Genomic DNA, 142896 nt, shown 5'->3' on the forward strand with positions numbered 1-142896 from the left:
AGGTCCCAGCCCTTGGCCCTGACCCCAAAACAGCAACCGAACAACTATCCTCGTATGATAATGCCTCTTGGAGAGCTGTGGTGTACACCTAACCGAAGCCATCCAGTGGAACACAAAAACAGGACAGTCATGTAAAAAGGCACGGCAACATTTTATGTGCGTCACCCCATGCCCCAGGCTGGCACATCTCTGGGCCAAAAGGGTCCCCTCTCAGTGTGAGCTCCCCTGCACAGAGAAAGGGAGAGCAGGAAACCCCCAGCAGTTTCGTTACTGAGGCCCCGCAGCCCGGGTCACTGCCAAAGACCCCACAGTCTTGGGATCCCTGGGTGGCTCAGCAGCTTAGTGCCTGCCTTCAGCCCAGGGTGTGACCCTGGGGTCCTGGGATCGAGTCCCATGTCAGGCTCCATGCATGGAGCCTGCTTCTCCCTCTGCCTGTGTCTCTGCCCCCCTCTCTCTGTGTCTCTCATGAATAAATAAATAAAATCTTAAAAAAAAAAAAGACCCCATAGTCTTGGCTAACATAGACTCCTATCGCCAGAGACAACCACAGCACATGCCCCCTTGGAGCTGGACCCTGTTCATCCCCCAGAGATGGTACCATTGTGCCTTTCCTCTGACCCAGGGCAGCCACGATGCATGTGCCCAGTTGTCTTGCTGCTCTGCATCTGCCCTGGACCCTGCACCCACATACTCTTACTAGACCAAGCAGCCTGTGTGCCCACCAGGCCTGGCACACCTCCCCCTGCCCAGTCCCGGGGCTGCTATGCACCCTACTCGGCAAATGGCTTCCCTGAAGCCAGTCTGTCAAGTTTGGAGGATGTGATTTCTTCTTCAAGTGTGAGGACACCCATACCAACAAGGCTACAAGGCACACAAAAGTTCAGGAACAAAGAAACACAATACATTTCCAATAGCTGAGTCCAAAGAAATGGAGATCTATGAATTTCATGACAAGAATTCAAAATAATAGTGTTTTTTTTAAAGATTTTATTTATTTATTTGAGAGAGAGAAAGAGAGATAGAGATAGAGAGAGAGAGACACCATGAGCAGGGGAGAGGGGCAGACGGAGTGGGAGAAGTAGACTCCTTGCTAAGCAGGGAGTTCAATGCAGGGTTGGATCCCAGGACACTGGGATCATGACCTGAGCCAAAGGGAGAATGAGCCACCCAGGTGCCCCACAAAATAATAATTTTAAAGGAGCTCAGTGAGCTCTAAGAGAACATAGACAACTAAAAAAAAATTAGGGAACCAGACACAAACAAAATGAGAAGTTCAACAGGAGACAGAGATAGAAATCATTAAAAAAAAAAAAAAAAAAAAAAAAAAAGAATAACCCAAACTTTGGAGCTTGAGGAAGACAGAGATTGAAGAATTGAATAGAGAGCTCCCACAGCAGACCTGATCAAGCAGAAGAAAGAATCTGAAATCTAAGACAAGCCATTTGAAATTATCTAGTCAGAGCTGCAAAGACAAAACAGAATGAAGAAGAGTGAAGAAAGCCCATGGAACTTATGGAACACTATCAAAGTCACTAATACAGTAGTGCCCTCCTTATATACAGTTTCAGTTATCTGTGGCCAATAGTCTGGAAGCAGATGATCCCTCTTCTGAAGTATCATCAGAAGGCCAATAGTGGCCTCACGCTATGTCACAGTGCTTACATCATCTACCTGACTTCATCTCACCATGTAGGCATTTTATCATCTGATGTCATCACAAGAAGAGAGGTGAATACAGACCATAAGATTTTGAGAGAGAGAGATCGCATTCACATAACTTTTATTACAGTATATACTGTTATAATCGCTCTACTTAGTTATTATTGTTATTACTCTCTTTTTGTGTCTAATCTATAATTCAAGTTTATCGTAGGTATGTATGTAAAGGGGAAAATGTAGCATACGTTTGGTACTATCTGTGGTTTCAGACATCCACCGAAAGTCTTGGAATGTATCCCCTGTAGATAAAGGTGGGCTTCTGTATATGCATTATGAGAATCTGAGAAGGAGGAGAGAAAGCAGCAGAATGCCTATTTAAAGAAATAATGCCCTCATGTTCCCAAATCTGGTGAATAAAACAGACATTCAGATTCATGAAGCCAAAGGATGCCAAATAGGTTGAAGACAAGGCGGTCTACACCAAGACGCATTACTATTAAATTGTCAAAAGTCAAATATAAGGAATTTTGTTTATTTTTTTAAAGATTTTATTTATTCATGAGAGACAGAGAGACAGAGAGACAGAGAGAGAGAGAGAGAGAGAGAGAGAGGCAGAGACCCAGGCAGAGGGAGAAGCAGGCTCCATGCAGGGAGCCCGATGTGGGACTCGATCCCGGGTCTCCAGGATCACACCCTGGGCGAAAGGCAGTGCTAAACCACCGAGCCATGCAGGCTGCCCAAATATAAGGAATTTTAAAAGCAATAGGTGGAAAATGACATGTTGCATATAAGGAAACCCCACCCCCACCCCAGATGATGATAGGGAAATTTCTCAGAAGAAACCTCACAGGCCAGGAGAAACTAAGATGATATAAATTAAAGTTTGGAAAGGAAAAACATGCCAAGCAAGAGTACTATATCCCACAAAACTATTCTTTTAACAATGAAGAACAGATAAAGTCTTTGACAGAGAAGCAAAAAAATGAAGGATTTTGTCACCATGAGACCTGCTTTACAATATATGCTTAAAGGGGTTACTCAAATTGAAATGAAAACACCCTAAATAGCGCAACACAACAGCGCAGCAAAGCATTAACTCTCCCTGGCAAAGGTAAGTATACAGAACACTGGAACACTGTGATGGTGGCGTGTAAGTTATTTTCAACCTGAAAATAAAAGTTAAAAGATAAAATACTAAGATTAGCTGTAACCACAGGAGTAACCTGTGTCGGGAGGCCTGGGCCCCCCTTGGTTGGATCAAAGCCTGCCCCACCATCTCAGCCTCCTCTTCCAGAGTGGCAACACCTACATAACTTAAGCAGGATCCCCTCCTTCCCCGGATCTTGTTTTTGTCCCTGGATGTTTTTCAGAAGATTTTAATTCGCTGCCTCTTCAGGTCACAATCTGCCGGCCTGCCATCATTGGAAGCAGAAACCTTTGTGTCCCGTCTCTGTGTTTTTAGTGTCTGTTCCAGATTTCCTCTAACACGTCCTGTAGGTTATTCACTTGAGTCCATTCTGTGGTTCAATTGGTCCTTGGGTTTTATAGTTTATTTCTTTAAAAAATTGTATTTTAAATTCCTTACAACTCTTGCTTATACTGGGGTTCCTGCTGGCAGTCTGTTCTTGCTTCATGGATGCAGTGCTGTCCTGAATATGTCTGAAGGATCTATTGGGTTAACATTTTTTTAGGTTTTTGCCTGTTCCTGAATTGGTACCGTTCCATCTGGGGCTGATTATTCTAGTTCTGCCATTGATGCTCGTGCCTTATGTATGTGAGGTGCCTCAGAGGCCAGGGGGACAGTAGGGCCCCTCTCTTCATGGCCGACATGGGATTTCTCCACAACCAAGTGGGTCTGCTGACTGTACTGTCCTCATTCTTCCTCCCTCAGTCCGTGGGGTAGTCTGAGCTTCAGCTTTGAGGGTCTCTCTCCATTGGGCCTGAAGATCAACTAAAGGCAGAGACTAAACTCTGAACAGAGGAAAAAAGCTCAAAGACAAAATGAGAGCTCAGTGTATTAAAGAGGAAAGTATTTCTGTATCATGACTGCATCAGTGTTTATGTTTTAATTCTGTATTAATTAATTCTCTGGGCCAAATCTCTCCCTCTGCAGGTGGGCTTCTGGGAAAACAGTCCTAGCTAGCAGGTATAATAAACCAGTGATCTTTTACATAGCCTGCTGCAGGTGCATGTGTGTCCTGGACAGAGGGGCGTGTACCAACTGGAACACATGACGTGGGAAAGATGAGAGCACCTGGCCGCTAACTGCAGAGCGTCCACAGCAGCGCTGTCTTCCTACAGCCCCCCGAGCCCCAGGAGCAAATCCCATCTTCTCCTCAAGCGTTTCCCACTGACAATGAAAGATAAATGCATCTGATCAGTGTGAATACCCTGGATGCTACGGTTTTCTATTACGCCATAATTAAATGAGGAAGGGAGACCTGGAGTAGTCGTCACAAAATCCAAAGTCACAACATTTCAGCACTTGGTGAGTCACTGTCCTCCAGGAATAGACACAGCCCGAGGCAGAAGGCTGCACGAGGGCTTCACATAGAACAGTTTTCCATGGTGTTGAATGCAGGCTCTCACAAACAGGAAGGACCTGGGCTATTCTGACGCTGCCGTGTTTCCTGACACACCGCTCAGGGGGTTCTCAAGGTACGACTAAGGCACAGTCCCAGCTAACCCGTGAATGAGATTTGTAGTAATGTCACCAACGGTATTTCAGTTCCCGGCTAACTCCCCAGATACAACAGAGGGCAAATGCTATGTCTTTTTAAAGTATCTTTGTATGCATCCAGCACACCAACTCTCTGACAAAGGGTCATGATGAATTTTGATTGTTGAGTCCAATAATAATAGTGGCTTCTTTGGGGTGCCTGAGCAGCCCGTTGAGGCAGATGTTAGGATCCACATTTTGCAGATGAGTATACCGAGGTTGGCAAATAAGCGACTCTGCCGTGTTCACAGGTGCCGTGAGCAGCGAGGGCAGGGCCGTGCGACCCATGCCGGGCCCTCAGCAAGCCCGGCTGCAAGGCTGCATGTAGAATCCTAATTCTGCAGCTGTTCCTGGCCCACAGCCAGCCCCTGCGGGCAGGTCCCAGGGAAGAGGGGCCACTTCCCTCATGCAGAGCTGGGTGTGGTACAGTGTTCTGACTCCAACCCTCCTTTTGTGCACATCTTCCTTTCATGCGACACGTCACACCCACTGTGCCCAAGACCCCTTGCACACTGCCACACTTATTCCCACCCCAAAGGGCTCTGTTTCCCTTCTCAACACCTGTCTCCTTCCCCCTATACCTACTGTCTCCATAGGAGCGGACTGAACCTCCTTAGAAGTGTGGCCACACCATAATTGGGCACCTGTGAAGGTTTACAAGCGCTGGCAGCACACCCAGAGGGACTGCAACAGGTGTCCATGGAGGTGTGTGGGGCAGAAGAGGTCTCTGGAGGTGTTGTGCAGGTGCTTTGACCTCAAGCTGCAGGTTCTCTGAATGTTCCACACTCGCCTGCCACGGTGGCCTGATCCTCCTGTAAGTCAGCTCGTGACCCAGGGCACCCGGTCCCTGAGCCGGACCAACCAGACCACCTGGGAAGACACCTGGACTCCCGCCCAAGTCTGGTGAGTAGATGAGGCTGTATTACATCATTCTGGAGAGCATTCTCATTAGAAGTCAGTGTCCCCACTTCCTCCTGACAATGCCTCTGCTCTTCTTTGGAGCACGACCCGGTTTTGGGCCCACTTGCGGCAGGTGTTCTTCAGGATGGTCTGTGCTCGCCTCTTCAGATGCTGTCTTTCAGGAGTTAAAGCCTGCTGAAAGGGAGTCACTTGCCCCCTTGACCATGAAAACCTGTACTTCCTAGTCATAAATAAATTCACATCACAAACCCTTCAGGTCTGCCTCAGGTCACACGGCTATTCCTTCTCAAGTCATACCAGTGGCCACTCAACCAACTCGGGAAATCCAAGAACACCTGTTTGTGTGTGGGCCACCACGCATGATTTAAAAGAGTCAGACACTGTGAACCTCAAGGTTCCAGTCTGGTCAGGGAAATATGGTATTTTGGGGTAGCTAAACGGGAAGGGCCATTCACCACGTGCAAGGCAACGCTGCCTGATGCAACCCCCTCAGCTGGGTTCTCCACATGTGGGGCTAGAGTCACGGCCCTGGGAGCTGAGGACCAGGAGGAGATCCGGCCTGGGAGGAGGGACGGCCCAGCATCCAGTTATGTTGGGCATCCAACCTGGCTGAGTGGACACTCACCTCTCGGAAGAGGGCAACAAGGAGAGGTTGGGGCAGCAGAAACAGAGTGGGTGGTGCTCAGGGCTGCAGGAGACACCAGCGTGGCTCCCAGTTTGGGGAACAGAGGGAGGGAGTGGAAGGACAAGGAGGAAGACTGGCACAGGGTGCCACGGCTGTCGCCAAATGGGCCAGGTTTCTGGGCAAGACCGATTTCAGCAGCAGGAAGTGGAGATGCAGGCTGGCCCAAGCAGGGCTCTGATGTCCAGGAGTCCCCTCAGCCCACTGGCCACGGTGCCAGGTCTGGGCCCGGGCCCCGGGACTTCTTGTACAAGTGCTTTCATTCGTGAGGCTTGGATGGCAAAGGCAGCACGTACACGAGGCAAAGCAAATACAACCACGCAGAACAGTATCCAGTAGACGCAGGCTGTCACCGATGCCACTGTCAGTGTGGCAGCACGCCCCAGGCGGTTGGCGCAAAGTGGTGGAGGGAGTCCGTCAAGCCCCCTTGGGCCCCAGGCCCGGTCACTGCTCCCTGGCCCCACTTTGCCCTCCTTAGGAATCGGGGTCCTGTGCAGACCACTGAGGGGCCGGGGTGGCCCGGGGGTGCAGACGGCCCGATGGGGCAGCGGGGTGGGAACGGAGCCACGGGCAAGGTCTGTGGGGTGAGGACCTCCCAGGCAGAGGCCAGGGCCTGGTTAGGAACGGAGGGGGCTCGGCCGGGGCCTGGCGTGGGGCCAGCTGGCCTGACACGGCTGTGCACCTCCTGTGCCCAACATGCTGGGCTGGCAGCGAGTAAACTCGTGAAGGGTCAGATCCTGGAGGCCCAGAGCTTATCCTCCGCACAGAGTCAAGAGATGCAGCACGCTGATGCTGGCGCTTGGACAGGTCAGCCGTGGGTAATGCTCTGGAAGATGGGCAAGCCCGGGAACACGCGAAGGGATCAAGCACCTTCCTGAGTGGGTGTGGTGGAGAGCGAGGCGGGGTAAGCTAGCACTACTGGCTTCTCCTCCCGTGTTGCTCGGCGTCACTGGAACTCCCGACGGCTTGCTCATCCGTGTGACCATCCCGTCATCTCAGATCCCTGGCAAGGGCAGCAGACGGCGGGGTGAGGGGGCTGTGTGTGCGTGACACGGACATCTCCTTCCCACCCGCCTCCAGAAACCCTTTCTGCTTATTGACCAGGTGAGATGCCACAGTTTAGGGTGGAGTTAACCTTCCTCCTGGGGCAATGCTTCCTGGGGAGTAGAGGGGGCCAGACTTTTTGTCTCATAAAAATGGTGTGTGAACGACATTTTCAGACCCGAGTACAAACCCATGTCCCCAAGAGCGTTTCTGCTCCTGGGCTTAAACACCCCCCCAGAAGGCCTGTCACAACAGATTGAAACAGCAAGCCCTCTGCAGACTAGCAGCTGGGGTCGGCGGCGCCCACACTCGCACTTCCTTCTGTCCACCTGCCTTTTCCAGGAGAGTTTAGTGTTTCACTCCAGACTCACCCAACCTCACACCACCCATCGTGAAACAAAATGCCTTTGCTCCTTCCTAGCTTATTAAGTGAGCATGGATGAGTCACTCAACCTTTGAGCCTATTTCTTGAACTGAAATATAATTAAAAGGTGAGGCTAATCCCGCCCTATTGATTTCACAACATCGATATGATGGCAAATGAAATGTGTGTGCATGAACACTGCCTCACTGCAGGAAATTCGGAGAATAATTAAAGCTTCAGCAAGTTAATCTGCACCATGACCCGTTTTGAGTGTGTCACTGCCACACCATGAAATCATAAGTGCAAAGCAACCACTTTGCCCCAAATATTAACATCTTCAAGCCAGATATTTTTGCTGCCACATTCTACCAAATGTTTAATGAATTAATTTCAATTCTGCATAATCTCTTCCGGGATACAGAGAAGGAGAGAACACCTCTCAATTCATTTCATGAAACTAGTATTTCGTGGGCTAGTATCATCCTGATACCAAAATCAGACAAAGACAGCACAAAAAAGCAAAACAAAAACCCAAAAATTCATGACAAAATAGCATGTACAATTCAGCATAAATAACAAGAATTCTATGGCATGACCAGGTACCTTCCCTGTACCCCGACTATTTATACCACTTTTTAAAAAAAATTTATTTATTTATTTGAGAGAGAGATTGTGCACACAGCAGGGGGAGGGGCAGATGGAGAAGCAGACCCCCCGCTGAGCAGGGAGCCCGACATGGGGCTGGTTCCCAGGACTCTGGAATCATGACCTGAGCTGAAGGCAGATGCTTTACCCACTGAGCCACCCAGGTGCCCCATAACACTTATTTTTGGCACATTTTGTCTTCTGGTTATTTATCATTTTGTTACATATTGTATTGTTCATTAAGGTCTCATCTCTCCCCAAATACTGCACTATCTTTGAGAACACAGACCATATCAATATGTAGTATTTCCTTTGTATATCTACAAAAAAATAAGCATTTTGTTTTATACTCCTTAACAAATAACATCATGCTGAAGATAAAAATAGAGACTTTATAGGTGTTCAGTCCACAGTTGTGTTTTGGGGGGCAGGACGGGGGAGCGTATCAAGAAGAGCCACAGTCACCTGCATGTGAGCAAACACATCAGGATATGCTGATCTCAAGACTGAAAGAATCCTAATTTCAAGCAGATGTAAAATAACCTGTATCTTCATTCAGTAAAGGTTGTGTAGCCAGGGCCGGACCCGCAGGAATGTCAATGTCTTCGGGAGCAGTGACAGACACTATTCTTCTCTGAGCAAGGACATCATGGTCAGACGGAATTTTATCAGGGAGCAATATATTAAGTCTGGTTAATTCTTTATATAGAAAGCCACTTGTCCTCCACTCCCCTGTTAAACTGGGTACAGCAAAGCAATTTCCACTGAGTGGAAGGTGACGTCCCATGATGGGATTTGGGTGGCGCTGACAGAGCACACGAAACACACGACCGGGGCCTGGGAAATGCCCAGACGCTCGACTCGCTAGCACAGAAGCTTACTCTGCGCCTTGGGGTACACCTTCCTTACCAACAGGACAGAAGCGGTGGTGGCCTACATTCCAATGTCACTGTAGGGATAGGAGATGCCACGTGCAAATTCAAAGCGGTAAAGAAATGCTATTTATAGTTATGACTATTAGGACATAAGGGCAATTTGGATGTGCCCTTATGGGCACCACCGGGATGGCAGAGGACAGCCTGGGAGCAGGGTGGCCGGAGGGCCACCGCGGCGATGCGCCCATCAGCTCGGCTGCGCCCTCTGTCTTTCCCATGAGAAACCCCTCCTTTCTCCCTGCCCTCCACTCTGGACACTGCCCTTCCTTTTCCTGTTGTGTCTCATACTTCTTGAAATGACTGTGTGCAGTGGAGACCTCCAGCTCAGGCTGCGGGTACAGCAGCTGGGTGTCTCTTCGGAGCAGTCTGTCCACCCGGTTCAGACACTTACAGTAACTGTAGGAAGTGTCAGACCAGTTACCGACAGAATCACACACTTAGAAATTTCAAATTGAGGAAGGAAAGATTTGCAAATTAAGATATCATTTACAGCTATACAATTAAGTCATATTTTCTAAGTATGTTCCAAACTGAGCCTTTCAACAGTGAGTTATACATGCATATTCAGGGAATTATTACCTTGTTTTAAAAACTCTTTTTAATTATGTTGGTTTAAACGCTTTGGAAAAGGAAAGAGCCCCATGAGCTGTTGAAAATCAAGGAATAAGCTTTTGCCGCCTCAACCTCATTCAGCTCAGCAGTTCACCAATTAATGGTAGTTCTGACCACGGTGAGTCATAAATTGATTTAAATGTTGCAGCTAGAATGAACGAAAATAAACTATGATAGAGGACACCATAGAAAATTGCACAGAGTAGGGTAAATATTATTTCACAACACTTTAAAAAACAGTGGCAAGGGGATGCCTGGGCGGCTCAGTGGTTGAGCGTCTGCCTTTGGCCCAGGGCGTGATCCTGGGGTCCTGGGACTGAGTCCTGCATCGAACTCCCTGTGTGGAGCTTGCTTCTCCCTCTGCCTGTGTCTCTGCCTCTCTCTCTCTCTCTCTGTGTCTCTCATGAATAGATAAATAAAACCTTTAAAAAAAAAAAACAGTGGCAAGTGGCAGAATATACATAAAATGTATCATTTTAACCATTTTGAAGTGACTTTAAGCACATAAACAATGTTGTGCTGCCATCACCAGCATTTCATGAAACTCTTGCTGTGTGTGTAGTGGGCTGTAATATAAAATGTATTTCTTATTGCAGGTCATGGTTTTTTAAAAAAGCAAGAAAACCCTGCGTTAGCTCACTCTTCATGTATACAAAATGGTGGAGATTTCACTACCTCTGAGACCCCAGTGGAGCCTGAGCAATAGAGAAACCTTCTAAAACTTAAAGATGAGGAGATGATTCTAAAGAAAAGGATAAATTCAGATATTTGTCATACTGAAAAATTTGAAAAACCTATTTGTCTTTGCATGTGTGTGTTCCACATTTGTTCATACAACGAGTGCATGGGGATTGTACTGTGATAGAGTGACACCGCCAGGGTTGGGGGGAAGGTCAGGAGGTGTCATCCTGGGACACTGAAGGTGGAAAGAGTGGCTGAGCTGCCTTCGACAGCAGCGCTGCAACTATGGTGCCTGTCTGGGTGTCACAAGGAGATTCCGGTGTTTCACCAAGGGGATTAAGGAAACAGTGTTTCCTACATCTAATCAGAGTGACTAAAATATCTATCCAGAGGAAAACACCATTGTGCTAATGCCGATGTATGGAAAATTATAGTTCCCTTGACTCTGGCATGTGGTATCTAAGCTTATAAAGTTGTCAAAACAAACAGATAAAGAAACAAATAGCCGTCACCATGGAATGTTAGAAAATAAAAGTACAAATGATAAGGACTCCAATTCTACTGGATTCACTGTAGTAAACAGTGTTCAAAATAAAGGCAGCTCCCCTAGAATTGACAGGAACTGGCTGGAGGCTGGTGGGTGAGTTGGCAAAGCTGGGATGACTTCCATCCAGCAAACATCCACTAATACCAGTCACTGTGAAAGACGATGAGGGCACACATTCTAAGACCTAGTTCCTGCCTTTGCAAAGTTTCTAATGGGCGGAAGATAAAGAACGTCACGTAACAGGTTTCTATGCAGTCAGAGCTGTGTCACAGGTGTACCTGCATGGGGCCGGAGCTTGAAGGACGGCCTGATTCAGCCAGCCATGGGCTGGAGGCGGGTATTCCAGGAAGTCTTCCCAGAGGAGGTCCAGGTGTCCAAGTTATGTCTTGCAAAGAACAGATGACAACTTGCCGGAAGGAAGAGGGGAGAGACAGAAGAGGAAACACACAGACGTGCAGGCAACTGTGCTCAGGAACCTCTGGCTGGTTCCATGGTCGGGGAGGGGAGATTTTAAGCCCCATCAGGTGGTTGTGGTTAATATTTAAAAATGGAACCTGTTGTTATTTGGGGTCTCCCTTCTTTGCAAGCTCTTTGCTGCTGGTGAGCAACAGGAGCCACACATCTTCCATGACTGGGTTGGGGTGTCCATTTTACAAAATAATGAGGCAGAGAGTCTTCATTAGAGAAGATTTTGAGGGAGAGCCTGCATCTCAGGAGACTTGTGTGAGCACAGCTCAGGGCACCTGGCATCACTGTGGCTCAGTCTTCTGGAGGGGCTGGGGCCACGTTCCTGCTGGGGAAGAGGGGTCGTGGAAGCAGGGAGTGACTGCCCAGAAGAAACAGGAGGGAAGCTGGTGGTTGCCATGCACACCTAGACTCAGGACATGGGCAGCGCTGTCCTGACAGTGGCTTTCTCTCTCACTGGAGGGATGCTGTCATTTCTTAAGAAGTTGAGTGTCCACAGATGTTGGGTTAAAAGTAATGTTCAGTTTGCCAGGTCTCCAAACTTAAAATGTTCCCAAGTAAATTTTTAAAAAATGCTTATTGAGTCCAGTTCTCTGCCTGGAACACCCAAGCTCGGGAATGTTTCCAAAATGTCTGTCTCATGTCCTCATCCTTCTTTCCGTGAGCGCTGCAGGCAGGCAGGCAGGCAGGCAATCAGGGTGGGAGTGCAATCTCTCCCCAGGCCTGGAGGCAGCGAGGCACCACCAACTAGCCCAGAAGATATCTGCTGGCAGAGCGTGGATCGAAGCTGCAGTTGCAGGCAGCTTTCAAAGGAAACACAGATCCAACCACAGAAGCCTTGAAGGGCCAGCCCGGCTCTTCACTGAGGGTTTCACAAAGGAGCTAGCCTGAGGGCATCACAGAGCACACTGCACAGAAGTTTCTCAGAAACTTTCTCCAGATTCGGCCCCTCCTTCCAGAATTCCATACTGGTGAACCCTGTACCTCCCTTGCAGGCCCTCGGGCATGTGGCTCTCCCTTCTGCTCCCTGCCCTGGGCCTCCTACCCCTGGGCTGGCACCTGCCAACGCCCGCTCTCCCAGCCTTTGCAGCTTGGAGATGTGGGGGTCTCACCCAGGATCCTGTTGCTCTAGCTGGGAGGAGGAGCACAGCCTGGGAAGCAGTCCTCTCTCACGGCTTTTGAGCAGTACATGTTCTTGGGATTGGAAGATGACTTGAAACCCTTCATCTCATCACCATAGTTTTATTATCTTGGGAGAATTTAAAACACATCCAGAAGTGGGGAGGAGTTTAGGAACCCCCATGTGAGGAGTCCATCATGCAGCCTGAACAGTTGTCAACTCACTAGCCTGTCTCATTACTTTTTACGTATTGCTACTGACCACCTCGCTGTTAGAGGACTTGGAAGGAAAACCTCGACATGATATCACGTCCTTCATCAATATTTCACTATTATCTCTAAAAAATAGATCTCCATTTTGAAGAGTTCCAATTCACAGACAAGGCGTAAGCACTTACACATCCTACACCTAGACTTACAGAGTAAGATTTTGTCATATTCTCTGTGTGTGTGTGTGCCTTTCACTAAACCATCTGAGAGAAACTTGCAGACATCTTCACCTGTCACCCCTACATACTCCTATGACCAAAGAGATTCTTTTTTAGAGAGAGAGAGCAGGTGCGTGTGTGTGCGCGTGCCATAGTGGGGCTGGGGGAGGGAGTCCCAGGCAGGCTCCATGCTCAGGGCAGAGTCCGACGCAACCCTGAGACCATGACTGAGCCATCTAGGCACCCCCAGGGATTCTCGTACACAGCCATAAAACAAGTCTATGAATAAATTCAGGAAACTTGACCTTGCTTATAAGACTGGGAGAGAGTCCACACTGGAGTTTTGATTGTGTCCATCACAGCAAGTCGCCCTGATCGAGCACCTGGTCTGGGGTTACACTTGTCATATCTCCTCAGTTGCCTTAAATTCGGAAAAGTTCCTCAACCTTTTAGTGTTGTTTATGACCTTATTTTTGAAGATTACAGGCCCATCATTCTGTATGTCTTCACTTCGAGTCTGTGATTGCTCCCTCTTTAGCTTGTGCATTTCTGGTAGGAACGGCACATAACCGAGGTCATGTCACCTCATGTCAGTAGGTCACTGTTATTCGGGATGTCAACCTTCAACCTTTGATTCAGATGGGGTCCACATATGTAGCACCTGTAAAAACACACTGTTCTCCCTTAAAATTCCTCGAGCAGAAGCAGTTAGTGAGCTGTGAGCTATGAAATGGCAACATAACCTGTTCCTCAACAACCTTCCCCCAGAGACTGTAGAGTTCACTAGTGACTCCTGCCAGGGTCCCAGGACAACTGCAACATGCTGATGCTTTAAGTAATTCCTTTTCAACTTATTAGTCAGCATTCTGTAAAGAAAAGGTTTCCCTTTCCCTTCCTCATCTCTAAGATTTTTTTACTTACTCATTTATTTTTTATTTCTAGTATATGTGCTGCCGAAGCGAGCAGATATACTAGAGCACAAGAATATTTTTTATTTCTTAGTATGAACTCATGCATTCCCTTTTTCCCCACGACGTATGCTAATGTATTACTGTCATTACTCCTTTTGATACTTCCACCTAATTTGACTAAGCTAGTTCCTTATTGTATTTCTATTTAGGGATAGAGATCCACCAAAGCTTAACACATTTTTTGAGTCCCCTCTTGCCTCATAATAAATCTCAGCTCGCTGTCAAATCCAAATATCCTAAATGGCTCACAAGACCCCTGGGGTCTCCCTTGCTTGCCCCTCTGGGCTCCTGTGCCCTCCACCAACTTCAACAGCTTGGCTTTTTGCTTTGTCGTGGTCAAATACTTCTGTTCTGACCTGGACTGGCTTCCCCTTCCCTGCTGGGATGCTTATCCACAGGCTCTGCCCCCTTGTCTGCCTTGTCACTTTCTCTCATCCCCCCTCCAAGCTGGCTCTGGCCCCTCTTGCCAGGCTCTGTGCACACACCATAGTAACCATGTCCCTGCTCTTTATCCCCTACTGTCTGTTCACCTGCCTCCTGGGCTGTGCTCCTCGTGCTGTCTTGCCAGCACTTGGCACAGCCCGAGGGGAGCCCGAGGGGAGGACTTGTTTAATTAATAAGCGAATAGTTCTAAGTTATGAGGAATAAAGTCTGAGCAGTGTGCTTAAGCCACAAATGAGCTTGCTGACATGTAGGTAATTTTCCATGATAATATACAAAATGGAGAAAAAGTATTTATTTTTCACAGAAAATTCTGGGACAATAAAGAAAATATTCTCAGAAACTAGCTAAAATTTAGGCCTTTACTAAGAGAAAAATATCTTGGTTCTTTCGTTGGTTGATTTGACAGACATGCACCTCCCCCTGCTACCCTCCCCCCCCACCATAGTACTAGATACCACAGATGGCTTCTGCCCTGTGCAGCTGACCACTGTTGGGGCTGACCAGCACACACATGGCAAGTTCTAGCAGTGCTGATGGAGCTATGAATAGAGCACTCTGACGACCCAGAAAGGAAACCAACTGTCTAAAAGGAAAAGATTTAAATGGTTGACATTTGAGCGGCACCTTGAACATTAAGCCTGATTTTACCAGAAGTGGAAGAAAGGACACTCCAGGCAGAAGGAAGAGAACAGATGGAGGGCAGTAAAGAACCGAAGTGCTCGGAAGTGAGAAGAGGCTCCAGGCTCTACTCTGCAAGCAGCAGACATCTGGGAGCCCAGGCTCCTCCTTCTGCTCTGTTCTTTAAACGGACTGTCAGTAAATGGTACCATTCTACAGAGTAAATAAACCCTGTACTTCATTCATGACTACACCCAGGGACTCTCCCAGTGTCAAGCGGGTGTGACAAAGGTCAGGTGTCCAACTAGGGCAGGAAGAGAGATGTAAGGGGAACAGCTACATCAGGGACCAATTTGTGAAGGGTCTTCTGGTCCATAAAACACAAGCTGGATTTCAGCCTCCTGGGCCAACCATCAGAGGAGGGTGGTGAAGGGGCTTTTTCAGGAAATATGTGCTAGCATGACGAGTGGTGGGGTGAACAGATGTGGAACAGAGATTGGCCACCATGATACTGAAACAAATAAGGACTGGGATGCCGGGGTGGCTCAGTAGTTGAGGATCTGCCTTCGGCTCAGGTAGTGGTCCTGGAGTCCCAGGATCGAGTCCCTCATCGGGCTCTCTGCAGGGGAGCTTCTCCCTCTGCCTGTGTCTCTGCCTCTCTCTCTCTCATGAATAAATAAATAAAAGTTTAAAAAAAAAAATCAGGACAGTGGTAACAGCAAGCAAAACCATCCTAAAAGGGAGGAATGATTTTTCAGGTAGGATAGGTACAACTTGTGATCACATGACATGAGAAGTGAGGGAGACCATGAGCTGAGAAATTTATAACTAAAATGTTCTTTAAAATTGATCTGATCTTTCTAAGCAAAAATGCCACAAAACCGTGTTTTATGTTATAACCTCAGATTCCAAGTGAAAATGGATATTTCTTTTGAAACGCAGCTTGAAACACACACATCAAGCAAAGGGGAACAAAAACCAGTTTTTCTTTTATTTTGTAAATTTTATTTGTATTTTAATTCCAGCATAGTTAACACAGAGCTTAGTTTCAGGAGTACAATATAGTGTCAGCATCCCCAGACATCACCGTGACCCTCAGGATAAGTGCTCTGCTTCATCCCCATCACCTCCTCCCCCACCTCTCCCTCTGGTGACCTGCAGGGTGTTCTCTAGAGTGGAGAGTCTGAGTGTCTTGGTTTGCCTTTTTTTTTCTTTATTTCTTAAATTCCACATATAAGTGAAATCATATGGTATCTGTCTTATTTCACTTAGCATAATACACTCTAGTTGATCCATGTTGTCACAAATGGCAAGATTTTGTTCTTATTTATGGCTGAATAATATTCCATTATATATATATATATATATATCGTCTTCCTTACCTATTCATCAGTGGATGGACACTTCCACAGTTTGGCTATTGAGGACATCCCACTATGAACAATGGGGTGCAGGTGCAGCTTTGGATCACTGTTTCTAACCTTTGGGTAAATCCTAGGAGTGCAGTTGCGGGGTCATAGGGCAGGTCTATTTTTAACTTCTTGAGGACCCTCCACACAGTTCTCCGGAGTGGCTGCAGCAGCTTGTGTTCCCACCCACAGGGCAAGAGGGCTCCCCTTTCTCCACAGCCTCACCAGCACCTGTTGTTTCTCGTGTTGTTGATTTTAGCCGTTGTGACAGCTGTGATATCTACAAAGAGCCAGTTTTGAAGGAGGAAGAATCATACAATGTAACTACAAAACAGGAGATGTCATTTCAATATAAAATACTCCCTTATTGCTTAGGTTACTGGCCTTTTCTACAATTTAGGAATGCATCTGTGAGTCACAATGTCTGCCTGCATGTAGACATAAGCAAAAACCATGAAAGTCTAACTTACCAACTTCGGAGAACTCCTCATCTTTCCAAGATGGTCCACATCACTGGGCTGGGGGTGGTTTCGCAGTGGAGAGGCAGGGCCTGGTAAGTGCAGGTAAGCATACAGGCGCACCTGAGAAGGGGTCCCAACAGGCCCCACCCGTCCTCTGGGGAACTGAGCTTTAAACACTTTCCATAAGCCCATTAAAGTCACTGCTGTGAACATCCTGATTTAACCTGCAGGGCTCCTAGAGCTAGAACGTGACCACGTATCACAAAGCAAGGGGCACCCAGCTCCGACGCCAAGCAACACAGGGGAGTGGAAAGCACACTTGCCAGCATTCGACCCCGGCCAGGAGGCGCGCCAGAGGCACAGGTGCAGGGATGGGTGCCACAGCGACCCAGCTAAGACTTCCTAAGTCTTAACTCCCGCCACCCGGACCTATTCAAGTGCTACGTCGGCGCAGTCAACACTCAGGAGTAGACGCAGGACGCCAGGCAGCAAGCTCCCAGGAGGTGGACGGGGAAGGGAGCGCAGCCCCAGGCCCCCTGCCCCACCCGGCCTCTGCCTGGCCCAAGGGCGCTCAGGGCCCGGTGTCTCTGCGCAGGTGGAAGGGGCCTGGGGCTGGAATGAGGGGGGTGAGGGGGGTAAGGGGGGGCGCGGTCCCGGGGTGAGGGGGTGAGGGGCGCGGTTCCAGGGTAAGGGGTGAGGAGGGTGAGGGGGGCGGGGGGCGCGGTCCCGGGTGAGGGAGTGAGGGGGACAGGGGGCGCGGTCCCGAGGTGAAGGGTGAGGAGGGTGAGGGGGTGAGAGGGTGAGGGGTGCGGGGGGCGCGGCCCCGGGGTGAGGAGGTGAGGGGGCGGGGGGATCGCGGCCCCAAGGTGAGGGGGGCGGAGGCCGCGGTCCTGGGGTGAGGGGGTGAGGGGTGCGGGGGGCGCGGCCCCGGGGAGAGGGGTGTGAGGAGGGTGAGGGGTGCGGGGGGCGCGGCCCCGGGGTGAGGAGGTGAGGGGGCGGGGGGATCGCGGCCCCAAGGTGAGGGGGGCGGAGGCCGCGGTCCTGGGGTGAGGGGGTGAGGGGTGCGGGGGGCGCGGCCCCGGGGAGAGGGGTGTGAGGAGGGTGAGGGGTGCGGGGGGCGCGGCCCCGGGGTGAGGAGGTGAGGGGGCGGGGGGATCGCGGCCCCAAGGTGAGGGGGGCGGAGGCCGCGGTCCTGGGGTGAGGGGGTGAGGGGTGCGGGGGGCGCGGCCCCGGGGTGAGGAGGTGAGGGGGCGGGGGGATCGCGGCCCCAAGGTGACGCGGCCCCGGGGAGAGGGGGGTAAAGAGGGTGAGGGGGTGAGGGGGTGAGGGCGCCGGCCGACCGCTATCTGGGAGCCAGGAGGGAGTCGGCGTACCCCGCGACAGCGCCGCCTCTCCAGGTCGCAGCGGGGGCGGGGGCGACGGCGGGGCGGGGCGGGGCGGGGTTGCGTGCGCGCCCGCGCCAATCACAAGCGCCGCCGGCAGGGGCGCGCGCACGGAAAGGCCGGGAAGCGGAGGGGCGGGCCTGGTGCCGCGCGCAGCCAATCGGGGCGCCCCGGCGCCATGACGTGAGGTTCTCCCGGGCGCTGAGCGCCAGTCGGCTGGCGGGGCCGGTGAGTGCGAGGGCGCGCGGGCGCGCGGGCGCGCGGGGCGGGACTTCCGGCGAGCCCCGGAAGCGGGAGCTGTGTGTTCTCATGCGAACGGGAAGGAGCGTTGGGGCGCCGGAGTCGCGAGGTTGAGACATTTTCGGGCCCGAAACGGGAAGGAGTCGCGGCCGCCCGCCGCCAGCCCGCGCCGCGCCGCCCCCGCCGCTCGTCCGGGCCGGCCGCGCCCTCCCCGCCCCTCCCTCTCGGCCCGTCCGCGTGTGGCGCGGTCGCCGGGCACCGGGGCTGCGGCGGTCGGCGGCCGGGCGGCGGCGGCGCTGCTGACAGGTGAGCGCGGCGGGCGGCGGGCGGGCCGCGGGGTGCCCCCGCCCGCGCCCCCGCCCCGGCCGCCCGCTCGGACCCGCGGCGCGCCCGCCTGTCACGGGCCGCCATCTTCCCGGAGGACGCGGCGGGCGGAGTGCGGGCCGGGCGGGGCGGGACTGCGGGGCCGGGCCGGGCTGCGGGGGGCGGGCGGGGGCGCGCGGGGCCGGGGCAGGGCCGCGCCGCCGTCCGGCCCGCACTGCGGAGGCCTCGCCCCGCCCGCCCGGGGCCCGCGCGCCGCCGGCCGGGCGGGGAGCGGCGGGGACCCGGGCACCAGGAAGTGGGAGCCCGTGCGGGCCGCGCCGGGGCGGCGGGTGTGCGGCGGGAGGGGTCGGCGCCCGGCCTCCCCCTGCAGCGCGACGCCTCCCGGGCGCGGGCGGGCGGGCGGACAGTTGGCCGGCGCGTGCGAGCCGCTCCCGGCCGCGGGTCGTGTCCCCCGGGCGGTGGGGCCGGAGCGGGGCAGCCGAGCAAGCGTGGGGGGGGGACGGGGGGAGGGGCTGCAAGTTACCTTCCTTCTGGAAAGTTTTTTTTCTTCTCTTCCCGTATTTTTTTTTTTTTTAAAGCTGGTCTCGAGTTGCGTGGAGAATTTGCAATGCGCTCGAAATAGGTGCGAAGTTGTCGTTTGCAGGGGGTGGGGTGGGGTGGGGGCGCCGCTCCCGTCCTGCGGTGCAGGCGGCGCACTGTGCAATCTGCACACTTCCCCACCTGCCTGCCTCCCTCTAATTTACCGTCGGCTGGCCTTGGCCTCTGCCTCCTCTGCACAAGTCGAGGTGCGTGGGGCTTCGGCTCTGCTCTGCACCGGGAGGCGGTTTCCTGAATCCGGCCGCGGGTGACCCCTCCGAACTCAGGTTTGCTCGGGTTGCCGAGGCGGGGTATCCCCACAGAGGCATCAGGTCAGCAAGCTTATTCATCATTTCAGCCGTAAAGGGGATTGGTGCATTTCCTTTGAAACTTGCTTTTGGGTTCGACATTTCGAACTCTTCTTATTCTGTATTTTGGAACATTAATGGGAGCTGACTTGTTTCCATGAAAGGATGTCCTGGCTTCTTATTGATGAAGCGGTGACTTCTGCTGCTTCGCTTTTCTTCATCCAGCCCCGCAGGGCTGTCCCAGCAAGTCCGTCTGGGCCGTTTTTACTGCTTATTTTCATTACTCGATTTTTTTTTAACGAAAACTTGAAAGTGTTATTTACCGCACTGCTGTTTTCAGTATTCTTTCTCTGTCCATTCTGATTTGCTGGACAGTTTTTTTGTTTGTTCGGTTTTGTTTGTTGGGGGGGGGGGGTTGTTTTTGTTTGATTCCATGTATTTGGGCAGAGAAAGCAAGTTCTGAGGATAAAATGTGTATTCTGAGCAAAGGACTTCTATATCTGAGTGGGAGCCGGAGAGAAAATAGGTGATAATGTGAGTGCTAGCGTTCATTTAATGCATTCTGTACAAGAGTAGCTGAAATTAAATGGCAGCACATTGAGGGAGATACTTGATTTTATTTAAAATAAAAGATTTTATTTTTCCTTAGGGTTCCTTAGGGAGCGTGCTTCAAAAAAAGTTGAGCGTTGGAAAATTTATTGAACTTAAGGATGATTTCTGCAAATAAGCACAATTTTGACAGACCTAATTAAACTCTGTGAAAACATTCTAGTCACTTCTTTTTATGAAACAGTCTTCGCATATCCTAACATGTCTATCCTAACAGTCTTCACATATCCTAATTCTGAAATACGAAGTGCAAGGCAGGAGCACCAGGTTAAGAGTAATAGAATAAGCCGTGCCTTGGAGGAGCCCCACTCCCATGAGTAGATTGCAACCGTATTGACAGGTTTTTGTAGGGAGAGACCTGAGGTCCGTGTTAACCAAGAGAAGTGGCCGACGGACTGCTTCCATTGTTACTTCAGAGTGTCATGCTGGGCTTCATACTTTCCATAGTGATAAGTAGGATTATTATTTAGGTCTTCTAATTTTAGTAACATGTGCTGTCTTTAGGATGGTCCCTAGAGATCTTTAAAAGCTGTGTAGATACATGTTACTTTAGATTGTTATTGTCCTCAAGTTCAAGGCACAAGTTTTAAGTATGCTTTCATAATCCATGGTTGTAGGTTCACAGAGTTTTCTCCTTTAAGGATTTTTTTCAGATAAATGCAAGAAAATCTCAGTATATTCTTGTCATTCCTCCTATAAGGCCATTGACTCAACCTGTTTCTAATGGGCAGAAGAAAACAAACACTGAAGTTGTTTTTATGGAAAATACATTGTTAAAAACAGACACTGTTGCTGGGCATTGTTGCTTATGCTGTTTTCTAAAACTTTATCCTGTGAAGAGTTCTCTTTTTTCTGTAAGAGCTAATTTTAGAGTACACAGTAAATGAGGCACTGCCTTCTGAGAGCTTTCAACTCACCAGATATGATTGTAGTTTGCTTCAGTTCAGGCTGCTGCTGCTTGGTGCACTCGGTGATCTCCCCAGAGCAACTGTATTTCCCCTGGAGCTTCTTACAGGAATATGGAGTTATAGAGGGAGAGCCATCAGGTTCTCTTATTAGAAGGAAGGAAAATAACTCCAATGTGGACATTTTTTTTTCCCCTAACATTCCAACACTTTATTTTTTCTGCATGTCAGTGTCTTTAACCTTTAGGAACAGCGGAAGAGAAGTCATAACTTGGCTCACATCTCCTTCCCTTATCGTCCCCCGCCCCAAAGTCCCTATTGTCCCTTTAATAGTTCTATAAACTGTCTTTTCAGCACTTTTCTGGTGATGCTTTCATGGCTGAGTTATAAGGGCTGCAGGTGAGTGATGCCACCACTTCTGGGCCTTCTGTCACAGTCCGGTTTTCTCTTCAGCATCCTCCCTACTTCCCTGATAGTGAGACCTGGGTCAGGAGTACATTGTGTTAACACAAAAGGCATTTCATATTTAGCTCAAATTTGAAAGCATGCTACTTAATCTTTGGAGAGGGTTTTAATAATCGTTGAGATGGGACTTAAGCTTCAGTGAAAGTGTTCTTTACGAAATCTGATATGCACACATATTGGCTTGGAAACCTGCAAGTTAGGTAGCATTTATTTGTGTGAGAAAAATAAAGTGTCTCTTTCATTTACAGCACACCATTTTAGTTCCACTATGGCCAGAGGTTGCTTTAAAGGCATATCCTGGTTGTCAGGCCTTTTTAAAAAACTCATCAGTGACTGTCCCCTGTCTAATAAGTGAGAAACGCTGAGGGCCAGGCTCCAGGGCCCTGGGCATTTCTGCCTCCTCCTTGCAGGCTGCCTCGCCTCACCACTGCCTCTGCCTCAAAACCATGCTGTTGCCTTTGCTCTCTGTAGTTTCTTTGCCTGAAATAGAATTTTTTTTTTAACTTTGCTCTTTAATCCATCCTTATAAAGGTATTTCAGGAGTCCTTCAGGAATCCTTGCCTTCATTTCTAAGGTGCTTAGAGTGCTTCTCTGTTTCTGTAGCACGTCAGGCACAGCACCTGATGAATTAATGTAAGCTCCTTGTGGGTGCGATCCTTTCTGGGTTTTTTTTTTTTTTTTTTTTTTGGTTTGTAATCTCTTTGCCCAACTTAGGTCCAGGTACCCTATACAGACTTTCTTCGACTTAGGATATACCTACTGTAGTTTGAAAATACTGTTAAGTTGGAAATGGGTTTCATACACCTAACCTTTAACATCACAGCTTAGGCTTGTTTACTTTAAACCTGCTCAGAACACTTAACATTCGCCTGCAGTTAGTGCAAAATCATCCAACCCAAAGCCTGTTTGTTCGTGAAGTGTTGAATATCTCATGTAATTCATTGAATACTGTAGTGAAAGTGACAAACAGAATGGCAGTATGGGTGCCGGACGGTTGTCAGTGAATCTCGGTTGTTATTCCTCTGATTGTGGGGCTGAGTGGGAGGGAGCCTGCTACCTGGAGCAAGATCAGCGTTGAAAATTTGAGGTACAGGGCAGCCCTGATGGCGCAGCGGTTTAGCGCTGCCTTCAGCCCAGGGCGTGATCCTGGAGACCTGGGATCGAGTCCTATGTCGGGTTCCCTGCATGGAGCCTGCTTCTCCCTCTGCCTGTGTCTTGGCCTCTCTCTCTCTCTCTCTGCCTCTCGTGAATAAGTAAATAGAATCTTAAAAAAAAGAAAAGAAAAGAAAAGAAAATTTGAGGTGCAGTTTCCACCGAATGTGTATCATTTTTGCACCATTGTGAAGTTGAAAAATTGTAAGTTGACCCATCATAAGTTGGGGACCATCTGTAGATGTTTAGTAAACTTTGCTCAGCTAGATGGAAAAAGGCGTGTCTAAAGACACCTTTCATTTCGGTTGTAAGGAAATGATTTGCAGATTGTACAATTGCATGCCTTTGTAAACATAAAAATTTTCACTTGAAATGAGTGCAATAGAAAGTGCACAGTCATATTTACAAAATGTTTGTGATTTGATAGTGATGTAGTGCATACTGCATTGTGGATGGAGTAATTTTCAAATTTTTTATTTTTGAAAGATTTTATTTAATGAGAGACGCAGAGAGAGAGAGAGAGTCAGAGACACAGGCAGAGGGAGAAGCAGGCTCCCCACAGGGAGCCCAATGTGGGACTTAATCCCAGGACTCCGGGATTATGCCCTGGGCTGAAGGCTAAACCACTGAGCCACCCAGGTGCCCCTTTTTATTTACTTTTTTAAATATTTTATTTATTAGAGCACAAGCAGGCTCCCAGCTGAGCAGGGAGCATGATGTGGGGATCAGTCCCAGGAATGACCCCGTGCAAAGGCAGACACTTAACCTACTGAGCCACCCAGGTGCCCCTGGATGGAGTCCTTTAGTCATGTGACATAGATTGCGTTCTTAGTCTTTAAAAACTTGCCCTCTTGGGGATCCCTGGGTGGCGCAGCAGTTTAGCGCTGCCTTTGGCCCAGGGCGCGATCCTGGAGACCCGGGATTGAATTCCACGTCGGGCTCCCAGTGCATGGAGCCTGCCTCTCCCTCTGCCTATGTCTCTGCCTCTCTCTCTCTCTCTCTCTTTGTGTGACTATCATAAAAAAACAAAACAAAACAAAAAAACAAAAACTTGCCCTCTTGATAACGAATGCCAATTTCTTTGGCTTTAAAATTAAATTATATTACCCTAAAACAAACCAATTACAATAGTGGGAACATAGTTTTAAACTTCATTGGATTTTTCCATTTTTCATTCCCTGTGGAGAGTCCTTGCCACAGGGTCTGGTAGGAAACACAGAGTTCATGCCTTCCTTGAGCAGGTGTTTTTGATCAGTAAGATACTGGCAACACAAAGACAAATGATGCCAGAACTTTTCTCTAAGGCTTGCGGTCTAGAAGGGCTTAGGAAAGTGAGTTGTTTTATTTAAAGCCAAGCAGACAAGCATTTGGATTCTTGCAGCTTCCATCCGCAAGATGTGTTGATGGCTCTCAGCACCACACTCCCTTGAGTGGTCTCGCTCTTGTATACAGTTGTATTGCTTCAGCACATCCTGTGGCAGGCCCCCTCATCTTTCCCCGCCCCAGCTTCTTTTTTTTTTTTTGGTAACTCTTACTACATTATAACATACCGTGTAATTTCCATATTTTATGTAGGGTCTGGCTTCTGGTGCTCGAATGTTAACTCTCTCAGGGTGAGGGGTTTTATTTTGTTCACTGACATGAACGCAGACCTTTGAATGGTACAGAATAGTCACTAAATAATTCATGAATAAATCCTTGGGTTATAATGATGAACAAAAGGGATGGATTGCCCTCCTTTTTGGAGCTCACAGTCCATGGAGGCAGGTAAATGACCACATAACCACAGATGAGAGCCATATACGTTGGGCTGGCTGTTGTAGGCTTGAGAGGACCAGGAGGCTCCCTGAGGAAGAGTGTGGGGGCAGAGTTAGCCTGCCGGGCAGAGGACCGGTGTCAGCGACTCTCAGCACATGGATTTGCTGAGAGTAAAGGAGGGCCTGTCGTTGTAGCAGCTGGATCGCACAGGATTTAAGCGGTCTCAGGATAGGTGAGAATTTTGCTTTGTATCCTAAGGACAGTGGAAAGCACTTGGAGGGTTTTCAGCAGGAGAATTACATGACCAGAATTGCCTTTTTAAGTGATTATTTTGCTTTAAGGAGAGGAAGGGAAGGGCACACACTGACGGGTATTACTCGACCCGGAGCGAGGTGGAGGGCGCTTGTGTTTGTCACGGTGGAAAAGGCCAAGCCCTGGCCTAAATGAAGAATAGCTTGCTTAGAAACTCTTTGGTTTGTATTAGATAGATATAATGTTTATTTATTTATTTATTTATTTGGTTTTTTTTTGTTTTTTTGTTTTTAAAGATTTTATTTATTTATTCATGAGAATACACAGAGAAGAGAGAGAGAGAGAGAGGCAGAGACATAGGCAGAGGGAGAAGCAGACTCCACGCAGGGAGCCCGACGTGGGGACTCGATCCCGGGTCTCCAGGATCAGGTCCTGGGCTGAAGGTGGCGCTAAACCGCTGAGCCACCCCGGCTGCCCCAATTCTGTTTTTATTTTTCAAAAAGCTTTGTTTTATTGTCAAAGCTCAAAATGTCAAATGTCAAAATGTCAAAAAAAAAAAAAGGGTAAAAACATGATCGGTTCAGTACAAATTTATAAGTTAATTACAGTTCTGAACATGTTAAACATCCCCTTTTCAAATATGTTTTTCTGAAAATATTGTGTCCTTTAAAACCTGTTCTTCAAAGGCTACTTTCTGAACATTTCTTTTTTTGTTGATTACATTATCTCTTTCATCCTTAAACCTTACCATCGGTGTAATTCCTGTTTTACTGTAGATATATGTATGTATCCCCCAGACTATATAGTACTGTCATCCATTACTGTCTGGCTTTTTTCTACTCTGCAGAGTCGTGGAGTTGTGTGAACCTTTGAAAGGAGACTTGAAGTCCCTGTGGAAAGTTACCTTTTAGAGATCGAGGCATTTAGAATTCAAAACCATTTTCCCTTTACTTGTTTTCAGGAGGTAAAACATTCAAATAATGGATAGTATGCTGGTTGTCATTTAGTGCAGAAATTTAGGATAAACTTTTTGGATGAAACTTTCCCTAGGATTACTAGAAGTTCCATGTTCCTTTTTGATCAATATCTGTGTCTCCAGAGATTCTTGTTTTCAGACTCTAGTGCTCTTTCTGGTTTTCTGTCAACAGGTCACTTGAGTACAGACCATTGTACAAATGAGTAACTGATGAATCAGCAGTATGTTCTTCACACCTCACACACAGGGCGGGCCTCAGTGAAGAGCAAAGGTCCAAAGAGTGTAGTAGCTCACAGCACTTGGGGCTCTTCACACTTCTTTGTATATGTTGATGTTTACATTTCTTCTGCTGAAATCCTTCCCTTTTAGGCCTCTGTGCAGGAGAGTTAACCCCAGGCATGAATGGACTGGGGAAGAAAATACATTTGCCACACACAACTGCAGAAGCAGTCAGGCGTGCAGAATGTACGTCTTTGTGACCCGGTGAAACTGCACTGGCAGAGTGAATTGCGTTCCTGCACAAGAGTGCCTTGAGGTCCTAAATGACCCTAAGTTTTAGTAGTCTCCATCGGGCCAGGGACATTGTTGGTGCTTTCCTTTGAAGTTCAGAATATTGAGAGTGTGCTTGTCACTGTGAAGGTTTTTGATCTGTTAACTCTAAGTTTTTCATGAAATTGAAGATTACAGTTCAAGGTAAGAAGCCATAGATCAGATGTTTTCCAGGGTTATTATATGGCCACAAATTTTATTAGTAGGTGATTTTATGAGCAGAGCAAATAAAAGCTGGATCATTAACTTCCAATTTACATTCTGGTGCATTGGTGCAGTTAGGTAAGTTTATTGAAAACTTGTAAACAATATATTTACCAAGTGTTTAATCGTAATTATGGTACATTTAATCAGCCTTAATCCAGTTGCATAGAAAATTTTGTTTTCATCAGCACCATTTTTCACTGTGGAATTACAAGGAGGGAAACCTTTCATTTAATGCAATTCATACAGTTTCAGTGTGAGTGTGGTTAGCACTCTAGGACAGTCGTTCTCGGAGCCTGTTGTTTTATGAACTGAGACTTGATAACTTGTTTATGAAAATAACTGCCAGAGAAGAGTGTAACTCTTGTTGCAGTCCTAGGATTTTGGAGCTCTGACACTCATACCCGTGCTCACAGAAGTAAGTTTAAGGTCAATGCACAATACAGCGAGTTAGCAGGTGGCAAAGCCAGGGCTCTCTGCCTTTGGTGTCCTGTCTGGGCTCACTCCTGTGTGGCACTCTAATTACAGAATTCACAAAATATGCTTCTGAACAGTAGGATTTCAAAAACTGAAATTGGTGAAAGTGTTAACATTATGTATACTAGAATTTTATTTTATTTAAATATTTATTTATTCATGAGAACACAGAGAGAGAGGCAGAGACACAGGCAGAGGGACAAGCAGGCTCCACACAGGGAGCCCAATGTGGGACTCGATCCCGGATCTCCAGGATCAGGTCATGGGCTGAAGGCGGCGCTAAACTGCTGGGCCTGTATACTAGAATTTTAAATTGGCATTTTACTGTTTACTGTTTTGGTTTTTTTTTTTTTTTTTGTAGGACTCAAAGTTGCTATCAATGTGTATTTATCTATTTATTTATTTATTTATTTATTTATTTATTTATTTATTTATTTATTTAATTTATTCATGGGGGTGGGTAGAAACACAGGCAGAGAGAGAAGCAGGCTCCACGCAGGGAGCCCAACTTAATCCCAGGTCTCCTGGCCCTGGCCCTGGGCCAAAGGTGGCACTAAACCGCTGAGCCACCTGGCTGCCCCTAAAATATGTTTTTAAAAACACATTTGAAATAACATTTAAGAAAATTAAGCATATTGTTTGTCATTCTAGATAATTTAACTTACTGGCTTTAATCAACTTGGTAAGACACAAATAGGTCTTCCAGTTTGTATCTCATATTAAGACTGCAGTTTATTTGTTGTCTTAGAGAAATAAAATTTGAGAAATTCCTGTACATTCAGTGGTTGCCTTCCTAAACTGCACAGACAGTTCTACCCTTGACATCCATGCTGCTGGTGCAGGGTTCATGTTCAGGCTTTGGATGTGTCAGAACCTGTGTTCATACTTCTCTCTTCTTGGTAAGGAGGAGCTCAGACCTAAGAGAGGGTTACTTGGGTGAGCACTATATCACCTCTCCTGGCCTTTACCCTCCTCAACAACACTTTTCCTTGCTTCCTAACAGCCTGGATCTTGCCTACAGAATGTGAGAAATGAATGCAGATTGCCACAGTTCTCACCCTCAGCAATGTATTTGGTTTAGAATTCAGAGGACCCAAAATCCTTGCTTGTTTTTGTTTTTCAGAACACCTCATTTGCTCTTTGGAAAACTGAGGCCTAGAGACAGTTTGCTTCCCATCACATGATCAAGAGGAGAAAATGGGGTCTGTCTAGTTACTTGCTTCTAAATCCATTGCAAACAAGACCCAACTGTTAGAAAGCTTAGGTGTCCTACATATGTGTTAGGTCCAGGTAACCTGATAGATTGGTGGCCTGTGCCACACAGCACAGCTAAGCTGCAGAAATGCTGGTTTTAACCAGAAAGTTTTAATAGTACTTTTTATAGTGCGTATCCTTGGAGCTGGGGTACCCCACACCCAGGACTGAGAAAAGTTCATTTACCTTGCTGAAGAGTCATTCAGAATTACTGGAGCCGATGCTGACTCTGATAGTTCGCTTGGAACTTTTATGGTGTTATTAGGTTCATCTGTTGAACTATGATCCTAACTGGCTGAGGATTATTATCCAGTTATTTCTAAAATAGAGATGATAGTATGCCTAGAATACATATCCTTTTGTATATATCAGACTGAAGGATTATCTAAAGTAGTATATATTTTTGAACTCCCAACTATGGAACTTAAATTCTTTTTTTTTATTATTTTATTTTATTTATTTATTTATTTATTTTTTATTTACGATAGTCACACACACACAGAGAAGAGGCAGAGACATAGGCAGAGGGAGAAGCAGGCTCCATGTACCGGGAGCCTGACGTGGGATTTGATCCCGGGTCTCCAGGATCGCGCCCTGAGCCAAAGGCAGGCGCCAAACCGCTGCACCACCCAGGGATCCCTTAAATTCTTTTTTATGAGTAGTGTGACTTTGTTAAGGAACACTTCATTTTAGGTGATATTCATTGTATTTCACTATTTTCTGATTAGCACAGTCATGTTGGCAAAGGTGAAAGCGTGTTCAGTTGTCATACCTTGTCTTGGGCCCTGGCTGCTACTTTGTGAGTCAGTGTGGTTTCATGGCTCCGCAGGTCCAGCCTCTGGCTGCCTAGTGACTAGTAATGACTGTATTGGTTTAGTCTCTGCTGTGCCTGCCCTAAACATGCACACAGCAGGTGAGATGAGTTCCCAGGGGCTCTACCAGCAGGTAGCGGGGAGTCGGGGTCTGGGCGAGCCTCGAGCCCCTGATCCTGACCCCCTCCTCAGATGCCCAGCCTTTTGTTCGTAAGTCCTTGAACTTCTGAGTCTCTTTTTAATATTTCTGGTATATATATATGTCTGTTTTTCCAGTGGAAGGACTCAGCTTTCAGCAGATTCTCAAAAAAATCTTTGACCTCTCCCTTCAATACAAGTAATAGTTTTTAGCATGTGTTTGCCACTTGGGAACTTGTAGGATTTGTTATTTTGATAATGAAATATGATTTTTTTTTTGTCAACATGACTTTGTATTTAACTCTTCTGTATGTTTAGATTCCTAGTACACACAGATGGACACATATACACATAATCTAGAGAGTATATGAAATGAAAATGAACCCACAGTGATTTTGCCCCAACCTCAAAGTACTGCCTTTTCCCACATGAACACATTATTTGTAGTATGCAGCAACAGAGGCTTTTACTTGGAGTCATCATTTTAAACACAAGAATTTCTTCTTGAGTATTTATTGCATGACACAGTGACTAAACACGTATTTCCTGAGATTTTACTCTGCCAGGTACTGTGTCAGGAATATACTCAGCATTGGAGAGCCTGCATTTGACGTGCACTGGGTGTGAAGGGTTTGCTACCCAGGCAGGGGGCCAGGTGGAGGGGGGGGTCCCAAGTGCAGACTACAGGGTGGGGGACGGTCTCCTGTTTCAGAAAGGCCATCTGTGAAGAATTGGTGGGTTGGAGACCTGGAAAAAGTTGAGGTAATAATTTGGTTCAGAGACCATGGTTATCTGAGCAGTTGACGAGTAATAGAGACGGAGACGTAGGCTGCTGTGAGAGGAAGAGGTTAAAGGTGTATTTGTAGGTTTCTTGTGTGGGCAGCTGGGTAGATGATATGCTGTCTTTCTTTGAGATGGAGGGATTGTCAGTTTTTATTTGTCTCAAATGAGAAGGGTGGTGGGAATGGATTTTTTTTTTTTAAACAATGGACTTGGAGGAGTCTGTAGGTCATGTTTGTTCATCAGATGCTTGCTTAGTTGCACTGATACTCGGCATGTGGTGTTAACTGAAGCCATGAGAACGGGAGCAGAGGAGCACAAGTCAGGCCCGGAGAGGAAGGAGCTGCAGATGCGGCTCGGTCCCAGGGAGACCGTAGTCGCCCGCTGCCTGCTCCCCCCTGCCCTCTTTCTCCACCTATCAGTTAAGTTGTCACTTACAAAAGCCAGTTCAGTGTGTTCCCAAACTCATTCGGGAACTTGTTGCAGTTAAAGATTTGATTAGTAGACACTGATAAAAATAGTGTAGAAATACTCCTATGAGAACTAATTTGAAAACTTTGGAGTGTCTCATTAAAAACAAATCACTAAGAAAACTATTAACTTAGGTGTGTGGGTAAGATACTTATAAAAAACTGGAGAATGATTATTCTAGGAGGACTATACCATTCATTTTTTTTTTTTTTTAAACTAAGTTGTACTTTAAAGAGACAGAGACATAGGTGATGCATTATGGATGTGGTTTGTGTGAGAAAGAAAAGGTCTGATGGACTGGCTCAGTCTAAGAAAAAGGCCCAGGTGAAGGGGCATATGCAAGGTAAAGTGGTTAAGGGTTCATGTGTCAGTTTTCAGGGTTGCCTACTTTAATGTACAGTTACTTCCAGTCACAAGGGCAAGAGAGCTTTCCTGAACTTTGTGCGGAAGACAAGCATCATGGCAGATGGGAAGGGAGGAGGAGGAGGAAAGCATGCCTGCAGGCTGAGGAAGAGAGGCCATGGGTACATCTTAGCAGCAAGCAGGCCATAGGCCATCTTGTCAGAACAGCGTCCTTGGAGAGGCTGCATCCTGCCTGGGAGGCCGCTGGCCCCGTGCTGTTGTCCATCCCTGTCCCTGCTTCTCTGTCCTTCCCACTTGTCTCCCTTGTATGTTTCTTGGTGATGGCTAGGCAACACATGTTTTGAACAGTGCTGGGTGGAAGAACTGAAGATACAGGAAAAGAGGAAATGGGATCCAGACCACAGGTGGAGGACCAGTGCTCCTTCAGTTAATATGTTATTTTTTCTTCAAACCTTTGATAAACTAGTGAGAAAAACTTGTTCATTTTCATAAAGTTTTTTCAAGTTACGTTCAGGCTGTATTTGGGTCCCTCACCTTGACTTATGAGGTCTGATTTTCAAGAGTTATGTAGAATTATGATTGTTACAGAGTATTTCCCTTTCTTTCACCAAAGTGCTAAGAAATATGCATCTGTTAGGAATACCAAATTCAAGAAAAGAGGGATGCACATTAATGGGAGTCTTGAAATGAGACATATTTTATCACCGCATAGAAAGCTGTGAAATGGTATTTTATTTTATTTTTTTTAAAGATTCATTTATTCATTTATTAGAGAGGGAGAGGCGGCAAGCAGCGTGAGCAGGGGAGGGACAGGGAGAGGGAGACTCTCAAGCAGACTCCCCGCTGAGTGTGGAGTCTGACACAGGGCTCCATCCCAGGACCCTGAGATCATGACCTGAGCCCAAATCCAGAGTCGGACAATTAAAAACTGAGCCACCCATGTGCCCCATGGCCTTTAATTTTTAAGGAAGATGATTTGCCTGTTCATATAACAGGATTTTAGGGAATGTCTGTGGGTCTGTAGTGAGGACTTGGGGAAGGTAAGTTGTCATCTTTATCTGTACCATCTGTTGGATCAAACAGCTCTTGACTTAGAGCCCAGCACATACCCTTGGGAATGTTTTCATGACTCCCTGAATTTCATTGTCCTTCATTTGGAGAAAACTATACATTCAAGGTGTTCTTGCTTTGTTTTGACATATTGGTTATTGATTAACATAGGTCAGAACTACCTTTTCCCAAAGCAAAGCTTTTTTTAAAAAACTTAACATCCTTGAAAACTACATGTCTACTACAGGGTGAAGAAGTGAAAATAGTCTGTCAGTGTCAGGTTTACAAGTTTTTGTTGTGTTGGTTTTATTTTATTTTAAGATTTTATTTATTTATTCATGAGAGAGACACATACACACAGAGGCAGAGACACAGGCAGAGAGAAAAGCAGGCTCCATGCAGGGAGCCCGATGCGGGACTGGATCCGGGGACTCCAGGATCACGCCCTGAACCAGAGGCAGATGCCCAACCACTGAGCCACCCGGGCATCCCCTGTTGTGTTGGTTTAAAAAAAAATTTTTTTTTTTTTTACTTAAACCACTTTATTTTTTTTATTTTTATAGATTTTATTTATTCATTTGACAGTTCAAGGAAGTAAGCACAAGCTGGGGGAGTGGCAGTGGGAGAGGGAGAAGCACACTCCCCGCTGAGCAGGGAGCCTGATGCAGAACTGGATCCCAGGACCCGGAGATCGTGACGGCTGAAGGCAGATGCTTCATTGACTGAGCCCCTGTACACCACTTTATATATAGTCCCAGACTTCAGACAATTTTATCACCTCTTGTTCGGATTTTCTGGTGCCCTCCTAGGCATAATCAGCATGCCGTAGTTGGAGCAGCACAGGGGTTGAGTGTGCTCTGAGCCACTGCCAAGCTCGATGCTCTGTCGTTTGCTAACATGCGTGACTTCTAGGGTTGCTCACCACCATCCCTGTCTTACATCAGTGTCATTGCTTTCAGTTGAAAAGCTGTAGTTATGTGACAGTAAATTGGGAAGGGTAATAAAATGTTTTTGGCAGTTGTCAAAGAAACGGAAAATGCACAAGAAGATTGGGGTGAATGGAGACTTTTCCTTTGAAAAGGGTTGAAGCAATGTCCTATCCAGAGTCCTATCTAGAGTTCGTTTTTTGAAGAGGACTTCGGGTCTTTTTTTTTTTTTTTTAATTTTTATTTATTTATTATAGTCACAGAGAGAGAGAGAGGCGGAGACATAGGCAGAGGGAGAGAAGCAGGCTCCATGCACCGGGAGCCTGACGTGGGATTCGATCCCGGGTCTCCAGGATCGCACCCTGGGCCAAAGGCAGGCGCCAAACCGCTGCGCCACCCAGGGATCCCGACTTCGGGTCTTTTAAAAGACTTTTTTGTGGTGTTGATTCTGACATTTCCTAGGTGCAGGTATATAACGATACTACATTTGGCTGTCTGCATTTTTTGAGTTCAAATGTAAATGAGAGAAGGTGAAGATTTTTTGGGAGAACGTGGATCATCTCAAGAATACGATCCCCTGTTCAAAATGAAGTTAACAAAACTGCGTCATAAAGCAAGGGAAAGCTACATATACGCAATTCCCTAGGATAAAAATAAATTCTGATAGAGATTGAATGAGGAAGTTCTGCTCTTTGTCCATGAGTTGAAAAATACAGATGAAATGCCAGCAGTAAGCTGTTTTTTCTTTTCTGGACTCTAGACTTGGCTTGCTATCAGGAGGTTGTGTGTGGCTAAGGGAAGAAATGGCGAAAGTAGAGGTGCACACTGACCCGAAAGTGCCTGTGCAGCAGATGAGCCGATGATGCAGGGAGTAGGGGCCCTGAATAGGACCAGAGCAGTGTCATGGGCTGGCAGCCTGGTCTGCTACTGTGGCAGCTGTGGCTGGCCAGGCCTTGTGGTTTTGCAACGTGGGAAATGGTTCTTAATGGGAAAATGGAAGTCAGAATGCGTTCTAAAAACAGGCTGAACTCAGGACAATTAGCTTTTCAACTGTGGAATTGAACATCTTTGTGAAAAAAATCTCTTCCTGTATTTTACTTCTTCCATTTTAGGTTACAGGAAGTAGAATGGCTGCATTGTGTCCTTGGAGGCAGCAGGTTTGATACAGCACTTCTGATGGTGTTTTGGCAGGTGTGTAGATTAGCTGAGCTTGCACCCTATATAGGGTAGGCCTAATGTGGTTTGTTGCCCTTTCCATCTCCTCTTAAGTGAAAAGGTGTGTGTCTGCTTGAGGAGATGCTCTTCTACTGGAGAAGGAATGACTCATGGTCAGCGGAAGACATTCTAGTTTGAGGGCAGAAAGGTCCCATCTCTAAGGATATGACCACCTACCTCAGCTTTGCACCCTCTTTTACAAAGTAACCATTACAAAGTAAGAGATAGGATTTTTCATCTCCATATTGTTTGACTTACTTCAAATGATATTTTATTTAGGCTTCCTTATAACCAAATACTGGACTCCTTGCTTGGAGATTGTCAAAAATACTTAACAACCAGAGGTTAATGAGATAACCTAAACTCTCTTTTTGTTTTGTATGGTATTTTAACAAGAATTCTAAGTAAAATGATCTTTTCAAATAATTGAACTCTCCACGATAACATTGCCATGAACCATTCCCCTCCCCTCCCCTCTCCTCCCTTCCCCTCCCCTCTCCTCCCTTCCCCTCCCCTCTCCTCCCTTCCCCTCCCCTCCCCTCCCCTCCCCTCTTCTCTTCTCTTCTCTTCTCTTCTCTTCTCTTCTCTTCTCTTCTCTTCTCTTCTCTTCTCTCTTCTCTTTTCTCTTCTCTTTTCTCTTCTATGTGGTAAGAGGGAGAGGCAGAGGGAGAGGGAAAGAATGAATCTTAAGCTGACTCCACACCCAGCACGAATCCCAGGGCTCAATGTCCCAACCCTGAGATCATGATCTGAGCAGAAATCAAGTGTCAACACAACCATCTGAGCCACCCAGGCGCCCTGCCACGAACCACTTCATTCATAAAGCTGGAAGGGACCTTTCTCGTAGTGTGTGTGGAATTATGAAATAAATTCTAAAAAGCAAGTAGTGGGAAGATTTTTAAGTGTAACTTTTGGGGTTTATTTCTCACATAGATACTTTTCCAGTCCTTATGTGGCTGAGAAATAAGTGTGTCTTGTGTCTGATTTTATGCCTTCTCTAGGAGCAGAATCAGGTTGAACTGTAAAAAATAAGTTACTTTTTCCTGCAGCTGTATCTTTTAGTAGAAGCACAGGTGTACACATGTAAAAGGAAGTTTAAAAAATTAATCTAAAAAAAAAAAAAAAAATTAATCTGAAGATGCCTTTGGTGGCTCAGCAGTTGAGCGTCTGCCTTCAGCTCAGGATGTGATCCCTGAGTCCTGGGATTGAGTCCTGCATTGGGCTCTCCTTGAGGAGCCTGCTTCTCCCTCTGCCTGTGTCTCTCATGAATAAATAAAATCTTTAAAAAATAAAATAAAATAATTGATCTGAAGGCTTATTGGCAGCATCTGTTTAGGACTCTTTCCCTATTGGATGCCATTTCCAATGTGTAATTAAGCAGCTGCTAAGGTTGGGTTCCTTTCTTTCATTCACCTATGTCTTTGCCACAGTTACTGTGAGAAAGCTTGGTGATACTGAACTGGAAAAAACAAAGAGCCAGAGTAATTGCTGTCCTGGACACAGCTGTCTGTTGCACTTTAGATGTCCCTACTCTTGAAGCCTGCAGACTCAGTTGGATATATGATTTTTGTAAGGTGCTGTGGAAGGTACATAGACTAATTTGCCATAAGACAGGAATGTGCGTTTTAAATATTATAGAGCAATGCTATCAGCTGCTCGGCCGTGAGATAAACAATATAATGCAACCTGTAGCACAGAGCAAGCGAATGGGAACTGTAATTCCTATTATGGTATTTAATTTTCTTATACCTCCATTTAGAGGTGTGCATATCGAGTTCTAAAGGAAAGTTACTAGTATTAACAAATGCCCTTCCAAATCCTACAATGCGATAATTGTGCTTTAATGATTTGATTTAGTTTCATTGACCTTTTCTGTTTTTTTCCAAAGAGTTTTATTTTCAGAGGTCTTGTAGGTAAACTGTCTTTCTACAAACTATGTTTAGACATTGAAAGTAACAAATTTTGGCTTTTCTAATTCTCAAAGGGGATCATATAGTACTTAATTTGGGGCAGTCTCTGAAGTTCTCAACCCACCCCCATTTTCCATATTTGGATAAAACTGTTTTTACTTGTTGAATATTCATTTACTCTTCTTTTGTAAAATAATCCTAGGAGTTACGTGGGAGTTGTCTTAGAACTTATGTCTGTATTGTCCAACTCCTTTGCTCAGGTTCTGTCCCTGAACTCCTTCCTCCCAACAGTAAAGTAGTGGAGTTAGAAGATGCCTTAGCAAACTTGACTCCTCCTTCATTTTGTGGTTGCAAATATTGATATTTGCAATATTTGGTGGTATTGGGCAATACTGCAGCTAAACCACCTGTGAGTATTACTGACAGGACTCTCTGGGGGGTCAATTGTAACATATCATTGGTGGGATACATATTTCTGCGTGTTCTATACATAAGGAGGTGAAACACATGGATTCCTTTAAGAGACTCAGAATAGTAGGGTTGAGAAGCACAGATGTGGCCAGTGCCTGAGAAACAGAGAAGGCTTTGAGTCCATGGAGAAGGAGTGAGAGAGGAATGGGAAGGAAGCCGCCTAAGAAGGAGGAACATTTCAGGCAAAAAGAATAGAATGTGCAAAGACGGAAGTTTTGAGTGGCTGGGTGAACATAGAAGTGGTGACTTGTGACTTCAGAAGAATGTTTTTAGATTGAGAAAAGAGGTCTTCTATTTGGCCCTCATGTAATAGAATCTCATCTCATATGAAATGTTTACATTTCAAGGTCAACTCATAAAGCAAAAACTTACCTATACATTTGAAAATTCCCCAGGGAGGTGCAACATGTCATTTCTCAATGCGGCCAGTTTTTCTTTTGGCATTGAGTCAGGTCACTGTTGTATAAAAAGTTGAAGTATTTGGCTTATATTTAGGCACCATGTTGGTTTATTAAAGAGCGCTTATTTTGGGCAGCCCAGGTGGCTCAGTGGTTTAGTGCCGCCTTCAGCCCAGGGCCTGATCCTGGAGATCTGGGATCGAGTCCCACGTCAGGCTCCCCGCATGGAGCCTTGCTTCTTCCTCTCCCTGTGTCTCTGCCTCTCTCTCTTGTTCTCTCTGTCTCTTGTGAATAAATAAATAAAATATTTAGAAATAAAATAAAAAGTGCTTATTTTAAATGCTAAAAATCATAATCTCTGCACTGATGCCTATGAATTATCAGCATAGAAGAGAAGGAATGAAGACCAGCTCAGAAAACTGCAGGTACTTTAGTGGTCGTGTCCTAATGGGCATACTCAGGCATGGATTGATAGGGTGAGCGGCCTGCACTGGGCACATAGAGTTGAAGAGCAGAAATTATTAGGTGCATGTATGGATTAACTAAGAGGATTTACGTGGCTTTGCGACCTTGACTGAGCTATCTCAACTCATTTTCCCAGTCTGCTGAGTGGGCAGGAGATAGCAGTAAGAATTGAAGTTGATTCAGTGACAAGTAAAGCACTTAGAGTAATCATTGCATAACGGAGGTCCAAATGCTAATTCTTTCTCTTTTTGCATTTCTGGTACACAGACACATCATCTGTGTTTACACACCACCCTTTTGTAAGCAGGAAAAAAAATTCATGTTTAAAAGAATGATAACTTTATTTTGATGGTTTTAGAAATTATCAAATTCTCAAACTGATTCTATCATTGTTATTCGCAAATCTACTGAAGTACACCAAACACGAGTATGAAAATAAGGATTTAACCTCTAATAGTTTACTTTTTGAGTTATTTCCACATTTTGGCTGTTGTGTTGCTATGAATACTCATGTACCCAGTTTTGGTGATGATACATGCTTTGTGTCCCCTGGGGTATGTACCTAGGTATGGGATGGCTGGGTCATATGATAACTTTGTGTTCAATATCTGCAACTGTTTACTAAGTGCCCATGCCATTTTACATTCCCACCGGCAGTGTATTCAGATTCCAGTTCTTTACATCCTTGCCAACACTTGTTATTTGTCTTTTTGATTATATCCATTCCAGTGAGTTTGAAGTGGTATTTCGTGTTTTGATTTGCATTTCCCTAATGACTAATGATGTTGAACATCTTTTCATGTGCTTATCGGCCATTTATATGTCTTCTTTGGGAAAATGTCAATTCATACTCTGCTGGGGTTTTTGTTTGTTTGTTTCTTGTGGGTTTTTTTGTTTTTACTTATTTGCCCCTTACAATTGAGTTTTAGGAACACACTCTCCTGTTTCTTTCTCTGTACATATACACTGTCCCTTATGAGGTATATAATTTGTAAATATTTTCTTCCATTTCACTTTGTTGGTGGTGTGCTTTTAAGCCCAAATTTTTTAATTTTGATGAAAACCAATTTATTTGTTCTTCTGTTGCTTGTGCTTTTGGTGTCCTAAGAAGACATTGCCTGATCCAGGCTCATGAAGATTTACTCCTGTGTTTTCTTCCGAGTTTTGTAATTCTAGCTCTTACATTTAGGTGTTGTTTGTTGGGGTTTTTTTAGTTTATTTTATTTTTTAGTAATCTCTATATCCGATGTGGGCTTGAACTCACAACCCTGAGATCAAGAGTTGCATGCTCCAGAAACTAAACCAGCCAGGTGCCTCTTATTTAGGTGTTTGATCCATTTTGATTAATTTATATAGAGAGAGTGTTGTAGAGGTCTACCTTCATTCTTTTGCATGTAGATATCCAGTTGTCCCAGCACCATTTGTTGAAAAGAGTTCTTTCCCCATTGAATGGTCTTGGCACCCGTTTGAAAATTAGCTGACCATAGATGTGAGGGTTTATTTCTGGACTCTGAATTCTGTCTTTTGATCTGTATGTCTCCCCTTGTGCCAGTACTACACTATCTTAATTGGTATAGTTGTGTACTAAGTTTTGAAATTAGGAAGTGTGAGTCTTCCAACTTTGTTCTTTGCAAGATTGTTTGGCTATTCTGGGTCCCTTGCATTTCCATAGGAATTTTAGGATCAGCTCATCAATTTCTGCAAAAAAGGCAGGTGGGATTGCATTGACTGTAGATGTGTGGAGTATTGCCATCCTAAGACTACTATGTCTTCCCATCCATGAGCATAGGATGTCTCTTCTCCGGGAACATTGAGGATCTGTACATCAGGACTCGTTTTGTTTTGTCTTATATTGGTGGTTCTCAAACATTGTGATCTTGGGACCTCTTTACACTTTTAAACATTATTGAAGATTTTTTTTTTTAAGCTCTTATTTATCCATGAGAGACAGAGAAACAGAGAGAGAGAGGCAGGGACACAGGCAGAGGGAGAAGCAGGTTCCATGCGGGGGGAGCCTGACGTGGGACTCGATCCTGGGACTCCAGGATCAGGCCCTGGGCTGAAGGCGGCACTAAACCACTGAGCCACCTGGGCTGCCCTGAAGATCTTTAAGAACTTTTGTTTAAAAGATAAATTCAAAATGGATGAAAGATCTAAATGTGAGACAAGATTCCATCAAAATCCTAGAGGAGAACACAGGCAACACCCTTTTTGAACTTGGCCACAGTAACTTCTTGCAAGATATATCCACGAAGGCAAAAGAAACAAAAGCAAAAATGAATTATTGGGACTTCATCAAGATAAGAAGCTTTTGCATAGCAAAGGATACAGTCAACAAAACTAAAAGACAACCTACAGAATGGGAGAAGATATTTGCAAATGACGTATCAGATAAAGGGCTAGTTTCCAAAATCTGTGAAGAACTTATTAAACTCAACACCAAAGAAACAAACAACCCAATCTTGAAATGGGCAAAAGACATGAAGAGAAATCTCACAGAGGAAGACATAGACATGGCCAACACGCACATGAGAAAATGCATCACTTGCCATCAGGGAAATACAAATCAAAACCACAATGAGATACCACCTCTCACCAGTGAGAATGGGGAAAATTAACAAGGCAGGAAACAACGAATGTTGGAGAGGATGCGGAGAAAAGGGAAGCCTCTTACACTGTTGGTGGGAATGTGAACTGGTCCAGCCACTCTGGAAAACTGTGTGGAGGTTCCTCAAAGAGTTAAAAATAGACCTGCCCTACGACCCAGCAATTTCACTGTTGGGGATTTACCCCAAAGATTCAGATGCAATGAAACGCCGGGACACCTGCACCCCGATGTTTATAGCAGCAATGTCCAGGATAGCCAAACTGTGGAAGGAGCCTCGGTGTCCATCGAAAGATGAATGGATAAAGAAGATGTGGTTTATGTATACAATGGAATATTACTCAGCCATTAGAAATGACAAATACCCACCATTTGCTTCAATGTGGATGGAACTGGAGGGTATTATGCTGAGTGAAGTAAGTCAATCAGAGAAGGACAGTGTATGTTCTCATTCATTTGGGGAATATAAATAATAGTGAAAGGGAATATAAGGGAAGGGAGAAGAAATGTGTGGGAAATATCAGAAAGGGAGACAGAACATAAAGACTCCTAACTCTGGGAAATGAACTAGGGGTGGTGGAAGGGGAGGAGGGCGGGGGGTGGGGGTGAATGGGTGACAGGCCCTGAGGGGGACACTTGACGGGATGAGCACTGGGTGTTATTCTGTATGTTGGTAAATTGAACACCAATAAAAAATTAATTTATTTTAAAAAAAAGAACTTTTGTTTATAGGGCTGTGTTTTTGTATTAAAAATTAAGACAAATTTAAAAAGATATTTTTTGACAGTTATCACAAAGCCATTACACGTAATGTAAATAACATTGGTTATGAAAAGGTAACAATCTTCCAAAACAAAAAAAATAATTTATTGAGAATGATCTTGTTTTATATTTTTATAAATCTTTTCCATATTTAATAGACTCTCAGGGGGATTCTTCTGTTTCTGCATTTGATCTGTTAGTGATATGTTATTTTGGTTGAAGGATGAGAAGGAAATCTGACCTTACACAAAATACATAGTTTGAAAAGTGAGGAGTGTTTTAATAGTCTTTTTTTAAAAAATAATTTATTTTTTATTGGTGTTCAATTTGCCAACATATAGAATAACACCCAGTGCTCATCCCATCAAATGCCCCCCTCAGTGCCCGTCACCCAGTCACCCCCACCCCCCACCCACCTCCCTTTCTACCACCCCTAGTTCATTTCCCAGAGTTAGGAGTCTCTCATGTTCTGTCTCCCTTTCTGATATTTCCCACTCATTTTTTCTCCTTTCCCCTTTATTCCCTTTCACTATTTTTTATATTTCCCAAATGAATGAGACCATATTAATGTTTGTCCTTCTCTGATTGACTTAACTTCACTCAGCATAAAACCCTCCAGTTCCATCGATGTCGAAGCAAATGGTGGGTATTTGTCATTTCTAATGGCTGAGTAATATTCCATTGTATACATGGACCACATCTTCTTTATCCATTCATCTGTCGATGGACACCGAGGCTCCTTCCACAGTCTGCCTATTGTGGACATTGCTGCTATAAACATCGGGGTGCAGGTGTTCCGATGTTTCACTGCATCTGTATCTTTGGGGTCAATCCCCAGCAGTGCAATTGCTGGGTGGTAGGGCAGGTCTACTTTTAACTCTTTGAGGATCCTCCACACAGTTTTCCAGAGTGGCTGTACCAGTTCACATTCCCACCCACAGTGCAGGAGGGTTCCCCTTTCTCCACATCCTCTCCAACATTTGTGGTTTCCTGCCTTGTTAATTTTCCCCATTCTCACCGGTGTGAGGTGGGATCTCGTTGTGGTTTTGATTTGTATCTCCCTGATGGCCAGTGATACGGAGCATTTTCTCATGTACTTGTTAGCCACGTCTATGTCTTCCTCTGGGAGATTTCTGTTCACGTCTTTTGCCCATTTCATGATTGGATTGTTTGTTTCTTTGGTGTTGAGTTTAAGAAGTTCTTTATAGATCTTGGATACTAGTGTTTTATCTGATTCATTTGCAAATATCCTCTCCCATTCTGTAGGTTGTCTTTTAGTTTTGTTGTTGATAGTCTTTTCTTATAACCTTGGCTGTTCTTTGTAACTGCACCAGAACTCCACAGCAGTTTACCAGGAGAGAATGTGAGTGCAAAGGAAACAGCATCTTGGCATTGTTGTGACAGTTGGTGTGACTGGTGGGCCCATGAGGTCTCTGGGACCCATGACAGGCTCAGGCCAGTGTTTGAGACCCTCTCTCATAAAGAACAAGATTGAGTTGTGCATTTTACAAGAAAATGTTAATGTTTACAGCCAATTGGTGGTTTTATTAATCTGTTGACAACCCATTGGGAAGGGACTTGGATGCTTTTCCTGCTGGATCAGTACTTTATGCTCTCTGTAGGAAGGACTGGGTGCTTGATTGTTAAACATGGTAAAGGTGGAACCAGCAAGCCAGAGGAGTAACTGAGAGTTGAGAAATGAAACAAAATACAGTACTGGTATTTTAACACTAAGTCATATATATTAGTTATCTGGTGTATTTACTTGTAAATATTCACAAAATTATGTGAATTTTTAGAACATAGCTGTAATTATACTGTCCACAGTCTAATATCCTGCTTTTTTAAAACTTAATGTAATCTCTCAATATTTTATATAGGTATGATATATTACATTAGTTTCTGCTTTTCTATTATTTTTTTTTACTAAAACTGCTATGAACATTAAATAGTTTACACGTTTTTATATGTAGCACAGATTTTAAGTAACAGTGTGTGAAGTTTTAGATGGATACCAGTACATGCCCTAGTCAGATTTTTCTCATTTGTTTATTTATTCGTGAGAGACAGAGGCAGAGACACAGGGAGAAGCAGGCTCCCTGTGGGGAGCCCTATGCGGAACTTGATCCCAGGACCCCATGGTCATGAGTAGTAGAGCAGTCCTCTGTGTGCCCATCATGTAGTCTCACCACCAGCTACTTGCTGCATTCTTGTATTTTTGTTTTTTCCTTTAAATTTTCCAAAAAAAATTATGAGCATATTTTAAGGCAAATTCCTGGTATATAATGTCATCCATAGTCTTTAAAGGTCTTATCTGGGAGATATATAAACTAAACAGACACAGCACCTGGATTGTGCCCAGTGGAATTAATAATCATTCCATAATATCCTTTATTACCTACGCAGCAGTCAAATTTTTATGTCAAAAATGTCATTCTAAAGTTAATTTATTTCAATCCAGATACACTTCTCACTTTACGTAAGGTTATTTTGGTTAAAGCTTTTGTATTTTGTAGCAATAAAAAAATCTCTCCCATTTTTCCATGTCTTAGGTTTGCTGCAGAAATGAGGTCATCTGTCTTCTAGAATGCCCCACATTTTGGTTTTAGCTAATGGCTTTGTGTCAGTGTGATTTAACATATATTGCTCCAGAATTTCCTTTAAATTGTGAGTCTGATCTAGAGGTTTGATTAACTACAGGTTCTTTTTTTTGGGCAAGAATGCTTAATAAATGGTGCTCTCTCCTCACATCAAGAAGAATGTAGCACCTAGTTGTTCCACATTAGTGATGGGATTGAAAGTCATCTTAGTGTCCACCTGATCTGACTATTATGAAGCTTTCCATCAACTCTCCACCGGGCTTTAGGAGACATCTATGGTTATTGTTACTTCATTAGATTTTGCAAACAGTTTCATTTTCTAATTTGAGTGCTCACTGTTTTTATTCATTGTGGCTCCTGTACAGAGAGAGCAAACTGCTCTCTCTAGCACCTGGTCATGCTGCAGTAGTCATCCAGGAGGGGCAGGCTGGTGACGGTTTGTCTTTAGAAGTCTTCAGAAAAGTGAGTTGATATCCCAACAACCTCCAAAAGCAACCAGGGTAGTGGTGGCGTTCTAAACTGTTGTGGATTCTAAGGTGCGTGTTACCCGCCTGCTCTGCATGCTCTGCCTGTTGTCCACCTGTAGCTGGGAGAGCCCTTGCCTTCCTTTCCTGTTGGTTCTGTGCTGCGACCTTGAGCGTGCTCACTGGCTTCCTTGCTTTCCTAGTGTAGTGCCCCAGGTTCGTGTGACAGAAGCATTAACCAGCACTCTTAACGTGCACAGAAAAGATGAGGGAAGACTGAGGAGTTGTCCCAGTTAGAGGGGACTAAGGAAGTGACACCTGAATGTCATGGTGCCTTCCGAGATGGGATGTTTCATTATGAAGCAAACAAACATTTCTGGTATACAGGAAAAGGATTCTTTACAAACAGATCTAAGAGAACCATACTCTCCCAAGTGTTTAATAAGATTGATTAAACTTTTACATGTACCTTTGACAGGTGAAATTAAAAATGTCTGGCCCTATATAGAGACCACAGGACAGGAGGCAGGGCCCTTTGACTGCATCTTTTTGCCTTTTCACATCCAGAGATGAGATCAAATAGGGGAAATAAGTCCTTTTGTTCAGCTCAGGAAGGCTTTGTGAGGGCTGCCTCTGACACTACCAGGTTTTCAAACTACTACTAGGTCTTATGCTACAAATGCTTTGTTTTGGTGGTAAGTTCCCACCCCCACCCCCCTTGCGTATTTCTCTCTAAAACCTAGAGACCTGCTCTTCTGCGATTCCTGGAAGCAGTAGTTTAAATGGTTTAAGTCTCAGGGTAGGTTTGGTCTTTTGACCTAGTAATGAAAAGGTGGTTTTGTTATTTATTGAACTATTGTCACTGTTGCATCATCGTACTCTGTTTTATTTTAGATTCAGACATTTGATAAAGTCTGATTTAATACTTTGTACCTTTCGTGCTGCTTAAACAAGGTGGAGATCAGTAAGCCCTCTTTCCAGCTGTAGGACTTTTGAAAAACAGTGCATGTTAGGTCAGTAATTAAGAGAGAGAGTGGCGTGACGTCAAGATGACTTGTTTGTGGATAAGAGGCCTGCTGTGTCTGTTGTATTAGGACACTGCCATGCTACTTTTTTAACCTTTTGTCAGGGAACATTTAAAGCATGCAGAAGTAGAGTGGATCAGATTGTTAACCCCCATACCCCTCTTCCAAGGGGAACAAATAGGAACTCCCACATCTCTGCCGCATGTATTATTTTGAGGAAAATTCTAACCACCGTGTTATTGCGCCTGTAAATAAGTATGCAACTCTTTAAGATTAGGCCTCTTTTTTTTTAAGATGACCACAGCATCATTCTTATTAAAATATGCCATCACTATGACTTCCTTGATTGTTGTTTGTTTGAATTGAATAAAGCCGTACAACCAAATAAAGCAGTGGTTTGGCCAGTATGTGTTGAGGAAGCCAGGCTGCTTGTCTGGATCCTCCCGTACCTGGTACTCCTCAGTGCTCCTGTTTGCTGTAAGTTTGTAATAAGACCACATCCTGGGTGTGTGGATATTTTTTTTTTTTTTTTTTTATTCATGAGAGACACAGGCAGAGGGAGAAGCGGGCTCCCTGTGGAGAGGCCAGTGCTGGACTCGATCCCAGGGCCCCGGGGTCATGCCCTGAGCCAAAGGCAGATGCTCAACCCCTGAGCCACCCGGGCGTCCCCCAGGTGTCTGGATATTATTTGTTTGTTTTGCAAGACAACTTCCTCACGTTGCTGCTAGTTCTCTCAGGAGGCACAGAATCTCTGACTGAAAAAATACATGTAGTAGTTGTAATAAAAGAAATTCGTAATTGAATTTTTCTCCATTTTGGCTATCTTACCTAGTTTTTAACCAAACATTTTTTTCCTTTGAGAATCTTAAATCTAGAAGTGCATAGTGGTAAAACTGTCTGTAAGCCCTTTTGTGACTTGTCGGTTTGGTTACCATCCCACGACTTCATTTCCTGGATTTGGTATTTGGGGAGAGTCGATGTTTGCCTCTATGATAGTTTCACATATTGCAATCTCTTACAGTTTATCACCTGTCATTCATTCTGTATTTTGGAAGACGTTGACCTCTGTGAAACTGATTGGTTTCAAGTGTTTTTTCTTTTTAAGCAGTTTATATTGCCAAACCTGTCTAATCGCACAGAAGTGATCTTGTGCTTTTGTGGCTGATGATAGAGTGGACCGTTCAATGAGATTGCTTTTGACCATCAGGTTATTTCATTACAAGGGTTTTTGGGAATTTATTATAAGCAGGTTATTGAGTGTAGGGAGCACCATTATAAAAACTAATAAACACCTGCATGGTTACCTCATGAGACAGAAATAGCTAGCTTTTAAATCTCCATATCTGGCAAGAGGATGCTCTGTTTTCAGAAGAGCCTGAAAGGTACCTGGATTAAATCCAGTCCTGGCGGTGGTGTGGGGTGGTGTAGCTTGCTGCAGAAAGAGGGTACACCATAGTTGGCCCTGGGCATCTGGGAACCCTGGTTCTCATGCTGATGGTACAAAATCATGAGTATTGTTCAGTCTCTTGTGAACCAGAGTTACTACTCTGGGAAAATCAAATGAGCTATCTTGTTTGAAATTTAGTCTCTGACTGTTGAGCCGAGCCAGTACTTTGGAAAGCCTGCTTTGCAGCACCACTCCTACTGTCTTCAAGTGGTTTTTGGTTTGTGTGGGTCAGGATTTTGAAGGGACTCCTTTTTAACTAATTACTATTTATTTCTCTTGACAACTGTTATCCTGGAACGAAATGAAATTAATGGGGACAGTCAAAATGATATATGTAAATTTGGGATTCATCAAATACAAATTGGAGTTCTATTAATTTTGTTACTTTCTGTTTAAAAAGATGGTTTTCTGGCCATGAGTGGATTTGTATGTGTTAGCACACAATTTCTAGTCTTGCTATATTCTTGGGTTAATATAAAGGTGTAAATTATGGGCAGATTTCTTTAAACTGCTTAGACTGCAGGGATGCCTGGGTCGTTTGGGCAGCTAGCTCTTGATCTCAGCTGGGCTCTTGATCTCAGGGCTATGAGTTCAAGCCCTGTGTTGGGCTACATGCTGGGCCTGGAGCCTCAATTAAAAATAAGTAAGTAAGTAAATAAACTACTTAGGTTCCGGAGGAGCAACAAATGTCCTGGAAAACTTGAAGATTTGAAGACCTCCTAGTATTAATTTGAAGAATCTGTTGTATTCTGTACTACAAGTTACTGATGGGTTGTTTTGTTGTTTTACAGCACCCTACAGTTGCCATTCAGCTTCTCCCAGTGCGGCCACAGAGTAAACAGCTCATGACTTCTGATCAGGACACTAAGGTCGTGGCTGAACCGCAGGGCCAGCGAGTCCAGGAAGGGAAAGACAGTGCTCATCTGGTGAGTAGGGGGCGAGGCCAGAGCTGGTCTGGGGCCTCACTCTGCTCTTCTGATCACAGATGTTATGTTGGATTTTATAAGTACCATCAGAGTAGTAACTCTGGCATATCTTAAACCTAAATACAGGTGTTATTGTCCTGAGTAAGTTTATGGATAGCTTAGTAGTAGAGGAAGCTATCAGGGCAAGGTGAGAGAAAACAAATGCTTAAAACTCTTGGGAGTTTAAACCCCCTAGAAAAAATGACAGTGATTTATAAATACTGTAATAACTTTACACATGTTCTAATGGTATGTATTTAAAAGAATTGATTAATATTGTAATATAAATTTTTATTTTGACTGCTTTTAAGATTTTATCCTGTCAAGCAAAGCAGATTTTTCTTAATTTTCCCCATGGAAATTACAAGGAATTTTGCCTATGGTGGTCAGTCAGAATTTTAAAATATTTTAAGTTGCAAGGCTCCTGTATCTTTCTGCATATCTCACTGAATTTCTTTGTTATGTAAAAATGTGTTTTTTCTCAATAGGTTTTGTTTTTGCTAAATTACTGTAGCTTGAAAATACTGCTTACATTGTAATGAGGGTGCGTTTGATGTTTTCAATTTTACAGATGAATGGTCCCATATCTCAAACCACTTCTCAGACAAGCTCCATCCCAGCTTTGAGTCAGGTAATTTAGTTCAGCTGAGGCTCACAAATACTGCCTCACGAACAAATATTTATTGTAACAAAATTAGAAAATTGTTGATGTTTCCCAACAAAGGGGTGGGGGTTGGGGGAGACCCACATGGGTTCTAAGTGTTCAGTACTGTATGTCCTCCTCTGACTTCTCTACGTGTGCTGTGTGTATAGTTGTGCTTGTATAGTTCTGCAGACGTTGTGTACCATGTGTTCATTGAATGTCAGATACTCATCACAGTGTTTGTAATAGTTCATTGATAATCTGTTGAATGTATATGATTAGCTCTACATCTTGAAAGCCTATATTCTTTAAAGTACACAGGTTATACTAACCTTTTACTAAGAAAATTGGTTTAACATAGTTAGCTGTGGTTAGTGAAAATAAACAAATGGAGATCCATTCATTGGTTTTGAACTCTTTCTTTACCTTATGTGCACACGCTTATGTTGGATGCGTTTGGAGCCACTCCAAACTTAGTTTGGCAGCCTTCTAAGTGATGTTATAGACCTGGCACGATTTAGAAAATAAAAGAAAAACTTTTAAAGTCATCTTATAAAATTATAGAAAACTTTGCCCAAATTGTAAGTAGTTCATGTAGAAATTGAACCAGGGATTGGATTGCCGATCTACTTTTAATAGAGTAGAATTTTTTAAATAAGGTAGAATTTTCTTGGTAGAAAGATCCCCTCCAAACTATTGTTATTATTGTTATAATATATGTAGGGCTTTTTGGTATACTGCATTTTACATTGATTTTTAAATGAATTTTGTAATATTTTAAGCAGTTTAAGATCCAAATATAAGACCTGTAGTAATCTAAGAGGAAAATTATACAGAAATCATTAAAAACATTTTTTTTTAGGACCAATTTTCTTCTTCCCTATGGTTGATTTGCAGTCCAACATAATATTCAGACATCTCTTTAAAACAAGGCTAGAAACTGAATTTTTGATTCTTTGGGATTTTTTTTTTTTTGCCTGTTTTATTACTTTATTTGCAAGTATTGAGATAAGACCTAACTAGAAAAGAATTGAAACACTTGATCCAGAATTCAGTATTTTATTTCTGTACAGAAATAATTTGCAACTAGTACTGCCTACACACATGCTTTCTTTGTCATTTTTAAGAGTTAATGTCCTATAATAGACCTGATGTGGCAAGTTCTTGTTCTGGCCTTGATACCCAACATGCCTGGTGTCCCTTGGGCAATCCCATCTCTGACATGAGGCTTTTGTAAAATGTGGATATGCGGGCAGCCCCAGTGGCTCAGCGGTTTAGCGCTGCCTGCAGCCCAGGGTGTGATCCTGGAGACCCCGGAAGGCTCCCTTGCTGCATGGAGCCTTCTCCCTCTGCCTGTGTCTTTGCCTCTTTCTCTCTCTGTCTCTCATGAATAAATAAATAAACTCTTTTAAAAAATGTGGATATGCTGTTTAACAGTGGTAAACACCAGTGGGTGTTGCACACTTAGGTTTTCATAGGATCATTAAATACTAGAGCTAGAAGATGCCCTGAGAGACATCTGGGCTTCCAGTGTGTGTCCTTTAATAAAGCTTTATTTACAACAAATGAGCATCTTTACAGAAAATAAAAGGATACACACATTTTATGCTATTGTAATATATATATATACACACGTATATATGTGTATATGTGTATAGATGCATACGTATCTATGCGTATATGTGCATATATATGTATATGTGTGTGTGTATATATATGTATATGTTGACCTCATTTTTTCCTACATAGCATGATTTCATCTGCGTGCCTCCTTGTCCTTGCCATTAGGGTATTTTCTTTGTGTTGCTCTGCCATTGTTTTTCAGCCATTTGGTTTGGGGGATTTTATATTGTTTATTTCTTGCCTTTAAAAATGGCATTGCCTGAACATCTTTCTAGCTGGCATCATTCATGGTGCGCCTGTGTGTGGGTGTGGTCGTTGCTTTAGCGGCTGCAGGTGTTTTGATGGCTGAGTGAGCATGTCTAGCAGGCTGATTCAGGAAGCAGTCTCGAAGGTTCAGTCTTTCCCCCAAGCTGGATATGGTGTGAGTAGGAGAATTGCCATAGTGATGCCAAAATAAATGTCTGAATAATTCAGGAACAGCTTTGCATTTATCCAGTGGTAATATTAATCATATTCATTATATAGCTCTCCCACTCTAAACCTTACTGTGTAGTAACTCTTTATAACTCTAGCCAATCAGTGAGCATCAAAAAATTAATCTTTAGCTAGAGGAAGCTGAGACCCAGAAAGGCTTAAGTAATTTTCCCAAGATTACTTAACTGCAGAGTGGTAGAACCATGATTTGAACCCAGGCAACCTGACTTCAGAGTTCAAACTCAAGATGAGATACTTCCTCTTTGGCATCTGTTACTTCATTTAAAAAAAGAAACAAGTAGGAAATATACCCCAAACCAAAAACTTAGAATTGTCTCTGAGTGGATGAAATTATTTTGGAATAAAGCTGGAGGATTTTAGGTGGGGAATAGTGTGACTTATATTTTAGAAAGATTATTTTGGCTTTATTATGTTTTTATATATGATGGATTGTAGTGAGCAAAGAAAGCAAATAACAAGGAATTAAGGTTAGAAGTTATGATGGTGGATCAGCCTAGGAATGAATAATTTGAAAATTATTTTGAAGGTGGGTTTAACCATACCAAGTTGTGGATTGGATGTGTATATTGGGATGAAGGAAAGATAAATCAGGGATAGTTGAGCACCTTGAGGGATGGTGGTTTCATTTATTTTGAGATGGAAAAAACTGGAGAAGCAAAGATTTGTGGAGGGGAAATCCACCTGGTAGAAATTCAAGCAAGCAATGAAGTGGGCCAGTGGGGCCAGTTAGACCTCAGTGGAAAGGTTGGGGCCTGAGAGGTTTGAAGTTTGAAGTAAACAGATGTTTTATTACTTACTATATTATAAATTTGTTATATAGAAAAGACTATTGAAACTATTGTAAATATGGATTAGGGGCATATAATTGAAAAGTGACCCAGTTAGTATTTGGAATAAAATCAACTCTAATCCTTTTTTTTCCTTTATAACTTTTTGCCTGTTTTAACAGATTTCATGTCCTGCATTGTTGGCTGTAACTTTTCTCTTCATTGATTCATCCTTTTTTAATCACCTGTTTCACTTCTTATATATTTGATTAAAATTTATTTTAAGAAATTACATTCTATGTTATTTTTAAAAAGTGTTTCAAATGTCTTTGTTTTCTCTTAGAAGTTTTAAGATCCATAAGGGCAGGAAGCTTGTAATGTACTTCTTTGATAACTTCTCTGCATGGCATACTTTACTTAAATTGAAAAATTTCATAAATATTACCATGGCATAATTGATAGTTTAGTCATTCTAAAAACTTACCGTTCTTTTTTTTTTTTTTTTTAATTTTATATATTTATTCATGAGAGACAGAGAGAGGCAGAGACACAGGCAGAGGGAAAAGCAGGCTTCATGCAGGGAACCTGATGTGGGACTCGATTCTGGGACCCCGGGGTCACGCCTTGGGCCAAAGGCAGACACTCAACTGCTGAGGCACCCAGGTGTCCTTAAAAACTTATCTTTATATCATATATTTGTGGTATGTCATGTTTATATCATATCTATATCTATCTGGTTACCATAGGAATTACATATAATATCCAAAAGTTATAACTGCCTAATTTAAATTGATTCCTACTTAAAGTAGCATGCAAAAACTATACTCCTGTAAAATTCTCCCCCTACTTTATGTTACTGGTGTCACAAATTATATCTTTATTACTGTATGCCCAATAATAGAGATGTATAATTATTTTTATGCATTTGCCATTTAAATCTTGTAGGAAATAAAGTAGAGTAGAGTAGAATCAAAATTAAACTAGTACCAGCCTTTTAAAAATATTTATTTATATTCATGATAGAGAGAGAGAGACGCAGAGACACAGGCAGAGGGAGAAGCAGGCTTCATACCAGGAGCCTGATGCGGTACTCCATCCCGGGACCCCAGGATCACACCCTGGGCCAAATGCAGGCTCTAAACCACTGAGCCACCCAGGGATCCCCTAATACCAGCTTTTGTAATTGTCCATGTATTCACCTTTACAGAGAGCTTTATGTCTTCGTACAGCTTTGAGTTACTGGTCATGTTTTTTTCATTTTAGCCTGAAGAACTCCTTTAGCCTTTTTTCCAGGGCAGACCTGGTGTTAACAGACAAATTCACCATTTGTTTATCTGAGAATGTCTTAGTTTCTTCAGTTTTGAAGGACAGGTTTGCTGGATAAGGAGTTCTCAGTGGCGTTCTCAGTTGTTTCAGCCCCCATCTTCTTAGCCTGTGAGGTTTCCGATGACAAACTGGCTGATACTCTTACCGAAGGCCTCTTGTACTTGACAAGTAGCTTTTCTTTGTTGCTTTCAAGATTCTCTCTTTTTCCTTTTATTATTGTTCAGAGTCCTTTAATAATACCAAAATGAAAATATTATTGTTTTTTTTTTTTTTGACAGTTTGATTGTAATGTGTTTTGGCGTGCGTCTCTGTGTTTATCCTACCTTAAGTTTGTTGAGGTTGTGGATTTGTAAATCCATGAAATATCAAAATTGGGGAGTTTTTGGACACTGTTTCTACAGATATGCTCCCTTGCCTTTCCTCTCTTGCTGGGACTCACATGATATGAGTGTTGGTCCATAGGGGACATAGATGATGTTCCAGAAGTCCGGTAGGCTCCACTCACTTTTGTCTTGTTTTTTTCTTTAACTGCTTTAGATAATTTAATTTGTCTCCTGTATAAATTTGCTGATTCTTCTGCCTAGCCAAGTCTACTGTTGAACCCCACTAGTGAATTTTTCAGTTCAGTAACTGTACTGGTGAACCTGAGAATCTTTGTTTGGTTCTCTCTCTTTTTAAATATTTGATATATTTATTTGAGAGTGATCGAGAGACACATGAACGGGGAGAGGGGCAGACAGAGAAGCAGAACCCCTGCTAAGCAGGGATCCCGACACAGGCCTCAATCCCAGGACCCAGGGATCACAACCTGAGCCGAAGGCAAGACCCTCAACTGCCTAAGCTACCCAGTCACCCCTGTTTGGTTCTCTTTATAAATACCCATCTTTTTGTTGGTATTCTCATTTTGTCCACATATCATTTTACTGATTATTTTTAGTTCCTTATCCATGTCTTTCCTTCGCTTTTGAACATATTTAAGAATGTTTTAAAGTCTTTGTGAAATAAGTCCCATGTGTGAGCTTTCTCAGGGATAGTGAATTTTGTTCCTCTGAATGAGTGAGCTTTGTATGCTTTGTGATTTGTTGTTGTTACTGAGGACTGGGTATTTGGTTTTATTTATAATGTGTATAATGTATTGTTTCAAGACTTTTCCAAATTATTTTTGTAAAGGCTGTTCCTTGTTATATGTGTTCACTGAGGTGTCTGCTCCTTTAACTTGTGTTCAGCTAAAATTTTGACAGAGGTCTCTGTTAATGTCATGAACTGAAACGGCCAGACCAGACCCCTCCTCCATGAAGAAAGGAGGAGAGAGAATACAATAACCTTCCCAGTCTTCATAGACTGGCTTTGTTTTGAGACAGCCCCTTATTAATTAGCTCCACTTGCTTTTAGAGACTAGGGAATCAATCCAAGGTGAAAGCCTGAGCTCTTTGCAGGACTGTTGTGAGCATCGGTCTTGCTGAGAGGTGGCTTTCAGAATTTCCCACACACATGGCTGCTTATGACTGCCCTAACTTCCCAGAGAGTTTCACTCAAGCCTTTATGGGCTTCAGATGGTTCTTTTGTCTCCACCAGTAACCTGCTACCCTAGGTGGGTGTCGGTTGGGAGCCACCGTATAGCTTTTGTGAGCATTGTCTGCTACTTTCCCCATTTTGTTCAGAGTTTTGTGAGACCAAGTGAGTTAGTCCTTCAGGAAGCCTCCAGCTAAGATAGCACAGATGGACACATGCCCATGTAGATCAGGTTTGTAGACTTCCAGGAGGGAAGACCAAGACCACACCATGCCACAGAAATGCCCGCATATGGAGGAGAGCTTTTCCTTGGTTTGCGTAGTTGCTATAATAAACCTGTGATGGTTTTTCAGAGTACTACAGAATTGGTTTAGAAGCTTTTGGTTATGGGAACCCCTGGGTGGCTCAGTGGGTTAGCACCTGCCTTCGGCTTGGGGCGTGACCCCGGGGTCCCGAGATCGAATCCCACATCGGGCTCCCTGCTTGGAGTCTGCTTCTCCCTCTGCCAGTGTCTCTGCCTCTCTCTCTCTCTCTCTCTCTCTCTCTCTCTGTGTGTGTCTCTCTCTCTGGATCTCATGAGTAAATAAATAAAATATTAAAAAAAAAAAAAGCTTTTGGTTGTTTTCTTGATGTTTCTATAGGGGATAGAAGCTTAGAGCCTCTTAGTTCACCATTTTGCCTGATGTTTTGTAACCTTTTTACATGGGAACTTCTTCTAGGTTGTTATTAAGTTGTTTTTCTAATAATAGAGAACTGATAAACTTTTATTTATTTATTTATTTATTTATTTATTTATTTTATTTATTTATTTATTTATTTTTTAAATAATAACTTTTTTTTTTTTTTTTTTAATTTATGATAGTCACACAGAGAGAGAGAGAGAGAGAGAGAGGCAGAGACATAGGCAGAGGGAGAAGCAGGCTCCATGCACCGGGAGCCCGACGTGGGATTTGATCCCGGGTCTCCAGGATCACGCCCTGGGCCAAGGGCAGGCGCTAAACCGCTGCGCCACCCAGGGATCCCACTGATAAACTTTTAATGCATGTAATTTTTACACAGACATAAAACTTCATTGCCCAAACCAATAAAATGCAAATTAATGACATTCATTTAGACTAGCAAGTGATGTTTTGCTGGAACTAAAGCTACATCACCAGGTACTCGTGGTACTAGTTACCTAGGGTTTCTTTTGAGTTTTCCACAGCCTGAGCTCCTGAACACCACATGAACAACTCTCCCACAACTTTTGCCTGTTTGTTTCTCTGGCTTATGTGGTGCCACTTAGTCCTCACTAGGCAGGATTGAATTTGGGTCATTTTATTTATTTTATTTTATTGTTTTTTTAAAGATTTTATTTATTCATGTGAGGCACAGAGAGAGAGCAGCAGAGACACAGGCAGAGGGAGAAGCAGGCTCCATGCAGGAAGCCCGATGCGGGACTCAATCCTGGGTCTCCAGGATCAGGCCCTGGGCCAGAGGTGGTGCTAAATTGCTGAGCCACCCAGGCTGCCCAAATTTGGGGCATTTAATCAAACTTTTTTTCTCAGAGCAGGTCAATTTAAGTATTGTCACGTGGTGCTACCGTGTTCCTAAAGCTATATACAAACATGGGCAAATGTTTAAGATTTTGTGTTTGCATCTTTTTCAATTAAATTTATTTGAGAGAGAGTGTCCACGAGCATGGGGAAGAGCAGAGGAATAAGGAGAAGCTGACTGTGTCCTGAGCATAGAGCCCAGCATAGGACCTTGAGATCATGATCTGAACTGAAATCAAAAGTTGGATGCTTTAATGACTGAGCCACCCATGCGTCCCTGTGTTTGCATCTTTTAATCTTTTAGGGTACTTGCAGATTCCCAAGGCACCACAGATGCCAGTTTGAGGTAGCTGATGGTACAGACACTAAGACTTGCTGTTAGAATGCTTTTCTAAGAGATGTATAGTGACCAGCATGTGGTGCTGGGAGACAGTGGTTTTGCACAGTTGGGAGGGATGGCCTTACAAAGGACGGTAAGAGTGGGAAAGCACAGCTAGGAGACCTGACACATGGTTTGAGCAAATACAGGCCGTGCTGTGGTTGGTTGGTTGGGTCCTTTGGATGAAATAGAGAAGGTAAGGAGGATGGCATCACAGAGTAAGAGGTGATTCTAGAGGTGGGCCGAGACCAGAGTGCGAGGGCCACAGTGATGTTAAGGTTCTGTTCTGAGTATTTTACTCAGTGTCTTCATGACGACTCTTAAAAGTAGGTGCTACTGTTGGCCTCATTTCACAAATGAGGAAAGACACACAGAGATGAGATGATCTGCCAAAACTTATTCACTTAGTGCACACAAGCTGAGCCTCACACCTGAACAGGTAACCTGGACCAAGGACTTGGGAGCTTTCGAGGTACTTCCTGTTACTGGCCTGGTGGGTGTCAATTTTCTTCTTTTCTCTTTTTCTCTTGCTCTTTCCTTTGTCTTAGTGAGAATTTTAATTATTTATTTTTAAGATTTTACTTATTCATGAGAGACATAGGCAGAGGGAGAAGCAGCCTCCATGCAGGGAGCACGATGTGGGACTTGATCCCGGGACTCCAAGATCACACCCTGGGCCGAAGGCAGGCGCTAAACATCTGAGCCACCCAGACGTCCCTTAATGAGAATTTTTAGACATCTGTGCAGGTTAGAACATAAAGTAAAACCGTGCATGCCCCTTGTGAACTCAGAGTTCCCCCTCCCCCCTAATTTTGCTACTTTTATCTCTTCCTTCCCTCTACACACCACACACATTTAGAAAAATGTTATGTATGTATTTACTTCCTTACTTGCCGGGTGTTTTAGAGCAAATCCCAGATGATGGGCCATTCACCGTAAACATTCCAATGTGCATCCCTAATGAACACCATTCCAACTTCATGCCTCGCTGTGATTTCTGTACACCCGCAGACTTCCTTTTCGGGGCAGAAAATGAGTTACAACTATGACTGCCTATGCATTCTAGGTTTTGTTTTTGCCTTTTTTTTTTTTTTTTAAAGATTATTTGATAGTGCAAGCAAGGGGAGTGAGTGGCAAAGGGAGAAGCAGTCTCCTTGCTTACCCCCTCCCCCGCCCCCACGTGGGGGGCTCTACCCCAGGACCCCTGGGATCATGACGTGAGCCACCCAGGCAGCCCTGCCTGTACATTCTGAAGAGCACGTTAATTGTTTCTCCTTGGGAAATCTATACGCTCACTTCGATTGCCCGCATCCATGGTAGGTTATTTAGAGAATGCTGAAACACTGGAAGAAGCAGGAGTCTGAAATGTCTTGTTCTGGTTGGGATAACAATTGTAGGGATTTTTAAAATTGAGTTTGAGAATAGGAAAAATAATATAAAAATTATTTATTGTTCTTTGAGTCTTTGGATTCCACATGCCGTTTGGTTTTTAGTGTGTGGAGAAGGATGGCTGTTTGGCAGGGCCTGTCATCGTAGTTTGGATTTTGGGTTTGAGTGGCAGGGACATGTGACTGCATGCAAGGGGTTATTTTTGGTATCTGGGTGTCGGCTGCTTGTCAGAAATCCTAGCAAGTTAGCGTGAGCTGCACTTGTGGAGACTCCGAGAACGCCAGGCATGGTTCTGTGAGTTTTTGAACTTTGGAACATGGGTTGTTGCTTCAGCAAAGAATTAAGTAGTGACTGTGACAGTGAAAAAGCTGGTCTGTTGCAGCAATCTGCGGAGCAGCCGGAGCCGGAGAACAAGATAAGTAAAGCTTTTTCTTCATTACTTGATGCCCTTGAAGGTGAGGAGCTTCACGGTGTCAGACATGGAGGCAGCAGGGCAGCTGCCGGAGCTCATCTGTGGACATCGGCTTTCGTGAGGCCAGGGCGCCAGCAGGGTCGGGGGCTGAGGCAGTCGTCGCACTCGGTCTCTTCGCCAGCATGCCCGTTCCTAACGAGGTGTGAGCGTTTACAGGAGAGCGCGGAGAATTCCGAAGGCGTTGCTCTTGGGCGGGGTTGTGACAGCGTTTTGGTCACGCGCTGTGTGAGCTCCGTCTGTAAGCCGGGTCTCTCGGAAGACGGTCGTTCCAGATGTGACGCGTCTCTCTCCTGTGTTCTGGGGCCTCGTGGCCGGGGTGTGCGGGAAGCAGCCCTTGTGTGGAGCCACCTCGGCCAGCCCCCGGCCACTGGGCCTAGGTGTGTAGCAGTGGATGTAGAGATGAGCAGCGATGTGAGCTCCTCGGGTACACCTGGGAGGGGGGTGAAGACCGAAAACCCCATGTGTGTGGATCACGAAGCTCGGAGGCGTGAGAGAGCGCACGAGTTGTACAGTATTTGTGTCGTAGACCCTGACTGCCTGGACGTAGCTGATGAGCTGGGTGCCCCCGAGTGTGAAGCAGCTGCAGTAGAAGACAGTCGGTCAGCTGTCACCTCTGAGGCAGTTCGCAGAGGGGCCTGGCCGCCCTTGAGGGCCACACAGGGGCCGGGACAGTTAGACGCTCGGCGGGAAGAGCTGTCCCCACGGGACGTGCCCAGGGCAAGCAAAGTGACTGCAGTGTTTAAGGAAAACGCTACGCCGGGTTTTGAACTAATGACTATGTCTTTAAGGGCACACACTTACGCCGGGTTCTCTAAGGATCACACTGAAAGCGGTGCGTTATGTGACGTGGGCATACTCCCCGAGAGGGGTGGTAGCGCAGACTGTGTGCGGGGCGCCCCCAAGGAGCGTGAGAGCTGTCGTGCGGGCCGGGTAAGTCTGATGGCTGGCGCACATGTCCATTTACTTACCGTCCCTTCAGAAGTTGAGAGACGCGGCGAGCCTAGGGCTGTGGCAGCCAGTGTAGGCCGGAGTGCGAGCTCGGAGAAGAAAGGCGAGGATAATTCTGTCCGGCCCCTGAGCTGCCATGGTAGCAGACCAGAAAGTAGACTCCTTCCCCAGGCTCTAGAAGGAATTCGTTTAAGTCCAGAAAGCTGTGTCGCTTCCCTGAGCTTTGGCAGCGAGCGTCTCCCCATTCACGCCGGTTGCCAAGAAGCAGCCCCTAAGAGACCTGGCGATCCCGGACCGGAGCACCTCCTGGGGCCCGCGATGGGCGAGGGGCAGCATCAGGGCGGCTGCGGCCCGAAACCTGGAGGCATCCAGCCTGCGAACAAAGATGGTTCATCTTATCAAGATAAGGAGAAAATGAGCATTTTTGAGGAAGAGAGTCAAGGACAGAGGGCTTCTGAATGGAGATCTTCACATCAGGTAGACCTGTGTGCAGACGGTGGGGCCGGCATGGCCCACGCACACGTCTGTGATTTGATTGGTACACTGTGCAAGACACACTCGGAGGGAGCATGCCAAAGAAAGGGCGCCCCGGAACTCAGAAGCTCACAGGAGGTGCTCCCGGATGACAAGACTCTTGATGGCTCCCGGTGTCCTAAGAGTAACTTCATCTCCTCTGCATTTGCTTTCACCTGCACTGAAGAAGAAAGTGAAACTAGCCTGAGTTTTAACCCAGAAGATGAAATGTCTGTGAAGAGTATAGAGAGTGACCGGCGAAGCTTAGAAAGTGCTGGAAAAGAGTCACTGAAAGGCAGTCCCAGAGAGACCAAGAAGAAGGACGGAGGAAGCGTGAAGTCAGACTCTGAAACCCCCGTCAAGCGGGAAACCAGGACGGCACCACGCGGGGCAGTGCCCAGTCTGGCTGTACGGATGCGCAGGAGGCGCCAGAGGGCAGAGCAGCCCGGCTGCAGAAGCCATCCCATGGAGGAGAACCATGAGCCCCGCGCAGTGAAGGACTATGGACACGAGGATCTGGATCTTGCCCCACCTCCAAACCAGAGTTCAGGTTCAGGTGAGCAGAGGTCACAGGTACAAGAGAAGGACTCTCTTAACAGCGATGAAAATGCAGGGCTGGGGCCGCTTTCCTCAGGGTCAGCTGAGCAAAGTTCTGATGCCTTAGATGGTGGCATGTCGGGGGCGAGCCAGCCAGCACCCGGTAAGGGAGGGGGCAGAGACAACATCGATGTGTGTGGGACGAGCACACGCGCACACCGTGTCAGCCAGAGACGTGCCGTGCCCGTGCTTAATGGACCTGCGGTACATGGTGCCGTGGATTCCGTGGGAAGTCCACGGGTGACTCTCAGGGAATTGGAATTAGGTGAGACTCTTGAGGGCTGTTCGTGTGTGGCCGGTGTTGAGGCTGTCCCAGCGGACAGATACACAGCCCCTTGTCACGAGGGCCTGCAGGTCATTCCTGTCATCCCAGGTGAGGCTGCAGAGATCGCGGTACCACCCTGCGGGGACCACGTCTTACCACTCACAGAAGATGCTGTAAATATTCCTGAAAGCCCTGCAGGAGGGGATTGGCAGAGCTTCCCAGAGGAATTGTACTCCCAGTTTGTGAATGAACTTGCCTGTTACCCACTGGGAGGGTTTGTGAGTCAGCTGTTTTCTGAAGTACTGGCCGAGGGCTGCAGTGGGTACCAGGAGGGCTGTCCGTGGGTGCAGACGGGTGGGAGAGAAGCCCTCGAAGAGGAACAGGTACCTAATGAGTGTCTGCACAGGAGGCCACCAGACCTAGAAGTCGCCTTGTACTGGATGGAGACGCCCCCGTATCAGCTCCCGGTGGCTGAGGATGCTGTTATTTGGGGATGGCAAAATAGAGGTGGACAGTTAGTAAGTATGATTTATCAGTCTTTATTACTGTGCTGTGAAAGGCGGGTGTTTCACTCTGATTGCTTTTAACTGCCATGAAGTTTTATTCTAAGTAACGGGCAGTCATTTGAATGTTTACGTGAGGCTCTGAGTCACAGCATTAGCTTAACCGTTTCCAAGCTGGAGACCGTGACTCCGTTTGCTGTTTGGTATGTTTAGGCCAGAGTTGGTATGCCAGCTCTGGTTAGCACTGTACCCAGCACTGCCGGCCCTCAGACGCAGCTTGGTGCTGGCCTCTTCTGTGTGTGCTCTCGAGGGCTGCCCTGTCCGGACCGTGTCCTTCCTCATGACCCCCTTGTTGGAACAGAACAGGCATTTGTCCATTGAATTTTAAAGTCACTTCTCAAAAGTCCACACGTGGACAGTATAGATAGAAAACTCAGAATCTGCTTTCTGCTACAAGTTTGCCGCTTTTACCTGGCTTTGAAGTCTGCCTCCTGGCAGTCCAAGCACCTGCAGAGCTTTCCAACCATGGTGCTCCGGCCCTGCTCATTTGGAAGAAGCTTCACAGATGCTGCTGCAGTGGGCAGCTAATTTGAGCATCTTTCTAGCTAGTCTGTGATAAACACCAACACTCAACAAACATGAAGTTAGTCTTGCTCTGAAAGTAGTCCTTTTCAATGTATAATTGAAAGGCATACTTCTAACAGCAGAATCTCATTGACTCAACCAGTAGTTTGTGTATTTATAAATTCAGTTCATTTAAACTAGAAGCAAAAAAACAGTTCACCCATTTTCCCAGCTCTTGCTCCCACCTCTGGCAAATACTGATTTTGTCTATGAGCTTGGTTTATTTGTTTTTAGAATCCACATAGAAGTGAGATCATATAGTATTTGTCTGATTTATTTCACTTGCAAAATACCCTCTAGTTCCCTCTGCATCATTGCAAGTGGCAAGATTTCATTCTTTTTTATGGCTAAGTAATATTCCATTGTACATATATATACCACATCTTCTTTATTCATTCATCTTTCAGTGGACACTTAGGTTGTTTCCCTATCTTGGGTATTATAAATGTAAATAATGCTGCATTGAACATGGGGTACAGACACTTTTATCAAATTAGTATTTTTGTTTTCTTTCGGTAAATATCCAGAAGTGGGATTGCTGGATCATAGGAGTTTCTATTTTCAGTTTTTTGAGGAACCTCCATACTCTTTGCCAGAGTGGCTGTACCAGTTTGCATTCCCACCAACAGTATAAGAGAGTGCCCCTTTCTCCACATCCTCACCATTTGTTATTTCTTTTTTTGATAATTTTTTAATTTTTAAAAATTTTATTTGAGAGGAGAGAGAGCATGTGCGTGTGTGCTCATACTCATGAGAAGAGAGGAGTGTGGCACAGGCAGAGGGAGAGGGAGAAGCAGACTCCCCGCTGAGCAGGGGAGTCCAATACGGGCTCAGTCCCAGGACCCTGGGATCATGACCCGAGCCAAAGGCAGATGCTTCACTGACAGAGCCACTCAGGAGCCCTGATGATAGTTTATTATTAGTGATTTTTGTAGACAAGAAAAAAGCAACTGATGGTAGTAAGGAGATAGATGTGGTTCAAATGTTAGTCCCAATTACATGAACATAAGTGTAAATGTAACCCTGTAACTTAGGGAAATGTACATTTAACCCTCTTTCTGTTCCCACAGTTGGGATTTTTGCTAAAAAAAGTTACATTGAAGTTAATAGCTTTTGTTTCTTAAGTAGTGGTGGAGGCAAAAACTCTAGAAAATTAGGCCTTGAAGTACATAAGCAGGTGTGATTACCAATTACGAAATAAAAAGTTTGAAAGTTTCCTTCCCCTACTGTCTCACCTATTTTATATTCCTCAGTTCCCTTGTCCCCTTCTCTGATACTAGCTCCTCTGATTCCTACTCAGTAACCTGTCAGTGAACCATTCTTTCTCTTGTCCAGAAAACACAGATTTATGAATTGTTAGGTTGTTGGTTTTTTCTTTTTTCTTTTTTTAAATGGAACCTGGTGTTGGGGTGCAGAGTTTCTTCAGAACATCAGGATTTATGGATGCTGTACTTTGAAAGAGTGGTGTGGGTCATTTATATAAAATCGCTTCAGGATGCAGCTTTTGAGGTCAGCTCACTTTTGGTTTTAATAACCACTGCTCAGCCATGACTTTTCAGTGGAAAAATAAAACAGGTAGCCAAGCAGGTGAAACTTGAGATGTTGATGGCTGCTTAGAGTTCCACATGACTGCAGGACAAGACCCACACCTTAAAGACATACAAGGAAGACAAGTTATTTTTCATGTGAATTAAATGGAGGTCATGAACTCTTGGTAATGTTTTGTCTTTGCTGATGTTAGGACAGTTTTCTAATTACTCTCTTGGTGAGCACATTACTTAACCTCTCTCTGCCTCAGTATTATTTGTGAAAGCCTCATAGGGTTGTTGTGATTAAGCTCAGGAAAGTCCATGGAATGTGCCTGGCACCTAGCAGACTCGACGTAGTTGTCATGCCAGCAGCTCCTAATTATATGTCTCCATTCTTTCATGCCTTGTCACTCAAGAGTCTCACTTCAATACTGGTTAGCTGCTTGAAATTGTGTTAGATCCCAAATACTTGATTTGGATTTGAATATTTACTGCTAAAGTAGTAAATTACCTAAGGATAGATTTCTATTCAGTTGTGGCATGTGAGATACACACTTGAATACTGCTTAACTGCCTAAAATTGTGTTATATATTGGGAGTGCTCCAGCGCAGTTAGCTGCAGAAGGTGCTGACAGTGGCAAGGACCCCTTCGTGGGTGGTAGGAACTTAGAGGATGTGTGGTGTATGCTGGAGGTCAGGGCCAGCTTAGTGGGTTGAATACAGTAACGTGGGAAAGCTTCATGTGTGTTGTGTGGTGGAGAGTCCAGCCAGTAAAAGGTCTTTCTATCAGCATTGGACCAGGAAAGAGGGAGGGGCATGAGGTAAACAAAACAAAGAACAACAACAAAACACAGGTGGAAAACGGAGTAAATACGGAGTGTCTCCTGCATTGCTCTCTTTGCTCATGAGAGCAGGGGTTGTGTCTGCTTTGTTCACCGTTCTGTCCTCACACTGCACTGAAAACGAACTGGAAGTTTAGATGTCCCATCAGAAGGGAGACTGAAGAATCCGTGCTTCCGGAGTGTGATACCCTCGAAGAAGGGAAAGCCTGTTGGGCTCTCTCACCTCCTCGGGGTGCAAAATGCATGTTGTCGTGTAACCACATTGGCCTCTCCTGTCATGGTCGGAGATAGTCTTGTTTTTCACTGAAAGCTTTAATCACCACAGCCAGAATGAATTTATTCTGTCATCTAAAGATTGTTAATCTACACATTTCCTCGAGGGCTTATCATGGTAGTATTGGGTCGCATCTGCCCTTGGGGGTCATGTGGGGGTGCTGGGAGGCTGCTTCCAGTTCAGGGCTCCTTCCTGGCGCTCCCTGGGGGCCCCTGGGACCCCTCCCAGGGACCCCTCCCAGGGACCCTCATCCCCCTCCCAGGAAGCTCTGATCCTTGCGTAGTGGTTTCAAGGCTTGTATTACCTGGGTATTATTTGGCTAGGTTTGCTGACAGAACTGACAATGAACCGGAGTTTGGGGAGTACCTGCCCCAGATACATTGATTTTTCTTTATTTTTATTTTTTAAAGATTTTATTTATTTATTCATGAGAGACAGAGAGAAAGAGAGAGAGAGAGAGGCAGAGACACACACAGAGGGAGAAGCAGGCTCCATGCAGGGAGCCCGACGCAGGACTCGATCCCGGGTCTCCAGGATCACGCCCTGGGCTGAAGGAGGCGATAAACTGCTGAGCCATCCGGGCTGCCCTTGATTTTTCTTTAGATTTGGGTTCACTTGAGAGATGTGAGCAAGAGAAGAAAACTCAGGGGGTTGTTAGGTGCACCAGGAAATGAAGGTGTGAGCATATGAACACTGTCCCAGTATTGCCCCAGCAGCCGGACAGAAAGGAGGCCAGTGTCCCTGGAAATGAGTAGGTTCACAGTAGAGGCAGCACGGAGCACCCGTCTTGCACACCCATTAGAAGATCTCTGTTCTTCCAAGCGGCTTGCGTGTTCTGTATCCTTCATAGTATGAGTATTTGAGCTTTGTTTAAGAACGTATTCATCTGCGTTCTGTTCAGGTTTGTAAGTCTGAATTGTGTCTAGAATAGAGATGACAGTTGGATCCCCAGTTGTTTACTGAATGTCTGTGAAGGCAGGGGCCTCATCCTTTCATTTGCAACTTCTGGAGAGCCCTCCACTCAGTAGGAACTGAGGAGGCTGATGGTGAGTGAAGTCGAGCTTGGTGTCTCGACTTTTGTTACTTTGCACCACGTTTCATCCCCAGTGTACACATAAGACAGACTCTGCCGTTCTGGCCTTTTTCTTGCACAGATGTGTTTCACGTATGAATTAATAAGTAAAATTGTCTTTGACTGGAATTCAGAGACAAATGTTTGTGTCCCATTTTCCCCTAGGTACCGACTGCCAAGGTTTCAGAGCTAAACCCTAATGCTAAAGTGTGGGGAACCCCTGTGCTGCATCTGGATGCGGGTAGTGCAGCAGACGGCGGTGTGAGTGCGGACTGGGAGGAGTCTTCAGGCCCTTGCACAGACTGCGGCCAGGAGGGTGAGTTATGAGCATGAGTATGATGAGGAGCACCTTTGCTCTCAAGGCTTTGTCTTTGTTCTCATTTAATCCCTCTGTAAGAAATTGCTAATTGGGTCACCTTGCTGGTTCAGTTGGTAGAACATGCCACTCTGATCTCGGGGTTATGAGTTGAAAATAAGTTTTTAAAAAATTGAAAACAAAATTAAAATTTGTGTCATGTGATTTGTTACAGTATTTAAGAGCCAGAGGATCTTTCACAATCAAGTTAAAAAATTGAAGTAACTGCAACTGTAAGGTTTTGTTTTGTTTTAAGAGAAAGTTATTCTTCTAATCATAAAATTTGGGGTAAAATTCCTAATTACAGGATTGGATACCAATGGCGATGGTGACAAAAGTCATGACAATGTGGCACTATCGGATTTGCAGGAGTCAGACCAAACCGCTGTGAGCACTTTGGCTCTGGATCGCTCAGAACATGAATCTCCGCCTGAAAATAGTGAAACTGGTAAAGATGTTTTATGAATTCATTTTTATGTAGAGTGTGAGCCTTTTTCATGTTCCTTTTTAAAATTTAGCCTGTTAAGTCTTTCTCTAAACATTGTGCCTTTCATTGCTTCCTTTGATTCTACTTTAAATTCCCTCTTAAGTGGAATGAAGGGTTGTAGTCAGGAAGGGGCCACAGGGTGTATAAGATCTGAGCAGTTCCTGAAAGGCGGGTCTGGTTTAATTAGGAGAAGCAGAAGATGGACTATAGGGTGAGGTGTCAGTAAAAGGTCAGAGAGGAAACATTTGTGTTGAAATCAAGAGTCAGACTCCAAGGAGGTTGATTCTTTTATGGAGTATTTAAGGCTGTTTCATAAGAAAAGAGCAGGGGGAAGAGAGCCATTCTCTTTGGGACCAGGATGTGGGCCAGTGGAGAAATACCGAGGGTGATGGGACATGATGGCTCCCCTCTGATTTTGGATCCACTGTTATATAAAAGACCAGCCACATTTTAAATTCCCAGCAGCCTGGGGTAGGCTGCACTCTGATCATTCACAGTTGGATGGGGCAGCTTGAGTGGGAGAAATCCTCCCCTACACTGGCTAATAGGAATCGAGCGGACCAGACGCCTGTTGAGCGTGTTGATCTCTCAGGTGACTGTCTAGAGCTACACTTGTGTTGGAGAAGGCCCACCTTCCGCTTGCACTGCTGTTGTCGTTTACCGGGAGCTGGTGTGGTAACACCCGATCTTGCACTGGTCTGGTCCTGCACACCAGACTTCCACACCACAGCGGTGTGTCAGTGTTCTTTTTCCCCTGAAAAGATCAGCCCTGTGAAGACCTTGCCTTCACTGTGGCTACAAGCCCTCAGTGTTGGATGCCTGTGCTGTGATCTGCCTCCCACACCCCCACCCCCCGCCTCTGCCTGTGTCACCCAGAGCATCTTCCCAGTGGTACCTTCTTTCCATCAAGTTCTCTGCCTCCTGCGTGCCTGTTCCTGAACGGATCCACTGTGGCTGGGTTCGGGATCACAGACTTCCCGCTGGCCCTCGCTCGGCACAGCCCCACAGTGCTGCCACAGGGCTCAGTGCAGAGAGCTCCCGAACTGCTGTTCCGTGCCTTCTGTTTTCTCCTCAGACCCTAGCACGCTCCTCTGCTTAATTTTTGGGGGATATAGAGCAGTAATGAAGTATAATTGATGTAAATAAACTTCACATATTTGACATGCATCCCAGCTTTTCTGTAAGTTTTATTTTCCTTGGTTTGGAGCACAGTGTTCAGTCCGTTATAGAGTTGCTGGTTTGCCACTCCTGCACTGATTTCTCTACCAAATTTGGTAAGATGTTTATATACCTATAACACCATCGAGATCACGAACATATCTGTCACCACTAAAGGCTTCCTGTGCCCTCTCCCTGCCCTTGGCAACCACTGATAGGCTTTCTGTCACTCTGGGTTAGTTTGCATTTTCTAGAATTTTATATAAATAGATTTTTATGACATGTGCTCTTTTTGTCAGGCTTCTTTTACTTGGTTTACTAATTTTGAGATTCACTCACACAGGTTGTGTCTTTTTATTTCTGAGCAGTATTCCATTCTATCACATGGCACGGTTTGTTTTCCCATTCACTTGGTGATGAATATTTGGGTGTTTCCAGTTTAGAACTATCACTAATAAAAGAACATTTATAAAGCAAGACTTTGTATAGATGCATGTTTTCATTTCTCTTGGGTAAATGCTTAATAATGGAAGAGATGGATCATATGATAGGCTTAACCTCTGTCACAGTGTCCTCTGTATGCTCATCTGCAGTGGATAGGAGCCCCTGCTGCTGCACATCCTCATCAGCACTTGTTAATTGTAGCCATTGGAAAGGTAGGTAGTTGAGTCTTACTATAGTTTTAATTTGTGTTTCCTGATGAGTAGTGGTGTCAAACATCTTATCATATGCATATACTATTTTGGTGAAGGGTCTGTTCCAGTCTTCTGCCCGTTTTTGTATTGAGTTGTTTTATTACTGAGTTTTGGGAGATCTTTATACGTTTTGTATACATGTCCTTATCAGATTTATAATTGCAAATACATTCTCTCTCAGTCTGTGGCTTTTGTTCTTCTAACAGTATCTTTTGAGAAGTCAAAGTTTTTAATTTTGTACGTAGTCTAGTTTATCAGTTTTTTTGTTTCTTTTATGGATCCTGCTTTTGGTTTTGTACCTAAGAAATCTCTGCTTAATCCAGAGTCACAAAGATGTTCTCCCAGGGGTTCTGTAATTTTAAATTTTATTACATTTTTAAGGTCTGTGGCTCATTTTAAGTTCATTGTTGTATATAGTGTGAGGTACACAGCAATATTTTCCCCCCATGTATAGGTATGCAACGGTGTAGCACCATTCGCTGGAAAGACTTCCCCTTTCTACTGAGCTGCCTTTGTGTTGTCATCAGGATCGTTTGTCCCTACACATGTCGGTTTATCTCTGGACTGTCTTTTCCGTCCATCTGTTAAGTGTGTTTTCACAACAGTGCCACACTGTTTTGATTACTGTATATAATTCTTAAAAACAAGTGGTGTTAGCTTTCCAATTCTGTTCTTTTTCAGAATTATTTTGGCTATTCTAGTTCCTTTTCATTTCCGTACAAGTTAGAATGAGCTGGTTACTGTCTCCAAAATGCTGAGATTTTTATTGGGATTGCATTGAATCTATAGATCCATTGGAGAAAATGGACATTTTTCTCCACTTGGTTAGGTCTTTAATTTTTCCACTTGGTTAGATCTTCTTTAATTCCTTGTGGCTATAGTTTTTGCTTTTAGCGTACTGGTCTTCCGCATCTTTTGTGCTTAAATATTTATCTGTAAGTATTTTATATTCTTTTTTGGTGCTATGTTAAAGTGATTTTTAAAAAATTTAATTTGGGATTATAACAGTATATAGAAATGTAAATTTTGGTAAATTAATATTCTTTGGAAACATGTTAAGCTCACTTACTAGTTGTAGGAACTTTTTTTTAAAAAAAATTATTGATTCATTAGAGACACAGAGAGAGAGGCAGACACAGGCAGAGGGAGAAGCAGGCTCCATGCAGGGAGACTGATGTGAGATTCGATCCCAGGACCCCGGGATCACGACCTGAGCCAAAGGCAGCCCCTTAACCACTGAATGACCCAGGCGTCTCAGTTATAGGAACTTTTTGTGGATTCCATCATCGTGTCTTCTACATAGTGTCATGTTACTTGTAAATACATTCAGCTTTATTTCCTATCCCTTCTGGTGTCCCTCCCTCCCTTCCTCCCTTCCTTCTGCCTCTTATTTCTTTGTCTTGCCTGATTGCCCTGGATTGAGCTTTCATTACAAAGGTGAACAGAGGGGTGCCTGGCTGGCTCAGTCTGTGGAGTGTGTGACTCTTCATACCGGGGTTGTGAGTTCGAGCCCCACAATAAGTAAAATCTTGGAAAAAAAAAAAGTTTTAAAACAAAGGTGGACAGATCATGAGTGGAAACATCTGACTGATGATAGGGGAAGAAACATTCCATTTTACCAGTAAGTGTAAAGTCAGTTTTGGTTTTATGCACATGACCTTTGTGAGGTTCATGAAGTACCCTTCTGTTAGGATTTCCAAGAGTTTTTATGAGGAGTGGTTGTTTGAATTTGTCATGCTTCTTTCTCCGTCTGTGGCGATGAACATACTTTTTTTCTTCTGGTGTGTTAGGATGATTTCTCATGTATTTAATCCACCTTATATTCTGAGATAAGCTTCACTGGGCTATGATGTAACATGCTTTTGATTAGTTGTTGGATTAGATTGGCCAGAATTTTGCATAAAACTTGCATAGCTGTGTTCATGATGGATGTTGTTGGTCTGCAGTTTTCTGTTCAGTATATTCCCTTCTATGCAGTTTTGTGGAAGAAGTTATCATTTCTTTTTTAAATGAAGAGGAGCCATCTGGGCCTAGGGTTTTATGTGAGGGAAAGTTTTCAGCTACAGTCTTTGTTTGTGTTTAAAATAGGCTCCATGCTTGGGCACCTGGGTGGCTCAGTTGGTGAAGTGTCTGCCTTTGACTCAGGTCATGATCTCAGGGTCTTGGGATGGAGTTCCATGTGGGGGGGTGTCTTTGCTCAGCAGGGAGTCTGATTTCTCCTTCTGCCCCTCTCCCTTCTCTTGTGTGCTCTCTCTCTGTTTCTCAAAAATAAATACATAGAATCTTTAAAAAAAAAAAAAAAAAGAAAAAGAAAAAATAGGCTCCGCAGCTAGCGTGGAGCCCAGCGTGGGGCTCAAAACCACAACTGTGAGACCAAGACCTGAGCTGAAACCATGAGTCAGACGCCACTGTCTGAGCCACCCAGTGCCCCTACAGTTTGTTTCTTCAAGTCGGGCTACTCAGGTTGTCCCATTTCTTCCTGAGGGAGTTTGGTTCCTTGGGTCTTACAAAGATTCAGTCCACTTCATCTCAAGTGTCAACTCCATTGCTTAGAATTGCTCATAATGCTATGTGTATTCACCCTCTGTGGGATCTGTAGCTATGTCACATCACTCATTACTGTTACTGGTAATTCATCTCATCTCCCACCCCCCACCTCCCTTGCATCTCTGTAGAGGTTTGTCAATTTTGTTGATTGTCGGACAGAACCAGTAATTGGTTTCATTGTTTTTCCTCCTTCCTGTTTCCTTGGTTTTCTTCTGATCTTTATAATCTTTCTCTTCATTACTTGGGGTTTAATTTTTCTTTCTAGTGTCTTACAATGGAAACTGAGCTCATTGATGAGAGGCAGTCTTTTTCTGAAGTAGCCATTTATTTCCATAAATCTTCAAAGTACTCTTTTAGCACAGTTTCACAAATTCTGGTACATTGTGGGTGTGGTGGTGTTTCTGTGTTCTTTTTTTTTTTTAATTCAGTTCAAAATTATCTCTGATTCTCTTTTTATTATTATTATTTCTTTGGTCCATGGGTAACTTAGAAATCTGGTATTTAGTTTCCAAATATTTGGGGATTTCTGGGGGAATTTTTTATTGGTTTCTAATTTAATCTCCTTATAGTCATGAGACATAATTCATCTGACTTGAATCCCTTTAAATTTATTAAGATTTGTACTGCGACTCAGAATCTGGGCCACCTTAGTACATTTTCCTTTTGCCCTTGAGAAGAATGTGTATTTTGCTGTAATTAGGGGGTGCTCTGTAGTTACACTTCTGGTGGTCTTCATTCCTTTGTGTAAATCCAGACTTCCTTCTGGTATACTTTTGCTTCCATCTAAAAGACTTAAATGTTTCTTGTAGTGCACATCTGCTGTGATGGATTGGTTTTCAAAACCATCTTTATTTTACATTCATTTTTACTTGGTGTAGAATTCTGTGTTGTCAGATTATTTATTTATTTATTTATTTATTTCAACCCCTTTGTCTTTATCAGTGGTTTTGGGCATTTTCTTTTTTCTTTTTTTTTTTTTTTAAACTCTGACCACATTTTTTTAAGACTTTTTATTTATTTACTCATGAGAGACACAGAGAGAGAGAGACAGAGAGGGGCAGAGACACAGGCAGAGGGAGAAGCAGGCGCCATGCAGGGAGCCTGATGTGGGACTCGATCCCGGGGTCTCCAGGATCACGCCCTTGGCTGAAGGTGGCGCTAAACCACTGAGCCACCCAGGCTGTTGGGCATTTTCATCATGATGTAACTTAAAAGCATTCTGTTTCTTGTGGCAAGTGTTCATTGAGCTTCTTGAATCTGTGATTTATAAATGTTTTCATCAAACTTGGAAGATTTTGGCCATAATTTCTTCAAATGTCAATCCTCCCCCTCGGTGCCCCCCTGGCCACTTCTTTTCTTTCATGATCTCTGGTTATTCCTCTATTAAGACCTTTGAAGTTGTCCCAGAGTTTACTGAACCTCTGTCTTTTATTTCAACATACATATTTAAAAATTTTATTTGATTGACAGGGTACACAAGCATGGGAGCAGCAGAGGGAGAGGGAGCTTGAAGTAGGCCTCCATCCCAGGACCCTGAGATCATGACCTAAGCTGAAGCCAGGTGCTTTACCCACTGAGCCACTTAGATGCCCCATCCACTGTATTTTTTAAAAATTCTTATTTCTTGGTTTCATTCTGGAATGTTTCTGGAATATCTTCAAGTTTATTAGTCTTCTACAATGTCTAATCTGTTAATTCCATTAAGTACATTTTTTATTTCTATTTATTCGAGTATATTTTTAATATCAGACGTTGTAGTTTTCACCTGTAGAAGTCCTATTATTAGGGCCTTTTATTTTTCAGGTTTCTACCTGACTTCTGAAGCATTTGCACAGGGTCAGTGTTTACACCTGGAGAGGACACTGTGAGTTAATGGGTCACAGTTCTCTGCTTGACCTTCATAGTAATTTTTGGTTAGGTGTTTAATGTTTTTGTGTTTCTTTAAATAGTTTATTGTTCCAGGATGCCTCTAACTGACTTGAAAACAGTTTGATCCTTTTAAATCTTGCTTTAAGATTTGTTAGGCAGGGGATGCCTGGGTTGCTTAGTGGTTGAGTGTCTGCCTTTGGCTCAGGGCGTGATCCCAGGATTTCAGGATTGAGTCCTGCATTGGGCTCCCTGCATGGAGCCTGCTTCTCCTTCTGCCTGTGTCTCTGCCCCTCTCTGTGTGTCTCTCATGAATAAATAAATAAATTTGGGAGAAAAAATTTTGTCAGGTAGGAGTGGAATGGTGCTTAGTCTGGGGCCAGTACTTCCCACCCCTAGAGACCCCATACTCTGTGCACCTGCCGCATTCTGGTTCACCTGGTGGGAACAGACACTACTTCTAGCCCTGTGTGAGGGAGAGATGCATGCTACTTCTCATCCTTTGGGGTGGTTCTTCCACAATGCCAGCGATTGCCTCACACCATTGCAGTGAGTGGGCCGCCTACTTGAGAGGCCCTGTGTCCTGTGCACCCTGTCCCAGCACCCGCTCTGTCTCTTCATTCATCATGCCCCCCTGCTGAGCCTGGGCCTGGGAAAGTTGTATGTCATATCTTTTAGGGACTGATGTTCCTACACCTGGAAAACTTGTTTTATTTACTCTGTTTTCTTTTTCCATTCAAAAAAATATATTTTTTTAAGATTTTATTTATTTATTCATGAGAGACACACAGAGAGAGGCAGAGACACAGGCAGAGGGAGAAGCAGGCTCCATGCAGGGAGCCCAACGTGGGACTCGATCCCGGGTCTCCAGGATCACGCCCTGGGCCGAAGGTGGCGCTAAACTGCTGAGCCACCTGGGCTGCCCCAGAAAGTATTCAAAACCTACCATGTGCCACATTTACTTGGGATATGTCTGTCAGTATAACTGATGAGAGCCCCTGGTTTACTTGAGCTTTTATCTGTTTGGTAGAGACTGACAATACACATAGTAAGTTTGTGATAGATCATGTAAGAGGATGGTCACTGCAGTAGAAAAGACAAAAGCGTAAGGATACAGTGTAAGCTTTATTGAGGTGTAATTGACAAGTGAAAGTTGAATATATTTAAGGTACCCAGTGCCGATCATTTGGTATTATATATTCACTGTGAAATGATTACCATAACACATCATTACCTCACAGAGTGTTGTGTTTGGTATACTGAGAACACGTATCTACTCTCTCAGCAAGTTTCAAGTATATAGTACAGTATGGTTAATTATAGTCACCATGCTGTACCTGAGATCCCCAGAAAGTCTTCATTCGTCTGATAACTGCAAGTGTGTATCCTGTGACAAACCTCTCCCCATTGACCCCACTCTCCAGCCCATGATAACCATGGATCCACTCTCTGGTTGTAGGATCTTAACTTTTATGATTGCACATACAGGTGAGATCATGTAGTTTTTCCCTTGCTCTGACTTTTATCACCTAGCTCCGTGCCTCAAGGCTCATGTCTCACATGGGAGGATTCCTCCTATTTTATGGCTGATACCCCATTGTGTGTGGATATCACATCTTCCTTCCCCGTGCATCTGCGGACAGCCGCTCTTGTGGGGCCTGGGTCTCAGCTACTGTGAATAGTGCTGCAGTGAACATGGGAGCGCAGGGAGCTCTTCAGGAGGCTGTTTCATTTCCTCGGGATATATGCCCAGAAGTAGGGTTGCTGGGTCGTAGGGCAGCTCTATTTTTACTTTCTTGAGGACCCTCCTTACTGTTTTCTAGAGTGGCTGCAGCAGCTTGCATTCCCACCAGCAGTGGATGAGGGCTCCCCTTTCTCCAGTCCTCACCAACACTTGTTATCTTGGTTTCTTAATGATAGCCATCCTAACAGGTGTGAAGTGATAGCTCATTGTAGTTTTAATTTGCATTTCCCTAATGGTTAGTGATGTTGAACACCTCTTCATGTACCTGCTGGCCATTTGTAAATCTTTGGGGAAATGTCTATTTAGGTCTTTTTCCCATTTTTTTTTTCTTTTAAAGATTTTATGGAGAGTGAGTATGAGCAGGGGCAGGGTGAGGGGCAGAGGGAGAGGCAGACTCCCCACTGAGCAGGGAGCCTGACGACGTGGGGCTCGATCCCAGGACGCCAGGATCATGACCTGAGTGAGCTGAAGGTAGACGCTCAACTGACTGAGCCACCCAGGTGCCCCGCCTTTGCCCATTTCTAAATCAGGATTTTGTTTTGTTTTACTATTAAGTGTGAATGAGTTGCTTCTATGTTTTGGATACAACCCATTATAGATAAGTAGAGATATTGCAAATATTTTCTCCCATTCCGTAGACTGCCTTTTCATTTTGTTGATAGTTTCTTTTGCTGGGCAGAAGCTTTTATTTTGATGTCGTCCCACTTGTTTGTTTTTGCTTCTGTTGTCTGTGCTTTTAGTGTCACATCCAAAAAGTTGTTGCCAAGATCAGTGTCGAGGAGCTTTTTCCCCATGTTTTCCTCTAGGAGTTCCACAGTTTTAGGTCTTATGTTCATCTTTAATCCATTTGAGTTGATTTTTGTATGTGATGCAAAATAAAGGTTCTGTTTCATTCTTTTTGCATGTCGCTGTCCGGTTTTCCCAACACTTATTTGTGTCTTACTCTGTCATCAGTGTCTATGGTTTTCAGGGTATGGGTCTTTTACTTCTTTGGTTGAATTTGTTCCTCAGTATTTTGTTCTCTTTGATGCAGTTGTGAATGGTTTTGTTTTTCTCAATCCCTTTTTCAGGTAGTTGGCGTTCATGTTCAGAATTGCAGCACATGGTGCCACGTTACTCACTCACACTTCCCCAGGGGTCTTCATTGTTTTTTCTTTTCATCCCTCAGACTGGGTTATGTCACATGACCTCTCTGCATTTGCTGAGTCTTCCCTGTGCATGTTTGACCCTGCTGTGGAAGCGCTCTCTTGAGTTCTCAGGTCTTGCGCTCTTCAGCTCCAGGGTTTCTGTTTGATTCTTTTCTGTGGTTTCTCTTTCAGTTACTAAACTTCTTACTTTGTTTCTGCATCGTTTTCCTGTTGTTATTTAGTTGTTTCTGTGTGTGTTCTCTTAGATTTTCATGGACTTTCTTTAAGGTGATTATTTTGAATCATTCGTTAGGCCAATTGTCCATCTGTTTAGAGCCCGGTTAGTTTCTTTGGGTGATGTTTTATGTACCTGAGTTTTGTAGCCACATTTTAATGCTGTGCAGTTGTGGAGCAAACACCCCTTCCTGTCTTTACAGACTGGTTTTTATCAGGCAGGGACGTTCTCCTGTGGGTTCAGGCTGATGGCATTCCCTCTGCATTTGCAGTTATGATGGGTTGGAGCTGGGTCTGCACTGGAGTCAATGTTTGGTGAGCTTGTTAGCTGGCTGTGGATCTTGGCTGGTCCCCGGGGGCTGTGGGGGCAGGGATGATGGGTATATCTCTGGGTGGTGCAGCTGGGAGAGGTTGAAGCCAAGTCATAGGTTCACTTGAGGACCTGTTGTCAGCCTCAGGTCGGCTGGCCTGTGTCCAGAGGTACCAACTACAGGCATTTTCCATGGGAACCATTGGCCAGCAGGCCTGCTCAGGGTGGCTGGAGATGGCTGGAGCCTACTTCCAGGGCTCTTGTAGGACTTGCAGTCTGCCTGAGTATGTCAACTGAACTGCAGCCCATTGGGACTGGAGCTGGGTGGTGGGCCCCTGTGGGCTCCCCAGCCAGGCATGAGGTCGTGTGTACCTATGATCCGGGGCTCAGGTGGGCGAGGCTCCTCCTTGCTAGATGATGCTGGGGACCGGATCAAGCCACACAGGGTCATGGCCAAGTCCCGAGGTGGCAGAGAGTTTCTGGATCTGTGTGGCTGGGCCTGTTGGCAAGTGAGCTGCCTGGATGCAGGTCTGCCTTCTCAAACAGCCCTGCTTAGTCTTGGACTGCACCTGGGTTTCAGTGTCCTCCCTGATGCCAGAGCTCCCATAGGGTGCTTTGCTCTGAGATTGGATGCCGGGTTGTTGCTGAGGGGAACATGAGTGGGAATCTTCCTATTTTGCCATCTCGTTGCTGGCACTCCCCCTCCATCCTCAGCTATTTCGCTGGTTGTTCTCTCTTGCCTAGAAGCAGATGACCTCGTGGCAGTCTTAATTGTGAAGACTGGAGCTGTCAGAAGAGAACTTTACTCCCTGGTCACCTATATGTCTCACAGCCTCTGTCTGTGACCCCCTACTCCCTCGGCTGTGTGAGGAGTCTTCCACGTAGCTCTGTCCTCTCTTATGTTAAATGAGACCGCCCGCACACCCTGTCTTTCCTGAGCAGAACTCAGCAGAAGCATCGTCTGGACCAGCTGTTCGCCTCCCGGGTCCTCTCATGCACTGTCCAGATAGACTGTGGCCATAGCCTCATCCCCAGCACCACCATCCTCCGGGGCTCCAGTGACGTGGTGCTGCCAGACCGAGTGTGGAATCCGGGGCTTCTGTCACCCGACCGTGCCATGATCGGCATGCCCAGGGGTCAGTCCTAGACCTCGGTTCTTCCTGTGTTCTTGGCTGAAGTCCTACCCTTACCTGGAATAGTCTCAAACATAGACTATCCTTGATTGTTACATTGGCATCCACACAGGCTCTTGGCTTCCCTCTTGTGCCGTCACTGTCCATCTTCAGCGCAGAGCAGAGCCATCTCTCCAAGACATAAATTGGTTTCCTGTCACATTTAGGTTAGATTTCTCATGTCCTCACTGTGGCTCACAAGGTCTGCTGGGTGTGACAGCCAGCCTCCTTGACTCTGTGGCCTCATTCTTAGTGTGGCCCCTGTTTTCCCTCCCGGACATGCTGGCCTCCCAGTTGTTGAGGGCCCCCAGCCCAGTGCCATGCCCTCCTGCACCCCCTGCTAGACTGCGCGCTCCCCACGTCCCCGGCTGGCCCGCCGTCTCCCCGCCGGTGCTGCTCCATGCCACGTCTGGAGCACCGTGTGGCTGGCGTACAGCAGCCCCGGCATGCTCTCCCCGTGCCATGGGATAACGTCCCTTGTGTCTGAGTCTGTCTGACTTGATGTGTAATGTTTGTTTATTCAACTGTAGGTTGCCTGTCCCACCAAGAGCTGAGAGGTTGCCTTCTTTAGGCTGAATAAACAGTGTTGCAGTAGTGCCTGGCATGCAGGAGACCATACATGTGTGAAATCTGTGGTGGAAAGTGCATTTAAATTAGTGCTCAGGAGAGGCCTTTCTAGACAGAGGAATGACATTAGATTGTGTTTTCAAGGGCCATTTGTAAGCTCTAGCTTCATCAAGTCCATTAATTTTATTTTCTTGTTTTGAATTGGTTGGGGTTTTTTTGTTTGCTTTTGCTAGTTGGGGTTGGATTTTGTCAAAGCTCTGTATGAAACAGGCGCAAGCTCTGTCTTTATTTGTTAATAAATACCCTATTTTGACCTTATTTTTTGATGGTCTTTGACTTTCAAAATTTAAGCGTTTGTTGTCAGAAAATTGCATGTATAGTATTATTCAGATCTATGTAGAAGTGAATGAAAAACTGTTAGTTCTTAGTGTTTTGGTGCCTTTGATAATTCTGGCCATCCTAAAAGTGGGGCCCTCGCCCCGTGCAGAGTGCTGGGGAAGGGGTGGGGGCCTCAGCAAACTTCAGTATGAAAATCCTGCTCTCATCGTGTGTGGGTACCATCCGGTGCCGGGGCCTTGCCCTGACCTCCAGCCCTCTCTAGTCTGTGACTGGTGCCTCACAGGACACATGCTCAGACGTCGTCCACTGTGCCATCTGGCATCTTAGGACAAGTGTCTGCTAGAAGCTGGTGCCAGCCTCTGTGTCCTGTTGAGGGTCTGCTTACGTGGTATTCTCTCGTGGGGTTTCTGAAGCACAGCACTTACCTGTAGCTCTGAGTGGCTGGATGTTAAAAAAGCAAGTTCATAAGGCTCCAGTGGAGGGACTGCATGGTCCTTAACAGCCTGTGTGCTTACAATCCCCAGCCTTTATGTTTTTGGCCTGAATTTGTCTATTTCCTTGTTTTTATTCTTTCCTTTTTATTGTATTGTTTTAGTGTCTGTGTTCTTGTAGACTACCTGAAAGTCCTTTTTCAATTATGACAAGGTATTAAACTTACACTTTTTTTTCTGGAGGGGAAAGAAGTACCTGTAAACCTTGCTAATAAATCTTACTCTACAGATTGTTTTTGAAACTATTGTTTTTGTTTAGGAGAAATAGGATTTTAAGCTTTTTTGCATCTGATTTCTTTTGTTTTAGTAGGTAAAATAGTGATTTTATTACTATCTGCACAGTGTAGATGAATCAATGTGTATATTGAAAACATGAGAATCTGTGTTGAATCATCTGCTTGGTAAATTTTAAGCCATTTTTCCTGAGGTGATCATTTGTTTTATGTAGGAGGAAATGAATCTCAACCGGAAAGCCAGGAGGACCCCCGAGAAGTACTTAAAAAGACATTGGAATTCTGCTTATCTAGGTAAGGATCCTAGTGGTTTTTCTAGAAGCCACTGTCTCAGGTGTTGTGCACTGGTTATGATATACAGATGGGAAACTGTTGGGAAGGGTATAGATCAGCTGATACCTCGGTCTGTGTGTAGCTCTTCATAGGAAATGGAGAATGTGCAGTAGTCATAGCTCTGACATGGTGGAGAACTGGGCCTGGTTCCCTCGGGTCTCCACAGGTCCATGGTGATGGGTCCGTACCTGGGGGTTGCTTTTTGAAATTCGAGTCCTGGCCACCCCCTGCCCCCCAGTCCCAGGGAATCAGACTCTGGGGGCAGGGCCTCAGTTCATCCATCTCAGAGACACTGTTGAGCACAGTGACGTCTGAGGACTCGTTTCCTATGCTAGTTCTCCCGGTACGGCAACCCTGCACCAGCTGATCGCTCTGTTATTTTCAGTTATTCTTTGTCCTGAGTAGTGCCTTTTTGCTGACAAATGGAAGAGAACCTTTAAAATTCAAAGTGGCAGGACCACACGTACAGGAAGATGGGATTGGGTGGTGGGTCATTTTTTTTGAGTGTGAAGGTAACTGATAGGCCGCGTGTAAGGTTTTTGCTCAGGGATGGCAATTTTTCAAGTGTTTCTCCGGGTCTGCCTCGAGACATGCACAGAGCATCTGAGGAGGGCCGCTGTAGAGACCATGGGGCCGTGTGGATGGGACAGGTGGGGTGGGGGGCGCCCCCAGCTTTCCTTTCTGGCCCACAGCTCCATAGCTAAGACCCCTGCTCACTGCCTCAGGGCGTGCTCTGAAAGGACAACAGCTACTGCTGTGAGGCTCTGAGGTGGCGGTGGGGTTGGCACCTCACACAGCCCTGTCCTGCCTCTCCTGCACTCCCGGAGGGTGGGGACCTAGCAGCATGGCCCGCTGTGGATCTGCGTCTTCATGGATCTTCGAGACTGTCCTCGACCTTTACTAGGACCTGTGTCAGTGTTGGGATGTTTTGAGCACATTGTCCTGTTTATGGAGACTTCCGAGAAGCATGCACCACAGGCCCAAACACCAGCAAGTGTCTCACCTTCCCCTGAGCTGCTGGTGCCTGCAGCTTACCTGTCATGATGCCAGGGGCTGTGTTCTTGGTCCCGTTTCCTCCTCTGTAATTTTGGCTCCCCCTGGCTGGAGCTGCAGCTCTCCTGGCATGTGTTCCAGGTGACACAGCAGCCACCTGGGCACCAGCCTTTCCATAGTTTCCTTAGCTTTGTGTTCTTTCAGCTGAATTTTCTTATCTAAAAAAACCGTGTTTTTTTTTTTTTTTTTTTAAGATTTTATTTATTCATTCATGAGAGACACAGAGAGATAGAGAGGCAGAGACACAGGCAGAGGGAGAAGCAGGCATCACACAGAGAGCCTGACATGGGACTTGATCCAGGGTCTCCAGGATCACGCCCTGGGCTGCAGGCGGCACCAAACCGCTGCACCACCGGGGCTGCCCAAAACTGTGTATTTTTAATAAGTGAGGCAAACACTGTGTAGAACAAACACGTAGAACTATAAATACATGTTTTAAGGGTTTCCCCACTCATTAGTTGTGATTTTAAAAAGTGCACTGTACTTTTGGCTTCCCTGCCTCCCCAAATGTCTTTAAAATTTTTTACCTAAGTCCAAAGAGATGACAAGAAACAGGTGAGGTTCGAACTCTGATCTAGCTCTGAAGCACTAACGTGCCATGCTTGTACTTCTTTGGAAGCTTCCTTTTAAAAAAGGATTAATTAAAAGCTATTGTCTTCTCTGTGCAGGGAGAACCTTGCTAGTGACATGTACCTCATATCGCAGATGGACAGCGATCAGTATGTGCCAATCACCACGGTAGCTAACCTGGACCACGTCAAGAAGCTCAGTACAGACATGAACTTGATTGTGGAAGTGCTGCGGTGTAAGTATACAGCACTATGGGCTGACTCGGACCTGGCCTTCAGGTCCCATAGTCGTTTAGTGCTGAGGTACTTGACGGCAGGCAGGGTCGTCCCACACCTTCCAGGTTTTTCTGGTCCCTGTGGCTGGGGAGGTGCATCGAAGGGCTACATAGCTCAGACCCAGTATGTCACAGATCACAGGGCCGGGGTGAAAACAGGCTTCTGCAGAGACGAGGATGGCTGGGATGTTGCTGAAAAGTACAGTAAATGGTGGTGTTTAACGTAAAGTACAATACGTTCTCATTAGCATTCTAGCACCAAAAAGGCCTTCTTTACATTTCAACTTCCTGCTAAAGTTTTGGTGAAATATTACTGTTTTACTTTAAAAGGATGTTGTGAATGAAGTTATTTCTGGGACATTTGGCAACATCAGAGGGAGGTTTAAACATCCTGTCAGAGACCCACAGAGGTTCAGGGAGTATGGGCTTGTAAGCTATGTTGAGGTGTCTACAACCTAACCATTTTATGTATGTTGTGAAAGTCACTGTTGGACAGAGGCTGTAAGTGATATGCTATGAACTCCACTGCGTGTACGTGAAGTGCACAGCTGGGTCCGGGTGGACTCTAGTGTACGTGAGTGAAACCATCACTGCCCGGGGTTTTCTTAGCGCCTTTATAATGCTTCCACCCCTCCCTGCCAGCACCAAGCATGGCATCACTGGGGAATGAGTTTTAAATTAAATATACATGGTTATTTATATATTATATAATATGTCGATTATATATAATATATAAATTATAAGTATGTATGAATATATACTTATTTATAAGTATAGAAATATAAAAAATAGAAAACAATATATAAACTTATAATTTATAAATTATATTTATAAATATATTAGTATATAAATTCATATAATATCTTATATTAAATATAAATATCGGGTATCTTTTTAATTTTAGGGATTGTTTTAATTATAAAAAGTCACTTTCTGTAACAGGACTGCAAGTACCAGATGAATTATTTCTGTACCCCCCCCTCTCAGGGCTGTTCTGAGTCCTTCCAAACAACACGGTGTATGCTGTGTCCCCCTGCCCCAAATATTTCTCAGTGAGGACACACCCATCATGCCTCAAAGCCCCACTTCCCTGTGTCTCCACTATGACCTTCCATCACTGATACGTAGGCCGTAGTATTTACGTACCGTCTCTGGCTTGGCTGACAGGCTGTGATGATGTTTTCTTGTGTGCATCTGACTTAACAGAAGAATAGGTGAACATCTTATCTTAAAGCTTAGCTGGACTTCTATTCACAAATCGCAGTTCACTACTTTGTGTTCCTAGGCAAAGGTTGTAAGCACATAGTGAAGACATGAGCAAACACCGTCTATGCAGTTTGACTCTGTAAATTATAACCACTGTTGCCCAAGATAGCTTTATGTGTTCCAGTGTTGCTTTGTTTTTCACACTCTGTTCAGAACAGAAATCTGTTTGATGGATCAGTTGAGTTTGGTTCTGTCTGACCCACTTAGAAAGGCGAGTGGCTTTCCTAACCTAAAAACACTTTACTTGGTTAACGTTCTTTGTTTATTATTAGAAATCCCAGATGTCGATATTTTGTGTAGGCATTCCTTGGAAACTTGGCTGCCCCGTGGCCAGTCTCCCGGTTGATGCTTGTTGGCTAGGAGTCATTCATGCAGACCACGAGGATGTTCAGTTGCCCTGTGTGTTTGCTTCAGGGAGCCGTTTGTCTCCATGGACAGACAGCCCTCTGCTGTCCACCCTCTCCACCCCTCCTCCACCTTTCCTTCCAGTGTTGGTAGGGAGGGTCTTGAGTTGTAGTGGTACCTCCTATCCATCTTCGTTCAGCTCTTTAATGTCTAATTGCTTCTTTTCACTCCCATTTTTAGATAGAAATTTATGTGCACATGTAATAACCTAATGAATGGAGTGTTGTTAGCATATTAGTTGTACTTCTGGAGAGGGTGATATACATAAGCCTCTGTGAGCAGAGATCTCCTGTTTGCATCTTAACCCCATCTGCAAAATGCCCAACATAAAGTTAGATACACAGTAGATATTTTTTTTTCACAGTAGATATTTGTTTGTTTGTTTGTTTTAATTTTTATTTATTTATGATAGTCACACAGAGAGAGAGAGAGAGGCAGAGACACAGGCGGAGGGAGAAGCAGGCTCCATGCACCGGGAGCCCGATGTGGGATTCGATCCCGGGTCTCCAGGATCGCGCCCTGGGCCAAAGGCAGGCGCCAAACCGCTGCGCCACCCAGGGATCCCTCACAGTAGATATTTGATAACATTTTGTTTTAATTTGAATATTTGCTCGTACAACACCAGCATTCTAGTGTTGATTGAATTGCATAAATTCTGTCTTTATATCTTAATATGCATGGTACATAGTGCTGCAGGGTACAGAATGTCTGATTCAGATGTTTTTACACTTAATGTAGTTAAAATTCCTAATTTAAAAATATACTCAGATATTTGTCACCAGAGTATGAATAAATACATTACAATAGTCACACAGTGAATACCAGAACAACTAAAATGAACTCGGCCTGTATTTTCAACAAGAATCCATTAAAAAAAATCCTAATTCTGAATACCAAAGCCTATTTCAGATATGTATAGGATGGTAACCTCTGTATAGAGTTTAGATAGGAGTAAAATAGAACTCTGCTTTTCGTGGGTTCAGAGGTAAAAGAGTATAAAGATATGAGCAGGACCGACCCTCCTGCTTAAAGGTGAATGTTTATGTCCGGGGGGGTTGGGGGGGATAAGGTAGGGAGGGCGGCACCTGAACTGGGTTCCAGACCCTGGGGTGAGAGGCACAGAGAGTTTCGCCAACCCTGTTTGTTGTTTTGTTTTTATAGTTTTCTTGAGGTAGAATTTACACACCTTAAATTGCACATGGTCTAAGTGTACGTTTGTCAAGTTTTGACATCTTATACATGCGCACAGAACTCCCATAATCAAGACAATGAACATACTGTCACACCCCCACCCCCACCCCCCAGAATTTCTTCCTGCTTCAGGCAACCACTCATCTGCTTTTTGTCACTATAGTTTTCATTTTCTAAAAACTGTGTGTAAATGAAATCAGGCATGCAATAGCCCTTTTTTGGGAGGGGTTCTGGTTTCTTACACTCTGCATAATTGTTGTTGAGTATTATCAGTAGCTTTTATAGCCTTTTATTTCTGAGTCATACTCCATCTCATAGGCAGACCACATTTGGTGTATTCACTCAGTTGATAGACTTTGGTTACTGCTGGGTTTTGACTACTACGTTAAGATGTAAAAGTCAGTGTGACAGAGGCTTCCATTTCTCTAGGTCAGTAGCCTCGGTGAGTAGCCAGGATGGTATGGTAGGGGGGTTTTAACTTGTGAAACTGCCTACCTGTGTACAGAGTGAGTGTCACCTGCGGTGCCAGCACTTGGTGCACATGGGCATTTTACTTGCAGATTTCCTAATTTTATCTCATTGTAGTTTTAATTTATTTCCCTCATGCCTGGTGACATCGAACAATCTTTTCATGTGCTTGTTTATGTAATCCTTTTATTTTTGCTGAAGGGTCTATTCACGTGCCCCCCTCTACCTACCACCATTTTATTATTTTTCTTATAATTGAGGTTTGACGGGTGTGTGTGTAATTTGAGATCTGCATTATCTGTTTCCTGGATATATGCTGTTATCCAGGTATGTGATTTGCAAATACATTTTCCTGGTCTCTAGCTTCTCTTTTTTATTCTAATAATAGTGTCATTTGAACAACATAGTTTTGAACTTTTTGTATAGTCCAATTTATTGATTTTTTTTTCTTTTATGTATCTTGCTTTTGGTGTTGTATCTAAAAAAAACTGTGCTTAATCCAAAGTCATGGAAGTTTCCTCCCAGAAGTTTATAGTTTGAGGATTTACATCTTTAGGTCTTTGGTCCATTTGAAGGTACTCTTTGTATGTGGCTTGTGGTATGGATCTCAGTTCTCAGCCCCCTCACATGTGGGTCTGCAGGTGTTCTAGCACCAGTAGCTGAAAGGGCTCTCCCTTCTCCACTAAGTTGTATTTGGTGTTGTTGTCAGCATCATCTGTCCAGCACCATGGGTTTATCTCTGGGGCTGTGTCCTCTTTTGACACCTACACTGCAGTGTCTTGGTCACTCTGGCTTAGGTGTGAAGTCTCCAACTTTGTATTTCTATATGAATTCTAAAATCAGTGTTTCAGTTTTTCAGAAATATTTTTATTGGGATTGCATTGAATCTATAAATCAGTGTGGGGAGAATTGACATCGTAACGATAGTGAGTTTTCCATTCACTGAACACAGTATCTGCATTTACTTATATCTTTTAAAATTTTGTCTTGGTAATGTTCTGCACCTTTCAATGCACAAGTTGTCCATATCTGACAAGATATATGATGATTTCCTGTCTTTGACACAGTTTTAAATAATGTGTTTATTACAGTTTTGCATAGGTGTTAGTATGTAGAAAAACAATTCATTTTCATGTATTGGTCCTGGATACTGAAACTTTGTTAACCTCAATTCTAGTTTTTTGAGAAATTTTTTCAGTCTTCCATTCCTGCTGTTGGTAACCCTGTGTGGGGGTGGTCAGCTCTGCGCCCGATTGTGATCATGCTGTGTTGTGACTGGAATCCACACATGATGTGGTTTCACAGATGTGACAGCAAAACAAAACAGCACACAAAGGAAGGTGTATAGAAACTGTGAGGTCGGAATCCAGCCTCTCTGTGTTAGCACTTGCCCCAGCACCAGCCTCCTTGTGCTGACCGTGGCCTGTGGTCTGGAGGATGTCATCACTGGGAAAAGCTGTTGGGGCACACATGGCACCTTCTGAGTTCTAAGTAAGAAGTAATAGTAAGACAGAAAATGATTTTTACATTAAGGGCTTGTAGAAGAAAAGAAGCTAATAACTGAGTTGTGATCTACATGTAGTTGTTTGAAAATCCTTGTTTCATGCTGTTACATTTATTCTAGCTCCTAAAGGATTTTTTTTTTTTTAAATTCTTGTGTTCCTTTGTTTTGAAAAATGTAACATGCAGGTTGGGCATAAAACCTGATGGTTTGTGTTGAGGTAACCCACTGTATATATGTGTCTTCAGGGTGTTTAGTTAAATACAACGTAGCACGTCACACTGTAGTGTCCCTATTATGTTGTAACTAGAATGCAAATGATTTGTTTCAATATTTGTGTTTTACCTTTCATTTTTCTTCTCTTTGTAGCTTTACCATTAGTCCAAGTGGATGAGAAGGGAGAAAAAGTAAGGCCAAATCAGAGTCGTTGCATCGTGATCCTGCGTGAAATACCCGAGTCCACTCCTGTAGAAGTAAGTCTCCTCGGAAGGGAGCTCAGACTTTCTTTGTGTGTGTTTTTGTTTTATTTCTGTTTACTTCTGTGTTTCTTGGAGGGTATATTTTAAAGTATATGCACAGCAACACTGTCTTCCCAGGACTTACACACTGTAAGTTACAGTGTGATTTGTTTGTTAGAGTGGTACTCAAACTTTTAAATATTCATTTAAAAATAACAAAATAACCCACAGGTTAAGATAACATATTTTTATGTTAGGTAAATATTTTTAAAAGGATTTTATTTATTTGAGAGAAAGTGCATGCAAATGGAGGGAGGGGCAGAGAAAGAGAAAGAGGGAGCAGCAAACTCCACGCTGAGTGCAGAGCGCAACGTGGGGGTCCGTCCCACGACCCTGAGATCATGACCCGATCTGAAACAAGAGTGGGACACTCAACTGTTTGAGCCACCCAGGCGCCTGTGTGTTAAATAACCTTTCAGAACAAATCTCTCCATGACAAGAGGGGGATTCTCTGAAGAGCACAGGGAATGTGGCCTGTTCCTGAATCAGGCTGACCTACCAGGACCAATGCAGAAGTTGGCACAGTGAAAGGCTGGGACATCTTTTTCATGTAAACGGGTCTGCAGATTGTTTAATTTGAAAAGTACCAACTTGGGCAATAAACTTAGGAAATGACAGTATTTGACAGTGGCAGACAGAGTCATGAGAAGTCGTCTGCCATTACTGCTTGGCTATAAAATCTCTTGCTTGTCCAGATACTTAAATTGAGGTGTCAGACTGTAGTAAAAACCTGGCCATTGCGGCCTGAGACTACAATGAGCCTTCCTGCAGGGTTCCGATGGAGTCAGCTCCTGATCTGTGTAGAGCGTGGGGGCTGTCTGCCGCCGGGACTCTTCGAGACCCCAGGAAGTTTGGTTTGTCAGTCACAGGTCTTTGTTAGGCCCAAGTTACTCGAGCTGCGTACATACTCAGAACCGTCTCCGTAGGGGAAATGGATGAGTGTGCATGCAAGTGAGGATTGTGACAAACCTAGGGTAAGAAGTTATACTCTTCTTGACTGGCATTGTTCTAACAAATTTTACTTTCTGTTCAGCTCAGGCTGTTTTTCCTAGTTTTATATGTGAAGAAAAGTAATTAGGATTGAATTTTTTGTCCTTTTTTTTTTTTTTTTTTAAAGTTCTAAATATGAAGGATCATCTTTCTTTCTGCCGACCTGGATGTGTTTATAAACTCACAATAATATTTAAAACACAGGTCCTGAGAGATATTTGTAAAGACTATAACTGAAAAGGATTTTCTACTTTTGGCTGCAGACATGGATGTTGGTATATTTCTATTATTCCAAACAACACGCCCTGTGTCTGTTGTAAAACTTGAACCATAGAAGTTTTAAGAGAGACAGCTCAGAGGAAAAGCTCTGACAAATGAAGGGTTGACAAAGGAAAGGGAAAAGTGGTCGAAGGCAAACTGATTGGGAGGGCAGGCGACTTGCGGAGTGCTGACCGCGCGGAGCCCCTCTGCAGCAGCCACGCACTTGTCCATGGTTGGACACTGCTTTCAACTATAGTTCGCTTGGTTGATTAATAGTCTTTTATGAAATGGCCCTTCTTCCCTGGTAATAGTTCGCTTTGGGATCAGTGTAAACGCTCTGCATTGTTCAGTCACTGCTAGCGTGGCGTGGCGCGGCATGGTGCCTGTGCCCTTAGCCCGTTTGCGTCTTCATAGTTTGAAGGACTTCCTGTGGGTCCCTCGAGTTGGGTCGTGCTTTTCTGAGCCAGTCTGAAGATCGCCGCCAGCTAAGTGAGGAGTTTGGACTGTTCTCCTTTCAGTCATCAATCACGTCCTTGGGTTTAAATTTGCTGCTTGTTTCCTCATGGTCTATACTGTTTCTGTGTTCTTTCCTTTTCTCCCTTTCTTTTGGGTTAAATTCATTATTTTTGTCTCCTTTTTTGGCTTATTAGAAATAACTCTTTTGTTTTTGTGGCTGCTTATAGGGGTTGTGGTGACATGTTTAGCGGGTCTGCACCTGCCTGTAGTTAATCTCACCCTGCTGCCCACCCTCTGCGGCGTCCGTCCACCTCCCACGCCGCCCGGCGCTGTCACTGTGACACCACACAGGATTTTGTTGTCTGCTTCAAACAAGTCAGTTTTAAAGAGATTAAAAATGAGGAGACTATGTTTCCTATTTATCCCCATTTACCACATACAGTGCTGCTCCTGCGTGTGTCTAGGTCTGCGCCTCCTCTGGCCTCCTTGCTGCCCCTGTAGGCCTTTGTTTCTTGTGGTGCAGGTCTCCTCTGCTTTTGTGTGTCTGAGAAATTCTTCTCTTTATTCTTTTATATATATTTGTTCATTTTGAAGAAATCTTTGTCTTCCTTTATGGAAGATATTTTCCTGGGTGTGGAAGTCAGGATTGACAGGCTTCTTTCCCTTCCCGTGTCTAAAGATGCTGTCTCCCATGTTCTGGTGTGCGTTCTTTCTGAGGCCGGCTCTGTCATTCTTCTCTTGTTCCTCTGCATGTCACTGCTCCCTTTTTCTTAGCGCTTTGAAGATTTTAAACAATTTGATGATGCACCTTGATGTAGCTTGAGAGTCTCTTGAGTGGAAGTTTCCTGAGCTGTTATTTCTTCACATACTTTGTTTCTTCTCTATTCTTTTCAAAGTTCCTGACTAACTGCTAATCCTACTTAGTACCTTTCTCGTTCCAGTTCTTTTGCGTCTTTTTCTTTGCTCCTCCATGTCTGTTTAACATACCCAGTCTTTACCTTTTGGAATATAGAACACATATCTAAGAACTATGTTAATATCCTTGCCTTTTAATTCTATCATCTATATCATTTCTGGGTCTAATTTGATTGATATTTTTCCTCCTTAAGATCATGTTTTTCTGTTTCTTTGTGTGCCTGGTAAATTTTTACTAGATCCCAGGCATTTTGGATTTTACTTTATTGGGTACTGAGTGTTTTTGTATTGTTTCCTGGAACTGATCTTGAGCTTTGAGGTTCAGTTTGACCCTTTAGGAGCATCATCAGGGGAAGCAGGGCCCGTTCTTCCCCACGCCGAAGCAGTGTCCTTCTGCACGCTGTGCCTTGAGGTCTTATGCATTGGGAATGTTTTCCACTCTGCCTGCCTGGTTGAGGGGAGACACACTCCCTGTCCCTGTGACTTCTGCTGCTGCTCCCTCTAGTCATTTCAGGGGGCTCTTTATGCATACTGAGCCCAGGGAGACCCCCTGAGAGCCCTGCAGGTGTGATGCTGGATCAAGCTCACGTCCTGGCACTGGGCTGTGGGGCCCCCATGGGTGCTCCAGGCTCACCTGCCCCGCATGGCCTGAGCTCTGCTATAATTGTTATTTCATATGTTTGGTCTTTTGTCTTTAATTATTTCGACGGGAAGGTAAATCTCATCCATTTTGACCAAAAATAAAAGTTCAGCTGATGTTTAAATTTCTCACATTACTGCCCTGCTTCCCCAATTGTGCAGTTATCAGCTTTCTGGTACAGTGAAACAAAATTTTCACATTAATTTAGCTTAATGGTATCTTGATGTACTAAGAAAAGCTGTCAGTAAGTACTGTACTTACTTCCTGTGGCAGTAGGGTTCTGATTCTGAGCCACACTTAGCTCTTCAGCTCTTCTGAAAGACCTTTACTAGCCCTCAGTATGGTAGACTCTGTCTAAGCACCGCGTGTATGCACCATTTCTCCTGGTGAGGACAAATGTGCTGTCGTCGAGAATTAATTTTTACCTTTCTATTTCCCATAGGAAGTAGAAGCACTATTTAAAGGAGACAATTTACCGAAATTTATAAACTGTGAATTTGCCTATAATGATAATTGGTTTATTACATTTGAAACAGAAGCTGACGCACAGCAGGTAAGCTGTTCCCACCCCATGAATTTCAGCGTTACCAGTACTTAAGTAGTACATGAACTGAATTGGGGACTGAATCAGGGCGTTGAGATCACGGCTGCATTATTGTCCGAAGTTTGATTATAAAGTGCAGAGGAAATCAGGTTGTAGAGACTGAAATAGGTATGTTTGTGGACACAGTGTTAGAGGCAATACATAAAGCCTATGACATTATTTCCCAAGGACGTGTAAGACAAGCAGCACATGAAAATGAGTTTTTTCATCTGGACAGAGAAAAGTTTTATTTTATTTTATTTTTTTTTAAATTTTTTTTTTTTAATTTTTATTTATTTATGATAGTCACAGAGAGAAAGAGAGGCAGAGGCATAGGCAGAGAGAGAAGCAGGCTCCATGCACCGGGAGCCTGATGTGGGATTCGATCCTGGGTCTCCAGGATCGCGCCCTGGGCCAAAGGCAGACGCCAAACCGCTGCGCCACCCAGGGATCCCGAGAAAAGTTTTAATACTTGGGAAGTGTTTTGGGAAACTTGTACGTAATTTTAACTTTGATGAGGCATCATTGTATATTGTAAGATAGTTGGAAAGGTCCCCGGGAAAGCTCTGTGAGGAGATCAAGGAGTTAAGATGGCCTCCCTGGCCTAAAAGGAGGAGTCTTACTTGGGGGAAACATGAACATGCTTCAAGGAATGACAATACAGCTGACCCCTGAACAACAGGTGAGCTGTGAGGAATCCGTGTGTAACTACGGACTCCCTCAAATCTTAGCTACTGATAGTCTACCATTGACCTACATGAATCCTTACAAGTCCATACACGTTCTGTATGTTACTTGTGTTGTATACTGTGTTCTTATGGTAAAATAAGCTAGAGAAGAGAAAATACTGTGAAGAAAATCATAAAGAGGAGAAAATACGTTTATAGTACTGTCCTGTATTTATCGGAAGAAGTCTGCATAGCAATGGACTCTTGCAGTTCAAACCCGTGTTGTTCAAGGGTCAGCTGCATGGTACTAAGTGGTGAGTGATGTGAATGCTCTGAGGTTCAGAAGAGAGAAGCAAAAGTCTGAAAGACCAATTTGAATGAGATGGAGGGGAAGGGCATCGGAGGAGCCAGGCGGTGGGAGGGAAGTCTTGTCAGCAGAGTAGGTGTAAGCCATCTTCACCAGGATGGGGGAGTGTGGTAGGCCGAGGTCAGGGCCTTCAGAGTTAAGGAGACCACTTGGAGAAGAATAAGGGGCTCCATAAATAGGGACTTCTGAAGACTACAGCCTTCATGTTTCCCTTTCTTGAACTGTATGTTTCCATTTTCATATTGGTTAACACTTGGGACTAGGTGTCCATTATTTTTCCCAGGTCAGGATCTTTAGCCTGTGGTTGTGAGAGGCTTTTATGGTATCTATTAACACTACTAGAATTGCATGTAAAAGCTGTTTGTGAGATTTTCTGCTAGAGGCTCTCTAGCTCATGGAAGTTCTTGTAAGGAATCTTATGACCCCATAATAGTAGGTTAAGAATCACTGTTCTAGGTCCTGTCCATCATATTTTAGCTGTACCATTCCTTATTTGAGGTATTGAGTTAACTGTCAGTTCATCTTATTTATAAGATTAACACAGTGGCATTTTGGGTGATTTTTGCCCTCAGGCTTACAAATATTTGCGAGAAGAAGTCAAGACTTTTCAAGGAAAACCAATTAAGGTAAGCAAGACTATTGGTTATACTTCATTTACTTGCAAATCAATTCCTAAGTATTCTGATAGAAATTTCTGTATTTCCAAACAGGCACGGATAAAAGCAAAGGCAATAGCTATAAACACATTTTTGCCAAAGAATGGATTTAGACCTCTGGACATGAGCCTTTATGCGCAGCAGCGCTACACAGCCTCCTTTTACTTACCTCCGGTCTACAGCCCCCAGCAGCAGTTCCCCCTATACAGCCTGATTGCCCCTCAGACGTGGTCGGCAACGCACAGCTATCTTGACCCACCCCTGGTGAGTCCTGTCTCTGCTTGGAGCTCATGCAGCGGGAAGTCCTGTTGTGGACACTGCACTAGGTGTTCAGAAGAATGGAGGTCTTGATCTCATAGTGGAACCAGATGTATGTTCGTTCGGGTTGTGCTCATAAAATAGGCTGTCACCTTCTATCTACAGTGGGTTCAAATTTAGTTGGGAGATTAATATGCAGCTGTGGACAATCTTTTAAAAACCTTGGAATGCTATAATTTGATCGTTGGCTCTGTTTACCTGCCCTCCTGTGTAGTAGTAACTTCCTAGGCTGTGTAATCTCCAGTAAAACACAGAATGTGATCTGAGCTCTCGGATAACCAGGTTACTCCTGAGCACAAGAGGGTTGCCAGGAGAGATGCTTTTAAGGAGACAGAGATGTTTTTATAGGTTCCTGACAGTTGAGGACAAGTAGAAGACCGATGACCTTGTTTTCTCACACCAGCCGTAGGGTTGACTGGCCTGTGTCATGGGTCCAGCTGCTTTTCTGCAGTTGTGCTGCCAGAGAGGTTGGAGAGGTCAGATTATCCCTGGCTGGGTGTTGGCACAAGCTTGGTGGAGTGTGTGATGTGAGCATCACGACTTTCATTGGCCTCCTACCTGAGTCAGTGGGGTGGACTGAGGGACAGGTGTGCCTGAGGTGGCAGGACCGCTTTAGTTGGAACCAGAGAAGGAACGTGGCGTGTGGGGAAGGTTGTGGTCGGAAGCAGGAGTCGAGTTATGGTTTTGAGGCTATGGCTGTGGACTGAGTCAGGAGGGAACGTTGGGTGGTGCTCGGGTCACTTGCGGGATGTGGGAGATGCCTGCGAGCCACGCCCCACCATGTCAGACATCATCTGGGGCTATCGTTGACTGAAGAGGGAGCTGGAGAGACGTGGATGGTTGGTGCCTGTTTCATACCAGTGCGTAAAGGTGCGTGTCTGTGAAGGAATGCAGCCTGGAAAAGACATCGATGTCAGTCAAGCAGGCAGTAATTGAAAATATGGGACAGAGAACACTGGAACTTACAATTAGGGGCTTGTTAGGTGTAACGGCCTCTTCTGTTGAGCTTATCGGAGGGGGCTGGAAGGGAGGGAGGCTGCCGGAGGGTGGGCCATGTGTGCCCGGACACCGGGGATTGTGGCATTATGGGTGTCTCCAAACTGACGTGTAGGTTCAGGCGGGGATCTGGGAGATGAAGCTGGCGCGTTCCGTCAGGGCCAAGCTGTACGGCTCCTTAAATGTGCCCTGAGGCGTGTGGACTTGGCCCATGGCTTGTGGGACACAAGAAGGGCAGCCAGGAAGAGTCAGGACGGGTCCTCTCGGGCGCCAGCAGAGCTCCAAGGTCTAGAACCGCCGCAGTGGGGGGGCAGTTAGCAGACAGGTGCCACTGTGCAGAGTTGCATCTCGGTCTTAGAGCGGATCCTGATAATGCACTACTTTTTTGAAATCTTTGCTACTTTCTGTAAGAGTGTGCCAACAGCCATGTAGCTGGTGTGTCGAAAGAGGGCCTTTCTCCAGATGAGGCTAACTGCCATGCCAGTGCTGGTGAGTTCCTCTTGAGTTGCTTTTCTCATTTGTCTGTTTGCACCCATCCCTGCTGGACAGGGGCGGTTGGCACCCAGGGTCAGTTGTGTGGCCGTTAGGAGGGTTCCTTTGATCCTGGTTTGGAGGTGGGCACATGAGGCCTTTCGTGTGCTCTAATACTGTGGCACTCTGAGCAGGTGTGAAGATACGGTGCCTGTGGTTTCTCAGCCAGTCATGTTAAATTATTGGGTTAGGAACTAATTTATTTTTAATTTCTTGAGCACATTTACACAAATAGAGTTCTGCATGTGCCAGTGTGTGGAGGAGGTGATTTGTCTCGTGGTGTAGTGTTCAGAATCTAGTTCTGGTGTGATCAATACATTTATAAGTAGTTGGACTCTGGCAGCAGTTCTTAAACACTATGTTGAAGATTTTAACAAAGTTTGAAGGGTATCTTTCTGCCCCAGAGTTTTCTGTTGCTTCACCTTCTTTGTAGTACAGAGTTTTCTCTCTGTTGTTTCTTCTTCTTTTTTTAATCAGCAAACAGTTTTTGGTCCTGTGCTACCTCTAACATCCGTTTCCTGTCCCCACTTGTACCCGGCTCTAGCTTCCTTGGTGTCGTTGGGTTTCCTTGGCAGGCTGCTGTGGGGGGATCACTGTAGTCAGCCGGGGAAAGGCCTTAGCCTGAGCCTGGCTCGGGAAATACCAGTCATTGGCTGTGATCTGGCCTGGCCCATGTTCTTTTCAGCCTGGGAATATTTTTGGTATAAAATGGAGCAGAGCTTCTTTGGCACATTTAGAAATGGCCCAGGCCACCACAGGGTACAGGGTTAGCCAATCCCAGGTCTGTTTATGGCTTGTTGACCTGTTTGTTTTTAATGAATCTAGGTAACTCCGTTTCCAAGTACTGGATTTATAAATGGGTTTACGTCTCCAACCTTCAAACCTGCAGCATCTCCTCTGACTTCGCTCAGACAGTACCCTCCAAGAAGCAGGCAAGTTCATGAGTGGTTGAAATGCTGTGTTCTCTGGGGTTTGCAGTAAGAGGTCACTGCCACGTCGTGCCCTTGAAGAGCAAAGCCAGAGAAACAGTGTCAAACCTGGTAGTCCTCACCACGTGTGTGAATCACGTTGACTAAGTGAAGAAGCTGCTTCTGATGACCTATTGGCATATGTTTGACCGATGCAGATAAAAGTGCTCAAGGCACTTACATTCTGTGAGAATAAACCCTGAAGTGCCTACATAAAGGACAGGTTCTCCACAGCTTGTCTCTGCGTGTGCCTGCTTTTAACATGGGCTTGGACTACTGCTAAGCAGAACATTGGTACTTTATAGGTTTGCGCTGTCAGATATCGTATGCATGAACTGTCTTTTCAGTAACGTTTTATTTATCTTTTTTATTTTTATTTTTTCAGTAACATTTTTAATATTTTTCTAAATATCACATATTCCCTGAGACATTCGTATATTAGCGATCTCGTCTTAGGATGCCACAATTGCATTATAAACTTGAGTGCATGCAAACCTTTTGTTTACAGGAATCCTAGTAAATCTCATCTACGCCATGCCATTCCCAGTGCAGAGAGAGGAGCTGGGCTGTTAGAAAGCCCTTCGATATTTAACTTCACCGCAGACCGGCTAATTAATGGTGTTCGGAGCCCGCAAACCCGGCAGACAGGTCAGCCTAGAACACGGATACAGAACCCTCCAACCTACACCAAGAGGGAGCTTGGGTCTGGTCGAGTGGAGCAGAGCAGTGCGGAGTCGCCTCCTGGCTTGGGGAGAGGGAGGTGAGTCGCGCGGAGTCGCCTCCTGGCTTGGGGAGAGGGAGGTGAGTCCTTCAGAGCCACTGTCCAACGGCTAGGACCTGCCTGTCTAAATAAGCTAGTAGTATTTTCAAATTCCACCAATTTAGGTATGTTTTATAATTGTTCTCAACTACATCACAAAGGTTTTACGTAATGAGACTTTACCAGCTTCACCTTCTTTGTAGTACAGAGTTGCTGAGTGTGAACTGTGGGTGGAAAGAAGCATGTTAGATCACAGTTCTCTGCGGGGATTTGGAGCTCTGCAGCTACCAGCGACCCCACGCCCTCCCCGACGGCCCCCAGCTCCGCAGAGGCCCAGCTTTCCGGCCCAGCCTTGCTCCTTTCCAGCTGGCGGATGGTGCGGCCATGCACACTGGGCTTTCACTTCCATTTGTACCAGCTTGACTTACAAAGAAAGGCTGTGATAGTTAGTGGTACCTGTTGGCTGCATTTAGTGGAGACGTTGCTTATCTGTCCTTTGGCACGGATTAGCACCCAGGAGCCCTTGGCACCTGAGGTCGTGACCTGGAGGCGGGCCTCCCCCTTCTCCTCACCTCTGGAGGTGGCTTGCTTGCTCTGGCGCCTCCTGCCCCTTTCCCTCCATTGGAGAGTGAGGTCAGATGCAGTAGAGGTGAGTCTCCGGTGTACATCAGGCCCGTTTGTTCTCTAGTGGGCAGTTGTACATGGGCTTTCAGAAAGGAAATCCCCTCAAGTGGTCAACCTGACTCAGCTTTTTTTCTCACCAACTTGGAAAGTATCAGATGTGGAGATGCCTTGTGTTGCGTGCAGTGCCAGCCTCAAGTCTGCATACGGGAGCTCTGGCAGCGCTGGCCCCTCTCTCCTTGACACCTTGTGCCCACTGCACTTTGGCAGTGCGAGGGGCCCAGAGGCACGGTGCACGCCGTCTGGCCTGGTCAGGGCCACGGGACAGCGTCAGAGTGGCTGACGGTAGCACTGCTGCATGTCACTAGGACGTTTGCTGTCATGGGTGCTGGAGAGCGAAGGTCAGTGAGGAGACGCAGAGGCAGTGGCCACAGGCAGTGGCCGCCACCCAGGAGCTGGGGCATAGCGGATGCCAGATGCTTGCACAGGGTCTGCAGACTTGAGGCTAGGCCCTAAAGATGACACCCGAGTGGTGTCTCAGGTGTGGATCCATGCTCCTTGGGGGATGGTGCAGAGAACACGCCCCATCTCTTCCCACCTCCTCCAGCACCACCTATAGGGAAGAGCTCCACAGGAAGTGTCCTGGCAGTGGAAAGATAGGGCCGCCCGGCATCAGAAAAACAGAAGCATCAGGTTGACCAGCGTGGCCACCTCTGGCCACACAGTCACATGTGATCCTCACTCGTAGTTTGGACTTCCAAAGGACGGCAGGAATGGGCTTGTGCTTTTGCCCCTCAAACAGGTACTCCTGCCTGGTTAGTCTGTCCCCTGCAGATTGTTACCACCCTCTGTAGAGCATTAGGGGAGAGGCGTTGAGCTGACGCAGCCCAGGGAATAGCTGCTCAGGAAGCCCTGGTTGATACTGACAGTGGCTCCTTCTCTTGTTCCCCAAGTTTCCTGTGCCTGCAAACAAGGGATCTTCATGGTGTAGGGGGGAGCCCAAGTGACCGTGTCCCTGGCTAGTGACCCCCACAAGCAACCCTCTTTCTCTTGAGTTTTATTTTCCTTAATTTTTGTCGGTGATAAGGAGCAGAGTGAGGGGCCCTAGCACCGCCCTGGCCTTGCGTGGCAGTGGCCTGCAGGGTGGCCCCCAGCCAGGTGCAGAAGCAGGAGGACTCCATCTGAGTGGATGGCTGCCTCGGGTGTGTCACCTGGTGGGAATGGTCCGTCTTGGGGGACTGACACAGCCCAGCCACCAGACTCAGGGAGCAAACATCACGCTGGTGGAAAGATGGGTGTGATGGTGAAGAGTCCCTGCCCCTCTGCTCCACGGTGTCTGCACTGCGCATGCTGCTCTGGCCCCTTCCCTTAGCCTCAGATGTGTCCAGTGGTGCCGACGCTGTGATGGAGGCCCAGCTGCCACCTCCAGGATGGGCAAAGGCAGGGCCCAAACATCACCTGCAGCACTGGGAGAAGAGGCAGACACCCCTATTCTCACCCAGTTGTTGGGGTCTCTTCTAAAGTGCTAGCCGCATCACAGATGTCCTCAGGCCGTCTCTTCCACAGGCGTCCCCCCAGGACCTCCCCGTCACCAGAAGTTGAGCACTGCTCTTTGCCGAGCTTTCAGCCAGCCAGATCCTTAGGTTCCCTGCTGGAGAAGCAGTGTAAATCCATACTTTGGGCCGTTTCTGTGTCCAGACAGGATGTTGCTTGAAGTGCTGCCATCTGGTTTTGGGAAGTGCTCCTGATGGTGGTGTGGTGCCCAGGTGGTCAGCACCCCCACAGCCACCTGTGGTGCAGGTCAGGATCTTTCCCTCAGTCACTGGTTCTAAGGGATTCCCTGTGAGGCCATAGGGGTGACCACGATCTCCTCCTGCTGGTGTTGGTGCTTCTCCCTGGGGCTTAGTGCCCCATTTGCGAGGGGCAGCTCGAGTCCATGGTCACACATGTTCTCCACTGGGGGCCAGTTGAAAGCAGGAGCTATTTTTGGAATAGTTTCTACAGGAGAGGGTATGGCTTTGCTACAAAATCCTAGAAATTTGCCTAGTTGCTTCTCCTAAGGCCCCAGACTGTCCTTGCTTGGCAAAGTCGAGGGCTCTGAGCCTGTCCTAGGTAGTTAGGTACCTTGGGCAACACTGCTTGTAGGTTTCTGGCAAGTAAGGAGTAGTCAGGATTCTTTCTTTGAGCTCCCTTCTGACTTCCTCAGTACCAGTGTATTCAGGTGTGGATTCAGGTATTCAGTTGGAATAAGAATGGGATAAGTAAATAAAAACAGAAATTTATGGACTAGAATTAGCATGTGGGCTGTTAGGCCACATAAGCCTGTCCAAGGCATGAAAGTGGCGTGTGGCCTCAGGGCCTGCCAGGACATGCCTGCTCTGTCGGTGTTTGTTGATTCCGTGCGGGGCACAGTGCTGGCCCCCGGAAACCTGGAGCCCTGTGCACACGGCCAGTAGCTGGGTATCAGCAGTGCCTGGGGCTTGGACACCCTAGTGCCTGCCAGTGGTAGCGGGAGGGAGCTGATGTGGTCATGTCAGGGCTGACACGGAGGGAGAGAGAGCAGGCTGGGCTACTTTCTTTCCACTTCAATGATTAACCAGATAGATCTTCATTAGCAGTGTTTAACAGTTCGCCTGTGTAGTTCGTGGTCTGATTTTACTATCTTGTCATTGCAACTGAGTGGACATTCAAATATTTGTATCATAACAAATTCTAAATGAACACTAGGAAAATCTGTCAGTAAATGTTTTTCTTTTTTTGTTTTGTTTTGTTTTTTTAATCTAGACATCACTTTTAGTCTTTTACTATAAAATTTTTGTTTTGCGTATACTTAAGGCTGGGATTGTTTCAAGCAGAAGTCATCTGTTGGGGGCACCTGGGAGACTCAGTGGGTGAAGCATCTGCCTTCAGCTCAGGTCATGATCTCAGGGTCCTGGGTTGGAGCCCCGCATCGGGCTCCCTGCTCTGCAGGGAGTCTGCTTCTCCCTCTGCCCCTCCCCCTCCTCGTGCTTTCTCTCTCTCTCTCTCTCTCTCTCTCTCTCTCTCTCTCTCTCCCTCCCTCCCTCCCTCCCTCCCTCCCCCCCTCCATCCCCTTCTCCCCCACCCCCTAGTCTCAAATAAATAAAAAAAATTTTTTAAGTTGTTACAAAGTAAGAAAGACTGAATGTATAAGCACATGTACTCAATGAAAAGCTTTCCAAGTGGGGAAAAAGTTCACAGTCTTTTACTTTCCTATTCTCTAGGAAGAATTCCTTTGGTTACCGGAAGAAACGGGAGGAAAAGCTGACAGTGAGTATATCCAGCCCTTGTCACTATTGCAAGACCTTTAAACCTAGTTCATACTAGACAAACCTGAGATTTAACTACATGAATGGAGGTAAAGATGTGGGGAGCTTTTCAGCAGAGGTTTCATCTTCACGCTGATGCACAGCAGGTGGTAGCGGACATTGTGGCCTGAAGAGGAGAGGCTGGAGGCGGTTCTGCTGGATGCTAACTAGTGTCCAGAGAGTCGCCACCGGGTGTCTGTGTGCTCCCACGCTGTGCGCTCGGCATGGGCATGGCCGAGGACATAGTGTAGGCACATGGGGGTCGATGTACACATTCCGATGAGTTCTGTGTGGGTAACTGTATAGTACAAGGTAGATTAAGTGAAATGAATAGTTCTGACAAGCAGAATGAACTTCTCTGGTGTAGGAGTTAGTTCATCGGGATTTTTCATTCAGAACATTGAACTTGTATCCCCTGAGTAGAAAACGCATCACTGACTTCTGCTCTAACATAGGGCTGGACCCAGGGGAATGGAGTGGGCTCCTGTGAGTGCACATACCAGAGGCGCGGCCACATTTGCTTGGCTTACATCAGTAGTTTGTCCTCCTGTGGATGACCCTTCTGCTGAGCTCTGGTGGGCGGGCAGGCCAGTGCGTTTCCACACAAAGTGCTCAGTTAGTCGTGTCTGCGGCCATGTGGGAGGAAACGTGGAGATGGGGATGGTTGGAGGACTGGAAAGACCTCGAGTGAATTCTTGGTCCAGTCCCTGAGCCAGTGAGGATGTGCTCTCTCATCACAAAAAGGTAGATTGTCTCTGTCTAGAACATAGAAAGTACCAATTAGTAGTTAATAAGATGCCCATAATTCTACCTCTTGGTGTGTTTAGTCAGGGTTTTGGCAAACCCTTTGGTAAGGTAGTTTATAGTGGTTGATCTCAGTTGGAAGTAATGAATTCCTGTGACATTTGGACTAGCAAGACGAGCAGAGCAGGTCTGCAGTTATTAGTTCCCTTAAGTAAATTACTCTCCTTGGTTACTAAATTACTGTCAGAGGTGACATTTATCCCCATTGCCATCTCTGTTACATTTGTGTCCCTGATTCATATGGTAATACCTGTGGCTACTTGGAAGGCCAGGCGCACGATACAGGTGCATTTCTTAAAGAGGGTGTATCTGTGGTTGTGATGGCACATGCTGGTAACTTCAGGAACTTAGAGACAAGTAACTTGGCCCAACCAGGCTGTAGGGCTGCATTCCTACCTCACCTCAAGTGCTGCAAATCTTAAGAAATGTTAAACACTGCCTTGGAAATCAGACCTCCTCTGTAGGCACTGCCAGTGCCATTGTGTAATTCCTGCATCTAGGCAGTTGTTGCCTGCCTCTCAAGTGCCCAGAAACTCAAGATTTAGTAAATTTTTGAAGTCTGAGTGCCTGAAAATGTCTTCTGAAAAGCTGGGTTCACCTCAGAAAAATGCAGATGTTTAAAATAAAACCCTTAAGAACTTGGAGACCACAGGTCTGTGCATAACTTAGAGCCTTGCTGAGTTACCCAGAGCATGCAGGGGCTGAGTGGCTAGTAGGTGCAAGTTTGCTTCTGAGGACATGTCACTCACCAAAACTGAGCTGAACCTCAGGCACCTGAACCATAATAAGGGTGAGAAACACGCAGAGGTGCAGGAAAGAGGGATTTATGGGTGTGTGTGTGTGTGTGTGTGTGTGTGTGTGTGTGTGTGTCTGTTTGTGTGTTTACTTTCTGGTGCATTTTATTTTTTTAAAGAATTTTTGTTATAATTCCAGTTAATCAATGCAGTGTAATATTAGCGTACAGCATAGTGATGCAACACTCCCATATATCACATCACGGTGCTCATCACAGCAGGTGCCTCCTTCATCCCCATCACTTGTTCCCCCTCCCCTCTGGAGAACAGCAGTCTGTTCTCTAGAGTGAAGAATCTGTTTTCTTGGTTTATCTCCCTCTTTCGCTCCCTCTCCTCTGTCTCTCTTCCCCTTTGCTTGTTTTGTCCAATTCTACATGAGTGGAATCGTATGATATTTGTCTTTGACTGACTTCTTTCACTCAGCTTAATATTACTTTAGCTCCAACCATGACGTTGCAAATGACAAGATTTCCTTTTTCATGGCTGAGTAATATTCCATTGTGTGTGTGTACACACACACACACACACACACATATACAGGCTGTCTTCTTTATTCATCAGTTGATAGACCCTTGGGCTCCTTCCATAACTTGGTTGCTTAAATAATGCTGCTGTAAGCATTAGGGCACATTTATCCCTTTGAATTAATATTTTTGTATCCTTTTGGTAAAGTGCTAGTTGTGCAATTGCTGGATCTTAGGGTAGTTCTATTTTTAACTTCTTGAGGACCCTCCGCACTGTTCTCCAGAGTGGCTGCAGCAGCTTGCATTCCCACCAACAGGGCAAGAGGGTTCTCCTTTCTCCACATCCTCCTCGGTATCTGTTGTTTCCTGAATTGTTCATGTTAGCCATTCTGACTGGTGTGAGGTCGTGTCTCATTGTGGTGTTGATTTGTATTTCCTTATTGATGGTTGATATTGAGCATCTTTACAAGGGTCTGTTCACCCTGTGGATGTCTTTGGAGAAATGTCTGTTCATGTTTTCTGCCTATTTTTTAATAGGACTATTCCTTTTTGGGGTGTTGAGTTTTAGAAGTTCTTTATATATTTTGGATACTAACCCTTTATTAGACATGTCATTTGCAAATATCTCCCATCCTGAAAGTTGACATTTAGTTTTGTTGGCTGTTTTCTTTGCTACGCAGCAACGTTTTATCTTGATGAAATCCCAGTAGTTCATTTTTGCTTTTGTTTCCCTTGCCTCTGAATACATACCAAGAAAGAAGTTGCTACCGCCAGTGTCAGAAAAATTACTACTTGTGTTGCCTTCTAGGATTTTTATGGTTTCAGCTGTCACATTTAAGTCTCTGCTCCATTTTGAATTTATTTTTGTAGGTGGTATAGGAAAGTGGTTTAGTTTCATTCTTCTGCGTGTGGCTGTCCAGTTTTCCCAACACCCTTTATTTTTTCCATTGGATAAATGTTTTTTCCATTCCTGCTTTGTGAGAGATTAGCTGACTATATAGTTGGGGTCCATTTCTGCATTCTCTTTTCTGTTTCATTGATCTGTGCGTCTGCATTCTTTGTTCTGTTTCATTGATCTGTGCGTCTGTTTCTGTGCCAGCACGATACTGTTTTGATGATCACAGCCTTGTAACACAGTGTGAAGTCCAGAATTGTGATACTTCTAGATTTGCTTTGCTTTTTCAAGATTGCTTTGCCTATACAGGGTCTTTTGTGGTTCCATACAAATTTTAGGATTGTGAAAAATGCTGTTGTTATTTTGACAAGGATTGCATTAAATGTATGGATTGCTTTGGGATATAGAGACATTTCAACCATATTCTTTCTTCCAGTCCATGAGCAGTGGAATGCCTTTCCATTTCTTTGTGTCATCTTCAATGTCTTTTCACCTGTGTCTCATAGTTTTCAGAGTGTACAGGTCTTTTGCCTGTACACAAAACCTTGGTTAGGTTTATTCCTAGATATCTTAACTGGTTTTGGTGCAATTGTAAATGAGATCAATTCCTTAATTTCTCTTTGTGTTGCTTCATTATTGGTACAGAGATATACAACAAGTTTCTGCACATTGATTTTGTATCCTGTGACTTTTACTGAATTTATGTATCAGTTCTAGTAGCGTTTTGGTGGAATCTTTTCCAGTTTTCTATATAGGCTATCACGTCATCTGCAGATAGTGAAAGTTTTGACTTCTTCCTTGCCGATTTGGATGACCTTTATTTCTTTTTGTTGTCTGATTGCTGTAGCTAGGATTTCCAGTGCTGTGTTAAATAACAGTGGTGAGAGTGGACATCCCTGTCCTGTTCCTGACTATACAGGAAAAGCTCTCAGTTTTTTCCCACTAAACATAGTAGCTGTGGGTTTTTCATAGATGATCTTTATTATATGTGGAGATATGTTCCTTTTATACCTACTTTATTGAGGGTTTTTATCGTGAATGGATGTTGTACTTTGTCAAATGCATTGTCTGCATCTACTGAAACGATCATATGGTTCTTAACCTTTGTTTCTATTAACGTGGTGTGGATCATGTTGCTTGATTTGTGGATATTGAACTACCAGCAACCCAGCAGTAAATCCCACATGATTGTGGTGAATGATTTTTTAAAATGTATTGTTGGATTCAATTTGCTAGTATTCTATTAAGAATTTTTGCATGCATGTTTATCATGGATATTGGCCTGAAGATCTCTCTCTCTCTCTCTCTTTTTTTTTTTTTTTTGAAGTCTTTATCTGATTTTGGAATTAGGATAATGCTGGTAGAATTTCCCTGGGAAGCCATTTGGCCCTGGACTTTAGTTTGTTGAGATTTTTTTTTTAAAATTCACCTTCCTTGCAGGTTTTCAGTCTATTCAACTTTTCACTTTATTCCTGCTTCAGTTTTGGTAGATTATATGTCTCTAGGAATTTATTTCTTCCAGGTGTCCAATCTGTTGACATACAGTTTTTTATAATTTCTTGTTGTTTGTATTTCTGTGGTGTTGGTTGTAATTTCTCCTTTCTCATTTGTGATTTTATTTATTTAGGGTCCTTTCTCTTTTCTTTTTAACAAGTCTGGGTAGAGGGTTTATCAATTTTATTATTATTATTTTTTAAAGAACCAGCTCCTAGTTTCATGATCTCTTCTAATGAGTTTTTTTTTTTGTTTGTTTTTATATCACTTATTTCTGCTCTTATTTTCATTTCCTTCATTCTACTAGATTTAGGCTTTGTTCTTTTTCTAGCTCTTTTAGGTGAAGTTTAGGTTGTTTATTTGAGATTTCTCTTCTTGTATTGCTATATACTTTGCTCTTTAGAACAACTTTTGCTATATCCCAAAGGTTTTGGGCCATGGTGTTTTATTTTCATTTGTTTCCATGTATTTTTTTATTCTTTGATTTTTCTGGTTGACTTCTTCATTGCTTACTTAGCCTGTTTAACCTCCATATGTTTATAGTCTTTCCAAAAATCTTTTTTTGTGTGTGTGTGTGTGGTTGACTTTTAAGTTTCATAGCCTCGTGGTCTGAAAATATGCATGGTATGATCGTAGTCTTTTTGTACTTGTTGAGGCCTGCTTTTTGACCTAATAATATGTGTGACCTATTCTCCCATGTGCCCTTGAAAAGAATGTATATTCTGCAGTGTTAGGATGAAATGTTCTGAATGTATCTGTGAAGTCTTATCTGGTCCAGTGTGTCATTCAAAGCCATTGTTTCCTTGTTGATTTTCTGCTTAGATGATCTGTCCATTGCTGTGAGTGGAGTGTGAAAGTCCCTTACTATTGCTGTGTTATCACTAAGGAATTTCTTTATGTTTTTATTAATTGATTTATATGTTTGGGTGTGCCCATATTGGATGCATGAATACAATTTTTAGATCATCTTGTTGTCCTCTTTACTATGATACAGTGCTCTTCTTTACCTCTTATTACAGTCTTTGGTTTAAAATCTGGTTTATCTGGTGTAAGTATTGCTAATCTGGTTTTCTTTTGACATCCACTTGCTCGAGATAGATGGTTCTCCACCCCCTCACTTTCAATCTGGAGCTGTCTTTGGGTCTAAAATGAGTCTCTTGCAGGCAGCACATAGATGGGTCTTGCGGTTTTTTTGTTTTATAATCTATTCTGACATCCTGTGTCTCTTTATTGGAGCATTGAGTCCATTTACATCCAGGGTGATTATTGATAGATATATATTTAGTGCCATTTTATTGCTTGTTTCATTGTTTCTGGAGATTTTCTCTGATCCTTTCCTGTCTTTGTTCAATTTTTGGTCTCTCTTTTCCCCTCAAAGAGCCTCCTTTAATATTTCTTTCAAGGCTAGTTTAGCCATCATAAACTTCTTTAGGTTTTGTTCATCTGGGAAACCCTGTCTCTCCTATTCTGAATGACACCCTTGCTGGATACTGTGTTCTTGGCTGCAGAGTTTTCCCATTCAGCACATTGAATATATCACTCCCTTCTGGCCTGCCAGGTTTCTGTAAATCTCCAGCTAACCTTATGGGTCTTCTCTGTAAGTTAGTGACTTCTTTTGTCTTGGTGCTTGTAAGACTCTTTCTCTGTCACTGTATTTTGCAAATGTAATTACAGTATGTCTCATGTTGGCCTGCTTTTTTTTTATTTTGATGGGAGTTCTCTATGCTCCTGGATCTGGATGTCATCTCCTTCCCCAGATTAGGGAAGTTTTCAACTGTTACTTCCTCAAATAAACTTTCCTCCCCCTTTTCTCTCTCCTGACTCCTGTGATACGAATGTGAGTTGCCTCAGTCTGTTCTCTTGTTCCATAATTATTCTTCTGTTTTGTTCAGCTTTGTTACTTTCCATTACTTCATTTTCTAGGTCACAGATTTGTTCCTCTGCTTCTTCCAGCCTGGTGTTCATTGCATCAAGCCCATTTCCAATCATGTTTATTGTGCTCATCATCCCTGATCAGTTGTTGATTGTTGTTCTTTTATCTCTGCAGTAAGGGTCTCACTGTTCTTTTCTCAAGCCCAGTAAGTGTCCTTATGGTCGTTACTTTTAAATTCTCTTTCAAGCATATTATATCTGTTTTGCTCAGGTCTCTGGCTATGGCCTTACCTTGTTATGTCATTTGGGATGGATTTCCCAAAGAGACCATGGGATTTTTGTCAGTGTGGGTCCCTTTTCACTCTTTGACCTGCTGTCTCTTGAGTTCTACAGATTTTCTCCAGATTCCCTCTATAGGGAATATCCTGTTAGTGTAAGTTGCCGCGCAGTGTTGGTCCCGTCCAGCTAAGCGAGCCCCACAAAAGCCTTGTTTCCGGTCAGAAGAGCCCACATTCAACAGACAGTGCCTGCATTCCACCTAAACTCCTTTTCTCCTTCTGTTCCTTATCTTCTTCAGTCAAGGAATTGGACACTCAAAATAGGACTCTAGCCTGTTGAAGCAAGTTGGTTTGATAATTTTTCAATAAAAAGACATCTTTCTCTTGGGATCTTGGGTTTATAAATTACTCTTGGATATCATTATGAAGAAAAGAAACTCAAGGAATCTGATAAAAATCTGTTATGAAATACCATGGTTTTGCATAGTGATTTTAAAGTGTAAAGTGGGGATCCCTGGGTGGCTCAGCGGTTGAGTGCCTGCCTTCAGTCCAGGGCATGATCCTGGAGTCCGGGGATCGAGTCCCACGTCGGGCTCCCTGCATGGAGCCTGCTTCTCTCTCTGCCTATGTCTCTGCCTCTCTCTGTCTTTCTAATGAGTAAATAAATAAAATCTTTTTAAAAAATAATAAAGTGTAAAGTGTTTGAATAAATTAGGTTTCAGATAACGGAAGCCCCTTTCCCCTTGTTAAACCATTTTTTTAAAAGATTTTATTTATTTATTTATTTATTTATTTATTTATTTATTCATTCATTCATTCATAGACACACAGAGAGAGAGGCAGAGACATAGGCAGAGGGAGAAGCAGGCTCCATGCAGGGAGCCTGACATGGGACTCGATCCCGGGTCTCCAGGATCACACCCCAGGCTGCAGGCAGTGCCAAACCGCTGTGCCACCAGGGCTGCCCTAAACCATTTTTTAATGGAAATCTTTGTAAAATTTCTCATGTAAGTTTCAGAGAGTTCAGAGTGGCTTTTTTTTTTTTTTTTTTCTTATAAGTTGGATGACAAGCACTTCTGTAGTAATACAAGCATTGTCTGGAGATGAGGATAATCAGGGTCTCAACTCAGGCTATCGTGATGTTCAGGTGGTGGGGCTGAGTCTGCCTCCCTCGCTTGTCATCCACCATCTCTGTGCTGTGTTCAGCTGCACACCTGTGTCCCCCAGTCTGTGTCGGTGGACCGTGGATGGAGAACTGGGCCGTCTTGGCATTGCAGAGGTAGCTCTGTGTAGCCGGCGGCAGCCTCACAGGGGTTCAGCTTTACAGCTGCCTAATCAATGACCTTTGCTTAAATGCCGGAGTGTTGTGGTGGTTGGGAGCCCTCTCTGTGGTTTCACTCAGATGTAGAAATCAGAAGCCTAGAGAACGGATTGTTTGCCTTATGCTGCTGCTGTGTCTTCGTATGTTATGGTCTGTGCTTCTGCAACGTGACACTGTTTTTCTCTTTCAGAGGAGTCAAACTCAGTCTCCAACGCCACCAAAGCCCCCGTCCCCGAGCTTCGAATTAGGACTGTCCAACTTCCCTCCATTGCCTGGGGCAGCAGGCCACCTGAAGACAGAGGACCTGTTTGAAAACAGGCTATCTAGCTTGTTAATAGGGTCCTCAAAAGAAAGGGTAAGATCCATACCACTGATGTTTGCTTAGTGTTGAGTTTGTGCTGGGCTCTCTGCCACATTCTTCACACAGGCAGTCTTTGTATACGGAAGAGCTTTAGGAGGGTGAGCGGTCCAGAGGCCACGTGGATTGGGAGTGGGACGGTCACACACTCAGACTGCACTTTGTTGTTATTAAGGTCCTGCCTTTATTTTACAAGTCCGCAAAATAAAGCAAATCTCAGTTACAACAGAAGTGATACAATTTTAAGTGCTCTGCTCCACAAGAAGCCTAGAAACCTCTTACTGTAATACTGCTTGGTGGCTTTGGTCAGCTCTGCAACATGCTGGTTGCTCTCACTCCTCTGACCCACCACAGCCCCAAGCATCAGGTGAGCTGCAGAAGCCGGAGAGTCCAATCATACCGTGCCCCTTCTGGGTTCTGCAGTAGGGAACAAGGCACTGAGGTCTGTGCAGCTGCTGGGACTGATGGATGGTGCCCGGCTGAGCTCTCGCCAGGCATGTCGAGTTGCCATGGTAACCTGTGTCCTTGTGTGAGATCTCTGCCTGGCTCCATACCACAGTCGCTGCCCCTCGCCAGAAGGCCCCTGGATTGGGGCAGGCCCACCTTGCAGCCGCAGCCAGACCGTATACACTTACAAAGCCTCTATGAAGCCCCTCTGTCACCAGGCCAGGCCTCGGGGGACGTAGGAAGCCCCAAGATCAATCCTTGTCATGCTGCTGCATGGTTACCACACCCACTGTTAACGGTTGAGGCAGAGTGGACTCCAAGAATCGGTGTTGCACTAACTGTCACACACTACTTTGGGCATGTCATGGGCATTACTTTAAGTCTTAAACTTTCAGACAACAGTGTTTGGGTCACAAGTGCCTTCCCCAGGGATGTCCACGTCAGGGTGGTTGAGGGACCTTGAAGTCCAGGGTACTGCCTGGCCTCTGGCTCACTCCCCTAGGTGGCGGGCACTGGAGGACAGGCTAGCCTCCATCCCACTTCAAAACCAGCAACTACAGTTTTTTACATTGTGAGTCTCCGTGTGTAGTTTTGTTTTGTGTTGTTTTTCAAGAATAGCTACTTTTAAAAAATCTGAGCCAAATTCCACAGCCAGGGGAAAAAATCTCTGTCACAGCTCTCAGTGGAGCCCCTGCAACAGCTTTTTCTGTTGCCTTGATGCTTGAGTGTGGGAGCTGGCGGGGAGGGCCTTCACAGCTTGTCCTTGGGGGCTGTGCACTGGGTCCCAGCCTGGCCGCCATCCGTACTCTGGGCACATCAAGACCATACCTGGAGTAAATGAACCTTTAACGGAGGTGTTTCCCACTCCCACATTCCTACCAGCCTGGGCTCCTTTAGCTCAAACGTGAACCTGTGCAGGGCCTGGTTCTCTGGCAGGGCCGCAGCACCGTCCCGTCCATACACTTCCTCTAGATGCTTTCGGTTCAGCCAGTTCTGAACCTCTGATCTGCTCTGACAGTAGAATTGTAGGAACACGTTCTTTGTGCTCTGAATCTCCCGTCCAGTGGCATGTTGGTCACGCAGCATGAGGAAGACTGCCCTGCTGAACTGCCGCTGTGCGGCGGGCAGTGGCTGCAGGAAGAGCATCTGGTGATACGACTTTGCCCTATGACCACCCACAAGTTTATATACGTGTTCAAAGCTTCGTTTTCCTTAGCTGTGAAATTGGGCATTCACACACCTGCCAGCCACCACGAGGCACCCAGATTTATGTCTGGATTGAAGCGTAGATCTGTTTGGTTTTAGGTACAAGAAGGAGCCACAGAGAATTAGGTTGGAGACTCCACATTTAACATTTAACCTCCTTGAAGGTTCATTGTGTGCCAGGCTGTGCTAGGCCCTGGGGTGTCAGGAATAAGATGCCTTTGATACTTACTGTGCAGAGAAAACAAGCTTGTGGACAGTTGTTGAAGGGAGGCTTGGGGTGGGACGGGGGGTGAGTCTCAGAAGCGATGAGGTGTTGGCAGGTGTGGGCTCTGTGTCCGCACGCTGCCAGGTGGCAGTGTTTTCCAGCTGCTCCCAATGGTGGAGGCGGAGCTGGGAGCCCTGGCATGGTGCCCCCCCGGGCCCCCAGGAGGGAGGAGGCAAGCCGCCTTGTCATTCACATTGGGACCTGTTGGTGTGTGATGGAAGTCTCATGGCTGCTTTTTGTCCAATTTAAACTGTCATTCCCCTGGTTTGCAGAGTCTGAACACGGACGCAGGCACGAACACACTCCCCGCAGTGACCCCCAGAGAGCCTTTGGTGCCAGCCCCCTGTGCTGTGTCTGCAGCCTATGGGCGCTCCCCTTCCCCTGCCTGTCTGCCCGAGTAAGTACCTCCTGCTGCTGGGCCTCCGTGTGGTCACACCACCGTTGCTAGTCGTGCACGGAGATTCATACCTGGGGTGGCATTTTTACAGGGATCCCAAGGTGGTGGAGAAGCAGAGAGAAGCTTCGAGTGTGGACAGACTTTCTTCTGCCCTAACTACAACAGCGAGTAAATCAGTGCAGGTGAACGGCGCTGCCACGGTACGTGTCCCGGACACCTTTGCCGCCCGTGGGCGAGGGGCTCGGTGTGGGGAGGAGCCACAGTTCCTTTGCTGGGGCAGCTTGCTGTCAGTGAAGTCTGGTGGTCGATGGGATGTTTACGTGTGGAGGTGCTATGCCTTTGGTGCCGAGCACCTGGAGCATTGGCTGCTGGCCTCCCATGAGTGTCTGGGTCAATTCTTGTGGCCGCCCCCCCCCCCCCCCCCGGGCTCTTCTTATTTGACTGCTGGTTGAGCAAGATTGTCTTTTGAAGTCTCGAGACTGCAGCCCTGTGTTCCCTGTGGGTTCCGAGCACATGGGCCCTGCCCACCTCCTCCCCACAGGCGGCTCAGTCCTGGTCCCAGCCCCCTCTTCCCCCTTGCTGGACCCGGCCTCATCGATTCTGATCCTCTTGTCCTCAGTTGGATCTGGGGTAAACTTCTGTCGTTAGATTCGGGAGTTAAACCCTGTCAGCAAGGCTGCATCTTTAAAGGAAGCATTTTTCTAGGTCACAGTTACTGTTAGTAAGTGGCCTACGGAGGCGAAACAGTCTTAACTTTCTCTTCTGTTGGGATCCCTGGGTGGCGCAGCGGTTTGGCACCTGGCTTTGGCCCAGGGCGCGATCCTGGAGACCCGGGATCGAATCCCACGTCGGGCTCCCGGTGCATGGAGCCTGCTTCTCCCTCTGCCTATGTCTCTGCCCCCCCCCCCCCCCCCCCCCCGTGTGACTATCATTAAAAAAAAATTTTTTTATTTTAAATTTAAAAAAAAAGTTTCTTTTCTGTTGTTTGGCCTTCAAGCTTCCACTTACCTGAAAAATTAACTTTTAAAAAAAGTTTTTAACCCTGCCTGTACCTGTCCTGAATCCACACCACCAGCCTCTGGTGGTTTGAAATGGGCACAAACGTTCCTGGGAGCTCCTTGGTAAGAGGTGGGGGGCCTGTGCCATGGGAAATGGTGTTTGCAAGGACGTGTGGGCGGAGGAGGTAGATGCTGCTCCTGGCTCTCTCCAGGGGGACCTTTCCTCACACCTTTTCGGCTTCCGTGTGGCTCAAGAGTGCACAGAGGTCGGCACTGTATGTCTCAGGATCTTTTCTGGTTTTACTTATTTTTACAAGATCTTTCTAGAGTGTCGTGGGGCGGGCGGGGGGAGGGGGACACGTGCTGCAGGGAAAACACAAGTTGCTGAAATTTATGAACTTTTACAAGTGATGACAGCAGTCTTGAATGTGAAATTGAGTTACCACTGAAAACTTTGTTCACTTTTAGCTAAAGAGAACTTTATTTTCACATGTTTGGAGACATCCCGTTGTGCACGTAATCCCAGCATTGTGTCTGTTTCCCAGGAATTGCGAAAACCCAGCTACGCGGAGATTTGTCAGAGGACGAGTAGAGAGCCTCCGTCTTCCCCATTGCAGCTCCCAAAAGAACAAAAGCCAAATGCTGTCGGTTGTGGGAAAGAAGAAAAGAAGCTCGCCGAGAGAGAGCCCCCTGCCCCCAAGTCCAACCCGGGACCACCCAAAGACCAGAGGAGGCCGCCAGGCCGCCGGCCCTCGCCTCCCGCCACCGGAAAGCGTCCGCACAGAGAACAGAGCACCCCTCCCAAGTCCCCTCAGTGAGCGCCGAGGGCTGGGAGGGCTGTGAGGAGCCGGGGTTGCCACATCTAAGCACTGTCCCACTCGGGGCCGAGAGTGAGCCGCTGGTTAGGGGCTTGCAGCGTAGACGAGGCCGGTGAGGTGCCTGCAAGTGGTTTTTCTTCCATGAGTCGGATTTTCCCCCCTCTTGAAAAAAAGTCTATTTTTCAGGATTTAATTAATATAAACCTTATTTTAGGTTGGTGCTTAACTGGAGGTGATGCATAAGTCTGATTTTTTTCAGGATAGAAAATGCATTTATCCTAACAAATTGATATTTTTATTAAGCCTCCACGTGGCTATGAATGCAAGCTATATATAGTGAGTTTTTCTAAATTAAGCGGAACTATGCTACTTCATTTTTAAAAATAACTGGTTAGCAAGTGCATTTCTCTGAGATGTCCAGACTGATGGGTGGGCTGAGGACACCTGGGATCGAGGCTGGAGGCGACACGGTCAGTGTGGCCTGGAGAAGGGGTGGGGTCAGGTCATGCCCTCGCTGGCATGGGAGTTGTGCTTCATGCAGAATCTTATTAGCAAGTGACGCTAGTGTTTTTGTTTTTGTTTTTGTTTTTGTTTTAAAAAAGTATAGCCCATTTTTGATCTACTGGGCAAGATGCACCCAAGAGAGCCCTGAAACCTTGAGTTTTGATGTGCTGCAAGCAAGTAACCAGCCTCTCACTCCCGTCTCAAGTGGCTGTTGTGTAAGATAGAGTCAAAGCACATTGTGAATAGAACTTAAATGAAAACATAAACCTGGTTGCCCACTGACGTGTCACCGCGAAAATGTACCTTGATGTTGTCTTGCTCCTGCGAGCTGGCGGGGAGGGCGTGGGGGCCAGCGTAGCTCCGCGTCTGCCCTGGTCAGCCAGCTCCCTGGGCGCCTTCCCTAGCTGCGCGTCGTCGGCACACGGTGGAAGTGGTACCTCAGTCATGAGAGTGCAGTGTCTGCGGTGCCCCTGGTGGCGAGGCCGACAGTTCCCTCCAGGACGAGGCTCTCGCTGGTTCCCTTCTGGAAGTGCTGCCCTCTGAAGAACACGCATGCACTAAAGCTAGCAGTTTATAATAAAGTTAAATATAAATTATTTTGTTTTAAAATGCCTAAATTTTTTCTTTAAGTATTCTGAGCAGCAGACATTAAACTATTTCCTGCTAAATGTAACCATACAGTTGATTCCACAAAATGTTATTTAACAAGACTGAGGGTTTTTTTTAAAAATTATTTCCATCCAATATTTAAAGACTTGAATTTAATTTAAACTTGAAAATGACTTTGCCTTAACTTTTGTATAAGACAGCTTAGAGTTGGTGGAGACCGGCCCCTGGGTTGGCGCGAGTGGATCACAGAGCTGCTCAGTGTCGTGGGGCTGCCGCCGCGGTGTCGCCGAGTGAGCGTTCTGTAGTGCAGGACCTGGCAGTGGTGTCTGTAATATACCCTGAAGATCTTCAACAGTTGACCTTTTTCAGATTGTTGAGAAATCCTGTAAATGCAAATAGTCGATACTGTATTAAATATGTGCACTTGGGAGTGTGTGCTTTGCTTGTACAGTTGTAAATAATCAGAACATATTAAAAAGGTACCCTAAAGAGAAAAATCTGATAAAAATTATTGATATATTATAAATGTTGCTATTGAGCTGGATGTAGATAAACTAAATGTTGTGGTTTGAATATTATTTTAATTTGTTGAGGTGTTTTTCTTTTTCTTTGATGCTGGTGTGTTGGACTGGTTCTGCCTCTTTGCTGCTGCAGAAGGGAAATGGAAAGTCCTAGTAAAGCCTTCCGACGTTTTCATGCTCTTCTCACAAGTCTGTAAATATGTACTAATCATAGCTAATGTGAAAGCGTAATGTAGGAAGCAGAAACTGGCAGGAGCTTCAGGAGAAAGTGAAAGATAATCTACTTAAAATCATAAATAGCTACCCAAGGTTCGCCCTGCCAGAGGAAAACCCGCCCCGGTGTGCTTGACCATCTCCGTCAGAGAAGCTGCCAGTACTCGAATATCTAGAACTACACAGTGCTAGTGTTTTACAGATGCCTGTAAAAGGAGTGTGGGGATGTATTTTTTTGTAGTTGAGGGATTGGTGACTTATTAAAATCAGGAATAATTGACCTCTTACCCCCGACTCATGAGTACTGACTACAGGAAGAGCTTCGCAGGCGGGCCCCCGGCGTCCTTACTGTGGACGCCCCGGGGATGCCCTGTGTAGCCGGGACCCCAGTGTTCAGGCACAACAGATCCTTCACCCTGGCAGCGGGGTGTGTGCTCGAGCTCGCTGCAGGCAGGCCGAGGGGGTCCCCTGTGACCATGCCAGGGCAAGCCCGTGCACGCCACCTCTGCTGGGATTTTTATGCCACCCTTTTTAATTAAGCAAAGATGATATGTCAAATAGCTATATAATGTCCAAAAAACCACCTTTCTGAGATCACGGTGAGATTTTCCCACTCAGAGAAGAGAACGGGAGCCAGCACAGAGGAGGCTGGGACGCAGCACCTAGACGGTGGCTCTGGCGCAAGCAGCCCGCAGCTCGAGGCTCTTGTCCGTTCTTAGAAACATTAACTCTCTCCTTTCCCAGCAGCGTCTCAGGGTGTAGAATCAGAGATGCAGCCATCACAAATGACATTTTAACCTGTAAAGTTGTGTGAGGATGCTTATAATTTGGAAATAGAGGGATGAGAATCTGGCCCCATTTCACCAGACATGAATTTCGAGTAGAGTAGTTGGCTTTTCAGAGTTGGTGTCCTGATGTTGCTGGCCCGGCCCGCCTGTCCCCGCATCACTGATTGTCACTAGCGGCGGCAGAAGACGTTTCGCGTTGCTGTGTCAGCCAGGGTCACGCAGTTCACGTTGGAAAGCCGGTCCAGTAGGTCCCGAGGGCGGCCGGTGAGCTGCGGCAGGGGGCTCGTGCGCTTCCCGGCCTGGCATCCGGAGCGCCGCAGACAATCCGAGTCAGAAGCAGAGCCAGCAGCCGCCAGTCCGCGGAGCGGGACGGAATACGGAAGCTTTCTCGAGGGCCTTTGTTTTTGTTCTACTTCTTTTCATTGAGACTGGAATCAAGCTTACGTGTAAACTATTGATAATTTAAGTTTCCTTTTGTGTCATTCAGTGTAAAACTGTCTAATTTGAAAAAAAAATGTAGGTTATGAAAAATAAAGATTTAGGCACTGTTCAATTTTTCTTTTGACTTTTTTAATTAAACATTTCTTCAAGAATACATCTTTTAAAAAAAATGATTCTTGTCTCTTCCCATCAGTGTACATGAGAACGGAGCGTGGTTTACCTCCGGCTGGTGTTTGGATTTTCGAGGCTTGTGACACACTCTGAGCGCCTGCAGCGTGGGGGTCCCCACTCGGCATTGCGGTCTCAGGCACTTGGGGGAGCACTCAGTCACTGACTCCAAGATTTACCACAGAGACCAGTCTCTCCCTACATCGGGATCTTCTCGTGTCTTGCGAGACGTTCCCGTAGTCACTAGGTGACAGGTCCTTGTGGTTTTCAGACGAGACGCGAGCCTCAGAACCCAAGTGTCGAGCCCCCCGTAGACGCTGGTGCTGCCAGCGGGTGAACACATCAGGGCTCTCCGTGGGGCACGTGGCTGCCTGGACGTAACTGCCTGGTCTCCCTTGTCTGCGGACTGCCTGTTCATTTCCCTTTCCCATTTTCTCTACGGGGTTACCTTTTTTCTTGCCGACGTGGTGTTCTCTATCTGTTCCAGCCACTAATGCTTTACCTGTGATGTATGTTACCGACACCCCCCCCCCACCTCTACCAGCTGTCTTAACTTTTCTAGAGTGTGTTTTATCTTACAATTTTTGATGATCATGTAGTAAAATTTATCAATCTTCTCCTTTGTGGTCCTAGCGTCTTGGTCTTGTTTATGAAGTGTTTCCCTATTCTGTAGGCGTTACAGACGATCTGTGTGCGTGTGTGCGCGTGTGCATGCGTGTGCGTGTTCAGTCCCTCCAGAATCGCTGGCCCGTATGTGCACCCGTGCTCTGGGTCACAGCCTAACTCTACTTCGGCCACACACAGAGGATCTGTAGTGTCACTTACTAGATTTCTTCATCGTGTGTGCTGCCACCCTTGCTACCTGCAGAGACCCCACAGATGCACGCGTGTTGTCCGGGCGCCCCATTCATTAGGGTCCCTAATTCTCTTTGCCGACACCACAGGCTTTCCCTCAACCGTCATCGTGCGTTGCTAGGAATTTCTTTCATGGAACTGGTCACAGTTGTGATTCTGTGCTCCACAGGGCAGGGAGTAAGCTCATCCCGATCACCCGTGTATCCCCTCTTCTTAGTACACTAACCGCGGCGTAGCAGATGCTCAATAAATGTTTATGGAATTGAGGAGAGGAGATGGAGTGTGTATTCTCTTCAGCACAGCGCTGGCCTAGAAAGCTTGGAAGAACGAGGGTGGTGCTTTGCTGTTTCCATGGAACCATCCAAAACCCAGTGCCTGACGTGGCCATCCCTCACCAGGACTGGCCGGCGTAGGCTCGGTTTGGTGGCTCTGCTGACCTCAGCACCACTTCTCCCAGATGTGTGTGTTCGGGGCGGGGGACCCAGCCCTCGCCACCGTGTCTGCTCCCCTGGGCCAACAGGCCAGCCAGGGCCTGTTCGATGGCCATGGGAAGGCGCAAGAGCTATCCCTGGCGTTGCAGCCGCCTTCCCCCAGGAGACTGAAGTCCGCGCCTTTCACGAATGTTAACAATCCTGTGTTTCTCCGAATCCTGGAACAAAAGCAATGGTTGGGACGCCCCACCGGCGGGCGGCCTCCTGTTGCAGGGCGTGATGCGCGGTGGACGCGGCGTCCGGGATCCACTCTGGCCCACTTGCTGTTCCCGGCCTGCCACCCGGGGACGGGCAGGAGGTAGGGGGCTGTCAGAACAACGGGGCACTGCCACAAGGACCTGCCCACCCCGGTCCGCGTGGTTGAGGAACCAGAGACGCCTGGAGCGCCGCCAGCACCCCGGGTGCCCTGCGGGGCCAGGAGCCTGCCTGGGCCGGATGGCCCTGCCCTGAGCCGAAGCGGACAAGGAGGTGACAGGCAGGGGTGGCGTCACCAGAGGAGACGGCCGGAGAGCTGACGGGAGGCGGACAGGCTCCCCCGGCAGGGGCTGGCCACGGTGCAGCGGAGACCCCGGGCCAGGCCCCCCCAGACCCAGGGTTTGGGCCACGGCGGCCCCTGCCACCCCGGGACGGTCAGGTGAGCGGCCACCCTCCCCTGCGTGCCCCTCCCACACCGCCCTGCGGGAGCCCTGGGGCTGCGAGCACGCGGGGGGGCTTCCCGGGGGTGGGGGGCACGGAGGGAGTGGGGGCGCCACCGGCCGTGCAGCCACCTCGGCCTGGAAGAGGCTCCGCTGCTGCCAGCTGGACTGGGGCCGCCCTGGGGCTCGGCATCCGTGTGGGGGCACCTGGTCCATCCTGCTGTCTGACCGGCCACGAGCTCGGGGCGCCCGGGTGCTGACCCGCGGGTCAGGAAGTAGGCGTGAGGGGTGCCCGCGGCCGCCAGGCGTCTAGGTACTTGTGGGTCACGGGCCGTCGAGTCGCGGCGCAGAAGCCGGCTGCCCACTCAGGGTGGGGGCGCCGCAGGTCATGGGTCCTGCAGGTGGCCTGCTGCCTGCTTTGGGTTTCCTCTGCCCCTGGCTCCCTCGTGTCCTAGGGACCGAAGATGATGGATCTGTGATCTGCGATTGGCATTGCGTGCTGGGAATTTCCCGCTCAGCTGAATCCCACTTCTTTGTATTTATTATTATTATTATTATTAATCATCATTTTTGAGCTTTCTCCTTTGACCCCCGGGTTATGTGGAAGACTGTGGTTCTGCTTCCAGGTGACGGGAGACCTTTGTGTTGTCCCCGGGTTACTGGCTGCCAGCTGGGTTCCCCTGGGGTCTGAGGATCGCCAGCGGTCGCCGTCCTCACGTGCGGGACGCGGGGGGCCCTCAGGTCGTGACGGAGCAGGAGGTGGAGGCCGAGCCCCGTGCCCCCGTGGCCTCCAGGGCCCCCGGCCCCAGCAGTGTTGGGTGGGGTGTGGGAGCCGACGGCCGGCACGTCTAGGGCCACCCCGTCCTGCTTGTCCCGTCTGTCCTGGTCCCTTTGCCCAGCCCCCCTGTTGGACGGCCCACGGTGGGGGCGCCCTCTCCGACCCGCCGGCCCCAGCGTTGCCCCGGTGAGCCCAGTGCTGTGCGCTGTGTGTTGCCCTCGGGCTCCTGGCCCGTCCTGGCCCCCGGCGGGGGGTCCTCAGGCCCTGGGTCCCAGCTTGTAAAGGGCCAGGCCGGCGGCCAGGTGTGCCGAGCAGGACGCCCGGTGCCTGGGCTGTTGGGGTTGGCCGGGGCCGTGAGGGGTGCCGGCGGCTGAGGAGCCCGGGGTGGGGGGGGCGGGGGGGCGGTCAGCCGCAGGCCTGGAGCCCTGGCCTCGTTGGGCGCCCTCGGCCAGGCTGTGGGGCGGCAGGGGTGGAGGGTGCCTGAGACGTGGGGGTGGCGTGGACGGGGCCCCCCAGCTGTCCCGGGGGTCACGCAGTCAGCGGGCGTGGGACGCAGGCTCGGGTCAGCCCTGGGGCTTTACCCACCACCACAGCCCTGGCACTCCGGGAGCACTGCTCTTCCGGCCTTGGCTTTGTCCCCTGTGTCCCTGCGGGGTCTCGGAACCGGAAGCACTCAGTTCCCACGTGGACAGGGTAGCCGCACCGCCGCCCCCACCACGCTCCAGGGCCCCCACTGTCGGTGGGGAGCAGTCCCGGGCTCCCCTGCTTTCCGTCGGGCGGTTCGCAGAAGGGCCGCGTCCAAGGCCAGCAGACGCACCCGGCGGCCGCCACGGGAGTGGCCTGGGCTGTCCGAGCACCGGGAGGAGGAGCACCCGGGGTTCCAGCTGTCCACGGTCGCCCGACGTGAGCCTCCCCCAGCGAATCCGACGCCGTCGTCCAGGGGTCCCCCCAAAATGCACCTGCGAATGTCCTGCCGGCAGAGAAAGCACAGACACAAGTCCCTGGGAACCCCTGCTGTTCAGGCCGCCATGGGGGTCGCCACCCGTCGGGGTCGGCCGTCCTCCCTGTGAGGCCCGAGGCTTCCTCCCAGCGCCCTGGGGCCGCACGTCGGGGTTCGGGTGCGTCTGACCTCCCAGCCTGGGCCCCACGTCTGACCTTGCTCGCTCTGTGGGGTTTTCCACAAAGAGCCTGCGGAGACTGTGTGGCCGCCCGATGGTGTTCTTGTGGCCGATGCCACCCGCGCTGCCGGAGGGTCGCCGTCCCTGCGGCCTTTGCATCTGGGCTGTGCCCTGGGACAGCCCGGGCCCATGGTCAGCAGGCAGCAGCGCCGTGTATGGCTGGACCTGCCTCCCAGGCCCCTCGGGCTTGTGGGTCCTCTGGGCCGTGCCGACGCCTCGCTGGCCCACCTGCACATGCCTGGCGTCAAGGGCTGAGGGGGGCGCGCCTCTGGGGTGCGGGTTCCTCAGGCTCAGAGCTCCGCACACCGGACGCTGCAGCAGGTGCCGTTTCCCTGCCGCCTAAGGGCCTTACTCTGAGCTCCACGGACCTGGCCCCGCGCGACAGGCCGGGCGAGCTCAGGAGCCACCGGCCATCATGCCCCGGGGCCGACGTGGCCCCTTCGTCCAAGGCCAGTAGGGAGGATGGGCCCCGCGGTGTCCCCTTGTCCCCGCCGCCGGCCCATCTTGGCTCCCGCCGTCGGGGCCGCAGTCGGCCAGCCCAGGACGCCAGCCGGACCTCGGCCTTGGTTCTCAAGGTCACAGGCTCCCCGGGCTTCGGGGCTTCCTGCTGGGTCCTGGCCCTGGGGGAGGATTCCCAGCCCCCGCCCCTCGGGACCCTCCTGCTTCCCCTGCGGGCTGGTGCCCCAGGGTCCCGCCTGGGCTCCTGGGCTCTGTCGGTGTCTGCCCCCCGCACCCCTGCGCCCTCCACTCTCATAGACACGTCCCTGGCCTTCTGCGCGGCTGGCACCTGGGAACCTGGCGGACACTCTCCAGGAGGGACCCCGCGGGCCCGCTTGTCCTGCAGGCCCTGACTCCGCCGCCCCCGCGGCCTCTCGCCAGCCCTTGGGGACGTGCCTCCGGGTGACACTTGCCCCGGGATCTGGTTGGGCCCTGGCGGGCGGGAGTGCTCCGGAGCCCCGTGTGCAACCTGCCTTTGGCCCAGGGCCTCGTGCGGGGCTGCCAACGCAGCGAACACAGTGCGAGCCCGGAACCCGGGTCGCAGGGCTCCCCTCCCCGCACTCCTCGCTGTCGGGGGGGCCCCCGAGCGCCTGTCAGGTTTCCCCGCGGGCGTCCGGCCCACCCGGCCCGCGCCTGTGTCCTGCCCTCCTGCGGCACACACATGCCCGCGTGAGGGCGACCGCCCGGCCCGGGCAGCTGCCCTCAGCGGAGACTCGAAAACAGACGCCACAGGCCTTTAAGGTTTTAATGCGGCTGAAACCGAGAATACACCGCTGCTCGGTCGGCATCAGGCGGCTTGGCCGGGTGCGCCCACCGTCCTAGGGCCCGCCTGCCCGTGGGGCCGACGACACGCGGGCCTCTCTCTCCCTGCGGGCCGCCGTGGCATGCGGGGCTCCCACCCAGGATGGTCCAGCGTCGCTGCATCAAATCACTGGGAAACACGGAGATCCGGGCGCAGGGATTAGCACGGGGTCACTGGCCTGCCCGCACACGCGTGCACACGCACACTCCAGGGCAGCCGCGGGACGTCCCGCCCGGGCCCCAAGACCACGTCCACCCAGAAGGGAAAATTCACAGGGAACGTGGAGGAGCCGCTGTGGGATGGGAGGGACAAGGGACAGTGGGTGGCGCCCGGTCCAGGGAGGCAGTGCCAGGCTCCGGGACCCAGGAGCTCGGCCGTTGCATGGCCGTGTGGCCTGTGTCCCGGAGCGTTCGGCTCCCTCGGGTGACTGTTTACACTGAGATGCAGGTGACGCCTGACACTGCCCTGCTGACGGCACAGGCATCACAGTGGGTGGTGGCCTGCGGGACACAGGCCCCGGGAGCCCAGGTGCTCGGCTGTCCCTGGCGGCGCGGGCGAGTGCTGCTGGCAGCTCCCATGTGGGCCTCGCAGTGTGGTCCCCGGGGCCTCTGCGCCACATGGCAAGGTCTCGAGCCCTGTCATGCGCCCCCCACGGCCCCAAGGAGCCCCCCATGTTCCCGACAGTTGCATCACCGCCGTAGGCTCCACGGACAAGTGAGAAGGCACCGAGCTTGTGCCCTCCGACTCACTCCCCAGGCCTTGCCCTCACAGCCCCCGTGCCAGGATGTCACCCTTACACATGGCTGAGGTTGCCAGGACGCACCCCGCATCGTCTGTCCGTCTGCACCCAGGGATGGACTCGCGGGCGGCGTCCACACCTGGCTGCAGCGACACGGGGCAGGTATGTCCTGACCTAGCGCTCTGTGTTCCCAACGTAGACACCGGGCGGTGGGCTCGGGGGGAGAGGGGTCAGACGGCGGCCCCACTCCAACCCCGAGGCCCCTGCACCTGTCCCCGCGGTGACCGCCAGCCTGCACTGCCACCAGTCGTGTTCGGGGGCTCCCTGTCTCCACGTCCTCGCGACCCCCGTGGCTTCCCGTCCTGTAGACACCGGCCACTGGGACCCACGCGAGGGGACACCGCGGTGGTTTCCATGGGTCCGTACCCACGTCACCCTGGGGACGAGCGCCGTTGACGTGTTTTTATGCAGCCGTTGGCCCTTCTCTTGGAAGACGCCTCTGGCTCCTCGGCCCACCTTGTGACCCGATCTGTCTGCTTACCTGTCAGTCCTATAAGTTCTTTACATATTTCGGATGTCGACACCTGACCTGCCAACACCCCACAGGCCGCCCTTCATCGTGCTGCTGCCTTTACCTTGAAGCCATGATGCTCGTGTATTGGAGTTTCTGTTGCCTCTGCTGCTGGTGTCGGGTCCAGAAATTCCAGGAAAACAATGTCGAGGAGTTCCCTGCTTCTGTTTTCCTTTAGTCTTAGGGTCTCAGGTCTTATTTTGAGTCTCCGGCCCATTTCGAGTGACGTTTTGTGTCTGGCGTGCGACACTGGTCCCACTTTGTTTCTCTGCATGTAGCGTCCTCGTCCCCTTGCCTCGTTCGCCTCCTTTCGCAAACTCACTGACCACATTCACGTGGGTTTATTTCTGGTGTCCCCACCCTGTACGTCTGTCCTTCCGCCTATACCCAGAGGCCTTCCTTACTGCTGCCCTAACAGAGCCTGAAGTTGGGCAACGCTACGCCTCGAGCCTTCGTCTTCCCTCTCGCGATTCCTTCATCTGCTGGGGGCCGGCAGTCGTTCCGTGCACATTTCAGGGTCGTTTGTTCCGTTTCTGTGAAAAATGCCCCTGGAATTCTGATAAGGGTCTGCACTAAATCGGTAGACCGCTTTGCGTAATATGGACATTCTAACCCCATTAGCTTGTCCAGACCGTGCACGCGGTTACCTTCCTCAACTTCTTCCGTCAACGTCTTAGCGAGTTTTGTGTCCACGCATCCCACCTCCACGGTCGAATGTGTTCCTAAGTATTTGATTCTTGATGTGAGGGTAAACGGCCTTACTAACGTCTCTCTCTCTCTCTCTCTTTTTCATTGTCTGCCACCAGTGCATGGAAGCACAACAGGTCTGTGCGTGTCGATTCTACATCCTGCGATCAGCAATCAATACTGAAGACGTTGATTACACTGAGTAGCTTTCGCGTGGAGTCTCCGGGCTTCTCTGTCTGCCTATCGCGTCACATGCCAACCAACCGTGACGGGGGGCGGGGGGGGGGGGTGCGGCTTCCTCCTTTCCCATCTGGACACCGTGTGTCCTCGTGTGGCCTGGTCCCCGGCTGGGACGTCCAGCATCGCGCTCACTGGCGTGTTGGGAGCGGGCGGCCTGTCCAGGAAGAGCTCCCGGGTTGTCATGTCGAGACACGGCCCTCCCTGTGTGCACGTGCGCTCCCTCTGTTGTCACTTCGTTGGAAGCTTTTACTACGAGTGGCTGTTGGGCTTGGGCAGGTGCTTTCTCTGCGTCGTCCGTGGACGGGACGATGTGATTTTTATCCCACATTTTGTCAGAGTGCTGCATCCCCTGTCCACGCATCCCAGGGGTGGCCCCACGGGGTCGAGGGGTCTGATCCTTTCATGGTGCTGTTGGATGTGGTTTGCTCAGAGTTTGTGGAGGATTTTCTATGACCTGAGAGACTCTGGCTTGCGGTTCTCTTGTTCTGCCCTTGTTCGGCGTCAGTATCGGGGTAACCATGGCTTTGCCGTGTGTTTAAAAGCCACGTGACCTTGGCCTTGCTGCCCCACCTCCCTGAGCCTCAGCCAACACGGATGACAAACGGGGGATGGCAAACCTACCCCTTTGGTCTTTGGAAGTGAAGGGAATCGTGCATGAAAATGCTGAAACCAGGACCCAGGAGCACCCTGTGGGGTGACAGCAAGGCGCCCTTGCCTCAGCTCCCGGAGCTCAGCACCACGAGGGGCGGACCTGACCCCCAGGACCACCCAGCTCTCAGCCCACCCCCCGCCACCCCCTCAGCCTCAGCCGGTCCCCGGGGTCCCCGAGATCCCAGGTCAGAGCCCCCATCCCTGAGCAGACGCACGCAGAGCCGTGCTTGGAGCTGCTGAGCCAGGGGCTGTAGGTGACACGGCGGCCGATGCCCGGGCTCTTCTCTGTCCTGGTGCCACCTCTGAGGACGGTGGAAGCCTACTTGACAGACCCCCCACCCTTGGCGTTAGGCCCGGACCCTAGGAAGCGCTCCGAGCCTGCTCGGCCCCACACACCCCACAGCGCAGCAGGAGGGGAGACCTCAGCTGGACGTCCAGGAATGGGCTGGGGTACCCCGAGGAGCGCACGCCTGGTGGGGGCCTCAGGCTGGGTCCTGCCCTGAGGAGTGAGCTCAGGAAGTGGTTAGGGGGTCTCCACCCAGCCTCAGGCCTGTTATACACCTGGGTCCTGTCCCCCTGCAGACCCCGCATCACAGACCTGGGTCCTGTTCCCCTGAGATGCTCCTCGACCGCTGGGCCCCGGTGGGGGCAGCACCCCGTCGTCCGTGGGGCCCGGGGTGGCCAGTCCCGTGGTCACCCTCACATCTGGTGGGAGCAGCGCATGTGCACAGCCTATTTCCATGGTGGTTTCTGGTTCAGGGCGCGGAGCCTTCAGGAGGCTAAATATGGCTCCGGGAGCGGAGTCAGTGCTTGGGGGACTGGGGTAGGCTCGTGCCGCCGTGGGGGGAGTGCGAGTCACCATGGGTGGGAGGGGTCCGGGCCCCTGGCTGGGGCTGTGGCTGGGGCTGTGGCCCGTGTGGATGCCGGTCCTGGAAGAGCCCGTCGGTGCCAGGGAGGGGACAGTGGGCTGCAGGAGCCTCGGGCGGTGCGGGGCAGGGTGGGCGCACCTGGGGTTGCCCAGGACCCTCCGGGAGCCCTGCACGGCCAGGAGAGCCCGCGCCAGGCCTGGGGAGCAAGGTGCTCAGGTGACTGCAGGCATCCAGCCCATGACCTTGGCCCTCCCCCCGCCTCAGGCCAGGCCGACCCGTGTCCCACCCGGAGGAGGCACCCAGATGGTGGGGACACAGCACACAGGCCATTGCCTGGGGAATGCGGGGTCCGGCCCTGAGGACATGGAGGAGCCACCGGTAGGAGCAGCAGTAGCGGACTGCAGGGGGTTCCCGGGGCTGCACACGGGGCCTGCCCCCCCCGCCCCCAGGCTGCCCGCGGGATGTGCATGGGGCCTCAGTGGGGCCTCAGCGAGTCCTCACGGAGCCGTCCTCCAGGGGAGCCGCTCTCCCGGCCCGCGGGCCCTCATTTCCCCGAGAAGGGCTGACCTCCCGGCTCCGAGGGCACCTGGGGCCCAGTCGCCACCTTGGGGTGACCTGAAGACACGACGCTGATCCTGACGCTGATCCTGCCGGGGTCCTCCCTGCGTCAGTATGTCCCAGGCGGCCCCCAAATGCGCATCCTGGCTGCTTCCCGGGGCAGCTCTGGGGGGGGGGATCATGGTGGGGGGCCCAGGTTGGGAGGGGGCCAAGGTCAGGGGAGGCAGCCATGGTCGGGAGGGGGCCCAGCTCTGCAGGGTGGGGGTGGGCTGAGGTCGGGGGGGATCGGGGGGGGGGCACCCTCGCGGAGCCCCAGAGCTCCAGGCCCTCCTGCTTCCCGCTGGCGCTGCTGTCCCCAGGCCTTGGCGGTGGAGTCCAAGGGGCGCCGGGCACAGAGTTTGGGGAGCTCTGAGCCGCGGGTGTCGAGGGGGAGTGTGGAGGGTGTCGCGGCCGGGTGACCCCGGGACGTCCGTGTGGGCAGCACTCCCCGCTGGACGGCCTGGGTGGGGGTTCCTACTGAGATTCTTAGAGGAGTGGGTGTAGACAGGCTTGCCCCGCCGCTCTCCCCCGACCCCCCCACAGCCCCGGAGGTCCCCTGGGGAGCACCCCTCTGCGGTACGGCCCATAGTCTCTCGCCCTCCGTGGTCGCCCTGGGGAGCAGCAGGTGGACTGGGGTGACTGCCACCCCGGGTGAGCAAGCCAGAGGGTCCCCGCCAGCCCTGCTGTGCCACGTGGAGGAGACTGGCCCGGCGTCTGCAGCCACTCCCAGGTCCCGGGCGTCCTGGGCGCAGACCCCACACCCAGCACACCTGGCGGCCCGGGGCCTCCGCACCCTGCACCCCGCAGACAGAGCAAGCCCCACGGGTTGCTTTTGGTCTCTGCGTGGACGCGAGGACGTCAAAGGTAAAATTAGCTCCGAATATTTTACAGGCGCACCGACCCCTACTATCCCCTCACGCTGGCATCAACATTAAAGTATTAATGAGACGTTCGTGTGGTTTTCTCCACGTCCGAGTCCTGGAAGCTGCTGTGTGTTTTGCACCAACGGCCGGTGCCCTCGGGCCGCAGCATCTGGGTGCCCACCCTCACAATGCCGGTGGGTCCAGCGCACCTGCTGCCTTGGCCACACCTCCCCGGCCCTGACCCCGAAGTCCCCCCTGCCCCCGCCAGCGCAGCCAGGCCCGAGGCTCTGTGCTCCCTGCTTCGACCCCCCCACCCATGCAGGGCAGCTTGTAGCAGGTGCCCCGGGGCCCACTTGTGTGCGGACAGGTGCCAGGTGAAGCCTGTAGAGCCCCGGGGCAGGGGCGTCACGCGCTTCACCTACCCCCAAGAGGCGGGTCTGCTGGGTGACAGCGCAGTCCTGCACAGCACAGCCGCGGGCCGCGGTCACCTGGCCACCGGGCTCAGCAGGCCGCCTCTGTGGACGAGGGCCCGGGGAGCCCAGGGGGCAGCACGGCCGGGGCCACCCCCTGCCCCCTGCCTCTGCACTGGGCTTTTTCCCAGGACCCTCAGCTTGCTGCTGGCTGCTCACAAGTGCGCAGGCACGTTGCAAATGAGGCCTCCTCGCCTGCGGAGAAGCTCGGTTTCCAAATCCACTCGTTATCCTCAGAAATGCCACCCGTGTGGATTCTCACCCGCCGTGTTCAAGGGCTCCTGTTCCTCCACATGCTGGGCGATGTGGAGCGGATGACGGGTCGCCCCCTGAGTCTGGTGACAGGGTGTTCTCACCACAGTAAGTTCAGAATATTCTTTTTTTTAAAGATTTTATTTATTCCTGAGAGAGAGAGAGAGAGAGAGAGAGGCAGAAACCCAGGCAGAGGGAGGAGCAGGCTCCATGCAGGGAGCCCGAGGCAGGACTCGATCCCGGGTCCCCAGGATCATGCCTTCGGCTGAAGGCGGCGCCAAACCGCTGAGCCACCCGGGCTGCCAGTTCAGAATATTTTTAAAAACGAAATACCCACATGACGGAACACAAGCAGGCGCACAAATATCAGGGGACACTCCGGCTGCTAACGTTTAAATGGTAGCGAAGGGGCTCGAAAGACTTTGGTCCCCTCTGTGCTTTCCCATGGGCTGCGGCTTCAGAACTCAGGAGCCCCCCCCCATCGCCCCCGGGAGAAAGTCCTGCTAAGGGTCCTCGCGTGGGGTTGAGCCAGGGATAGATCCCCACATGCAGAGGTGACGTTTTCTAAAGCCGGGTTCACAGTAAGATATTTGAAAATGATTTCATCTGGAAGTGAGTATGTTTACTCTCCCGATTATGAACTATTTAAAAAGTGCATCCCCTCCCCCTCCCCCCCCCTCCGCCCCCCACAGCCTTGTGTCACCCGCGAGGTCACCCAGGTGCCCTCCCGTCCCCTAAATTGCAGCAGAACCAGGCAGGCGGCCGTAGAAAGGCGTCTATGAGGCCGGGCGTCCTGGGCACCATCAGCCTGCCCGCCGCACCCTGGGCCGGCTGCCCTCTGCCCCAGGGCGGGGGGAGTGGGTCGGGCGAGCGGCGGGAAGGGGGTGACGCCGCCCCCTCCCTGGTCTGGGTGTCTGGCAGGGACGGCAGGTGCAGCCCGCACAGGCGCTCTGAGCCGCAGGGCGGCGCCGGGGTCCCGAGCTCAGGCTTCGGACTTGTGTCCGCGGTGTCACCAACAGACAGGCAGGCGCGGCCACCACGCGGCCTTTAAGGTGCACGAGGTGGCGCAAAGGGACCGTGACTTCTGGGTCCGAAGGGAGGGAGAAGGCCCGGGGGCGGGGGGGACTCGTGTGGCCGTGGTGGCAGCCGAGCGCCCAGAGCGCGCCAGCATCGGCCTCCGAAGGTGGTCAGTCCTCTTTTGCAAAATACCTTCAGGGAGGTTAGCATGTGACCCTCCCAGAAGGTGGTTCTGGCGGCGGCAGGTGCGCAGGGCCGGCAGCTGCCGCAGATCCTCCCCTGGTGCCGCGGACGGTGAACGCCCGGGCGCGGGACACGCGTGGGGCCTGCCACGGAGGCAGGGACAGAGGGCAGCCGGTGGGAGCTTCGGCACCTGCACATCTGCTTACGTCACCGCAGGCTCGCAGTTGTCGGGGGACAGCCGGCAAGGGGGGTGGCGGGGCCACAGGTGTCCTGGACGCCCCATCACCGGGCGGGGGCGCCCAGGGCCCTGGGGTGCCCTCCACCGGGCTGGTTCCCTCAGCTTCCCATCCAGTCCGGGAGCCCCACCTGCTGGGCTGAGCCCAGCGGGGTCGGAGGGGGGGTGGGTTACGGAGGGGGTCGTGGGTGTGACCCGAGCCCCCGGCGGAAGCAGGGGCCTGGGCCTGGGGCGCCTCATCTGCTGGCTGCAGGGTCACCTGGCTTGAGCCCTGCTGCGTGGCGCAGGCTCGGCCTGCCTGTCTCCAAGGGTCAACACGGCTGCCGACTGGGACCCTGGGCGTGTGCTGGGTGTGGGGCCTCGGGTCCTCGGGTCCTCGGCGGCCTGGCCCCCAGGCATCCCCGCCGGGTCACATGGGCCCTGTGTACAGTGGCCGGGGCAGTGGCCCTTGCTGCTCTCAAGGGACGGGGTCTTCTGGGGCCCCTTCCAATGCCCCACAGTCCCCCTCATTGTGTCTTGTGGCCACCGGGAGGTGTCACGGGGGGAGCCGGGCATCAGACTCGGGTGGTTTCCGTGACCCGCGTACACGCGGGAGGCTCAGATATCTGCACCAAAAGCTGCGCTGCACAACGTGAAGCTGCGACCCTCATGCTGATGATGGAAAGATTTTCTAGAACAAAGATTTTCTAGATTTTCTTTCTTTTTCTTTTCTTTTTTTAAAATTTATTTATTTATGATAGTTACAGAGAGAGAAAGAGAGGCAGAGACACAGGCAGAGGGAGAAGCAGGCTCCATGCACCGGGAGCCCGATGTGGGACTCAATCCCGGGTCTCCAGGATCGCGCCCTGGGCCAAAGGCAGGCGCCAAACCGCTGCACCACCCAGGGATCCCTCTAGATTTTCTTAGAACAATGATAACTAGCAAATAAAAATAACACAGGTCGGGAGAGGGCGATGGCAGGAGAAAGACTTGATACAGGTCTCGGGGCACTTCCTGCCCGCGGCTGCTCCTAGACACAGCCAACAGCGCGGCCACCTGCAGGAGCCCACGGTGCACATCCCCGGTTTGGGGCCAAGCCCTCGGAGGTCCCCCCAGCGTCCCCGCACCGACACAGGGTGTGCAAGCACAGCGGAGCTCGGGCCAGGCCGCAGCCCGGGTCGGAGCGACAGGGGCCTCTGGGGGATGCACTTCGTCTACTGATGTTGCAAAAGGAGAGTAGGTGTTCTTGAGTCACAGAGGAACAGAAACCGTGTGTCTGGATGGATGGACGGATGGACGGACGGATGGACACAATGCGGTCCATTCACACCGTAGAATGTTATGCAGTCGTGAATGAGCCTGGAGGACATCGTGACCAGTGAGATAAGCCAATGGTGTGACCGCAGTGCTGTAAGGTGTCTGGGGCCGTCCCATCACAGGGACAGGGGTGGAATGGTGGGTGCTGGGGGTGGGGGGGGGGGGAGCGGGCCCTCGTGTTTAATGGGGACAGGGATAACTTGGGAAGACGACCTGTGGACGGACAGCGGTGATGGAGCCCTGGCCATCAACGGGCTGGATGCCACCGAGACTGTGCACTCTACGTGGTTGGGCCAGCACGGTTTTTGGCACATTGTATCCGTGTAAAAACCAGCAGCATACTCCTTGCACACGTGAGAAGCAGATGCCATAGCAGGAGCTACAGGTGGAGACGAGCAGGAAGGGCAGGGTCTGGCTCACGGGTTCCCCCAAACCCGCCAGGGCCCCGGCCCCACAGCACAGGGACCCGTCGACCTCCCCTGGGCCTGGCGTCCCAGGCGGCACGGGCGGGCTGCTGGCTCGCCGCCCGTGGGAACGGTCACTGTGGCCCAGTACCTTACATGCCGCCCGGTGTTTAAAAACACAGGAATCGTTTGCACCCCAGTCCCCAGAGGGCCGCGGGGAAGCCGGCCTCCTGCTCCCCCAGAGGTGGTCGAGCTCGTCGCCCTGGCCTTTGGAGTCACGGGGAGGACTGTGATGTCAGAGGGCAGGAGGGGAGCGCGGCCTCGGCATCCTGCCCGGCCCCCCCCCACCTGCATGGGAAAGTGCCAGACTCGGGGGTGGGGGGGCGTCTGCGCCCCAGGATCCCCCACGAGCAGTGAGCGAGCTTCCCGCCACTGCTCGGTACCGCCAGCCTCCAAACCTCAGCCGCCTCGTGGGTGCTGAGTAGACCCTCCTCGGGGTTTGATTTGCACCGGCTTAGCCAGATTTTCTGGTCCTTACTGGCCATTTGCAGCCTTGGTTTTATGAACCATCTGTCCAAATACTTTTGCCATCAAAAAAAAGTTGAATTGTCCTCTTACTGAATTATAAGCGTTGTTCATAAATTCTAGGTGCAAGCTCATCGTCAGGTAAACGGGTGAGGTACTTCCTCCCAGCCTGAGACTTGCTTTCTCTCTTCCTCATAGCACATTTTTAAAGTGGAGGAGTCCCCAATCCCCTCTCCCCACTTTTTGCCAGTTTTCTATAGATTTATCAAAAAGATTTTTAAGTAGGCTCTACACCCAACGTGGGGCTTACACTCACAACCCCAAGATCAGGAGTCATGTTCCACCGACTGAGCCAGCCAGGCGCCAGAAGTTTTCATTTTAAGTCCACTTTGTCTTTTTTTTTTTTTTTAATTGTGCTTTCTGATCACATTTCTTTAGTTACGTTTAAGAGTCTGTTTCTTATCTCTGGTTTTAAATGCCTCCATTATGATACGTCTTCTTGTGGTTTCGTGTTTGCACTTGTTGGGGTTTTGTTGACTTTCTGAGATACAGGCTTACACAGTTTACCAAATTTGGAAAATTGCATCATTAATAGTTTCTGCACCCCGTCCGCTCTCCATCTGCCAACCGCGTACGGTAACCCACTGGGTCTTGCCCTCCGGCGCGCTAGGCTTCCACTCGCTGTTTTTCCCTCTATGCTTTATTTTGGATACTTCCTTTGGCTGCATCTCCAGCTCACTGAGCTTTCCTTCTTCGGGTCTCATCTGGTGTTAATACCGTTTAAAACCATGTTTATTTCAGCTCTCGTGTTTTTCCTCTCTAGAGTTTCCATTTTCCATTTTTCTTAAAGATTTTATTTATTTATTCATGAGAGACAGAGAGAGAGAGAGAGAGAGAGGCAGAGACCCAGGCAGAGGGAGAAGCAGGCTCCACGCAGGGAGCCCGACGTGGGACTCGATCCCGGGTCTCCAGGATCACGCCCTGGGCTGCAGGCGGTGCTGAACCGCTGAGCCACCGGGGCTGCCCCATTTGGTTCTTTTTAAAATATCTTTCACATCTTCCATTTCTCTCCTCATGAGGTTCGTATGCCCCACTGTGTTCTTGAGCCCAGTGGATGTGTTCACGGCGTTCCTGCTTGCGCGTGGTAATTCCTCCATCACTGTCACTCCTGGGTCGGTTTCTATCCGCCGACTTCTCTTCTGATTGCGTCTGGCATCTTCATGCGCTGGTGCTTACCGAGTGATGCTTCTCTCGGGTACCAGCCGTTGGGACTTTAGATTCTCAATTATAGATTTTGGTGTTTCTTTAAAAAGCGTTGAGGCGGTTCCCCGTTCTGCTGGAGCTCTGAGGCTTGATCTGAAGGCAAGGCCCGGGTGAGTGCATCTTTCCTACGGGGTCAGTTCAGCCTCATGAGGGAGGCGATCTGCCGGTTGTGCACTGGGTGTGGGGCCTGGAGAGCTCATCTCCCTTGCTTCCCCTCTCCCCAGGGATGCAGTCCTACGTGGTCTGTTGTTCAACCTCCAAAACCAATTTTCTGTGCTGTGGCTTATTAGCGGAGGGTTTGCTTAACACGTTATGTCTGAATTTTTAGCTGCCACAGCGGAAAGACGAGTCTGGACGCTGTTCCTCCCTCCTAGCCAGAAGTGGAAAACTCCGTTTTATTTTAAAAGATGTTTTTAATGATTCCAAAAATAACACACGTTCACATTAGGAAATTTAGAAATTACAAGGAGATATATAAAAATAAAATAAAAATTACATACACCCCAAAAAATTAAGTGACAAGAATTAAGCACTAATGTTCTGGTATTTTTCTGACCGAGTCCCTGTGAGTATTTGCATGCGTGTATGACTATATATAGATAGTATACACATATATAAATTTGCTTTTTACAAAAATAGGATGGCATTGCACATACTATTTTATAATCTTTTTTTTTTCACTTAACATTATATCGTAAATAAGTTTCTACGTCATTAGTCTTAAGACCATCCGCCCCCATGTTAGGTACCTCCTCCACCCACCTTCCTTCCCGGTTTCTGCCCTCCGTCCTACTCTAATTCTTCCTCAAAACCTCTCTGCAGCATCCATCCACCCCTCATACCGCCTGGACTTCGCAGGGCACACAAAGGGAATGGAAGTCACGGTCGCTGCCAGCCTGCAGCGCACCAGCAGTGCGGCGCGTGGGCGAGCTTCACAGGGTGCAGTTGCATGTGTCAGTGTGGGGTGGACACAGATGCGGAGAAGATTGCTGAAAAAATAGAGTCCCAGACCAAAAAGAAACGAACTCTGAGACCTCACAGAATTTCCCTCCATAGAAGATTTGTGGGACTGGAGCGATGGAGCTGGTCATTAGTGTGTGGGATTTTTAAAGCTTTAACTGATTTAAGGCTTTTGACTTTGGAGAGTTTTTCTCTCCTCATAGGAAAGATGGTTTGCCTCACTGGGGCTCAAAATCTGCCACGATCCCGTTGCTAATGTAGTAAAAGAAAATTCATAATCCTACTAATTTGTTCACTTAAAACGCAAGGCAGGAGGAGACAGTGCACGATAGCATCTTGATAACACGGTTATGAGGACCCCTAAAAGTGTGAATGTGAGAATTTTATTTGTGGGGTGTTGATCACAAGGGTACATTAACGATAATAAAAAAATCAACTTCTCAATTATGTGGGAGGCAAAGTCAAGTGAAGGGCTAATATTTAGGAGACTTTTCTTTCCTTGTGGTAGATTGTTTGATGTAGTAATTAAATTCCTGTATTTTTAATAGCTTCGATAATTTCATATTTTTATCACACTCATCAATAGGTATTTATATGTTCAAAATACAAAAATTCTTATTCACAAATATGTACAGGCCTTTCTCTTTTTTTAAAAAAACGACTTTATTTATTTATTCCTGAGAGACACGGAGAGAGAGAGGCAGAGGGAGAAGCAGGCTCCATGCAGGGAGCCTGAAGTGGGACTCGATCCCGGGACCCCGGGGTCACGCCCTGAGCCGCAGGCAGATGCTCAACCCCTAAGCCCCCAGGCATCCCTACAGGTCTCTCTCTGAGCTCTCCTTCTTTTCCACTGGTCCATCCTCGAACCAATGCCACCACACTGGGCCTTGTCCTATAACAACGGGTCTTGATATTGGGCCCGTCTCTACTGGGCAGGTGTTCAGGAGTGTCCCACCTGTTCCTGGCTCTTTGCCCTTCCATAGACATTCTGGGATGAACCCCTCTAATTACACAAAAATCCCTCTTGAAATTTAGATTAAAGTCACATTGGATCCATAGAACAATTTGGGGAAAAATAACATCTTTATGATCTTGATTATTCCTCGTCATAACTATATTTCTCTATCCTAAGGTGTTCTGTAATGGTTTTCAAATGAGTTCTCAAATTTTCTCCATAATGGTCTTGCAGATAATTTTTATAGCTGTATTCGGAGCAACTAGAAATGCATCAAACACATTTTTTTTTTTTGCCAAGTGACAAATACCCAAGTGTCAGAGCAGATCCTTGATCAAAGCCATGGCTGAAGCTGAACATCAGAAGACTAAGTAAATACATGGATAAATATAACATTTTAAAGAAAGCCTATTTTATGAAGAAATATTTCCATTTTTATTAAAATGTTAGTATCAGAATTTTAGCCTGATGTTTTGCTGCAGAGGGAGTCCGTTCTCAGAATCGACCGCGGCTTGGTGGCTGCCCCAGGGACCGAGCTGCTGGCTTGCTCTCACTTTCAGTGAGGTGAAGAGTAAGGCAAGCCATGTCTGAGGCGTCTCACCTTCTCTAAAACTTTCATTTTTATATCTTTATGTATTTATTGAATAGGTCTCTTCTCAAGAAATTTTGAAGTGGCCAGCAACAGTATGCTTTTAATTTATCTTCAGCAAATGCGAAGGATTCGCAAACAATAATTTTTCTCGAAGAGCTCATGGTTTAAATAAAAGTAATTGAAAATTAAGTACGACTTTTAAAGATTATTATTTTAATGTGATGAGTGCTAGTACGCCAAGCAATTCTAGGACAGCTAGAATAATTACATAATCTAATTCTTAGTACTGTGCTTGTATAATTACATAGAGTTTTGTGAATATATCTTGGTTAAAGATGACAACGTTCTTACTAGATTTACCTGGCGAGTGCCTTCCCTAAATACTCATATTAACGTGTAGTGTTTCCCCCTATTTATTTAGCTATTTGGAAGCTCTTTCTTGTTGTTTTTCTGCACAAAATTAATTGCTTTCACAACTATCATTAATTATTACAGAACTTTATTTTACTCCAGCAATGACAAACACACAGTTATACTACAACCAACACCTCAGCGTGGAGAGAAACTGAGATTTTCCCCTTCAACAAACATGTAGGATGTTTACTCATACTGGTAAATATTTACATATTGGCAATAAAATCTAATACATGCTTTGTTTGCACTGCTAATGGCTCCTGCACAATGTTATGATCACACACGGGTTCAGGGAAACAAGAAATGACATTAAAGCCGGAACCAGACATGCCCACAGCCAAAGCCAAAAGCCAAATAGCAGATCTTGACCAAAAGCAGAGGCTGAAGATGAACTTCAGTGACAGGTACCGGGTAACGTTTCCTTAGTTGCTATTACAAGTGGCATTTTTAGTAAATTACATTTTGTATATATTCTGAGTATACGGTAATGCAGTTGAGTTTTGCACAGATTTTATGTTTGTATCTAGCAACTTGGCCAAATTTTCTCTTTAGTCTTAATACTTTGTCCATGTCTCTTGGGGGTCATTTCGAAGACCACCGTGTAATAACGGTGAATAACGACAATTTGTCTTTTCTTTTACAACAGTCCTCTTCGGTTGCTTGTTCTCCAGTGCAAGGGCCTCACGGTGTTGAAGAGAAGCAGAGAGGGCGGCCCTCTGTCTCGCTTCTGGTTGTTAGAATGCCTTTCTGCGCTGCCCCACTCGTCACCAAGCTTGCTGAGTTGTGTCAGAGATACTGATACGAAGCTGCAAACCCCATGTTCTTTGAGTCAACAAATCACACATTCAGTGAGTCCCAGGTATTTAGATTAAGCGTGGCTCAAAAAGTACAAGCCTATGCCAGAGATGGGGCAGCGGGGGGCTCTTACCATAAATGTTCATTAGTGAGAGGCTTGGGAAGGTGACGACTCTTGACCCAGGCCGAGGGGGAGTCAAGGACAAAGGCTGGAGACATTTTTAATACATTTGAAGATGCCAAGAATGCAAATCTCTGTTTTCTTTCTTTTCTTTCCTTTTCTTTTTTCTTTTCTTTTCTTTCTTTACCCTTTCTTTCTTTCTTTCTTTTTCTTTTTCTCTTTCTTTCTTTCTTTCTTCTTTCTTCCTTCCTTCCTTCCTTCCTTCTTTCTTTCTTTCTTTCTTTCTTTCTTTCTTTCTTTCTGATTTATCCATTTTAGAGGGAGAGCACATGAGCAGGGAGAGGGGCAGCGGGAACCCCAAGCCGACTCTCCCTGAGCTGGGAGCCCCGCGCGGGGCTCAGTCCCACAACCCTAAGACCATGACCTGAGCCAGGACCAAGAGTCAGATGCTCAACCAACTGATGCATCCACCCACCCTTCTTTCTTCTATTTTTAAAAAGTCATAGTGAAATACACATAATGTAAAAGTTTACTGTCTTAACTATTTTTAACTGTACGGCTTACTGACATTAAGTACATCCGCGTTGTTGTGCAGCCATTGCCGCCGTCCACCTGCAGAGCTCAGGTCATTTTGCAAAACTGACCCCGTCCCTGTTCAGCAATGACATTCGTGACTGACGTATTTCATTCCGAGCAATGTCCTCAAGGTGCATCCATGTGGCAGCACATGTCAAACTTAATTCCTTTTTCAAGCTGAAAGACACTGCATTTTATATAAAACACCACATTTTGTTTATCCGTTCCTCCCCTGATGGACACCAGGGTTGCTCCAGCTTTGGGCTGCTGTAAACACAAGTGTGCGGGTGTCCGTTTGAGTCCCTGCTTTCGTTTCGTGTGGGTACGAACTGAGCAATGGACTTGCTGGGTCCTGTGCCAATTCTGAATTTTTTATTTTTTTGAGGAATCGCCATAGTGTTTTCCAAAGCAGCTGTACCACTTCACATTCCCATCAACAACACGTGCTAGTCCCCGTTTTTACAACAGTCGCCATCCTAGTGGGTGTGAGGTGCTATCTCATCGTGGCTTTGATTCCCATTCACCTAATAATTAATAACCTGGAATCTTTTCACGGGCATAGCAGTCCTTTGCATGTCTTCTTTGGAGAAATGTCTATTCGAGGCTTTGCCTGTCTTTAGTTAGTTGGGTTGTTTTTTGTTGTAGGAGCTCCTTATACATTCTGGATAGTCACTCCTTATCGGACATAGAATTTCCAAGCGTTTTCCTCCATTCCATAGGACGCTTTTCACTCTGCTGATTGTGTATTTCGATGCACGGAAGTCTCAAATTTTGACGCAGCCCTGTTCATCTACTTTCATTCTGCTGCCTGTGCCCTGTTCATCTACTTTAATTCTGCTGCCTGTGCTTTCATATCCCAGAAATCTCTGCCAAATCCCAAACCATGAACGTTTCTCCTGTATTTTCTTCTAAGAGCTTTACAGTTTTAACTCTTGCGTTTAGGTGTTTGGTCCATTTTGAGTTAATTTTTATATATGGCGTACGTCACGGTGCAGCTCCCTTCTCCTGTTGGTGGAAAGTCATTTTTCCCAACACCGTTTGTTGAGAAGACTGCTCTTGCCCTATCTAGTGGTCTTGGCAGCCTCGGTGGCAATCGCTTGACTGTGAATGTGAGGATTTCTTTCTGGGCTCTCCACCCCACTGTTTTCATCTGTTTGTTGGTTTGTCAGCGCTGCGCCGTTTTCAGAGCTGCCGCTTAGTTTTGAGATCCGCAAGCCTGAGGCCTCCAGCTTTGTTCCTCTTTTTCAAGATTGTTTTGGCTGCTTGGGGCCCCTGGACATTCCATATAGATTTTAGGATGGGTTTTTTCTATTTCTGCAAAGAGTGTCATTGGGGTTCCGACAAAGATCGCGTTGGCTCTGTGAGAGAATGTAAACTGTGACGCAGGTCGGGTCAAGGAGCCTTTGTGTCGACGTTCGTCGCTGTTCTAGACCTGACGCAGGGACTCGGGGAAGTTCTATCTCGGGAGCTCCCTGTGTCCCCTGGAACTCAGACACTCCCTTCCGAACAGTCTCCTGCGGAATTCGACGATCTTGAGGCTACGCACACCACTCTTGAGAAACTGCACTTTCTGTCACCTCGCTTGTCTAGAAGGGGATTTCCAGACCTCCAGCCACGAGAGAACTGCGAGACCTTTGTGTCGATTTGTCAGCTCAGGCGTTTCTGCAGCAAACTGGTAACTCTCTCAGATTCAGTTCTTAGCAGCACACGTGACAAATTTCTATTTATACTCCTTATCACAGAAGGGAAGCTGCCACCCACTGCAAGGTTGCCGAAAGACTCATAAATGGGTGTTGAGTTTTGTCAAATACTTAATTTTTTTTTTTTTTTTTGGTACTTACTGAGAGGGTCTATGAGATTTCCCTCATTTAACGTATAAAGGTGGTAAATTGCATTAATTGATTTTCTAGGCTAAACCCCTTGCAACCTCAGGATAAGTCTAGGCTGAGCGACAGACCGTCAGTGTCTGGTTTGTAGGCCGCCAAGTGTGGAGTGGATTTTATACATCGATCCCCCACCCGCACGCTGCTTTGGTATTAAAATTAAATCAGCTTTATAAAATAAGTTGGGGAAAAAAAATAAAATAAGTTGGGAATATCCACCCCCCCTTTTTCCCCCTATTTCCTGGATGACTGTATGTGATGCTGGAATGACTGTTCCCTGTAGGTTTAGTGGAACTTGACTCTAAAACTTCCTGGTTCTGATATTTGCTTCGTGGGAAGATTTTCTAAGCCGTTGGTCCTACCCGTTTATTGGTTAAGCCCGTGGTCCTCAAGCTGAGCATCTCCCCAGGGTGCTGCCGGTCGTCAGAGGGTGATGATTTTTCAATGTTAGAGGGACCCGCAGAGCCCTCTGACACCTGTGGGGCTCCGCACACACTCCCGCCTCGGGGCGCTTGGTGCCCCCCGCATCCGACCTCAGGGGGTCCCCGCTGCTGACACATCTGCCCGGAGCTGGCCTGGCCGGGCCGTGGCTGTGCCAACCCGCTCCCACGCTCCGGGAAGCCGTGGGCGGCCAGTGGGCCCCGCAGCCCAAGACTGAGTAGCTGTGGTTGAGAACTCATGTCTGTCTTTCTCTGTATGTGTGTATGTGTATGTTTTTCCCAAAAGGCATATGAGTTGTTAGGACACAATATGAGCTGCTCTCTGCTATCCGTGCCTACCAGCTAGAGCTTTATGAATTTTATTGATCTTTTCAAAGAACCAGCTCTTGATTTTATTGACATTTTATGGCAACTTTCTATTTTCAATTTCTTTGATTTCTGCTCTTCTGTCTGTATTTTCTTCCTTCTACTTCCCTGGGGTTTATTTTGCTCTTCTTTTCTTCTCATTTCTTAAGGTGTAAACTTTGATTATTCAATTGAGAACTCTTTTCCCCCCTCTGATATAACCATTTAGTGCTTTCATTTTACCCCAAAAGCACTGCTTCCGCTGCATCCTACAAATTTCGATATGTTGTATTTTCATTTTCACTTAGCTCAAAATATTTTCTAGTTTCCTTTGAGACTTAATGCCATTATCATCAGAGAGCTCATTTTAAATGATTTCACTTCTCTAAGCTTATTTTTCACCGTGGCGGTGACATTTTGCATCGCCACCAACAGTGAGTGTGCGAGGGTTCTGTTTCCCCACATCCTCACCAACACTTGTTTACTGTTTGTACTACGCTCATCCTATTGGTGTGAAGCTGTGTCTCGTGGTGCTTCTGACTCAGTCACCTCATGACTATGGAGGTTGAGCATCTTCTTGCATGCATATGGGCCATTTGTGCCTATTTTTCGGAGAAATGTGTATGCGAGTCCTTTGCCCATATTTCAATTGAGTTGTCTTTTTGGTGTGGTATTGTGGGAGTCATTTACATATTCTAGATGTTAAATATCTAGATATACGATTTGCAAACATTTTCTCCCATTCTTTTTTTTTTTTCTCCCGTTCTATGGGTCCTCTGATACGTAAAAAATTTTTAATTTTGATGAAGTACAATGTGTCTCTTTGTTCTTTTGCTGATCATCCTGTTGTTGCCATATGTGAGAGTCCAGCATCAAATTCAAGTCCACGGTGATCCACCCCAGTGCGTCTATTAGTTTTAGCTCTTATATTCAGGATCCATTTGGGGGTATTGTTATTTTTTTTTTTTAGCAAAATTTCACGTTTTATTCATGTTGTTGCAAAAATAGATGACCTGCAATTTAAAATCTTTCAGTGTTGTCTCTTGCCCTTAGAACCTTGTATAACTGGGCACCTGGGTGGCTCAGTGGTTGAGCATCTGCCTTCAGCTCAGGTTGAGATATTACTTATATCTGGTGTCAGGTGGGGGCCAGATTCATTCTGTTCAGTGTGGAAACCCAGCTTTGCCGGCGCCACCTGTTGAAGAGACTACTGTCCTCGGTGAGCAGGCTCGGCTCTGGGTAAGCAGCCGTGGAGGCAAGTGTAGGTTATACCTGGACCGGCTGCCGCTCCCTCGGTCCCCGGGACTTACTAGTCTTGTGCAAGGCCGCACTGGTGTGCTCACGGGAGTTTTGGGATAGATTTTGGAATCAAGAGTCCTTTAACTTTGTTCTTTTCCAAGGTCGTTTTGGCCTTTCAGGGTCTACTGCAATACCACACGGATGTGAGGCTCACCCTCTTCGTTGCCGCAAAGAAGACCGTTGGGATTTCGGGGTGGATTGCGCGGACTCTGCAGGTCACATCGAGTACTATTGACGTAATAACAAAATCACGCCTTCCTTCTTACAAATGGGATGCCTTTCTCTTTATTTAGATTTACTTCATTTCAGCGGTGCTGGTGGTTTTCAGCCTACAGATGGTTTGCTGCCTTGGTTAGGCTTACTGCTAAGCATTTTATTCTTTTAGATGCTACTGCAAACGCAGGTACTTCCTTAATTTCATTTTCAGATTTTTCATTGCACGTCTACAGAGATGCAGCTGATTTTTGTATGTTGGTCATACACCTTGCAGCTGTGCTAAATTTCTTTTTTAGCTTTAGTAGCTATTTTGTGGCTTCTTCGGGATTTTCTATGTACAGGATTATGCTGTCTGCAAATAGGGATGGTTTAACTTCTTCCTTTCGAGTTGGGATGTCTTTTATTTCCTCTTCTGTTCTAATTGCTTTGGTTAGAGCTTCCAGATAATGTTAAATTGCAGGATTTAAAGCGAGTGTCTGTCTTGTTCCTAGTCTCAGTGGTAAAATTTTTGATCTTTCACCACTGAGTATAATATTAGCACACGTTTCTCATGAATGATTTTTATCACGTTGAGCAACTTCCCTTCTGTCCCTAGTTTTCTGAATGTTTTTGTCCTAAAAGAGTGTTGGATTTTTTCAAATGCCTCTTTGCATTCATTTAAATGATCATATGGCTTATTCCCTACGTTCTAGTGATGTAGTCTATTATACTAACTGATTTTCTTATGATGAACCACACTTGCATTCCTGGAATAAATCCTACTTGGTGATGGTGTATAATCCTTTTATCTTGCCCTTGGATTTGGTTTGCTAGTATTTTTTTGAGGATTTTTTAAATCAATATGCATTAGGTATATTGGCCTGCAGTTCTTTTCTTGTGATGTCTTCATCCTGCTTTGGTATCAAAGTAATGCCAGTTCATTGAATAAGTTAGCAAGTGTGCCCTCCTTTTTTATTTTCTGGGAGAGTTTGAGAAGAAATGGTGCAATTTTTCTTTAAATGTTTGGTATAATTTTCCAGGGAAGCCATCTGGCCCTGGACTTTTCTTTGTTGAAAGATATCTGATTACTGATTCAATCTCTACTTGTTACAGGTCTGTTCAGATTTTCCACCTCACATTGAATCTGTTTAGGTGATTTGTGTGTCCCAGGAATTCACCCATCTCACTTAGGTAACGCACCTTGTTAGCAGAGGTTCGTTTATGGTTGTCTCTCTGTAATCCTTTGCATTTCTGTAAAGTCAACGGTGTCCCACTTTCCTTTCTGACTTTAGTTGTTTGCACCTTCTCTCTTTTGCCTTTTTCAGTCGAGATTTGTCAATTTTGTTGATCTTTTCAAAAGAAGGTTTTAGTTTCGTTGATTTCATTGTTTTTCTAGTCTCCAGTTGACTTATCTCCTCTCTAACTTTTATTATTTCCTTTCTTCTGCTAGCATTGGGCTTACTTTTCCTTTTCTGGTGCCTCACCGTGTAAAGTTGGCTTATTGACAGGAGATCATTCTTCTTTGTAATTTATTAATTTGTTAATTTTTAACTTGAAGTATCATTGACATATAGTATTATAGTAGTTTCAGGGGTACACAGTGATCTGACATTTTATACGTTAGAAAATGCTCCGTACAATCAGTGGAGTTACCATCTGTGACCATACAAAGTTATTACACCATTATTGACTATTATTTATGCCGTGCTGTTCATCCCTGTGACTTACTCATTTGGCAACTGGAAGATCGTATCTTTTAGTCCCTTTCACCGACTTCATCCCTCTCAACACCGCTCTCCCTTCTGACAACCACTAGTTTGTTCTCTATATTTATGAGTCTATTTTGTTTTGATTTTTAGATTCCACATGTAAGCGAAATCATGTGGTATTTGTCTGACTTATTTCAATTACCATAATGCCCTTTAGGTCCATCCATGTTATCATAAATGGCAAGGTTTTATTCTTTTTTCTTTTTTTTTACAGTTGAATAATCTTCCAGTGTGTGTGTGTACACATCTACGTCCATTCACTCACTGATGGACACTTCTGTGTCTTGGTTATTGCAAACATTACTGCAGTAAATCCAGGGATGAATATATATTTTCAAATTAATGTTTTCGTTTACTTCAGATAAACACTCAGAAGTATAATGACTGGATCATAGGGTATTTCTATTTTTAATTTTTTGAGGAACCACCATATTGTTTTCCAGAGTAGCTGCACTAATTTGCATTCCCAGCGACAGTGCATGAGAATTCCTTTTTTCCACATCATCACCAACACTTGCTATTTCTTGTCTTTTTGATATTAGCCCCGCAAGGTGATATCTCATTGCGGAGCTTTTAAATTTTTTATTTATATTCCAGTTGGCTAATACGTAGAGTAATATTAGTTTCAGGCATACAATGTGGTGACTCAGCACCTCCGTGCAACACCCACTGCTCCTCCCGGCAACCGCACTCCTTAAGGCCCATCACCTGGTCCCCTTACGCCCCACCCACCTCCCCTCTGGTAACTGTGTTCTCTATAGTTAAGAGTCTGTTTCTTGGTTTGCCTCTCTTTCTTTCTTTTTCCCTTTTCTTGTTTGTTTTGTTTCTTATATTCTATATATGAGTGAAATCATATGGTGGATGTGTTTCTCTGACTTATTTCTCTTGGCATGGTACTCTCTAGCTCCGTGCACATTGTCGCAAATGGCAAGGCTTCATTCCTTTTGTTGCCTGAGTAATATTCCATCATACCTGTTACCACATCTTCTTTATCTAGTCCTTGGCCAGTGGACACCTGGGCTGCTTCCATATCTTGGTTATCACTGATAATGCCGCTATGACCAGCAGGGCACGTGCATCCCTTTAAATTCGTACTTTTCGATTCTTTGGGCAAATCCCTAGTAGTGCAGTTGCTGGGTCATAGGCAGCTCTATTTCTAACTTCCTGAGGCTCCTCCACACTGTTCCCCGCAGTTGCTGCACTGGCTTGCGTTCCCACCAGCGGCGCACGAGGGCTCCCCTTTCTCCACATCCTTCCCAGCACCTATTGTTTCTTTTATTGTTGATTTTAGCCGTCGTGACAGATGTGAGGTCGTATGCACTGTGGTTTTTATTACTATTTCCCTCATGATGAGTGATGTGGAGCATCTTTTCACGCATCTGTTGGCCGTCTCGATGTCGTCTTTGGAGAAATGTCTATTCATGTCTCAGCCCATTTTTTAATTGGATTATTTGTTTTTTGGGTGTTGAGTTCTATAAGTTCTTTGTATATTTTGGATACTAACCCTTTATCAATGGTTTTGATTTGTATTTCTCTGAGGTCTTCTTTTTAAAATATAGGCATTTACAATTCTGAATTTCACTCTGGATGCTGCTTTTACTACATCCTGTGGGTTTTGGTGTGTTGTGTTGTTTTTTTGGGTTTTTGTTTTGTTTTTGTTTTTTTTGGTTCATCTCTTAGGTACTTCTTCATTTCATCTTTGATTTCTTCTTTGGCCCATTGGTTGTTAAAGACTGTGTTGTTTCCTGCATATTTGTGAATTTTTCAGTTTTCCTTTCATTATTGTTTCCAGCTTCATTTCATAGTCATCAGAAAAGATACTTTGCATGATTTCAGTTGTTCTATTTATTGAGAATTGTTTTGTGCTCTAATGTATGCTTTAGCCTGAAGCATGTTCTGTGTGCACTGGAGAAACGTGTGTACTCTGCCATTGTTGGGCGGAGTGTTCTGCACGTGTCTGTTGCTACAGTTAAAATGTTGCTTGTGTCCTCCTCTCTTCTTTAGTGGCCTGTCTGCATTCTCTATCCATTATTTTTATCCATTATTTTTTAAAAAGATTTTATTTAATTATTTGAGAGATAGAGCAAGAGAGAGTGAGAGAGATCACCAGTGGGGTGAGGGCCAGAGGGAGAAGCTGACTCCCTGCTGAGCAGAGAACCCCACACAGGGCTCCATCCCAGGATCCCGGGATCATGACCTGAGCTGAAGGCAGAGGTTTAACTGACTGAGCCCCCCAGGTGAACCTATCTATCCATTATTGCATTTTACTGTGTAACTACTTATCTCTCCCCCTTCTATCAGTGCTTGCTCTGTATCTTTTGGTTCTCTGTTATTTGGTGCATATATTAACATATAACACCTTTCTCTCATTTAACAGTTTTAAATTTATTTTAAAAAATTTTAAACATGTAAACATTTTTATATTTTTTTACTTTTATTTATTAAGTAATCTCTGTACCCAACATGGGGCTTGAACTCATGACCCCGAGATCAAGAGTCACATGCTGC

The 142896-nt window shown here is 46.9% G+C and overlaps 1 protein-coding gene and 1 long non-coding RNA gene across 5 annotated transcripts; one reads left to right on the forward strand and one right to left on the reverse strand.

The window, feature by feature from the left end:
- Positions 1–15841: 15841 nt before the first annotated feature.
- Positions 15842–18156, reverse strand: LOC121497615. Of its 2 annotated transcripts, XR_005989527.1 has the most exons (3): positions 18098–18156; positions 16734–16813; positions 15842–16543 (listed from the first exon to the last, which is right to left on the reverse strand). It is a non-coding gene; the product is annotated as an uncharacterized LOC121497615 (long non-coding RNA). The 2 variants fall into 2 exon arrangements; XR_005989526.1 differs by lacking the exon at positions 18098–18156 and having other exon boundaries at positions 16734–17349.
- A 232-nt stretch (positions 18157–18388) lies between these two features.
- On the forward strand, positions 18389–113886 carry LARP4B (La ribonucleoprotein 4B). Of its 3 annotated transcripts, none has more exons than XM_041765913.1 (18): positions 18389–18652; positions 46849–46983; positions 47594–47653; positions 64496–64646; positions 64993–65133; positions 77871–77949; positions 79710–79846; positions 85086–85189; positions 88939–89049; positions 90687–90740; positions 90825–91034; positions 93441–93547; positions 94092–94343; positions 98207–98252; positions 106403–106567; positions 108761–108885; positions 108977–109085; positions 110429–113886. In XM_041765913.1, the coding sequence occupies exons 2-18, from the start codon at positions 46903–46905 to the stop codon at positions 110699–110701; spliced, it is 2205 nt and encodes a 734-aa protein (XP_041621847.1). In that variant the 5' UTR covers positions 18389–18652; positions 46849–46902; the 3' UTR covers positions 110702–113886. The 3 variants fall into 3 exon arrangements, with proteins under 3 accessions (XP_041621847.1, XP_041621848.1, XP_041621845.1); XM_041765914.1 differs by lacking the exon at positions 18389–18652 and adding an exon at positions 19322–19578; XM_041765911.1 differs by lacking the exons at positions 18389–18652; positions 46849–46983; positions 47594–47653 and adding an exon at positions 56911–60004.
- The last annotated feature ends 29010 nt before the right edge of the window (positions 113887–142896 follow it).

The sequence above is a fragment of the Vulpes lagopus genome, chromosome 8 (genome assembly GCF_018345385.1).
Source record: "Vulpes lagopus strain Blue_001 chromosome 8, ASM1834538v1, whole genome shotgun sequence".
In the NCBI taxonomy this organism is placed as follows: domain Eukaryota; kingdom Metazoa; phylum Chordata; class Mammalia; order Carnivora; family Canidae; genus Vulpes; species Vulpes lagopus.

Excerpts from the sequence above, each read along its gene's own strand:
- LARP4B (XM_041765911.1), top strand. The coding sequence starts at position 57,008 with ATGGGTTGTTGCTTCAGCAAAGAATTAAGTAGTGACTGTGACAGTGAA. Across the intron at positions 64,647-64,992 it reads CACAGACTGCGGCCAGGAGG|GATTGGATACCAATGGCGAT; the intron begins GTGAGTTATGAG and ends TCCTAATTACAG. Across the intron at positions 90,741-90,824 it reads TTCAAGGAAAACCAATTAAG|GCACGGATAAAAGCAAAGGC; the intron begins GTAAGCAAGACT and ends ATTTCCAAACAG.